Below are 137,352 nucleotides of genomic sequence, written 5' to 3' on the forward strand. Positions count from 1 at the left end.
TGTGTCCCACGGGCTCTTGGTTTCCATGTCTTCCCCGAAAACACACTCGACTCCACCCGTCTTCTCCCTGCCTACCTTCCAGAGCGGCAGCCCTGCAAGCGACGCGGTCATTGTGGGGTCAAGCGTGGGGGTCTTCCGCGGGCCTGTCCCCAGGAGCTGCCGGGCCTCCCCTTGAGGCCAGGGCCGTGGGATGCAGATGCGGAAGTGTGCAGACGGCCACCAGGTGGGCCGGGAGTCCGCGTGCAGAGCCCCCTCCCCGGCCCGCTGCGCCCCAGGGCCCGCCCCCACCACAGGCTCAGTCCACCTGCCTCAGGGCTTCCCAGAGCCTGTTTTCACCTGCTAAGGATTCTGGGGAAAACCTCAACCACCAACATTCTTTATGCTCTAATTTCGGGTTTTCCTCCTGAGGATAGACTCAAATACTTGGGGCACGGGGGCCAGTCCTCCACTGGAGAAATGAGAAGCTAGAGTGTGTTGGAGCCATGATCTGTAATACAGGGCTTTGTGTTTTGTTTTTGTTTTTTTTTTTTTTTAACCTAAAGATTAGGGTCTGTTGGATAGTATCCATTGTACTAAATAAGTGACACAGTTGTGTGGCTCCAACGTCAATCAGGTCTCGAGCAACACTTTGGTCCAGCATCTTTCTCTGCCCCACCCCCTACTCAGGGGTGGTCTCCACCTGCCCCAGTGTCTTGCGAATGCTCCCATGTTTTCTGCACGTGAGCTCATGCACATGCAGCAACATCTCCTTAGGTTCCTGCTCTGGTGCCAATAGTAGCCATCCCTGCCTTTGTGTTCAAAGGAATTAGTACTGCCCCCCAAATTTCAGGCTATTATTCAAATGACATTGCTTTTCAGCGTCTTAGGATTGGTACAGTTCCCCATATTGCCTGGGTTCGGCTATAGTGCCCAGGGGTCTGGTCAAACGGCAGTCTAGATCCCCGGGAAGGCATCTTTCTTTAGAGGGGCTGAACGCATCTGCAGACGTTGAGCAGAGCATCTATGTGGGTGGGGTGCATCCAATTAGTTGAAGGCCTTAGACGAAAGCCTGAGGTTCCCAGAGCAGGGGTCCTGCCTCCATCCCAACCCATGGAAACAGAGCTGGAGTTTCCAGTTGGCTGGTCCTCCCTAGAGATTTCAGATTCAGTCCTGCAGAATCGGCTCTCACCCAGTGTCCAGCCTGTGGGCCTACCCCGCAGACTCGGACCTGTTGGTCCTCATGACTTGGCGAGCCCCTGTCTTAGAGTGAAATTCCTCCCTACCCTCGTCCTGCTGGTTCTGTTCCCCTGGTGGACCCAGTGGATGCAACGGGCAGGCCATGTCTTTGTTCTCAGGGGATGCCCGCCCACTGAGGGATTCAGGGGACACTGTTGTGCCTGGAAGTACTTCTCTCGTGGACCCCGGGGGGTGCGCCCATGGTGCCCACGGCACAGGCTCTCAGCGCCCCGGTGGTGTACACACTTGCTCCACCTGCCTTTCCACACGGGGTCTTACGTGGGCGGGTGGGCTGGTGTGGTCGCTGGGTCACGTGTGTGTCTGGTGTCCCCCACGCCACAGAGAGGGGAGCGCTGTTCCCAAAAAGCCTCAGGCCTGCTTCACAAATGGCCTCAAGGCAGCACCGGGGCTCTGGGGTAGAGGGTGGAGGGGTCTTGGCCGTGAGAAGCACCAGCCCAGGCCGTCTCCCTGGACCTCAGTGGGGAGGCCAGGCCTCTCTCCCGGCCCCACAGTTCTGCTGGCTGTCGTACGCTTGGGCCAGTCGTCCTCGGGGGCCGTGGCGGCTCAAGGCAGGGGCCCTGGGGAGAATCAGAAAAACAAGATTGTCCAGTGGAAAGCAAATCCCGGTGTTGTGGACGAGGGATGAGGATTTACGATGCTCCTGAGTAACAGTGGCTGAAAGGTGAGACTACGTAGTCCCGGGGACACGCGGGGCCCTGCAGCCCCAAGGTGGGGGCGGGTCCTGGGAAGGCCCTGGGCCTCAGACAAGGGGACAAACAGCCCCTCGAGGCCAGCACCCACCTGCTCACCACCGGCGGTGTGACCATGACACCCGCAGCCTGGCCTGCAGCCCTCTGTGGACCTAGGACGGCCCCCGGCCCGGCCAGCCAGGCACTGCTGCTCCCCATCTCGCCAGCAAAACCTCCATAGCTGTGCCTGAGCCTCGGGGGGCCGGGAGGCAGCAGGCACGTGCAGGGGCGGAGTCCGCTCTGGCATCTCCAAGGGCGTTCTTACAAAATTTGGCTTTCTTGCTTTTTTTTTTTTAGTTTTATTTATTTATTCATGAGGAAAACAGAGAGAGGGAGAGGCAGAGACACAGGCAGAGGGAGAAACAGGCTCCATGCAGGGAGCCCGATACGGGACTCGATCCCAGGACCCTGGGATCACGCCCTGAGCCGAAGGCAGACGCTCCACCGCTGAGCCACCCGGGCATCCCGTGGCCCACGACCTGGATGCGTGAGGGGCTCACGCTGGCTCCTACCCTACATGATCGCCAATTCTGTTGACTGAAGCACCATCCCTGACACATCAGGGAAGACACGGCATTTCAGATTTCATTGCTCATACTCTCCCCAGCCTCTGCCTTTGATTAAAAAAAAACAAACACAGGAGGCGCGTGATCCTCAGTGGGTCCCCTCCCTCCCCCAGCACATGAGCTGGGGACATGACCGCGAGGGAATGCTGGCTCTCTGGGGGAAGAGCTGCTCCCAGAGGCACGTTCTGCAGACATCCGCGCGAGGACACCTGGCCTTCCGATGCAGCACCTGCCTGTACCAGCACCACCGTCCCTCCGGAAGGAGGCACGAGTGGGAGGGAGGTGGCGTTCCCTGTCAACATCCCAGTCCCCACAAGGAAGTCCTAGGTAAGTTGCACAGGACAGAAATTGTTGCATCCCTGCTAAAGCCCAAGAAGTGATTCTGGGAAGACCTTGTAAATTAGGGAGGGAATCCAAGTTTGCGTTTGCTTCCAGAACATTCTCCCATCAGCTCCCACCCCCACGGGTCCCAGGCTTCTGACCTTGGCTGCCTGCCGAGCCCACCCGACCTCTCACATCCCCATCATGCTCCCTGACTGGAGGGGACACATGGGGACTGCTCCCTGCCCCCGACCCCCCATCCACACTCCTGTCCCTCCCCATCCCCACATCAGCTGCGCACAATCCTCCAGAGGCTGACTCCTGCCCTCTGAGGCCTCGCCCTTCCAGCCCTCAGCAGGCCGGTGCGGGTGTCCTGCTGTCGGGGCCCCGTCCCCCGTCCGCCCCGCCTTCCCAGCTCGCTCCCTCCTGTGTGTCTGCCGATGTCCCTGACTCCCCAGCCATGCTGGGGTCCCCGCACACTGCCTCTGCTGCCCGCACCCCTGCATCCTCCATCCTCCTGACCATGCTGCCCTTATAAACACCCTCCACACACACATTCCTCTCTTGCTTTGTCACGTGCCTTTGGGAAAATCCCCCGCTGGATCCACCTGACTTTCCCAGGACCGACCTTCTGGCTGGCGGGGCTGAGGTCCATCCCGGGGTGGGGGGGTCTGTGTCTGGGCCACGTCGGCTGTGGGGTGCCTTGAACATTGCTCCATCTGTACGCCTGCCTACCTGCAGGCACGATCCCCCCCAACCCCAACGCCGAAGGCCTCACTTTGATTTCATGGACATCAAAGGAGCCCTTCGTGCCTGCAGCTGTGAGATTGCATGTCTCGGCCCGGCCGTCCCCTGTCCTAGAGGATCCCTTCAGCTCTACTGTCCTCAAACCTGCACAACTTCCTTTCTACCTTTCTTCTTAGCTGATTCCCCTGCTTCCTCTTTTGTGGGGACGATGGGGACAGACAAGGAGCAATCACAACACATCGCCGCCACCACCGCGTAACCAGTGCGCAAACACATGGGACAGTGAATCCCCGGCCCTCCTGTTGCTGGGAACTGTCCACTCTTTCTTCTGGAAAAATGTATCCTCTCGTGTGCTAGATCTGGTGCCGTTAGCATGTCATTCCGGAAACTCTCTCCCCACTCCCCCTGCACAATAGAAGTCTTGCACTGCTGTGGGACGTTGCCACCCTGTGTAACGATGCTCTGTAATCTCATCATTTGGAAGAAAAACAGTAATGGCAGTGACAAAATAGGACTTCACATCTGGCTGCAGCCCTGTGCTGGACCTGGTCTCTGCTTTCTCTCCTCTGCATCAAAGGACAGGGATGCATAGGAACCGGATCTCCCCCCAAACCCCCGGCCGCCAGCACTGTGGTTAGATTCCCCATGATGCGCAGAGGGATTTAGAGTTCTTGTTTAGGAGCAAGTAGCCATTGGGCATCCTGACCTCTGTGTTCGTGCCTCAGGGCCTTTGCACGCTCTGTTCCTGCTGCCCAGAAAGCTTTTCTCTCCAGAGAGACATGTGGCTCACCACTTTCTTTACTCAAATGCCAACTTCTTAATTAGACTCTCCTGACTATATCCTCTTTAAAATTTCAACCTGTTCCTCCTCCACCCTCTAGGGCCTTTTTTTTTTTTAGATTTTATTTATTTATTCATGAGAGACACACAGGGAGAGAGGCAGAGACACAGGCAGAGGTAGAAGCAGGCTCCTCACAGGGAGCCTGATTTTTCTATTCATGAGAGACACAGACTGAGAGAGAGGCAGAGACACAGGCAGAGGGAAAAGCAGGCTCCTCGCAGGGAGCCTGATGCGGGACCCAGTCCGGGATCCCGGGATTATGCCCTGAGCCAAAGGCAGGTGCCCAAACGCTGAGTCACCTGGGCGTTCCTGAAAGAACTTTTAAAGCACATTTATTTCTTATTTAAATATTTCTGCCAGCATTATTCACGATGCATTTGCTTACATGGAGCACTCAAGAAGAGGCCGGTGGTGGGGTCCTGGGTGGAGCACTCCATCTCAAGGAGGCAGGCGGGTGAGCACCTGCTGGCCGCTCCACAAAACTCCCCCTAAAGAGGGAGAACTCGGCAGTCTAGAGCCGTTGAGAAGCGGCAGCGTGCAGCCCAGAGCTCCCTGCAGCCACCAGGGTCCACAGGCACCCGAGTGAGAGCTGTCTGTGGGGGAGGCAGGGGGACGGGGACCCTGCCAGAGGGTTTCCAGGAGGTAGTCCCTGGAGACTGCGGATCAGCGATTCAGTTTCGCACAGCCCTGGTACTTCCCACCTGGACTCTTCGGTCCCCGGGTCTGAGGGTGAAGCCTCACTGCGGGCCTTTCTCGCGGCCTTACTTGGGCAGGTGGGTATCCTAGACAGTTTCGGTACTTCCAGTGATCTCTGGCAGGGGGACGGGTGATGGCGGAGGGCGCTCTGAGACATTCGGGAGAGGTGCTGAGTCCGAGCCCGGAGCCCGGCTTCAGGGAAGGAGGCCAGAGCCCCCAGACCTCAGGCAAGGCACGAGCACCTTGATTTCTCGGCTCACTATGAAGGTGAGGTGGGGTGGGGCAGTGGCTGTGTCCTTCCGTGGTGCACACGTGGGACTCGAGACCTCCCACGTAAAGCTTCCACTTCTCAAGTCTATGCGAGCCACAGTGTTCTTGGAAACACCCGCTCTTGGAGACCTTTCTGACCAGTGACGATGCTGTGAATGTGTCCTTAGCCCGCAGAGCTTTTGTCCTTAGCGAATTGTTGGTTGAATCGTCAAAGAAGGAAAACGTGCATAGACGTGCACAAGTCTGCTGAGTCTTTCGATTGCTGTGTATTCCCAAATACATGCATTTGACGGGTCTGCCTTGTCTTTTTAAATTTATTAGTATACGTTTATCATGTGCCATACGTGCATCGGTCAAGGTGGCCCCTGCTGAGCCGGGGTAGTCACATCCTGTGTCGTCCCCTCTGAATGAACTTGACTGAATGCCTCGCTTTGGTTAGCGGGACATTGTTAGCCAGCACGACAAACAGGCTCTAAGACCTTGCAGGCTGGCTCAGTCTTTTTTTTTTTTTTTTTTTTCGGAACACCGTCTCTTGGAGCCCTGAGTCTCCTGTGAAGAGATCCAGCCGCCTTGCTGGGACGACCACGCGCGCAGAAGAACGGCCAGGCGACCCCCGCCGAGTGAGGAGACCATCCCGGATGCGCCAGCCCCCACCCAGCCCCCAGCCCAGGGAGCTGAGTCCGGAGGGGCGGTCGTCACGTCTGCACCCATTAAAGGGCAGTGTTGTGGCTGCACAGCGATGGATCATTGAGGCAGTGCCACTTACACAGCCGGCAGGTGAAATAAGAACATTACTCCTTCAAAACACGTGTAAAAAGAAAGGCCTGGATGAATCACTGATTCATTCAAAGATCCAGCGTCGAATAATTAACAAAGTAAGGCCGGCTCACAGGACGGCTCGCGGCTTAGCAGGTGTGCTGAGCTTCGGGGATGGGAACCAAGCGAGGAGACGTGAATGGGAAGGAGATCGTGGTGTCCAGGAGAAAAAACCAATAGGCCCGGTGGGCTGCATGGCTGAGTGCAAATTCTGCATGCAGATGCCAGGCCTGAAGAGTTGGAAGCCCAACAGGCTTGACTGAGCGGTGCTGAGTGCGAATTTTCCTTTTATCTTGCCTTTATCGTGAAATATGAAACTTGGCCAGGAAAGGGTGCAGAGCTGAGATCACGTATCGGCGTGTAAATACCCGCGTGGCCCGTCCCCAGGTCCAGGAGGCCCATGCAGCCACTCCCCGTGGACCTCCCCCGCTTCTGTCCCTGCCCCTGAAAGTAACTATTATCCTGACTTTGATGGGAATCACTCTCTTGCTTTCCTTTAACAATGGGATGCTGTGGCTGGGTTTCGTTGGGCCCGATTTTTATCTTAATAATAAAGCCCGCAGTGAGGACTCTTCGGTAGCTGGCTTGCTCAATTTAGCTGCAGAGCCTTTCTTTTCCTTCCTTCCCTAGTGATGCACCTCACAAATGGATCTGCATCTTTGAAGTACTTTTATTTCCACTTCGGGGCTGTGACGAAGACCCCAACAAGGAGTATGGTTGCGTAGACCACGTTGATGTGTGTTTCATGTGGTTCTGCTGGTAACGCACCGAGGGGTAAACGTGCCGGTTCCCACAGGGTCCGTGCCCTTGGCTTTTTTTTTTTTTTTTTTTTTTTGTCCTTGGCTTTCATAAACGTCCAAAGCAGACGACGGATGGGAGGCCATCCCTTGGCTCTGAGAGCTGTCACCAGAGCCTTGTGCTGTCCATGTTGGCCACTGCTCGCATGCCGGTTCCGTAAGCACCTGCTCATAGACACGCTGTGCATGTACAGGCTGTTGCTCAGGCTCCTGTTTGATCGTCATTTTCTTCCTTAATTCGTAGGGAACCCTTCTCTACACTGGGAAAGGGCCCTGGGCAAGGTCGACGTGCCACAGACAGATACCTCCTTGCCCCTCCTGGCTTATTGTCTCTTCCCTTCTTGCCAGCGTCTCTCGGTGACCAGAGGGTCTGACCAGGCTCGTACAACGATTTATCGAGTCTTCTCTGCAGATAGTGCTGTTTGCATCTTGTTGGATTCGTCTTTCTCTGTCCCATATCCAAGATCCTCTAATAGTTTTGTCGAAGAGCTTTATTGTTTTGCCTTTCATGTTTGGATCTGTGATGTGCGGGCCCTGCGGGGGGGAAGCCAGCGCCCGGTTTTCCTGTTTTCCAGGTGGCTCTCCGGCTGCCCCCAAACACACCCGCTGGGAAGACTTTTCTTCCACTCAGGCCAGCGTTTCCCGGGCTTCCTATTCTGTTCTTGCCTTGACACCAGCTACTACTCTGGGGTGTGGGGAGTGCTGCCGGCTGCGACGCGGGGAAGGGCCCCCAGGCAAGGGCGCCGAGCTGAGCTCACCTGTGGGGTCCTGCTCTTCCCTGGGATCTGGCACCGCAGGTCTCGGCTGTACTGTCAGGTCTCTGGCACCCTTAGGCCCACGTCTCCGTGTTGTGCCCAGGTTTTCTCCTGCCCCCAGCGGCAGCTCTGTTTCCCATGACCCAGTTCATCACAGCTGGAAGCAGAAGTCGGCTGGCTCGGTTTTCAATGCGTCAGGATGACCTTTGAATCCGGGAGGAGAAAGCGGGGGCCCTGGCCAGGCCAGCGTGAGGCTTCTCACTGGGGCACACGCCCGCCATGGGTTCAGGGAGTGTGTTCGCGCTGGGGGTGCCGTACATACCCCTGGGGTTTAGCACTAGGAGGGAGAGGCTGGGCCTGGTGGCGGTGGAGGCCCAGCCTAGCGGAGGGAAGGCCGGGGGCCTGTGGCGGGGTGTTCACCAGGCGGCAGGCCCTCCAAAGCCTGTTAGCTTATGTGACACAAGCTGAATTCAAAATAGCTTCGATGACACATGGAGGGATTTTCTCACATAGCTCGAATTCTGGAGTTGGGGTGGTTCCAGAGGTGATTGCTTCATGTCCTGGTGCTGCCAAGCACATGGGGTCCATCCATCTCCCCCTGCTTATTGAGCTCCATGCAAGCTGCCACCCGGTCCACAGCCAGTGAGGGGGTGGATGGGGACAGGGGAGACACTGCCCCTTCCTCAGTGTCTCTGCGGCCAGGACAGCCTTCCTCTGAGGCCACCAGAAGATACTCCTCCTGCCTTTCTGACAGAATGATCTGGAATGTCCATGCCTGACCCAACTCCTGGAAGGGCTGGATTGAGACTCATTCTCTGGGTCTGAGGTGTGCCCACCAGCCTCCCCCCAATACCTGCCGGGCTCCTGGGAAGTAGGGGAGGGGGGTGGGTCAGAAGGGCACAAGTTTGGATAGGACAAGAGGGAAGGAGAGGCCGCACAGGCTGGGGGTGAGAGCCCCGAGGGCAGGGAAGGGCAGGACGGTTGGGGAGGAACAGAGGAAGGATGCCCGTGGAAGATTCAGGAGGCTGAGCGCAGCCACCGAGCAAGAGGCAGAGCATCAGAGGCACTTGGCCCTTGGGCCAGGTGCCCTTAGCATGGCCTCCCCTCCCTACCTGCTTTCATCACCTGGAACATTCCACCAGGTGCCCAGACTGACGTGAGTCCTGGCCTACACCAAGCTTGAGGGTCTCCTTGTCACTCAGCCTTTTCAGATGCACCCATTCATCAGAGATGACAGCGACCCCGAAGCATGGGTATGTTTGGGCCCAGGAGACCGTTTGCACCCGAGTCTGGGCACAGATGTTCCTGGGTGTGGCGTCCGGGACAAGCTAAGCCTCCTGCAGGGCTGACCAGCATGAGCTTTGGTCTTCTAGCAAGTTGGGGTCCTTCCCAAGCCCATGGGGTCTTCATCCTGGCAGCACAGGTCCAGGCAGGCTCAGGATTCAGTGGCGCCCTGGAACGGATGGAGGTGTAGGGCTGCGGCTCTGCTTCATGAGGGGCTGGGGCAGATCTTCGGGACCTGGGTGGAACTTGTCCTCTGGAGTCTAGCCGGCTGGACCAATGGGAGTCACGGTCCACACACTCCTCACCCAGGCCATCAGCTTGGTGTCCGTTTTCTCCCTTTAGCCCAGCACATAGAACGCCTGGCATTAGAGACCCAGAGCTCAGCCTGTCGCGCTGACCTCACGAACTGGACAGACTTTCCAATGTTCACATTCTAGGACCTTCTGCAGAGCTTGGTATTCAAGAGTGCAGACCAAGGCCCTACAAACTTATACTGTAAAAGTCTGGGTAGAAATAATTTAGACATCAAAGGTCAAATGCTCTGCATTTCAGCTACTCAGCCCCGTGAAGTTACAGCATGAAAATGGTCACAGAGAAATGTGAGTGAACAAGTGCTCATAGGGGCCCTGGGAGGCTCAGCGGTTGAGCATCTGCCTTCGGCTCAGGTCATGACCCTGGGGTCCCGGGATCGAGTCTCACATTGGGCTCCCAACAGAGAGTCTGCTTCCCCCTCTGCCTGTGTCTCTGCCTCTCTCTCTGTGTCTCTCATGAATAAATAAATAAAATCTGAAAAGAAAGAGAGAAAGAAAAGAAAAAAAGAAAGAAAGAAAGAAAGAAAGAAAGAAAGAAAGAAAGAAAGAAAGAAAGAAAGAAAAAGAAAGAATAAAAAGAAAGATTTTAAAGATTTTATTTGTGGTTTGATAGTCCCTTTGTTTTTAGTGCTGAGTAATATTCCATTGTTCATATATACCACGTTTATTTACCCATTCACCTGCTGAAGGACATCTTGATTGTTTTTAAGTTTTGACAATTATAAATAAAGCTGCTATAAACATCTGTGTATAGAAAAAAAAGAAAGAAAGAAAGAAGGAAAGAGAAAGAAAGAAAGAAAAAGTGAGCATAAACCTTAATTAACAACGGCAGGCATGGGGGCAGCCCGGGTGCCTCAGCGGTTTAGTGCTGCCTTCAGCTCAGGGAGTGACCCTGAAGACCCGGGATTGAGTCCCAGGTTGGGCTCCCTGCATAGAGCCTGCTTCTCCCTCTGCCTGTGCCTGTGCCTCTCTCTCTCTCTCTCACGAATAAATAAATAAAATCTTAAAAAAAAAAAAAAGAAGAAAAAACAACAACAACGGCAGGCAGAGAGCTGGATTCAGCCCACAGGCTGTAGCTCACCAGCTCCTGCTCTGTGCCAATAGGTAATACTATTTTCTACGGGAGAAAAATGTTGGGGAAACTGTGCTGAATTGTTCTTGTGTCTTAATTCACTATTTAAAAAAAAGATTTTATTTATTTATTCATGAGAGACACACAGAGAGAGGCAGAGACATAGGCAGAGGGAGAAGCAGGTCCCCTGTGGGGGGGAGCCCCATGTGGGACTCAATCCCAGGACCCTGGGGTCATGACCTGAGCCGAAGGCAGACGCTCAACTGCTGAGCCACCCAGGTGCCCCTTAATTCACTATTTGATCTAAACACTGGTTCATGAGATTTTTACTTCCATTTTTAGTAAACATGATGCATTACATCTTAATCTCTTTCTAGTTGGCCAACAAAGGGGAAAGGCAGCCTCAATCTTCCTCCCCACCATATGAAACACCTGCTCTTCGGGTCCAGTTTGCTGCCTACGTTAAGTGCACCAGAAATTTCCAATGGAATGACACCATGGGTTGGCCAGACTGAGGTAGCTCTTTCTGTTCCTATTTGTACGATCTCTGAGAGGACTGTGGGCCTTCCTATTTGTCACCCACTATCTTCCTATCCGCCTGGCCTTGCAGTTTTCCCTGGCACCCAGAGCCGGAGCTCCTACACGGTTCTGAGGTGTGGTAAGGGTGCCGACTGAGCGTCACTGAAGTAGAACAAAAAGCCCGCCTGTACCATCTGCGGTGGAGAATTATATTATGTTTGAGCCAGAAGCACCATACTGCTCGTGTGGCAACAACATTTAAATCAAAGCTGGATGTTTTCGCTCAATGAGAAACACCCTCTGCCTCTCCCGGCCTGTGGTCGGTCAACATTTGAGTGGATTCAAGTCGCTGCCATAAGTAGAGGTGAAGAGGTGAAGAAGGGGAAAATACTTAGCCCTCAGCTGCTTGACCAAGAAAGGGCGGGGGACAGGCTTGTGCTGGGAAGGGCAGAGTGAGATTAGGGGTCAGTAAACTCACGTCTCGGTTTGAGCCCTGGGACCCAAGTCACTCAGTGTTCTCTGAGCCTCTCTTTGCTGTAAAATGTGCATGTGAGGGATCGATGGTGAAGTTGGCCCCAACTGCCCCTCCCTTGGCTGTACCTACGCCCTGGCTGGTATGACTTTTCAGCTCTGGCCCTGAGAGGTAGAGCCCATCTCCCTGCAAACTGCACGGGGGAGGGGGGTTGGGGCATGTGGCTGGCTCTGGTCCACACAGTGCCACAGCACGACAGGGAGCCATCTGGGAGGCCGGGCCCTGGAGGGCTGGTCCCCTTGTTCACCTCTGCTCCATTATCATTGCCCGAGAGCCGGCCTGGGCCAGCCTGCTAGGAGAGGAGCTGAGGTGCGTGGCTGGCAGCTCATGGGGCCCCCCCAGCACTCTGCCCAGTGGCCCACAGCTTTCCACAGATACAAAGGAGAGAGCAAGTGCTGTGACCACCCGGCCACTCCCAGCCTTCGATGCCAACCAGCTCAACCCTGAGCTAAATAGATGCTGTTTGCAGCTAGTAGAGTCTGGGATGCTTTGCTCTTCAACAATAGCTAGCTTATGCTTGCTCTGTCTCATAGATGTCGTGAAGGTCAAACAAAGCCTTGTTTATTAGAATCCTTTGTGCATGATAAATGGCGCACAGGTACAAGCTTTTTCACCAACCCCGCAAGTTTTGATCAGTATCAAGATGGAGCAACATAAACAGCCCCTTCATTCTGCTCCCCTTTCTGCTCCAACACATGGAAGAGCTGTTTTTTTTTTCTCATCTGAATACTTTGGACAACCTCTCGCCTCCCTCAATCCCTCAACCAGCACTCACTGGCCAGCTGCCATGTGCCAGGCGCTGTTTCAGGTGCTGAGTATATGGGAGCGGGTGGGACAGTGAGGGAAATAAATCAATGTATACAATGAAAGTATTAGAAAGGCTATGGAGAAGACAAGCATGGGGAGGAGCAATCAAGTAATTGAGCATCTAGAAGGGGATAGTGTAGGAAGGAGGTGGCAATGAGACCATGAGAACCAATGGATGAAAGAAGCCTGATAGATGGTCTTTCTCATCACAAGCTTGGAACTGCCAAGCCCCTCAGGGTCCGGTGCTTTGATAACGAGCTGGTGGGCATGTTATTTGTTCACCATTTAATTTTACTGGTGGTATCTCGCCAATGCCTGACATCACTGTATTGCTTATCTGGAAATAAAGAGGCTTAGATGTGTATTAATGATGTATTGCTGTGCCAATGTTACCCCAAAACTTAGTGGAATAAAATGTAAATGGTATAAATAGTTGGTGGCTCGGTTGGGCTCCCTGCTCAGTGGAGAGTCTGCTTCTCTCTCCCTCTGCTCCTCCCCCTGCTCGTGCTCTCTCTCACTCTTATTCTCTCCCTCAAATAAATAAATAAAATCTTTATAAATAAATGAATAAAATGCAAATGTCATTTATGATCTCATACAGTGTCTGCAGGTCAGGAATTTGGGAGCAGTGTGGCTGGTTCTAATTTCCCTCTTGTCATTGTGGTCAGGTGTTGGCTGGGACTGCAGTCATCTGAAGGATCAAGCAGGGCCAGAGGCTGCCCTCCTGAAGTGGCGGGATCCCCGGTTCCTCCCCCATGGACCTCTCCACATGGCTGCTTGAGGGTCTTCTTGACACGGTGGCCAGCAGCCCAGAGCAGGAGGTTTGAGAGACCGGGGAGGAAGCTGGTACATCCTTCCTGAGTGGCCTTGCATGTCACACACCATATACACACCAGCCATGATTCATCACAGGACTAGTGGATGACAGGAGGACAGGGTCTTGGGGATTCGCTACCAGAGTAAAGTCTCATTTCTCTAAAAAAGCAAATGACATCGGTTACTGCTGGGGGCAGGTGGATGTAAGTCAGATCACTCATGTCTCATGCAGTTCCTCTCGTCAGAGGAGGTGTGCAACCTAAGTGTCTGGCTCCTTGTCTGTATATGGGTGACATGAGAATCAGGTTCACAGCTTGATAAGGGCCCCTTTCTCTCCCTCCTCTTAGCTGTCTCCTAGCTGCTTGGTGGCATGCACTGGGGCAGTTGTTAAAGAGGGTACTTGGATTATCAGAGACTTTGCCTGCTACCCTTTGAGTAAGTACACGCTGGAGACAACTCTGCTCAGGATGACACCACGTCCAGTGCAGAGGCAAGCAGACCTGCTGACCTGGCGTCCACCTGTGCCCCACTCCTGGTGTTTGCTGTTTAAAAGTTAATGCCCACTGCAAAGTGGGTGCTTCTTGCGGTTCATCTTTGGCGAACCCCCTCACCCCACAATCCTCTGTGTGTGGCCCAAACCATGTACTGATGAGCCTCCAGACAGGTGTATAGAAGATGCACATCCTCGTGGGCAGCCCCCTGAAAATGCACTTGGGACTCTAATCCACATGGGGCAGCTAGCTCTGATTTTTGGCAAGTTTCAGATATGTTTACAAGTTAGATGTCAGCAACATAATTTGGTTTAAATTATTTTCATTTTTTTCTGAAAATCAGCTTTATGTTTCAGAAGTAGGGAGCCACTGAGGCTGCTGGTCTTCTGTGTTCTGCAAACAGGAAACAGTTCAGGGTAATGTGATGAGTTGATGCATCCTTGGATGGGGTGCTCACTGGATATGCTTCTCTATAGCAGTTTGTCAGTCAAGCTCCCCATACCAGAGGCTGGATTTCAAATACCTGGCCTTGGCCCATGTAAACGAGGTGGAAAAATGCATCCTTTTCTCCAAGTCAGCAATACCAGAATGGGCCAATTTCAGTGGAATGGGACTCTGGGGTGGATAACTAAACTTTAGGGGTGTCAGCTGCCCTCTGGCAAGCTCCCCCACCCCTCAGCCCCAACAGCTTTCCTCCCCATGGCCTCATGAAGCTACAGCAGGGGACCTACAAGGTCTCGCTGGCACTTTGGGTTTCCTAATGAATTGGTTGTGGTGACATGGCTTCCAACAAAAGTTCGGATTATGCATCCCTATCACATTTTAATGTTCTCAGCAAATATATTCATGAATCTAAGGATAAGCTATCTGATCTGGGGGCCATGCCTTCTTAATTTATTTAATTATACAGTTGAACTCATTGTCCAAAGTGGGCGCAATTATGCCTAAGTTGTCCCTCAGCTCACGGGTTGGGTAACAGGTGCTTCTATGCCATAGGTATGGGACCTGTAGGCTCATTACAGCGGGCAGGAATCCTCATCATATGTGGTGGTCAGGGACACTCTGCTCCCTCTTTTCTTCAGATATTATTTAACTTGGAAGCTCCCTCTTGTGGAGTATTTTGCACATGGGAGTTCCCTGTTACAAGGCCAGTGGGTGTTTGCTGTGTGGCATGTTGCCAGGGCTCCTGTGACAAAGGACTGTAGAAGGGCAGCTAAAACAAGAGGAACTCATTTTCGGGCCCTTCTGGAGGCTGCAAGTCTGAGATTGAGGGGTTGGCAGGGTCAGTATCTTCTAAGGGTTGGAGAGAAGCATCTGAGCCAGGCTCTCTCACTGGCTTGCAGAAGGCTGTCTTCTCCTGGTGTCTTCACATGCCTGTTTCTCTGTGTCCACATCTCTTCTTCTTAAAGGACACCAGTCATAATGGATTAGAGCCTATTTTATTGAGCCTCATTTAATTTTAATTATCCCATTAAATGTCCTGTGTCCAAATACAGTTACAGTCTGAAATTCTGGGGGTGAGGACTTCAACATGTATATTTCTGGAGGACACAATTCAGCCCATAACACGCTGCACATTGTGGTCCAGCACTGTTTTGGGAACCATAGAGGGTGTCTTCCAGGATGCAGATAGTAGGACCATTGCACCTGTGTGATGTGGCTTCTGATGGGGTCTGTAGCTAGGTTATTGTAGCACGAGGAAGAGAGGGACTTGTGTAGATCTCGGGAATACGAACAGAGGATGCTGTGGAGGTGAAACCTTTGCAGCCATGAGAATTGCCCCAACACTTGTTAAAGCCCAGACTTCTAGGCTCACCCCCAAAGTTTCTGCTTCAGGAGGTTTGGGAGAGGCCCGAGAATTTTAATTTCTTTCTAGTTCTCGACATTGCTGCTAATCGTACTGGTGATACTGGTGCCTTGGCTTGAGAAGCCTGGGACCATCCTTCCCAGGGACCCTGGGAGGCCCCAGTAGAGTAGTCATGGCAAGAGGGGGGGTCTTACACAGGGGAAAGCAGTGGATTTTCTTCCCCTTGGGGTATTTACTTCACAGTTAAAAATCTTGTTAGCATTGTTGGGCAGGAAAGATGCAATGAGATAGGTCCAGGAGGTGGGTGTCCCTGAGCTGAGCATGTTTCAGGCACAGCCCATTGAGACCTACAGTGGCATCTGTGGCTCAGTCCTAGTGGGTTGTAAGCTTCACTTTCATTGTTAAGGGCCCTTGGCCTGAGCTGGGAGATTTATGGGTTCCAGATCCCTGGTGGAAGGAGTACAAGGTGAACCCCACTTGGTACTTCCCCTCAGGTTCCACCTAGCTCCACAACTGCTGGATGCAAAGATTTTGGGAAAATATCATCCCCACTGAACTTAGGGTTTCTCTCCAAGTGTAGCTAATAATACTGACAGAATTATTCATAATTTCTTTCTACTGTCTGCTAGCCCTTGAGGGGGTCAGTCCAGAGAAGTGGCTAATGAACTTTCTGCCTGATTTTGCCAGAATGTTGTCAAGCAGGTGCACTGTTCCTATCAGTGCCAGACCTAGCAGTGCCCATGCAAAGTGTCACCACCATTGAGCTTCACTTGTGGGGTGCAGGTCCTGGTCTGAGGCAAGAGAAGACAGTGTCCACCCAGGACCCTCAGGCACTAAGCACTGGCCCTTCCTCTGCTTTTTTGTTGTTGTTATTTTCCAGGCATTCAACTGATTAGATGTGGCCCACCCACACTGGGGAGGACGATCTGCTCTACAGAGCCCACTAATTCAAATGCTAATCTCTTCCTGAAACACCCTGGCAGATGCACCTGGAATCACATTTCATCCTGGCATCCTGTACGAGGTCAAGGTGACACATAAAATGAATATCACCAGGACTTTTCTTTCCTTCCATAGCTCAATCTCGGGGCCCCACCCATGTTCTGGGGGCTCGGAAACATTTCAGACTGCACGGGATTATTGAAAAATGCGGACCATGTTTTGGGCACCCCCGAGAGCATCTCCCATGGGGTAAGCAGTGTGAGGGCAGCTTAAGTGTCTTCATGAACCCTTGAATGTCAGGCTCTTTCAAGTGATTATTATTATTTAAAAAATATTTTATTTATTTCTTCATGAGAGACATGCAGAGAGAGGCAAAGACACAGGCAGAGGGAAAAGCAAGCTCCTGCAGGGAGCCAGATGTGGGACTTGATCCCAGGACCCCAGGATCATGGCCTGAGCCGAAGGCAGACGTTCAACCACTGAGCCACCCAGGCGTCCCTCAGGTGTTTATTTCTTCAGGTTAACATGCTCTTGTCTTGCAGAGGAAAGCTTTGGCTGTGGATGCTGTTGTCTGAAAGTGGGCTTCCCAGTGGGAAGTCAGAGTCTGCCTGTGGCTCTTCCTTCTTTGGTAAGTTCCTTCTGCAGTCACCATAGTCCTGGAGAACCTGTCTGGCAGGCAGAGGCAGGGACAGGAGATGCGGGGAAGGAAAGGCCACCTAGTAATACAAGCACGTGCTCTCCCTGCAGGAGGCTGGGGCTGGGGACGCTTCTGCCACCTGGAAGGGGAGCACCTTCGAATGTACAGCCAGCACTCTGCCCCCCTCATTCCCCTTATGTATTTCGTGTTTTTATGAAGCTCCAATCCTGTGCACTATCTAATTGATAAAGTGCAACCTGGCTGGTTTTCTCCTCTCTGATGGGTCTACACGTCACAATGCATGTCACTCTAGAAAGGATTTCTGCACTGCCCCCCCCCAATCCTTGTGTTTCCGCTTTCACCCCATTTACTTCCTCTTCTGATAATGCTTTTAATGATGGGAGCTTGAATGGTTTCTCCAGATTCTTCCGTTCTTACGTGGTGGGTGGTCTGACGCTGCTTCAGTTGCTAGACTAAAGCCGGTATCCTTCTGCTGCTTTTCCTCGGAGGCCTTCCATCCGCTAGGTTTAGAAGGAAAGAGGCTTTCCAATCCTCCTGCGGCACCACCACCCTGCCCCTTAGCTCTCACTGTTGGCTTGGAAGTCAGAAACATACTCCAAACATGTTATTTTTCAGTCTGAAAACATAGCTCTCTAGAGTTGATCATTTTGTACTCTGGCTTGGGGTCAGCGGAGAAAAACAGTGGTGTCGCAGAGACAGGAGCCACGGTGGTTGTGAGTGACGGGAGGAGGCTTGGACAAGACGGGCACTGACCCGAGGACAGCAAGCCCACGCCCGCAAGAGGACAGCGGGACTCCTGCGTGAGAATGGGGCACATCCTGGGAATAGATCAGACCTGGCCGTGCCCCTGAGACTGCATGGCCCTTGGAGTCGGGAGTGAATCACGTCCTGAAATTCAACCAGATTTCCAGCTGGAGGCCAGGTGAACCCGCGAACATGAACTCCCTCCCTCGTTAAACACATCCATTGACTTTTGGGTTTGCTGGGTGAATTGACAAAATGGTGCTCTCTCGGGCTGGGGTGGGGGGGGAATAACCTGCCCTGGAGCCTGCGAATACCACATAATAGCATGTGGCTAATGTGCGTTCGACAGCAGTAGTAATAGAGGGTTCTGTTAGCACCAGACCAAGAATACACCGGCTCGGAATGGGAGTTCTCCCCCGTGAAAGCCTCCTGGGACTGCCTGCCTCTGAGCGCGCCGCCCGGGCTTTATCCTCCTCCTGCACTGACAACCGGTCACTTGTGGGACTGGATTGGCTGGTTCCTTCCGTTCTGGAGACAATATTAGCCATTTCAATGTGAAAGTACCCTTGAAACTGCCAGCCGTCGCCCGGCGGAGGAGTCCACACACGAGCGCCACCATCAGAGGAATGCACCGCCCACCGGAGCGAGCCCCAGGGACAGCGAGGACACGGTGCCCTACAAGTGCCTGGCAACAACAGATGGGGATCCTGCGGGCGCCATCCGAACCCGAGGAGCTGGGAGACGAGAGTGAGGTGCAAGCTGCATGATTCCACTCACAGGAAGTCAGGGGAGACCGTGTCCCGCTGTTAGAAGTCAGGGTGAGGGTGACCCGGGCGCGGTCATGTGGCCAGGCGGTGGCCTTCTGCGGGGCTGCAGCGTGGGATAAGCAGCACCGAGCGAGCCCCAACCACCTGAGAGCTTGGGAAATGTGTCTTAGATTTAAAAATAGGAAAAAGCGAGGGCTGGCTCTGTCGGGGTGGGGGGGGGGGTGGTAAGCAAAGCAGAGCCGGAGAGGCCTTGGCCAGACACCACCTTCCTCCGCGCAGCCCTGCTTCTCTCCGGCCTGGGCTCTGGGCGGTGCCTCCTTCCCGCGGCTGCACGCGATGTGCTTGTGATACAGGAGAGCTCGGTTCTCGTCCCACGGAGGCGAAGACTGAGTCTCACGGGCGACAGCGAGCGATCAGAGCCGTAGAGGTTTACGGAGCAGAGATACAGAGAAAGCTCTCAGAAGTGAGAGGGGCCGGACAGGGCTGCCACTGGGGGCTTTTAGGGTCTGTCTTTTATAGGAAACTGACCAGGGAACTTGGTGAATTTCTTGTCCATATCAGGGTGGATTGTAAATATCATGTCTACATTTAGAACAAACATGGTGACCTTGGAACCATCATAATAACAAACAGGATGTTCTGGTAAATATCAAGGGCCAGGACCAGGTGTTCCCTTCACTCTGGTTAGTCTCTCCCCATATGCTATTTTGCTATAGCCAGGGTTTCCCTGAGCCTAGTCAGGGAGCCCATGGCCTTGAGATTCTTGGGCCATCTGGGTGTGAGCCGGGACTGCTGATAACCCCTTAATGACATATTTCTGTGATTACTTAGTAACCATTAAAGGGGGAGACTCCCTCACATTTTGGAGCTAGGGAGCCAGGTTTGTTTTTTTCTGTTTTTACTGACTTATCTTTGTCTTCTTGGGATGGGTAGCCCTTCTCTTTCCCTGCCTAGCCCTGTCTGCCCCTAACTCATTCCTATATCACTTGGGGACAGGCAGGGATGGCCAGCGTACACTGAGGTGGTGTCTCTGATTGCCCCCAAAGTGGGGTCATGGCTTTGAGGTCCCCAACACAAGGGGTATTTCCAACAGGATGACCCCAGATTGTCCAGAGCAATGAGCACCCCCAAGAGCATCTTGGCACTTGAAGCGGAAGATCCAGGGTTCTTCTAGAATGTATGTTACTGTACAAAGAGAGCAGCATGTGAGAGGAAACGGAGGCATGAGGAGAAGCCCTGATCCCACGGCTCAGGGAGGAGAGACCTGGGGGTGGGAAATAAAGCTGGAAGCCAACCAGAGCCCAGGAAACAGGTTTCCTGCTGCAAACTTTTGAGGTTTATATTCCAGTATTTGCTATTATTAGTAGTGGTGGTAGTAATAGTAAGTAGTAGTAGTTTGGTTCATGCAAAACTGATCCTCTTAAGAGGAAGCAATTCAATTTCCCTCTCAGAAACCCTTAAAAAAGAACCATGCTCCCCCGATAAAAGAAGACAAACCAATTCAAAACTCTCACTTCCTCATCCCTCTGCCGAATCTCAAGTAGCTTAAAGGAAAGGAAAAGAAAAAAAAAACCCACCAAGACACACAGACCTATTTTAAGAATAGCAGGTATTTGCACATTGGTGCTTTGACTTATTTCTAGATCAGAAACGGGACGGCAGGTCCATGATCCCACCCCACCTGGCGCTCGCTCTGCACGGTGGCTGAGAAAAAACAGCTGTGGGTCCAGCAGAAAGGGCTGTTTCATCCTTCTCATGAATAAAATGCCAAGAATTGACTAATTTATAACATCTACGTTGATGCTATATCCAGAGGCCAAGACTGGAGCTTAGCCCAGTCTTTTCTGGAAACGATCCCTTTGCAATCAGGAGGTCCACTTAAGGAAAATAAATGTGTGACTCGGCCCCCGGTGACATGCATCACCACTGCTATGTGTGACCTCCTTTGCTGAGACTTTATCTGGGAACCATGGACGGGAGTTCTGTTCCCATCCAGAGTGCGAGGGTGTATGAGTCCCTTTCTAGAATCAGAATGCCAGAATGAGTGTGTAGGATGGGATTTCATGGACGCTCAAGTCTGGGGATTCCCCACAAGGAATCGAACAGTATTGGATCTGTTGATCTGTCAACTGCACAGGGACAGGGTCACGGGCCCAGCAACCGTGCCACCAGGGTTGGCACCGGCCCTGCCCTCCTACACATTGACTTACAGTGCTTCCACAGATATGCTTCCCCTCGACAACATTTACCAAAGCTAAAAAGAGTGGAGAACCGCTGACCTCCCCGAGGTCTGTATTTCACAAACGAGAAAACCAGGGGACATGCCAATCACGGATTCCCAAACCAACAGGTGAGTGGAGCACCAAGGGCCGCCAAGCATTGGAGCAAAAACGGTTGCCGTGAGAAAGCAGCAGCCAGATTCAACCCATGGAAAAGGCAGTATGGCAGGTTGAAGTCTAACAGGTAGTTATACTTAGTATCTCAAAGGGATTGGCGACTGCTGCACTATGCACAAACCAAGAAGAGGTTGGTATGAAAAAGGAACCAAAGAACTTTGCACTTGAGGGAATAAACCATTAACGGAACCTCAGTTCTTAGGCTCGCCAGCTGGATAATGCGTTCCAGAGCTGGCTGAGGACTTCTCGCTGTATGAACAAGGAACTACATAGGACATAGACATAAAGACATAGGATGTAGACATGGGACAAGGACACAGGACGTAGACATAAGGACATAGGATGTAGACATAGAACAAGACCGAGGACATAGAAATAGGGACCTAAGGACAAAGAAACAAACATCAGAGAGAAGAGCTGCCATGGGAGGAGAGCTGGAAGTCTCATCGTGTATTTGCCAGGATTCGAGAAGAAGAAGAGTCTGGATGGAAAGGATCGAGTAAGGAAGAAAGGAGCGCTCGTGAGAACGTGGTCTGTCCTCGGCAGGGCCGGCCTCCCGCTGTGTGGCCTGCGGGCACGTGGGCCCTACGCTCTCAGGCGGGACCCGCTTGGTTAGATACGCTGAGGTCAGCATCTCGGGATCCTTAGTAATGTGATCGTTGAGTGTGTGTTCACGAGTGAGGTTCCTGGGATACTGGAGCACGCGCAAGAACAGAAGAATGTGCAGAACTGGTGTCCCCAGGTGTCACATGGCCTTGCAAACACAGCGCTCTGTGGACCCAGCGTGTGGGGCGCTCCGAGGGACTCAAGGCAGGTACAGGGGCGCGTGGCACCCGGACAGTAGCGCAGGTGGACTGCTGGCAGCTCTTAGGAGCCACACTCTGTCCTTGAACCGGACATAGACAACGAGACACACACCATCCTGTCCTTCCTCACCCTGGAGGTCCCTGCATCAGTGACTGCTTCCTCTGAAGTCATCAGAGCAGGAAGGGCGAAGAGACCCATCGCACTTTCTTCTTTGGTCCTTCTTCCCTCTCGGCAAGCTGAAGGCCACACGCTGGTGGGATGTGCCCGGCTCGGGGCGCTCATGAATGGGGTGGGGGGGGAGCGTCTCTGCTGCCTTGGGAAGGGTGCACGGACCAGCTGCGAAATGCAGACCACGCCTTCAGTGGCTCTTTGTACGTGCCGTGGAGGCTGGCCCTGCACACTATAAGGGTGAGAGCTGAGATTCACGCTAGGCCTTTAAAATGTTCGTCTTTCTGCGTCGGGGCTGGCATTCCATGACAAATGCACTGTGACAGGTCGGGGAAGCCTGGTGGGGAAAGGCAAGTTTTCTACTTTGGAAGCTTTAAATACACAGTTGTCCTGCTTTTTTGAACGAGGGTCTCACGTCGAATTTTGCACGGAGTCCTGCAAATGAGGTGCGTGGCCCTGTTGTGAAGGCCTGGCAAATTCACACACAGCAGAACCAATCTTACAAATACCTGTTTTGGAATTCCAGAGGTAAAGAGGAGCTTTTGAGGTTTCCAGAGACAGAAGAGTCCGTTTACAAGAAATGGAAGGGACTGCGGCGAGGGTGGGCCGAGCGAGGGCGTCCTGTCACTGACAGCACCGAGCCACGTTGCGTGTGGGAGCTGGGGGGCCCCTTCCCCAGGGCTCCCCAGGGGAAGCAGAGATGGTGGAGGAGTCAGCAGCCTGAGGGTGGAGTGGGCAGGCTGGTTGTGTCCCCCCTTCTGCCCCCCCAGGGGCATCGCCTAGGAGAACCGGCAGGGCAGGCTCTGGAGGGAGGCCAGGCTCTGGGACAGGTGGAGACGAAGCTCCTCTGCTGGGCTGTCCCGCTGGTGGGCCCAGCCTGATGACTTGTTGGGACACAGCACCCCAGTCTTCGGGCGCCTGGGCCCCACGGCTCAGGCCAGAGTGGAAGGGGCATGGGGAGGCCGTGACAGGCCTGGCCAGGACTGAGGGACACGCAGGCCGCCTGGGGGCACCAGGTTTCCCGTGTCTGAGGCAAGGCCAGGACTGTGTCTGTGTGCCCCGGATTCAAGAGCAGGTGGGCACCACATGCAGATTCACACGCATTCACACTTACGTCTGTAGATATGAGGACAGACACACGCACACGTGCAGACACCCATAGGAATGGAAATGTCTCCTCTGGCTCTTCAAATGCCGACATGCATGATTTGCATGCAACCAACCAGCCAACCAACATCAGGGGTTGGCAAAGGACGCAGGGAGCCTGGGTCCTGCCACTCATCCCTCCCTCGGGTCCCCTGGCAGGGGTACTGATGAGCAAAGCCACCCTCGCCATCCAGAAGGAGGAACACCCGGCAACCGAGTGGGGGGTGCCTGAGCCTGGCCCTCACTCAGCGCCTGCTCACTGCCTGCGTCCAGCGACTCTACCCTCACAAGATGTGCAGCCCGATGTCCACCAAACATGCAGATGGGAGGGGACACTGCAGTCTAGGACTTGCGGAGCCAAGGGAGTGTCAGGGAGTGGACGGCAGCCGTGGAAGGAGGGGAGGGCGCAGGGCCACACAGGAGAGAGCAGCCAGGGCAGGGCACATGGGGCACCCTCATGGGCAGGCTTGCAGGACAACTCCCGGCCAGACACCCCGGGACACTCAGGGTAACAGGACCTTGCATGGGTTTCCACGCTGCAGGAACGTTGGCTGCTTTCTGGATCTTCTGGGGGCGGGGCAGGGGGGCGGGGACCACGACCTACAGAGGTTTCCGAGTATTGAGCTGCAGGACGTTCGCTTGTCCGCTCAGCAGAACATGGTCCGGAAATGCTGATGCGAGCATGTGACACAGGCTGTGAAGTTAGGGCGCAGGTGTGTCTGGACCACCCCCTCTGTGGGGGAGCAGGTGAATCGGGTCTGCCCCCGGCCTCAGCCCGGTGCACGAGCCCTAACCGCAGACTCTCGTGCCACACCGAACACGAGCGGAGGTTCCGAACCGCGTTTCCCTGCCTGTGGCCGGGAATGTTGCTGGGAAGTGAAATGGTTGGAACTCAGTTCTCGTTGGGGGTCGCTTGGAATGCGGCACAGAGGGGCGCCGGAGGGTAGGCGGGGCTGGAGACAAGACACATTTGGGGGCTCTGTCCCTGCTGTGTGTCTCAGTGGTGCACCCCTGACTGCCGCTACTTAGCTGCAAGGAGGCGAGCAGATATGCAGAAATACATAGCTTTTCAACAGCCACTCTTCTCGACCTTTCTCAAATCTTTTCCTGGGGGTTCAGGGTGGATCGGCCGTGGCCTTGCTTTCTGTCTGGGAATCCAGAGAAGGCAGGAGCTGGCCTGGCACTGGGATTCGGGGCAGGTGCAGAGGGCCCGGGCAGCCGCTGCTCGTGAGGCCCACTGTGACCATCCATCCATCCATCCATTCCCCTGTTGTAGGGTGCCTCAGGTTTGGGGAACATAGTTGCCTCCCCTGGAAAGCAGGGTGTATCGGACCTGGAGCCCCTCATGCTCCTGCTTGAGGCCCCACGTTCAGAAAGGGCTGGTCCTCCATATGGTGTTGACCGCGGGGTCACAGTCTGTGCTTCCAGATGTGCCCTTCGTCAGGGCCTGGACTGCTCAAGTCCCATTAGGTGCCCCAGTATTTCTGAGGTCCTGGTGGCTTTCTCCAGGCACATGGAATGTGTCTTTCGGTTTCCTTTGGGGCTCCAGGCAGGAAACAACCAGGCCTGGACGAGGGGCTCTTCCGGCTCAAACATGCAGCATCCGCACTCACAGTGAGCACATGGCCAGGACCGGCTGGCAGGAGTGAACATGTGCCGGGCCGCTCTTTAACAAGAGGGGATAAAGAAACCTTTCAAATCCCCTTTACTGGCCAACATCTAATGGCAAAGATTAGCAATTGCTTCCCCGAATCCAGTAGCCAGCTGCCAGCTGCTTACTTTGAAAATAAATCACTGACTACGGTCTCTTCACCCCTGTCGCCATGTGATTTCCAGGAGGGGATCCAGTTGGCGGCTTTCACACGTGTGTGCAAGTAAGGCCTAGTCTGGATGCATGGCCAGGACTGGAGGGCTGCTGCCCGGGTGTCGGCTGCCCCCCAGTGGGCGCTCGGGGAGGGACACCACAAGCCATGGTCAGACAAGCCAGCCTTCCCCTTCCCCTTGTCTCCCTCGCCTTCCGCCTCCTGGAAGAGGCTCAGCCCCTGAAATGAAGCCCTGCAGAGGCAGCTCCCATTGCAGGGACCAAGGTTTCTCATTGCAGGGGGGCTGCTGCCCACTCTCGGGCACCACCCTGGGGAATGGCCTGGCACAGGGGGACTCAGCTCCAGGACTCAGGGTCACTCTGCTCCATCCCAGAAGGCAAGCCCCCTCCCCGCCAGGATCTCGGGAATAAGGCTCACCTGGAGGCTGTGACTTTTCCCTGCTCCTTCCTCCAGCCCATTAGGTCCCAATAGCAAGGCCCCAGCCCTTGGCCTAACCAAGTTGTCCCCTGGTGGCTTCAGAGGGACCCACCTGCCAGGCGGGTGCCATCGCTGAGCGTGGTCACTGTGCAGAGCCGCCACCTGAACCTGGATGGACAGGCTGGCTGGGGGGGGGGGGGCAGGGACGGGCGGGCTCTGGGTGGAGGGACTGAGGGTCCCACTCGGGCTCCCTTCCTGCCTTGTGCCCCCATCGGTCTTTGCAGACAGCATCCCATCCCGCCGCCCCCCCACCGGGTGCCCACAGGCGCAGGTGCAGGGATTCCAATTGGTTTACCTGCCAGGGCAGGGAGAGCATGGTGTCCTACAATGAGGTGGGAACGCCATTCTACAAGCCACAGATGGGACCCTGAGATCATGACCTGAGCTGAAGGCAGATGCTTCACTGACTGAGCCACCCGGACACCCCGTCTTCTGTAGTTCTCTGTCTCTGTCTCACACACGCAGAGGGTCTTTGACCTCCAGTGCCTTCAGGTCGTATCACGTAGGAGGGGCTGGCTGCAGGGCGGGGGCTGCACCCCAGGGCCTGCAGGTGGGGTGAGAATGAACAATCTCCGGTTTCTGGGGCCCTGCGGGTCAGAGGGCAAAGGTGGAGCACACTGACCAGGCCGGGCACAATTGCTCCACGGACCTGGCTGGACACACCCACGCAGAGACCATGACGACACCAGGGGACATGGCCGTGGGAGGAGTTGGCTGTCCATCTGGTCATTACTCTTTTGTCCAGGCCTCCACCTGGATAATTAGTCCTGTCTTTAAATGGGCCCTTGTGTGTGGGCCAGACCCAAGGAAGCAGGAGGAAGCATCCTGGATTCCAGCAGACCCCCCTCCTCATCCAGGTCACTGTGGCACCTGCCTCCACTCTGTTGGCTGCACCTGCACCGCTGTCCCCTGCTGGCTGAAGGTGGATTGTGCCCGCCGGGGTCCAGTCAGGGCCATCTGGCTGTGAAAGGGTGTCTGTAGCTTGTGAAACACAAGTGTTGAAAGATCAAAGCCTTCAAGGGCCTCCAGTTCTCTGGCCATGAGCACCCGGGACCCACCCGGGGTGTCCTGGAGGGCAGGGCCAACCTGTCCTGCCAGAACTTTCTAGCTGACAGTCATAAGCAACAACCCCTGGTGAAAATGCATTTATTCACACAAGTGGAATCATGTCAGAGGTGGGCTGGATCACAGACTTTCTGAGCAGAGATCAGCCCCCGTGGAGGGGGAACAGAACATGCAGGATATGGTGACTGTACTGGGACCACCCGGGACCCCCATAGGGAGCACTTACAGTGGCCAGCAGCCCTGGTCTGCACAGGTGGGGATGCCTCTGCCAGTTCTGAGGGCAAGTGAGGAGACAGGAGTGGGATGGGGTGGCAGGGTAGGGACAGGCGTCCTGGCCTGCCTGGCCCCCGACACACGCCCCAGCACGCAGCACGGTGCCTTGAGGCTGCCTGGCACTGGGCATTGGGATGCAGGGGTGGGCAGGATCCTTGCAGCTTGGTGCTCCACCCCCACCCCCCTGACCCAGACCCTGACCCAGACCCTGACCCTGACCCCAACCCTGACGCCCTCCAGGCTCGGGGGCTCTATAGGAACAAGGTCATTTCTTCAGTTTGCTCAGGCTGCTGGAAGCCCCCACGTGTGGGAGACAGTCAGGGGGACAGACCAGACCCCCTCAGTGACCAACTGTTGGGCAACAGCTCTCAGTATCTAAATGCATGTGCCTCTGAGCGCCCGGCACTGTGCATACTCGCCGCCACGCGGGGCGCATGTGAGTGAAGTGCCGTGGGTACTGGGGTCTTCAGAAGGAACCTCCAGGCAGGTGGTTCTCTGGGAGGCTGACCCTGAGAGGGAGGGTAGGAGCGGGCGCTGACGGCGAGGGCCGTGGGCCCACTTGCATGGGGAGCACGCACAAGAAGGTGTGCAGCAGAGCTGTCCCCGGTGGGCCGACGCAGTCAGGCCCGCACAGCCCCATCTCCGTGAGGGGCCCTCACGCACCAGACGAGTCCAGGGCCCTGGGAACCTGCGATCCAGCCTCTAGGCCCTGGGATAACCACAGGGGGTGGTGGTGGGGGAGCTGGAGAGGCGGTGTGTGGGTGGAGGGGCCTTCTGAGACCCTGATGAGGACTACGGACCAGGGCTCAGCCTTGGGGAATGGACAGGACGGGGTAGGGACACAGACAGAACTCACACTAGCGCGTGGGCATGGCCCTGCAGGTGACTTCTGTTCCTTGTTTTGGGCATTTCCCATCTGCCTCCGTGCCCGCCACCGACACTCAATTCCACCCTTGCCCTGCCCCCCTGTCCTGTCTTCCTCCCTCCTCACCACCTCTCTTTCTCCCTGTCCGTCTGTCTGTCTCTCTAATAATACTCAGGTTCTCACTCTTCTGTTGGCCGTTGGCAGAGACGATTCACCAGGAAGCTAATACAAAGATCTCAGTGCTCAGGGTTGGAAAGGGCTGCTCCGAGGTCCTGGGAGAGGACCTAATAATGCAGGCGTGTTGTGTAAATAAGATTTCCTGGAGGACGTTGCTGCTATAAACAAACCGTGGAAGGAGCCATGACGTCTTCCGACAATGGATGGATAAAGAAGACGTGGCCTGTATGTACGACGGAATATGACTCAGGCAGCAGAAAGGATGAATACCCCGCATTTACATCTACGCGGATGGAACTGGAGGGTGTGATGCTGAGTGAAATAAGTCAATTGGAGAAGGACAGTTATCATATGGTTTCACTCATAAGCTGAATATAAGAAATAGTGAAAGGGATTATAGGGGAAAGGAGAGAAAATGAGTGGGAAAAATTAGAGAGGGAGACAAAGCATGAGAGACTCCTAACTCTGGGAAATGAGCAAGGGGTAGTGGAAGTGGAGGGGGGTGGGGAGTTGGGGTGACTGGGTGACGGGCACTGAGGGGGGCACTTGACGGCATGAGCACTGGGTGTTATACTATGTGTTGGCAAATTTAACGCCAATAAAAAAAAATATAAAAAAGAAAAAAAAAAAGATTTCCCAGAGGAAGATACTGTATCTGCCACCTCTCAAGACGGCTGTCTCCTTCCCCTCCATGGTTCCCGGGGCAGCACTGCTAAGATTCTGAAAAGGAAAGATGTGCTGGGGGTGTGGACCCCTAGGCCCTGGGGTACAGACTGCCCGGCCCTGGATGCAGAGCACCTGATCCCTGAGGTGCAGAGCACCTGAGCTCTAAGGTGCAGACCACCCGGCCCTGGGGTGCAGAGTGCCTGAGCCCTGAGGTGCAGAGTGCCTGGCCCTGGGGTGCGGATCACCTGGCCATGGGGTGCAGACCGTCCGGCCCTGGGGTGCAGGCTGCCTGAGCTCTAGGGTGCAGACTGCCCAGCCCTGGGGTGCTGAGTGCCTGAGTCCTGGTGTGCAGAGCACCTGGCCCTGGGGTGCAGAGTGCCTGGTCCTGGGGTGCAGACTGCCTGAGCCCTGGGGTGTAGAGCGCCTGAGCCCTGGGGTGCAGACCACTGGGCCTTGGGGAGGAGACTGCCTGAGCCCTGGGGCCGCGTCTACCTGGCCTCCTACATCTCCAGCTTCTGCCAGCTGCTGGGTGCAGCCAGACCACCACCCACTTTCCTGAGCACCTGGCTCAGGATGGGCAGGTGGCACGCGTCCTTGTGGACGTGCGGGAGGAATGCGGTAGCCACGTGCAGAGCCGCCCTCGTGACTGTGGACGTTCCCTCAGGGTGTGAGCAGGGACATTCTCACCTGGCATCGAGAGCCCCCTGGCGGCCACACACCTGGCCCGACACAAGTTACACAATCATAGGTGCACCGTGTTCCTGCTTTTCTTTTCCCGTGGAAATTGCAAAGAATGGAATCTACCAGAATTCCCATTCTCATGAGCCAAACCTGCAGCCGTGCCGCACTCAGGGCCGTCTGTCGGGGAGGCGCACACTGTCTGTCTCCGCAGGGGCCGGGCCCTGCCTTAGCTCCGCGCGTACCTGCAGCCGGCTCTGGTGGCTCCTGTGGAAGGGGCTTTCTCAGAGCTGGCTCTGCCATCCTGTGCGCGCTTCAGACTCCGCGGCCTGCCCCTGCCCCGGCCTCTGGGGAAGCCGTCGGAGATCCTCAGTCCCTGCTCAGGGGAGTCTTTCACATGAGGCTCCCAGGACCGGTGGAGGGCTCCGGGAGATGTTTGTGAGAGCATGGCTTCAGGTACAAATTACCGTAGCCTTTGTTCCCTGCCGGGCATCCCCACACCATCCAGGGGCACGGGTGCTGGTTGTGGCATTCGAGGCTGGTGTCTCCTGGATTCTTCTCCCGAGCAAGGCCCAGGTCCCAGAGGTTCCTTGATGTCATCTTGGGCTGACGGTAGTTCCGATGCCTTCTCCCCTGAGGGTTTACCCCTCTTTGTCAGACTTTGAGCTTTCCATGCTATACCTTTCCCTGTTCTTCCACAAAATGTTGGAACCTAAGTCACCGACAGTGATGAGGTTTAACAGTGAAAACTAGCGATTTCTAGTCCAATTTCTATCAGTCAAGAGAACCCAAGACCCTTATTCATTGCTGACCTGTGGTGGAACTGCTGCGGGCCTCACTCGAGGACCCAGCATAAAATTGCTGGGTCAGCACCACTTGGCTTCCAACAGAGAAGCCAACCTGCTGGAACTCAGGTCTGGCTGTGACCCTCACCATCCTGCCCCATATCCCTGGTGGCTCTGTGTGCCCCAGGTCAGAGCCCCAAGAAGCAGGGTGGGGAGTCACCTACCTCTTGGTGCCTCTGTGTAGACCGTCAAGGCCTATGGCCTGGGCCCCACCTGGACCAGCAAGGCCATGCTCTAGGAATAGAGCCTGGGTGCCTGCACTCTTAAGATTCCATTTAAGATTCTACGGGGCGGTCAGGCCTAAGAGCCAGGGCTGTGAGATAAAAGATCTGGGTCAGCCTCTTTTCTGAATCATGGCCTCTTATTTGTAAAATGAGGAATTAATAATGACAGCTGTCTCAAAACTTGGTTGTTTTCAGACCTCAAATAAACCTGAAAACACTCTGCCAGCTGTGGAATGTACAAAGGAAAGATCTGTGACAGAGTCCACCACACGGCATCCATGGGTCCAGGGTCTCAAACCAGCTCACGGTCGGCATGTGTGGGCAACGCTCGGGCCTTCACACCCTGTGTGCTGTTTTGAGCACAAAGCCCCCTGCTTGCAGGTGTGCCGGTGGTCAGAACCTGGCCCACCTGCTGAAGGGCATCAGGTAAGCATCCCTGCTTCTGACCCCCGAGCGCTCCGCTGGGTGCTTTCCGGAAGCTGAGAGTGGAGAGAGTGTAGACTGTGGCATCCACAGATTCTAAGGCCACTCTCAAGCGCCGTGGACGAGGAGGGGGTGGCTGCTTTCTCTCCCGGTGAAGCTTCCAGGATCCACTGGAGGCCTAGGGCTCAGGTCCAGCCCTGGGAGGCATCCCTGCCTGTCAGCCAGCAGTGCAGGGAGTGCCTCTGGGACCCGGTGGCCTCAGGGGAGCATGTGGGGGATGCAGTATTTGTCATAAAGCCTGCTCTTCCAGTTAAGCTGGTTTCTCTGGGCCAGGAGGGCTGGTCCTTGTAGGGAAAGTCCAATTCCTGCAGGTGTGCAGAGAACGGCCCCCTGTCTGGGCCTCTGCGTCCCACACCCACACCGTCCCTGGAGCCAGAGCGGGCGGTCAGTGTCTGAGCGGCACAGGGGAGGCAGCCCTTTCATAGGAAGACCTGCCTGGGGGAGGGTTACCTCTGCAGGGTGGGGTGCATGCCCCGTTCTGCATGTGCTGGACTGACCTGGGGGCACAGGGACAAAGGGGGTTCACAGCAGAAAGTGATGGTCACGTTGAAAGGGGTCCTAATATGGACCACCATAGGCTTAGGAAGAGAAAGACAGTGCTTAACACAGTCTCATACACGCACGCACACACACACTCGTTTGTGTGCATGTACTCGCCCACACACATGAGCACACACATGCTCGTACACACACGTCCACATACACACAGTCCTGAGGGAGCAGTGCAGAAGGACGGGGGCCCCACTGGCCAACTGGGGTTTGCAGACAGCGACCAGCAGAAGCAGGGAGTCTGAAGGGAAGGAGGCGGGAGGCGGGTGCCCATCACAACAGCCACCTCCAGGGAGGACCTCACTGCAGAATGTGAAGGGATGGGTTGTGTTACCCCTTTTAATGGGAGACCGTCCCCGAGTGGACAAATGTGTAAATGCTTAGGAGGCAGACATAAGTCCATCGAAATGGCTACATGTTCACTGCTGCTGTTACCAGCAAGGCTTCCCTTTGGGGGAATCTTCCTAGTCTGAGTCGGTGTGGATGCTGTGTGTGTGTGTGTGTGTGTGTGTGAGTGTGTGTGTGAGTGTGTGTGCGTGTGTGGCTTTCTGCCTGGACTCTCCTGCCCTGTGTGTGCTCCACATGGTACCAACTTGAAGAGCGAGCATCTGGCTTCTTCTTTCTGCAGGGAGAAAGGTGGGGAGCCTGCTTATGGGGCGGTGCGGGTCCCGTGGCTGTGACGGCGGCCCGGATGACAGCGTGCGGCTTGGAGGCCTGCGCAGGTGGCAGCTGTGGGAGCACGGCCAGCGTCCAGAAGTCTGCCCCACCAGACCCTCCCGTACGTGGGCGCTGTCTGTGGATTTCCAGGGGTGCCATGTGATGGGAAATCAGGGCCTGGGTGCAGGTGGCTCGCCTCCTCTATGAAAATCACTGTCTTTCTGGCACAGCCACGTGGTAAAGGCCCCAACTTAGCCAAACGGTCCCCCACCCTGTCCCCTGTGTGCGAGGCTGCGGCCTCCTCCCCTCTGCCCTGTGTCCGGGAGGGAAGGTCGCCCTCCCCTGCAGCCAGGCCCGAGCGGGGAAGGTTTGCAGCCCCGGGTCGCCGGGTCCCAGCGTGCTCAGCGGCATCCTCAGCGGCTTACAGAAATATGTGATGTCGCCTGGAACCAGTACCACACACTAGCTCTTTATTTTTATGAACGAGGAAGAGCTGCTTATGAACAATATGCATTTTCCATTCATTGTTCCACAGTTTAATGACATGGAAAACTGAGTCATCTCGAGACCTCAAAGACTGCCAGGCATAGCATCTTGTGACTCATGGCTTTGGTCAAATAACGCCTAGCTAAACAAATAGCTCCTGGAACCGTCCCCGGCCGAGCGGCATGTGGGCAGAGAGCGTCACCTGGTCATCCGACGCCCTGCAAGGGGGCAGGGACCAGCAGCCTTCCCCACCCCCACCTGCCAGAGAGACAGACGGTCGTCAGACAAGCACAGACCTGTGGAATCCGCTCGGGGTGTGCAGGGCATCCGGGCGGATGTTACTGGATTGGGAGGCGGCTGTTCCAGAAAAGTGGTTTTTATTTTTTCCTCCTTTAGGCTAATTCTGCAAAACTCTAAAATCATAAGTGGCCCACGAAAGAGCTCTTAAGCAGTGAAACACCAAGTTATGTGCCCTGGGCAGCCCAGGTGTCTCGACATGCTACCATTTCTTCTTCTTCTTTTTTTTATTTGAAGACATGATTGATTGTTATGTGTCCTGGGGGGTGTGCATGTGTGTAGATGTGAGAGAGAGAGAGAGAGAGAGAGAGTGAATACGGTGTGTAAACAACCAACATTTGAGATCAGGACGGGGCTGGTTCTTCAGCTCCTAGGACAGCTAACTGCCTCCCCCACTGACACCCGGGACAGAATTACCTCCATACCCACAGCCTGTGTCCCCCGATCTGTGCGGGGCTGTGGTCAGAGAAGCCGGGGAAACATTGAGCTGGCGAGAATGCATGAGGTGGTGTCTGTTAGGGTAACTCCTCCAGTCCGAGTGGGCTACGGGCTCCCGGGGCCCTTCCCGGGGCCCTTCCCGGGGCAGGAGTGACCCTGGCTGCCCAAACTGCTCCGTTGGGGCAAGTGCCGGCTGCACCACACAGACTCACGGGTGCGGGTCGGCCCCTCGGGGGCCACGCTAGGGGGAAGGGGCTGAAGTAGGGCTGGGGCGCCGCCTCTGTCTGGCTCACATCACCCGGGAAAATGCAGAGACTCCGGAGGGCCCGCTGTCCCTGGCCGCCCACGGCCACAAGCAGTGCCCAGGAGAAGCACAACGCAGGAGCCGCCAGCACCGTCCATCCCTACTAGGACAGCACACGCACAGCAGGACCCATTCCTACTTTTGAAAAGGCGTCTGCCTTCCCTGAACCGAGGGCGCGTTTACGGACCTGGGCATGACAGGTGCGAGCCCCAAGGCCCCCCTGGCCCAAGCTCACTCAGCCACACAGCTGCCTCGCATCCCGGCTGTGGCTCCTGCCCCTTCCCTGGTGTCGAAGGCTCAAGGTCAAGGTCCCTGGCTTCCTGAGCTCCCACCCCGCTGGCCCGCGGGTCCCCATGAGGTGAGGCCTCCCCCGACATTTTCAGAGCTGGGCCCCTGGTCTCTGCGTCTGCACTCACGAGTGTCGGCACAAGGTGGTGGGTGAGCCTCCCCCGCGTGCAGGGGACCCACCCCTGGCTGGTGCTGGGGACCAGCCGACTGTATTGCTCTGCACTCCTACGGCTTCCAGAGCAACAGGTGCGTTCTGTGTTGACCCCATCTCTTGCTGTCCTGGTGTCAGGGTTGCTGAGGGAGTATGAGGTCTGCCCACTCCAAACCTCTGCCTGTGTTGGCAGGAGGCCCATCAGTGGGACCCCAAGGGAGGCTGGGGGCCTAGAGAGGCACCGACCCTTGACCTGTGGTCCCAGGCCCAGCCCCAAGGCGACCCGCACCTGTACTCCCTGTGAACTGGCCCGCTTAGAAATCCTGCTGGTCCAGCCTGAATTTTTTTTTTTCTTTTTCTTTTTTAAAACCTCAAAGCACTTTCATCGCCAGGAAAGCTGTCGTGGCAGGACTCCATCTTCAGACCTGCTGGAGCCACGTTCTGGAGGCAGCCGAGCCCCCATCTGCTCCCCTCCTGTCCACTGCAGGCGGCATGGGCGCCCGGGACACCTCCAGGCAGCGGGACTTCGGGAGAAGTGAGAACAGCCAGCAGCGCATCCCCTGTCCCCCCTCCCAGCAGGACTCCTGCCTCACGCTGGCACTTAGGAGGTCCCTGGGGGTGAGGCCCAGCACGTGTGGTGTGTGGGCTCCTGTGCTATGCGTGTCTGTGGCATGTGCGTGTGCACCTGTGACATGCAGGAACGTGTGTCGTGTGTATATTTCCATGCTGTGTGTCCGTGGTATGTGAGTGAGCCTGGGTGACCCCCTTAAAACAGCTGGAGAGGGGGGTGTGATCTAGAACTCCTCCACTCCCCACAGAGCCCTGTAAGCTGTCCTCACACAGAACGGGAAAGCCCACAACCCCCAGCCGGGCTTTGGCACTTGCCAGGATCTGTGGGATCATCATGCCCCCCCTTCCCTGGGGGTATGAGGCAGGCTGTGAGGCCCTCCTCGGGCAGACCCTCCCACCCCGCCCAGGAACAGGGGTGACGGCCAGCCAGGGCCCTCCTCGGCACGACTTTGCACAACAGAAGCTCACGGACCTGCTCCCAGGGATCTGTGTGCATCCAGCTTTTTAGGACTCACCTGGGCACCCAACACTAAAAATAAACAACAAAAAAAAAACCACACCTCGCATTTAATGATGCTGTTTAACACTGTTTATTTGACGGTGAGACCTACAGCATTCTAGTAACACCCATGAAAATCATCACAAAGCTACTTTAAAAACTTTTATTTTAAAAAAATCGTAGTTAAAAAAAATGTGGTTCTTCGAAATGGTGGTGCGTGCTCTGTGGGAGGGAGTGGGGGAGCCCCAAGGACGCAGCGGTCACCCCCGTGCACGGACACCCAGGCAGAGCCGCGGTCGCTGGGCTGGGGTCAGTGGGAAGCAGCCATCCAACAGGAAAGCCAAGGCCCGTGACAGCCCCTGAAACAGTCCCTGTGACTGTCACCACAGCAGGGATCACCGCTGTGTTCCGGGAGCCTCCAGGCCCACGGTGGGGACATGGTGTCTGTGGCATCGGCACTGATTGGTTCTGGCCTGAGTGGCGCATCCGTTGGCTGAACGAGGAGTGGGCAGTGGCCCGGGCGCCGGGGGGCGTGGGGGGCAGAGAACCGTCGGGTGGGCGGTGAGCGTGGGAGGTCCAGCCCTGGCCAGCGCCCCGTGAGGATCCTGACCTTGCAGACGTCGCCCGTTCACACCGCGGAGCCTCCCGTGGGTGGCCTTGGCCAGAGACACAGGCCCGGCGGCAGCAGGAAGCCATTCAGAACACGGCCTCTTGCTCGGCTGTCACCGGTGCTTTGTCCCAACCCTTCCGCGGGGCACGACTCCAGCAAATCTACATACAGCCTGGCCGCAGAGATCCGGTCACTCACCTTTTTAGCTTCAGGGACTCCGAGTGTATGTTGCCACTGTTTTGAGTACGTGCTCGGCAGCCAGGGCTTCCTATTCAGCAAAATGATTAAACTGCCAGGGAGCATGACCCCGAAAGGTCTGGGTGGGTTCTAAACGCTTCTTCCCACCAGTTTGATGAGTGGCTCAGGTCCCCTTCTGGCTCAGCAAGGGTGCCAGCTTCTGCCTCTCCCCCCCCCCGGTCCCCCGGGGTGCGAGGAGGGACCAGGTGTCTCCCCACAGCATGGACGTGCACATTACGATGTCCAAGGACCGCCCAAGTTTGTGGGGTCAGGGACCTCAGGACGACGGCTGATTCTTTCAAACTGGCGTTCGTGGGCCAAGGGCACGTATGAGCTCACTCGTTACTCGAGGGCTCACGCCCCCTAGAAGACCAGCACAGGACTCCCAGGCATGTGGCTTTGCCCCAAAGTCCACTCGGGCATGCTCGTGGTGAGGCGCCGGGTCTGTGGCTCTATGATGGATAGAAACAAGCTTAGGAAACTCATCCATGGTGGCCGTGGCCACTGGGCTGTCCCCTTCACCCCCACACCATGAACACAGAGAGTCGGGGGGTTGGCGGCACTGTCTCTCCAGGACACGGAGCCGGGGCCTCCCCAAGAGAGGACAGCCCGCTGCACGGTGCCATCTGTCCTTGCTCAGGCCTGAGGGGACAGACGGCCCCTCTCCACCACCTCCATGCGAGCCCCGACCGGGGAGGGTGGGCTGGGTGGAGGCCCTCAGCGGGGAGGCACACCAGGTCAGCTCACGCCGACGGCCCCATCTTCCACGTGGAGGGGCGTCTTGAGTCTCTGGAGGCACAGAGCGAAGGCACGACCCGCACCTGTACTCCCCGTGAACTGGCCCCACGCTTAGAAATCCTGCTGGTCCAGCCTGAATTTTCTTTTTCTTTTTCTTTTTCTTTTTCTTTTTCTTTTTCTTTTTCTTTTTCTTTTTCTTTTTCTTTTTCTTTTTTAAAACCTCAAAGCACTTTCATCGCCAGGAAAGCTGTCGTGGCAGGACTCCATCTTCAGACCTGCTGGAGCCACATTCTGGAGGCAGCCGAGCCCCCGTCTGCTCCCGTCCCGTCCACTGCAGGCGGCGTGGGTGCCCGGGACACCTCCAGGCAGCGGGACGTCAGGAGGCAGACACACAGCCCGAAGGGAACCAACCTGCCAGGGCAACCACACACACAGGGAACACAGAGCCGTCCACGGGTCCCTGGGGCCTGGGGTCTGTCTGTCTGCCCAGGCTGTCGGGGGAGGGCGAGTTCCAGGACAGGCTCTGGGGGCAACAGTCAAGGGGCATGCTGTGCGCAAGGCTGGCTCTCCTGTCGGCACAGAGAGGGGGCCGCTCTCAAAATCTGTATGCTGGGCGGGCTGTGCTGTGACGGCTCCCCTCACCCCTGGCAGCCACGGAGGGTGTGGGGCCGTTAGTTCACCACGTCGTAGTAATAATTGCGCAGCCGCAGCTCCACGGCTTCGAACCCCGGCCTGCGATCCACCCTGCAAAGGGAAGAGGTGCATTAGCGCTGGTGTTTGCGCTGCTCTGGGATCCAGCCCCCCAGCCCCTAAGAGGGCAGCAGGTGCCAACGGCCATGCTCCCTGCAGGCACCTGCTGGCCCTGCTCCCCACACCGGGCGACCAGAAGCCCCCGCAGAACAGAGTCAGGCCCACCCGATCTGCAGGGCCCAACCTGCACACAACGGGATCGCCACGTGATGCACTTCGGTCTTCACCTTGGGAGATGTTTTGCTCTCAAAGCTAGGAGCTCTGATCCGCCCAGTTTGGAGACTTTCTCCTGCTGATCCAGCAAAATAGAAAGCACCTAAACATACCTACTGGGTCAGTGGGCCCCAGGCCCGTATTTCAAGTTGGACTCCGACTCTTGTTAAAAATGGATGGGCACAATTTGAACTCCCCCCTCACCTTGACAGGATAGCTCCGTATCTTCTGAAAACGTGCTGTTGATATGGGATTGTATTAAACTCAAAACCTGGGATGCCTGGGGGCTCAGTGGGTGAGCATCTGCCTTTGGCTCAGGTCATCATCCCGGGGTCCTGGGATTGAGTCCCACTTCGAGCTCCCCACAGGGAGCCTGCTTCTCCCTCTGCCTGTGTCTCTGCCTCTCTTTGTGAGTCTCTCATGAATAAATAAATAAAATCTTAAAAAAAAACCCCACAAATCTCAAAACTTGCCACGGCAGATGCAGAGGTGGGCCCCCTATTACAACACTCAGCACAGCAAGGCGGTACTTTATGTCACTGTTGGGGGCAGGTCACGACCTAAGCAATGATGTGCAAACATTTCTAACAATTCGTAACTTCTGAATGAGCTTGTATGGACTTCTCCGCTTGCTCCCCCATGACGGGACCGGCTGGAAGCAAGTATGTCTTAAAATTGTGAGAACCTACTCAGGCGTGGAAGCTATTTTGCTGACATTATGGGATTTGGGGCTTTCCTGCTAGTAGGTAGAGTTGCCCAGTAAGTGAAACAGAACTTGGGGTTCCACGAGGTGCCGCATGCACATTCAGACTGTGATTTCCAGAGGTGGACGGCCCAGCACAGGGTCTGGTAGGGCAGCCCAGGGGGCCAGGCTCACGGGGACCCAGAATCACTTACCACTGGGAGGAAGCTCTGTTTCTACAGAACCAAACTGGGTTTTGTCAAATGGCATCAAAATAAATGGTTTCACCTACAGCTTTCAGGAGCTCCCGAAATCCAGGATGAACTGCAGGACTTTGTCAGGGGTCTGTGGTCATGGCGGGGGATGCGGGCCACCCCAGGCTTCAGGGTGGGGGCTGTGACTCTGGCCACCAAGCTGTGATCAAGGAGGGTGGGGTGGTGGCCATGCCCTGTGCAGGAGCCTGGGTGGGACCCATGTCGACCCAGACGGACAGCCTCCCTCCTTTTACACAGAACACACCCCATCAACTTTGCAAAACCCAGGGTCCCTCTCCCACTCTGGGGACCAGATGTACAGAGCTCCCAAGTCTCTGGCCACTCAGCAACCAGGCACTGAGCACACAAACCAATGTAGGGATACAGGCCAGCCCTCAGCAGAGACACCCTGTGAGGCTTCCTGAGGGTGGGGAGGACCCTCCTCGATGCCCCTGGGATGATACTGAGCATCAGTCAGTGTGGCCAAGTGCCCTGTATGTGTGCCCGCTTCCTGCCCGTCCCCACTTGTCTGTGTCACCTCCGCAGGCCTTGGGGGGCTTTCTTTGCTCGGGCCCTCGTGCCAGTGGCCCCTCTTTCCTCATTGCCTGCACCCCCGCCCCCAATCCTGGGGTCCTCAGGTGGAACACTGCTCCCTAACACAGGCCCATGTGGACCTCTAACGACAGTCCCCGTGATTCCTGACAGTGGCTCTATGGCCATCAAATATGTAATCATGGGCTTAAGTGGGGCTGAAGTGGGGTAATGTGTGGTATGTTTGCCCCACACACCCAATCCTCCAGCACAGCCAGCCTAGGGCTGTAACCTTCACCCAGAAAGTGTCAACGGGTGGGCTGGATGGGTACGTGGAGGGTGGTCAATGGGACGTGTCAGTGATAAATCTCAAAGTGTGCATGTATATGTCTGTCTAAACAGCTCCCAATCTGCCCATCCATCATCTGTCTATGCAGCTATCATATGTTAACCAACTCATCTATCTAGTTGAATGTTTAGAACAAAAAAAAGCCTCAAAAAGCATGAAGAATACATAGGGTTTGTTTGTATTCATGTTGGTGACCCACCAGGTTCTGGAAGCTCACTGTGCTTCTGTGAGCCAGGCGGGTGCTGCATCTCTTTGTGTGAGAAAGTGCTTCCCCGCAGGAGGTGTCCTGGGACACCCCCACCCCCAGCCCATGTGAACCACACCCTCCAGGGCCTGTCCTCAGCGCTGATATGCCATTGGACCCATCACCTTCTGAGAGCGCATGGATTCTTTAGCTCACTTATTGCCTGGCCGTCCCCCCCCCCCGCCAACTGCAGGCTCTAGCGGGGCAGTTCCGTGAGGCTTGCTGACCCCCGCCCCAGGTGCAGGGATGGTGGCTTGCATGCATGAATGCTGGGCGCTCAGGGGAGGGGCTCTCAGGGATAGTGAATTCAAGACTGGGGCTCTTAGGGGAGGGGGCACTCGGGATGGGGCATTCAGGGATGGGGTGCTCAGAGGACAGGGTGCTCAGAGGACAGGATGCTCAGGGATGGGGTGCTCAGGGATGGGGATGCTCAGAGGATGGGGATGCTCAGGGATGGGGTGCTCAGGGATGAGGTACTCCGAGGATGAGGTGCTCAGAGGGAATGGACTTGGCACTGAGCAGAGCAGGGACGCAGGAGCAGGCCTCATGATGGTCCAGGCAATGTCACCCCGTTGCTCATGTTTACTGATCTTGAAGCAGCATGTTGGGCCCCATCTAGATCATTCCTGACCTCAGAGACACTCAGTGTCCATGCTTTTCTCCATTGGGCAGAAGTCCATTTTTCAGGGTAAAGAGACCCAACTTCTCCTGATTCACAGGGGCTTTCCCCCCCTGGCATCCCTAATTACAGGGCAGGCGCTGACTCTGTAGAACATGACTGAAGCCCCCAGCCCTGCCACTCCCTGTTTTCGTGGGGGCCCCTCTTCCCTGCCTGGCTCTGTCCGTGCACCTTGCCCTCCGTGTGACCTCTGCAGGTGCTGCCTTGAGTGCCTTATTCTCCTCTGGAAGGGAGACGCCCGGAGGTGGGTTCTGTCCCCCGCCCCGTCGCTCCAGGACACACCATAGAACCAAAGGGCAGGCTGGCTGGAACAGAGCTGCAGGCTGCCCGGGACGGGACGGGCATCCCCCCGAGATCCCCAGGGAGGGCCCTGCTGCCAGGCCATCTCCTGGGGTCTGAGGCTCCCTGGGGGCCGTGCCCAAGGAAGTGGAGATTTGTCATCCAGGAGCACATCTAACTACGTACACTTAGACCCAGGCTCTGAGCACCCCATCCCCCCGCCATGTCGGGTCACGACCAGAAGAACCCGAACCTTCACAAGTACAGAGGTGCTGGAAACCAGTCAAACCCTGCCAAGGAGCCGTGGTGTCTAGTCCTGGGCACGGGCTGTCCTCATTGCCCTCCACCTGCCCACACTCGAATCCCACGGCTGGTTCAGTGAGCAGGCCTGGGTGGAAGCCACCGGAAAGGCACCCCGGCCTGCAGCCTCGCTGATGTGACTGAGACCTCTTGGTGGGCACCTACCCCAGGAAAGAAAGACCTTCTGAGGGCTCAGAGGCCTGCTGAGGACCCAGGAGACCTGTGTCGCTGGTGTGTCCACTCTCTGTGGACCACGCTGGGGTGACAGCGCAAGGGGCCGCATGTGTCCAGCAGGGATGGGCGGGCAGAGCAGGGCCTGGTCCCGATGCCCCAAGTCATAGCAGAGCGTGCAGAGCACTGAGGGTCTGGGGCAGGTCAGGGCCCCCCACCCCGGAGCCGAGCAGAGGTGCCCCCACTCCTGGCCGCCCCACCCCGTGGGGCCCGTCCCCTCCTCACTGGCAGACACAAAGGATGCCAGACAAACCGTGTCGGTATTAGCATTAAATGCCGAAGTGCTGATTTTAACCATCTCCCTGACAGTCCACTTTAATTTCGGGTTTTAAAAAATGTGTTTCAGGATGATTTCAAGCATCTTCTTCCCCAGGAAGTGAAACTTTCCATGGGAAGGCCCCAGGCAGGCAGGAGAACATATCCGTGAACGCTCACTTCTAGCAAGCGCCCTCCCTGGCTTACACCTGCCCCGCGGCCTTGCGCTGCTGTCGGGGGTCACTTGACCCCATGTCCTTGGGAAAGAGGGGTCGCTGAGGTCAGAGGCTGGCCCGCGCCCATGGAGGGAAGGCTCGTGAGCGTGTTCCCGACCTGGGGCTCGGCCCCCAGGGAATCCTCACAGCCCTGGGAGCATGTAGGGGGGTCTTTCCAAAGCCAAGCAGGGCACAGGATGCCTGCTGGAGGCCTGGGTGAGCCTGCGCTGTCTCCGGTGGCTCTGACGGGGCCCCCTTTCCCTGGACAGTGTCTGCAGCAGATGGAGGGACATGTGCCCTCTCCCTCTGGGGCTGACCTGGGGTCATCTCTAGATCATGATGGCATTCATGACCTCCACTCCCAACTGCGGAGGAGGGTGCTCCTTGGGGAGTCACAGAATCAATCCCAGGCCGCATCTGAAAGCACTTGGAACATTCTGGAACCTTCAGATGCTCCTGCTGCACCGGCCTGTGTATCTGACAGCACAGCTGACCCCGCGGCACTGAAGCCAGGACACAGCATGCACACAGGCTCCTCTAGATCACACTCCTGCCACATTTCAGAGTTATGGGTGGGGGGGGGGGGCTCACCGGCATACACCGGGGTCAGACGCACAAGGACCGGGGCCCAGGATTCCCTATGGTCTACTTGCAGGCTGCCCGTTAGGCAAGGTCAAGGCCACTTCCCTGATTGGCAGCCGGGACGAATCCCCGACTCTCGTGTGTGACGTGTTTCTCTGGCCTGCTGAGGTGCCCTGCACGACACCTGCCCACCCCAGGCCATGGGCGCCCCCCCCCGACCCCCCTGGCAGGATGTGTGATGGCACCTGGCAGACTGTGAGGACCACTTCCAAGGGCTGAGTCACCGCTGGGGCAGCGCTCCCTGGGCCGATCCCCCGTGACTTGGAAGACACCCAGGGTCTCACCTCGACAGCTGGTCAGGAATAGGGCAAGTATGACATCTCCCTTGCTGAGGACCCCTGCCGTTCACGACCACCACAAGTGGGTCATGGACTGGCCCAGACTCCCATGGACACCTTTTGAGCTGACCACCCTCACCCCCCGGTGATAAAAATCCACATTTAAATGTTGATACACTGGATTAGAGTTAATTGTCTAAACATATTTTTTGGACCAAAGAATACGAGTGCATGGTCCAGGGAGCAGGCCCCCCCACCCCTCTTTGGTTAGAAGAGAGCACATCCCTGGTTCATGAAAAGGCAGAGGCGGAGCTGCTTTTCCATGCCTTCCCATCTGCCCCAGGGCCTTGGCGTGAACTGCAGGGCATGCTGGGTACTCACTCATATGTCCAGCACAGCTTCATCAGCTCGTACATCTCCCTTGGACACCCCGCGGGGCACCCCATCCTCTCTCCTTTCTCCAGCATAGCTGAAACTTCACTTCCTTTCATGCCCTAAAATGCAGAACACACCCGAGCTTGTTAAAGGCAGCGTTCAGCAACACAACATAACAACCACAACACAACACAACAGAGCAAAAGAACAGAGGGCATGATTTCACGTATAAGAAATACAAAAGCGGGAGCACCTAACCCATGACCTAGAGGTCAGATGGGGTTACCCTTGGGGGACAGGCCATAGGTGCCTGGGGTGCTGTTGTGTTTCATCACCTGGGGGCAGGTTTCATGGGGACACCTCGTTTGTGAAAATTCATCAAGCTGTATTCTAGCACATGTGCACTTTTTGGCATGCATGTTTTGATTTTTAAAAATCTAAAATATTTAACTAAACTATAAATTTAATCCTGGAACTAGCCAGGATGAAATATCTCTATTTCTACCCTAATGAATGTTGAGTTAGATCTATTTTATGCATATTTACAGGTGTAATGGACAATGAAAAGAAATACACTGTGCAATTAATATCAAATATATACATTTTTCCAGTCTATATTAAACTGAGGTCATATTAACCGCTCAGGGTCACCAGACAGAGAAAGGCTCCAACAGGGAGCCCAGATTTGACAATTTTATGATTTTTCAGCACCTCGTAACAACAATCGGGTGCTTCTCTGTCCCGATGGCCACACGGCTGGAAGTGAAAGAGCAGGGGCTCACCCGATAGGGCTTCTGCCCATAGGAGAACGCCTCCCACATCAACACGCCGAAGCTCCAGACGTCACTCTTGCTGGAGAACTTGTAGTAGTTGATGCACTCCGGGGCGTACCACTTCACGGGCCACTTCCCGTGGGTCTGGGCCTGAAAGCAAAGCAGACAGAGGCTCTCCATGACACCAGAATTGCGGACACCCATGCTCAAAGCAGCAACAGGTGTGTGCCACCGAGTGTCCATCGCCCGAGGAACCGATGAACAAAGTGTCAATATCCATGCGATAGGGTATCATTGGGCCTTAAACAGGAAGGGGATGCTGTGCCTGACCCTGGAGGTTGCTCTGGGAGGACAGACACCAAGGCAGGTCTCTAAACGACACACACATTGTGCCGTGGATGGAGCTTGAGGACATCACGCTCAGTGAAACAAGCTGGTCAAGTCCCTACAGCACAAATAGTGCACGAAAGCAGGCACCTGAGGCCCCGACATGGGTCTGGTTCACAGAGACGACTGCCAAGGACCGGGATGAGGGGGCTCACAGGGGGAACGGGGAGTAGCTGTCTAATGAGGACACAGTGTCAGAGAATTCTGGAGACTGGTCGTACACACAGGGAATAACACTTAATCCAACTTAACTTACCACGAAGTTAACATTAGCCAACTGCACCCTTAAAAATAGTTAAGACGGTGTAATTGAGGTTAGCAAATGAAATTAATGTATATTAACCACAATTAAAAAAAAACAGGAATAAAATGACTCACAGAATGCCCTGTGCACGTGTGCATGTATGTATTTGTTCTGAAGCTTAAAAATATGTATTTAAATCTTAAAAAAATTAAATTTTAAGTTTCAATTGTATTTTTAAAGATTCAGACTGTATTTCTTGTACTTTTTTGTCTTTTTCTCTTACCTCTTCTTTTGGCTACTCATAGCTTCGTGGAGCCTGTTGTAACTACTGAAGAGTCAAGCCCGAATATTACCTTCATGGTTGTGCTCCGAGAAATACTAGACTATTCCTAAGTATATTTAACTATTACTATGTATTTGTCTATGATTTTAAGCTAATGTTAATTATTTTGTCACAGGCTGTTAGTATCGCTGGAAAAAATGTTTTAAACTTTTCTTTTTCTAAAAAGATTTTTAGAGATTTTATTTTTAAGTCATCTCTACACCCAATGTGGGGCTCAAACTCACCACCCTGAGATCAAGAGTGACACGCTCCACCAATTGAGATAGCCAAGCACTCCAAGAATGTTTTAAACTTTCTACTTTAAAAAAGTAAGTGGTAGTAAAGACATTGAGGCTATGCCCAGCAAAAACCCTTTCCTCCGGGGTTTGGAGTTCGGTGCACGAAAGTCCTGCTCCGTCCTATGGACGACATTCTAACCAGCACCCTTTGGGCTGAGGAGAGATGGCCTGCCCTATGGTAAGTAAGTCAGTGGGGTGCAGCCCTGGGACATTGCTCTGGGAGGACAGGCACCAAGGCAAGTCTCTAAATGACACACTGATTACACTTCTATCTCAATGATGTAATGCATCATTTTTAGATTCTGATTTTTCAAAAGTTATGAACAATATAGTCATGCGTGCTATTTCCATTTTAATTTGAATTTTGAGGTGATACACATCTTCAGCCATTGGGATGGCCGCATTTGATCATCTTTTCTGAATCCCTCCAGAAAAATCTATATCCAAGTATGGGGGGTAATATGTACCTTTTGGGATGTAGAAAAGCTAGGGATATACGTTGCCAACTTTTAGAAGCATTGATTGCATGCTTCCTATAAATCTACTACAACTTAACCAGCCTCCTACTGAGAGCACATTACGTAGTTTCCTGATTTTTGCTGGGATGAGTGTGACTGACAGTGTGTGTCTGTGCCGCATGCAGGGCAAAGACCCTGTGGGATCAGAGGGCCTTTGTGTTTACGGTCATGGTGTGGTGCAAGGTCATGGGGCCACATACAGATCTGCTTCGATCAGTATCAGTATCCTTTCTCTTTAACACTCTTTACTCTGGATTCTGTGCCACTTCATGTTGTTTTCTTCAAGAAATCCCCCAAGTCCCCATCTTTTCAGTGATGTGCATTCTCTCTGCTCCTAACATATACGGTATGATGACTGAGACACATACCTATAGCAAAATGTTAGGATTACACACAATAAGGTTAGGTAGCACATCCTTCATCTGACAAAATGACCGTTGTTTGTCGTCATTCTGGTGAGAACATTTAAGATGTATTCTCTTAGCAGCTTCCACGTATATAACACAGTCCGTAGACTATGGTCACCATAGGACACAGAGACCTCCAGAATTTATTCCTCTGATAACTAGACGTTTATGTTCTGAGACCAACATCTTCTCATGTCTGTACCCCTTGGACCCCGACAACATAAATCTACTGTTTATAAGAGTTTGGCTTTTTAGTTTGCACATATAAGTGAGGTCATGCAGAAGTGATCCTTCTGTCTGACTTTTCACGGAGCCTAATGCCCTTGAGGTCCATCCATGTTGTCGCAAATGGCAGCATCTCCTTCCTTTTTTATGATTGGTATCCCATATATTTGCCTACATTTAAAAAAATTCTTTATTTAAATTCTATTCAGTTAACATATAATGTATTATTAGTTTCAGAGGTAGACTTAGTGATTCATCAGTTGCGTATAACACCCCATGCTCATCACATCACATGTACTCCTTAATGCCCATCACCCATTACCCCATCCCCCCCAACCATCTCCCTGCCAGCAACCCTCAGTTTGTTTCCTAGAGCTCAGTCTCTTATGGTTTGTCTCCCTCTGTTTTCATCTGACTTTATTTTTCCCCTCCCTCCCCCTATGATCCTCTGTTTTGTTTCTTAAATTCCACATATGAGTGAGATAATATGGTATTTGTCTTTCTCTGACTTATTTCACTTAACATAATACCCTCTAGTTCCATCCATGTTGTTGTAAAAGAAAAGATTTCATCCTTTTTGATGGCTGTATATGTGTACACACACATCTTCCTTATCCATTCATCTCTCGATGAAACATCTGGGCTCTTTCCATATGTGCACTATTGTGGACATTGCAGCTATAAACATTGGGGTGCAGGTGCCCCTTCAGATCACTGTGTATGTATCCTTTGGGTAAATACCTACAAGTGCCATTGCTGGGTCACAGGGTAGCCGTATTTTTAACTTCTTGAGGACCCTCCATACTGTTTTCCAGAGAGGCTGCACCAGCTTGCATTCCCCTCAACATGTAAAAGGCTCCCCTTTCTCTACATCCTCACCAACACCTGTTGTTTCCTGAGTTGTTTATTTTAGCCATTCTGACCAGTGTGAGGTGGTATCTAATTGTGGTTTTTGATTTGTATTTCCCTGGTGTCGGTGATATTGAGCATTTTTCCATGCCTACATTTTAAGCCAATATACATACACATACACTACCCCCCCATCCCATCTTTATCCATTCATCTGTTGCTTGGTATTTAGGTTGTTTCTATATCTTGGCTACTGTGCATAATGTTGCAATAAACATGAGAATGCAGATAGCTCTACCAGATAGCGATTTCATTTCCTTCAGATAAATATGCAGAAGTGACACTGCTGGATCATATGGTAGTTCTATTCTTAATTTTTTGAGGAACCTCCATACTGTTTTCCACAGTGGCTGCACCAGTTTACATTCCCACCAACAGTTCATGAGGATTCTCTTTCCTCCACATCCTCATCAACACTTGTTATTTCTGGTCTTTTTGATACTAGCCATTCTGACAGGTGTGGTTCTGATTTGCATTTCCTGATGATTGGTGATGATTGCATTTCCTTTATATTGGCCTTTGGATATCCTGTTTGGTTACAGAAATATAGAAAGAGAATAGAAAATGTCTAGTCAAGTCCTTTATGACTTTTAAAATATGATGTTTTCTTTTTTGCCATTGTTTTACAAAATATATTTTGGATATTTATCCCTTATTTGCTGGTTTGCAATTTTTTTTCTCATTTCATAGGTTGCCTTTCCACTTCTGTTTCTTTTGCTGTACAAAAGCTCTTTAGTGTGACATAATCCCACTTACTGATTTTTGTTTTTGCTGCTTTTGCTTTTGGTGTCAAATTAAAAAAAAAATCATTGCCAAGACCAATGTCGAGGAGGCTTTTTTGTATGTTTTCTTCTCAGAGTTTCACGGCTTCAGGTCCTATGTTTAAGTCCTTAATCCATTTTGAGTTGATTTTTATGAGTGGAACAATATAGAGGTCCAATTTTATTCTTTTGCATGTGGACATCCAGTTTTACCAGCACCGTTTATTACTGAAGTGAGTGTCTTTTCTTCACTGAATATTCTTGGCTCTCCTATCAAATATTAGTTGGCCATGTATGCATAGGGTTATTTCTGGGCTCTTGGTTCTGTTCCATCAGCCCACATTTCTTTCTTTCTTTTTTTCTTATTTTTAATTTTTTATTATTATTTTTCATTTCTTTCTTTACATTGGTACCATATTGCTTCGATCCCTATAGCTTTGTGGTGTAGTTTGAAGTTAGAAGGCATGATGCCTCCAGCTTTGTTCTTTCTCAAGAATGCTTTGGTTACTTGGGGGTCTTTTATGGTTTCATATGCATTTCAGAATTTTTTTTCTATTTATGAGAAAAATGCCATTGGAATTCTGATAGGAATTTGCATTGAATGTACAGGTGGCTTTGAGTAGTATGGACACTTTAACAATATTAACTCTTTTGCTCTATGAACACAGGATATCTTTCCATTTTATTTGTCTTCTTCAATTTCTTTCACCAATGTCTTAAAGTTTTTGGTGCGTAGATCTTTCACTTCCTCATTTAAATTTATTCCTGAGTATTTTGTTGCTTTGATGCAATCATAAATGAGTTTTTCTTTATTTCTTTTCAGACAGTTCATTGTGGATACAAAGAAATGTGGCAAATTTTTGCAAGTTGGTTTTGTATCTTGCTACTATACCGAATTTCTTGATGAGTTGTAATATTTTTTGGGTAGCGTCTTTAGTATTTTCTATACGTAAGATTATATCAACTGCAAATAGAGACAATGTTATTTTATTTAAGCCATGGATGCCTTTTATTTATTTTTCTTGCCTAAATGCTCTGGCTAGAACTTCCAGTGAATACCATGTTGAATAGGAGTAGTAGGAGTGGACATCCTTGTCTTGCTCCTGATCTTAGAGCATGTTCCTTCTATACCCACTTTATTGAAAGTATTCATCATGAAAAGATACTGAATTTTGTCTAATGCTTTCCCTGCGTCTATTGAGATGATCATATGATTTTCATCTTTCATTCTTTTAATGCAGAGTACCATATTTGTTGTTTTGCAGATGTTGAACCATCCTCCTTTTTCCATTTTTTGGAAGAGTTTGTGAAGGACTGGCATTGATTCTCCTTTAAATGTTAGATAGAATTCACCTGTGAATTTTGTTAAGGTCCATTTGACCTAAAGTATAGTTCAAGTCTAATGTTTCCTTATTGATTTTCTGTCTGGATGACTTTTTTATAGTTAAAAAGTGGGGTCCTGAAAATCCCTACTATTCTTACATTATTGTCTATTTCTCTCTCATATATGTTAGTATTTGTTTATTCAGGTTATACTAAGAAAGTTCTCCAACGTTGGGCGCATATATATTTAAAATTGTTATATCCTCTTAATGAATTGACTCCATCATTATTATATAGTGAGTTTCTTTGTTTCTTGTTACAGTTTTTTACTTAAGTCTGTTTTGTCTATAAATACATCTACTTCTGTTACTTTTTGGTTTTCATTTTCATGGACTATCTTTCTTTATCCCTTTACCTAGAGTTTATGTGTGTCCTTAAAACTGAAGTGAGTCTCTTACAGGCAGCATGTAGTTTAGGTCTTTTTTTTTTTTTTAATTTATTCTGACACTCACTATTTTTGGTTGGAGAATTTAATCCATGTACAATTAAAGTAACTATTAATAGATAAAAACTTATAAATGTGTTTTCCAGCTGTTTTGTAGCTCCTTAGCTCTTCTATTCCTCTCTTGCGGTCTTCCTTTGTGGTCTGATGGTTTTCCATAGCAGTGTGCTTAGATTCTCTTCTATCTTGTGTGTATCTACTGCAGGTTTTTTGCTTTGTGATTACCCTGAGGCTTACATAAAACATCTTACGTATGTAACAGTCTGTTTTCAGGTGATAACAACTTCACTTTGATTGTATAAAAAACTCTACCTTTTCATTCCTTCCCACCATATTTTATATTTTTGATGTCACAATTTTTATCTTTTTATACTATGTATCAGTTACAAATTATTGTAGCTATAGTGATTTTTAATACTTCTGTCCTTTAATCTTTACACTAGTTAAGTGATTAACACAAAACTATATTACAGTATTGGGGTATTTTGAATTTGATTATATACTTACTTTTACCAGTGTGTTGTATATTTTCATATGTTTTCATGTTACTAATTAGCATTCTTTTATTTCAGCTTGAAATACTTCCAGCATTTCTTCTAAGGCAGGTCTAGTGGTGATGAACTCCTTCTGCTTTTGTCTAGGAAAGTCTTTATTTGGGTATCTCTGGGTGGCTCAGTGGTTTAGCGCCTGCCTTTGGCCCAGGGTGTGATCCTGGAGTCCCGGGATCGAGTCCCGCATCAGGCTCCTTGCATGGAGCCTGCTTTTCCCTCTGCCACCGCCCCCCATCTCTCCCTCCGTGTCTCTCATGAATAAATAAATAAAATCCTAAAAAAAAATACATATCCTTTAAAAAAGAAGTCTTTATTTTACTCATTGCTAAAGGAGAGCTTTGGTGCATAAAAGTATTCTTGGTTGGCAATTCTTTCTTTTCAGCACTTGGAATACATCATCCCAATCCCTCCTGGCCTGTAAGGTTTCTGCATAATATTTGGAGAAGATCTATTTGAACTGAGTTTATTTGAGGACCAATGAACTTCATGAACTTGGATGTCCAAATTTCTCTCCAGATTTGGGAATTCTCAGCCACAGTTTTTTTCAAAATAAGCTTTTGGCCCCCTTCTCCCTCTCCTCTCCTCCAAGGACTCTAATAATATGTGACTTTTTTCTCTTAATGGTGTCCTGTAAGTCCTGTAGACTTTCTTTCTCCCTTTCATTTTTTCTTGCTTTGTGTTCCTCTGACTGGATGATTTCAAATGACCTGTCTGTGAATTCACTGATGCTTTCTTTTGTTTGGTCCAGTCTGAAGTTGAAACTCTGCATTGAATTCTTCAGTTCAATCACTGTATTTTCTAGCTCCAAATTTTCATTTGGTTCTTTTTTATGCTATCTCTTTATTGAACTTCTCATTTTGTTCTTGTATCATTTTCCCAATTTTTGCTTTAAATTTTTAAACCTATGTTCTTTGCAGCACTCTGAATATTTTTAGGACTATTATGAATAATTTTTCAGACAATTTAGGCATCTCAATTTCTTTGGAGTCAGTTGGGGGTCAGTTACTGGAAGTTTACTGTGTTGCTTTCATGGTGTTGTGTTTCCCTGATTCTTCATGATTCTTGTAGTCTTGAGTAGGTATCTGCACATTTGAAGAAGCAGTCACCTCTTCCAGACTTTATGGGCTGACTTTAATAAAGACTTTCACCTAAAGGTGGGAACATACTAAAGTATGCTCTGACTCTGGGTCTCGTGGCGCAGGGGTGGCAAGTGCAGGTTGAGTGATAGGTCCAGTTGTGGTCCGTGTGAGATCTTATTGACTTAGGTCTCTGAGGTCCACAAAAATAATAATTGCATGATCCTTAATGATAGCTGTGGTTCTGCAGTGCCTGTTGTTGGGGTCCCCAGCACCACCTTGAGACCGAGCAGGTAGGGACCAGGCTAGGTGGTGATGGTGGCCAGAGTCAGTTCTATGCACAAACTCACCTGTGGAGGCCACCTGCAGGTGCCCATGAAGTGATGGCAGCCAGCTGTGGACACATATGTAGTGGGGCTGGGCCAGCAGTATGGGCTGGGGCCAAATGTAGATGTACTAGCAGCTATGGGGTCTCTGGCTATTGGAAAGCTCTTACACAGCTGCAGGGGCTTGCCATTAGTACATGCATGGCTGTAGAGGTTGGTGATGGGAGCTGGGCTGCAGCATGCAGGTGCTAACTGCAGGTGAGCCCAGCACTGCAGCCCAGTGACAGGGAACAAGGCCAGATCTGAGCCCACAAAAGCCTTAAGGGTGTTGGCTGTCCATGTGCACTCCTGCAGCTGCACGGGTTCATTCCAAACACAAGCACAGCAGGGAGGCCAGTGAGTGGACGTGGGCTTGCAGCATGCATGTGCACAGATGCAGGTGATAGCAATGAATGTGTGCATGGAGGTGGAGGTCAGCTGTGGGGGTCTGGGTTGGTGTTTTGCACCCATGCAGCTGCAGCAGACAGAGCTGGCTGCTGATGTGGATTCCTTGATGGGCTGGGGAGCAGGGAGGGGATCAGGCATCTGCTCTCTGTGAATGTGAAAATATGTGGGGTAAAACTCTAAAAAAAGAAAAAGAAAAAAGAAATCTGCCAGGAGTCTGCAAAGGCTGTGCTTGCTGTTAGTTTCTTTAGCACGGAAAGCATCTGGGGTCCTCTGTGGAACAGTCTGTTGGGGCCCATAATGGGATCCCATTATGGGATACAAAAGCTGGGGACATCCATGACAGCCACAAGTCCTCAGCAGTGAAGGCTGCCGGGGGCCCCTGCAGAGTAGGTTGCCAGGAATCATGGTTGTTCCCACTGTGTGGCCGACAGGGGTAGCCCGGGCATTCCTCTTGGCTCCCAGCTGTCTCCAAAAGGCCTCAGCCTTGTTGGTGTCTGGGTGGGATGACAGGAAGCAAGTCCTTCAGGCCATGCCCCCAAAGGCTGGGGAGACTGGTAGCTCACCCCACTCTCCCTTTCCCCATGGGAGGAACTCCTTCTAGCTGGCTGTTCTCACATGATACTGAGCGATGCCAGCCTGGAGATGGTGTCGTGCAGGTAAAATGACACTCTTCTCCTTTCTCTTTGTGCAGCTATTCTGAGGTCTGTTGTTGCCCCGTGTTGCTGAAGCTTCTGAAGTGGATTCCCACACTCTCCTAGAGCTGTCTCCTTCAAGAATGGCTGTCTAATTGTTGATCTTTCGGTGGGATGGAGGCCAAGGTCTCCTACCTCACTATCTTGATCCAGATCTTTTGGCTTGTTATTTTTTAGTGTCTTCAATATTCTCTTTCTCTTCTTCATTAGTTTTCAGAGATTTACTGGTTTAGTTTTCAACAGTGTGCTGCTGAATATCTATGGCAGTTTGAAATACTGGCCCTCATGTTAACCTTTGTCCTTACCAGGGGTGGGCCTGTCCTTTCCCCTCCCTTGCATCTTGGCTGGGCTGTGGATGCTCTGACCTGTGTAGCATGAGGTGGGTGTGACTCTGAACCAATTCATGGGTCCAGCCTTAGGAGCCTGGTGGCCTCACTTCCTGTCTCTTGAGTAACTGACTCTCAGGACCACCCACGGTCTCTGCCATGCTGGGAGGAAGCCAAGGCAGCATGGACAGGCCATGTGCTGGTGAGCTAGTAATGGATGGGTCCACCCCAGCGGAGGTCCCAGGCCTCAGCCCAGGTGAGATCAGGCTCTAGCTGTGTGAGTGAGCAGAGCGGGTATGAATCTTTCCACCCTCCTGGGACGGCCCCTGAGACACTGTGTGCAGCAGAGATGCGCCCTCCCACCAAGCCACACCCAAACTGCAGAACTATGGATAAATTAACACTTGGTATTGTGTTCAGGCACTAAGTTTGGGGATGATTTGTTATCTCCACTTCTCTATGTCCTCTGTGAGTCTTTGTTTCAGTGCCTAGATTTTCTTCTCTCTTTAATTATCATGATGAAAGTTTCCAAAGTGCCCCCTGATGGAAAACCTACTTCTCTCTGGCATGTGCTTGTGGCTGTCACTCTGCTGGTTCCTTTGTTCCAGTTCCCAGCCGTCTCTGCAAATGGCTCACTCGGTGCTTTTTCTAACCCTGGCTCATCACTGAAGGGGCTGTGCTCTGGGACCAGCTTCTTTATGGACAATGGAGTACTTCCAGACAGCTCTGCTCCTGTCTGACCTTCATGCTGACCCCAAGCTGAGGTCTGCTGTCCTCATCTGCCGTATGCATGGTGGCCCTCTCAGAGAGAAGCCAGTAGTTGGGGAGTGGGGGTACCAGGAACTCCACAATGTGGAGCTCAGGTCAATCCCACCCCCCATCCTGCCATTCACAAGTGAGACTTCAAGGTGTGCCATCAATTCCTGAGGATGCTGGACATTCCCAGGGACCTAGAGAGCTGGAAATCTGTCCTTGGCTCCCTCTTCCACTTTCTAGGTTCCATTCCCATTACATTTTCCAGTTGATCCACATAGACTCACATACACTGTAACTGAGTTCATATGGGGCTTTCTTAAGTTTTTGCCTTCCTTTAGTTACTATCAGTTCATTTATGGGGTCAGGCAGGAGCTCTGAGATATCCTACAAGAATCAACTTGTTCAACCCATTTTTCCAAAGTAATTTAAGGAAGGAATTCTATTCTTGTTTTTTTTTTTAATGAATTATCAATTAATACCTTGATTTTTTTTGTTCCCAGAAATATAGTTTGAAAGCTAATATTCTGAGTGAACTCAGTTCATGATATTTTAGAGTATTACCATTTTTAAAAACAATATAATCAAAGCTTAACAAGAATATTTTTTACATATTTTTCATAGATAAATTGCTTCTTGAGACCCTTTCCATAATCAAATAAAGAACACAAACACTTGCATTTCAGATTCTCACCACCTGCTGCTTGGCATACTGGCTAAGTTATTCCTACCTTGTAGTAGTTTTCATCAGCACGGAGTGCTTTGGAAAGTCCGAAATCACTAATCTTGGCATAATGTTGAGTAACCAGCAATACATTTCTTGCAGCCAGATCTCTGTGCACAAAATTGCTCTCCTCCAGATATTTCATTCCCATAGAAACCTGATGAACCAGCTCTATAATGTTCTTATCCTTGACGTGCCTGAAAGTTACAGATGTGTCATTAGTGGTGGTGAACAGTACTCCATTTGGGACCAACCAATCATGCTCCTTGTGTAGGCAGAGGGATCCACTCATTTCCTATTCTTCTTAAGAGTAACAAGTGGTGACAAACAACCTTGTTGACTTACAGCTGCTCAAAACCAAGCACCATTAACCTGGTATTCAACTGGTACGATTTTCGAGGTGTGCTTTGAGTTACATGAAAAGTAGTGTAATGGAACGGACAGACCTGACTCACAGACAGCTAGGCTTTGGCTGGAATCCTCGTTTCAATATCGGACTGATAACAAAACCAGCTCTGAGTCTCAGTTTCTTATGTGTGAAGTGGGACTAATGGCACCTCTCTTCTGTGCAGATTAGACACACAATCTAAGTAGAGTACACACGTGATGTATCAAATTGGACAAAGTAACCAGTGGTTATTATTGTGACTTATTCCATGTGAGTTCCTTCATCTCAACAGTGGCCATAGATGAGCACAGCGTGAATATCCTACCAATGGTTGTAATCCATTAATAGTATCAGATTATTTTTGGAATTACTCATGGGAATGTAGAGGTAGAGGTCAGCCAGATGAGTAAGACGTCACTAGTTACCCCTTTCAAAATGTTTATTTTAATATTTCTCTCACTAAGGTGGGCATGATCTGCCTAGTGAGGGGAGACTGATTACCGAGATATTCTAAGGCTGATTCTATCACCAGGCAATACAGAGTGAGCAAGGGAGAATGAAGACTAAATTGTGGGATTAGAGTCTTCCTTAGCACAATAAGGGTTAAAAGAGTATCTGATCCAAAGACTACGACTCTCTTCCATCCACCCTTAAGGTCACTGAGTTTGGGCCAACACAAGGAAGGCATGGGGGGAGAGAGAGCCTCCCACAGAAATTAAAGCTATTACGTACACTGGGCAGGGGGGCTCTGCCCTATCACAGTATCAGATTCTGGGGGACTTAAAGATACCTGTTCTGCTGTAAATATTTATTGAGTGGACCCAGTTCTGCCATTTCCATGACCAGCATCCAGGACTCGGCTTCACAGATCCCAATCATGCGCACGATGTAAGGGTTGTCAAGCTGCTGCATGACGTTCGCTTCTGCTAACAACTCATCTTTAAGAGCAGGGTCATTAGCCTCATTCTTCAGAATCTTCACAGCCACTGTTTTCACGACTCTGCATAAGAAATCATAACCCTCATAAGAAAATTTTCAAAGCAGCTAAGTTCCAGGTAATTACAAAGCATAAATGCTGTGGTAGAAATGATGTAATGGAGATACCTGCAACTGTGTTCTCTCTTCTTATAGACAAAGAGAGAATCCTGCATTGATTTACAAATAATGAGGGGGTGCTGAAGAATGTCCCAACCAAGCAGAGCCTCAATATTGCAAGATATGTAAATGACTTTCAAATAAACCTCACAAACTGTGACATGCATGGATTCCTGCAGCATCTTCAGATGTACCATCTCAGATTAACTGTAATGTAAGTGAATATAACATTCCTTTGATATATGTTAAAAATTAATTTCCAGATGCAGAGTTTAAAAAGCATATGTTGTTAGAGCTCAAAATTTACAAAACACTTTTTAAAACTGAGCATTGATAGATTTAAGGAAGCTTCAACAAGCGTGCAAAAAATTATCACTTTCTCATAAAAACATCACATAGGTCATGATGACCTCCTAAAAATATTCTGATATAGTGGGACTTAAATAAATGAATGGAACTTAACTGTGTATCATTTGAAAAAAAAATGCATTTCTCTATGATAGAATTCCCACACATGCAGGAAGTACATCTCTTTTGTTGAACTCTGAAATGGGAGAATAAAAACAGAACTGTCAAAAAAGAAAAACAGGTAAAATAAGAGAACAATGGAGTAAGTCTAACATACATTCACAAAAACACAGACCACTTTAGTGTAGAGTTTAACCAGTGTTTCCACACTGAGTGCAAGCTGTAACTCCTACATGAGCACCTCCGTCACCCTCCTTCAGTCATGGAACCACCTCCCTATGCTCCCTCTAGGCAGTGTTTCATTTTACCTTTCCATATTTCTGTCTATCATTCCACCTGGAACTGGTTCTGTATACCATGTGAGGTAGGAGTCAAAATGAATGAGAGAAACCTTTCAATTCTTCCCAATAGTTAAGGAAGAAGAAAACACCCATAATCTCTTCCAGAAAAGGAAAGAGGAAGGAAACCTCCCAAATCATTTTGAGGCCAGCATTATTACCCTGACACCAAGACCAAACAAAGAAACTTCCAAGAGAATAATTTACTGATGTCTCTTGTGAATATAAATGGAAATATTTAAAGAGAAATATTAGTAAATTCAATTCAGTAATTTATGAAAAAGAAAGAGTATCTAATTCACAAACTAGATGAGTTTATTCCAGGAATGCAAGGTGGCTTGAACATCTAAAAATCATTGACTTCACATAAACACAATAAAGGAGAAAAACCATAAGGTCATCTCAGCAGAGGAAAACGAGTACTCAATAAACTATAATACATATTCATGATTAAAAACATCTCCTTGGGGCACCTGGGTGGCTCAGTTGGTGAAACATCTGCCTTTGGCTCAGGTCATGATCCCAGGGTCCTGGGATCAAGCCCCGCATTGGGCTCCCTGCTCAATGGAGGGTCCGCTTCTCCTCTCTCTGTCCTTTCCCACAGCCCATTCTCAGTCTCTCAAATAAATAAATAAAATCTTTTTAAAAATAAAATTAAAAACATCTCCTCTCCTTTCCCCAAACACATAGTTGAAATTACATATCCACAGTTCTGTCTGTGTTAATATATGTATTTAATTAAGCAAGGAATTTAAGTGTCACAAGCTAATTGAAGAAATTTATGCCTTAATACAGAGTAATTTATATTCATTTCACAAATGACTGTGGGATGCATGTATAGATTTTCAAATGAGCATATCAGTCAATTACACGCACCCAGAAAAAATGGGATTGAAAGCAAGAGTTTCTGTGCATATTTTGCCTACATTCTTGACACTTGAGTAATGTATATTTACCTAATCAAGAAAAAAAAAACCTGTATGTCTTAAATTCAAAATAGTATCAAACAACTAAACCCAATTGTATTCATATCAATAACATATTAACTCAAACATACATATTCAGGGTTAGTGTCTGTTTCAGAGGACTGTATAGACCAGCACTTTTACTGAACGCTCTGTGCAGGACATCTTCTAAAGAGCAAATGAGGCACAGAGATTTCAGTGACACAGCAATTTTAATTATTGTGTGCTGTGTGTTATTTTCTGAAACCATAAGGAAAATCAAATAAATAATTACACTAATGATATCTGTGATCAGCAACTTTCTGGGTAAGAGAAATGAGACACAATTTAAAAAATAAAATAAAATAACCAAAAATGCCGTGTGGTCGTCACCGAGTAATTGCATTTTACTTAAATAATACATGTGTGTCTGTGTGTTGGTGAAAAGACCTAAATAATATATATACGCTACTCGTAGTTAATGGTATTAATGGTATTAATGGTATTATAATGGTAGTTAATGGTATTAATGGTATTAATGGTATTATAATGGTAGTTAATGGTAGCAATATCTGGGTGGGATGAATACGATGTTCTCATTTTATTTTGCTTGTTTACACTTTCTAATGCTCAAAAAGTTACACTTACTAGACACAAACTAATATATATCATTGATTTACACAAAGTTGATACACACAATGGATGCTTTCATGGCAGTTGTACTAGACACGTCGACGCAGAAGGACTCAGGCGTATTGGGTTGATCCTGTGTCTCGGACTAAATGCATGGGAGGGGCACAGTCATGTGCTGGTTTCTAGAACTGCAGCTGCAGGAGAATGTGCGGTGTGACGGCGCAGCCACGACTTACTTTTTCATCTGGTAATAGCCCTTCTTCACAGTCCCGAAGTTCCCAGAGCCCAGTTCGTTGTCCTCCAGGGTCAGCAGTTTGCGGTCCAGGTAGACCTCCTTGGGCCTGATCTCCTCAGGGTCGGCATACGGGCTTTCATACACTTCTGTGTCCATGGGCAAGGCCTCTCTCTGGGCGTCTGCAGTGCGGTCAAGAAACACACGACCCTAGGGCTGGGTCCCTACTGAAAATCCCACCGTCTCCTGCTCCTGCCTCCTGCAGGCTACACCTCACCTTTGCAGACCTTGGTCGGCCCGGATGGTTCTGTGGTCAGTGAGCACTCAGGCACGGTCCCTCCCAGTTGTTAGGGGGGCAGCAAGAATCCCCGTCCCCACTGGATAAGACCCCGTTTTTGCACGAATGTGCATAGAGAAAGGGTCTTTCATGCCAGGGGCCAAGAGGGAGGAAGCCTCCCTAATGGACGGCTTTCAACGGTCTGAACATTCCGACATTCTTTCTATTGGGGACGAAGCCTACGTCTCCATCCCCACCCACACCCAGGGGCTTTTGTAACTGCATCAACCAATAGAATACATCGGAAGTGACACTCTTGACATACTCAGGCCAGGTTATAAAGGATCACGCCCCTCCCCACTGTCAGCTGGAAAGCTGGCTCTTGAGCTTCAGACACCATGCAAGGTGTCCAGCTGCCCCAACACTCCCCTCCAGGGAGACTGATGGAGACACCCTATCGAAGTGGAGTCGGGAATGTGGCTGGCACTGTGCTCCGGCCTCACCATAGCCTCCTCGACCGCCCAGCCTGGCCCAAAGTCCTGACCTACAGAGACCACTGAATGGCTGCTGTCATTTTAAGCTACTGCATTTGGAGGTCATTTTTGTATCAATAGACAGACCAAGATCACCAAAAAAATGTAACCCGGAGTCACCCAGAGTCACTCAGAGAACCCAAGGAGGTCCTGCAGATGCAAGTCGGCCTCTTCTGATGGCAAGCTCTATAGAGTGCGACAGGGTTCATGGAGGGTGGCTCTCCCTGAAATGCACCATCCCTGGCCCTAGAGTTGCTGAAATTCCCCCAGCCACCCAGACACTGCTCCAGTTCTGACCAGCCATGCACACCTGCCCATTTTTCTGGCATGTAGTGAACACACTCCCCCTCTGCAAGGACACAATCTTAGCCCTGTGCCTCCGGACACCATCGGCGGGATGAGATGAGCTACTGTGAAGCAGCAGCATGAAGCTCCCTTCCAGGGAGGCCGGTTCTCCAAGAGTGAGGCTCTGGAGAGCATGTTGGGCACCAGCAGGCTGCTGTGCACAGACGGGGGGCCTCCACTCCCTGCTGCCACACAGCAGCATCACCTTGGGGCTGCGTCACCCCAGTGCAGCACCGATAAGTCATGGGGCCAGGGTGAGGTGGCCACCCACGTTGTGGCTCCTGGGACCGCTGGGTAGCTAGTGGCCAGGGACTCACTGACCGTGCATTTCTCACCTCTGTCCGTGGCCCAGGGCCCCCGGTCCGGCTCGTAAGGATTGAAGGAGCTTTCTGGCCGGCTCCCTGTAGACGAGGCAGCCTGTAGCACACAACGACACATCACAGTAATTCATCTGCACGATTACTCTCATTTTCAAATAACCACATTTCAACTTAGGTGCAGAAGACAAAGGAAAGAATCAGGAAAAAAGACAGAAAATAATGACCATGGCTTATCTCATTCTTCAGGCCACTGCCTGGACTCCACGGGGGTTATACGAGCCCCTATTGTTCGAGGGGCTACAAGGTCTCAGAGTGTCCGTGCTCAGAGGTCCCTACCTACGAATGATTCCCTGGGATTCGTTTTCTTCCATCAACTCTTTGTGTTCAATTTTTTGTCCTATGAAGTTACATAAGGAGAAAACACTGAATATCTACCGGCTGCTTCCCCCGTCCACTTGCTGCCTCCAAAGCATCTATACAGTCCTGGTTTCAGCCTGAACTTTACGTCCCACAGAGACCCAGCTATGTGGGGAGGATGCCGGAGGGTGGCACCTGCTGTGAGCTAGGGGACCCCCACGGAAGTGGCTGCCACCAGCCCAAGCCCAGCGCTGCTCCTGCTGCTGCTGCTCATGATCCTAATCACAGACCCCGTGAAGGGGGAGAAAGTTTGTTTTGCTTCCCTGTGCCTGTATCTTCCCGTTATGCTCGCCCTGCCCCCGTTAGTCTACTCCTTACATCCCTATAAACGTTGCCCTTTGAAAGTCTCTATCTTGAGTCTTCTTGGGTGACCTTTTACCACCTCAACATAAAACAAGGGTAGTGCTGCTAAATTTGATTTGTGGAAAAAAAAATCATAACTCAAAAAAAAAGGTGTTTTTTTTTTTTTTTTTTTTTTTTTTTTTTGGTATAATTGAGTAGAAGTTCCACAAACCCGATTACCTTATCTGGGCCCAAACACTGGCCATGAAGAAATGAGATACCACCAGGTTTTGGAGAAATTTAAAGAAACAGAGACATCAAGCTTGATCTCACACTTCCACTCATCTTGAGGCACACTTGGAGTCCTCGTCTGCCTTCCTGACATCACAGGCCCAGGAACCAGAAGTACAGTGACGGAGTCATGGGGCGCCACTGCCACAACCTGTCTCCGAAACCCTGGCCCCCCTTCTTCAGGCCATCGGCCGAGCGCCGCAGAGCCGCTGTGTATGGAACTAAGGCCCAGGGGCCCGGCCTACAGGCATCTGCTCTCCTGAGTTAAGGGACGTTGGCGCTTCCCCATTTTCTGCCTCTCTCGGTGTTCCCACCTTGCTCCTTCCACCCTCTTAGGAGCGAAAACAGTGTAAATCCCAGGGGCACGGTCACGCACTTGAGCTTTGCCTTGTCTGCCGTTGGAGCTCCATAAAAGTGTTCCAAACACCCACCTCCATTCAATGAATGAATGAATGTGAATGAATGAATGGGTATAATGTCTTAAAACTGGGAGATGTGGATTATACGTCAGCATGATTTTAAAAAATGAGTCATCCCTTCAGTCTCCATCCTCCCGGAGGGAAACAGGCTGTGAATGATCCCAAATGATGATCTGCCTCTTTTAAAAAACTGGCCTGTGATTATAGGGCAACTGTATGTCCTGTGAGTCTACTTTACATTTATAAGATCATTACCCCGTCTCGACAGGACCGTCCTCGGGGAGAATGGAGATCCCAAGGCTTCCCATCAACCCTCTGCTCAGCTGCAATCAAACTCCAAGAAGGTGGAAACAGTATTCATTTTTTTTTTTTAAATAGCCTCTGTTAGGTTCACATATACAATCATTTCAAGGTCTCTGATCTCTGTAGGGAGGAAACTCTGAGATCCAAAGACGAGACTTCAGGACCCCAGGACCGGCTGTCATAGACAAGGAGAGGCCACCAGCACCCCTCCTCCTGGCCTTGAGGTCCGCCCCCTGCCCACCCAGGACAGGGTATCTGGGGGCTGCTGCTGCCCTGCCCTGCGTGAGTGTTCTCCAGAGCAGCAGGACTGCACAGATCAAGCCAGAATGCAATGACCTGACATGGGAAACCTGTGGGGAAGGACCTCAGCACAGAGGTGGGAGTGTGCAAAAGAGTGACAAGGATACCAGGGCATTAAGAGTGTGTGAGAACTGGTAGTAGTAGACACACTGAACCTGGAGCCCTAGACAGGGTCAAGCACACGCCAATGGGCAGCGTGGCGCTCACCCCTCTTCACCCTTGGCTCTGGATCAGGAAACTGGGTGAGGTCTCCCTTGGAAGGTCAGGCAAGCCCGTTGCCAGCCAAGGTGCCCACGCAGACCCTGTGCCATTACGAGCCCCCGCAGCCTGGCTGAGTCCTACAAGTCCCTCACTAACCACATCCACTCCCTGCCTCGGGCCCCCTGGATCCCCTCCCTGGGCAGCACTCTCAGGAGAATGTTCTTTGCAAGACATGGAAGATTTTCTGTTGTGCCTAATTACAGGGTGGCGGTGACGTTAAGATGAAGGTAAAGGTGCAAAACACAAGTTCCGTCTGCCATAACGTGTTGGATGGATGTGCCACGTGGTCGGACGACACCAAACAGCCTCTGGGATCGAGTGCCCCGTTGAAAAGAATTCAAAGACTTGCAAAGAATGATGCTGAATTATAAGCGTACTGATGAGCGTTAACATTTAATGAAATTCTCATTTAATGAAAAACACGTTGCTGGTCTATTATATCCTTTGTCGTTATTCTTTCTGCTTTATAGTTGATGATTTATTATGCCCCGGTCGATACCATGACCTTTTCCGTGGAGAGAATAAGGTGTGAATGTGATGGGAGCAGGTGCATTTTCCCATGTTCGCTGATGGTCAAACCCACAGGCCACCACTAGATGGCACTGGCTACCTTCGTGTTCTCCCTCCCAAAGAACAATTTATGATTTTTCTCAAGTTTTATAAATTGGGGTAAAATAAGTTATTACAGAGTAATAATAATAATAAAAGGACCAAGTTAGGTCCACAATTATGATCTCTGACCTCTTCCTGGCCAGGCTTAACTGCAAATGGAAATGTGTTCAACAAATATCCTTTGGGTGGCTATGTTTTGTTTTGTTTTTTTCTCCACCCTTCCCAGGTGCCTATGTTTTAAGTCGGGCTTCAGAAGTGAACCAGATGTTCCCCTGGAGCCAACAGGTAACTCAGCTTCCAGATCTTGGAGCATCGTGGTGTGTCCTAATATCCATCTCTAGACCTTCGCTCTTGGGCTTTTTGACAGACCTTTTGCAATCAGAGTAGCAGCAAAGATGATACATCCGACTCATAGCTGTAGCGATGGAGAGCCCGTGGGCTCAGAACACGGGTTGTCGTGCCATACACCACTCTGGTCTCTGCTGGAGTGGCCGTGGTCCCAAGGCAGGGGATGGGGGATGGGGACGAGGCCCCACAGTCCAGTGCAGACCCTCCTCGGCCAAGGGCACGGAATGATACCGAGTTTGCTTCAGGACCACAAAAACCACCACCCGACCTCCACCATCAATCTCCTAACCGGAGGAGCAGAGGGCAGCAGGTTATATATTCGCAAATTAATTAAGCGAATGATAATGACCTGGCGACACATTTTTCTCCAGGGTCTTCCCTACTGCTTGGGTGTTGACTTCACAACTCGGTTTTCCTCCTTTTGCTCTTCCAACTCGAACCCAGTGAACTGTGCATTTAAATACAAGCCTTAAAACAACCCAATCATCCATGTAGGTGTTGGACTAGAGCATGAAAATGGGCTTTAATTTGAAATTCTGGAACACATTTCCACCACTGAGCTATAGGTGAGTGCTGTGTTGCATCACAGGGAGCTCGCCTTCGAAATAGGAGGTTGATGTGTGGTCCATAAAGATGCTGTTATTCACACTCGGCCAATTTCCTTCACGAAGCAAGAAAGGACGCTCCCATCCTAGTATAGTATCGGGAAGGCCTTCACGCAGCTAAGGACGTCCAGTCTTTAGTGAGTGTTTGCAGGGAAGGGGAGCGGGTGAATCATACTTACATTCCTTAGTTAACTGCATTTATATTTTTTTAAGGACCAAAGTGTTCCTAATATCTAAGGAAAACTTTAAAATAGACCTGCCCTTAAGTTTTTATCATGAAGTCTCTAATATCTAATTAACAATCCTCTTCAAGTCAAAACATACTTTTCAGTAGCTATCCACACACTAGAATTAATTCAAGTCCTGGTGGGTCCTTTTTGGGCCTGAATTATTAAAAACAACTATGTATAGTGATCAAATTAACACACTCAAGAGAGTCATTTGCACCTTATCTGAACAGATGGGCTCTCGGACACAATTCCTGCAAGTCCTTTCTCGCGACTGCTTAATTAATTTGCGAAAACATAAACACCAGCTCCCCTAAAATATTTCTGATTGACAATTAAAATACATTAAATCCATCATGCAATCCTTCTTCGACCGATATTCTCAGCATCTATGAAAATTCAATGTATATTTCAAAGTTGTTATAAATTTAAAAATAGGCAACAACCTTTTTTTTGGCCAGAAAAGTATTTTTGTGGTATTAACCAGATTATTACTCTCTAATATTTCATTCTTTTTTTTAAAAAAAATTGATTAAATTCTAGAGGTACAAATTTAGAAAGGCACAGTGGGGTTTACAGGAATGTGAGTCTCCCTGACACCCCCGTTTTGTGCTCTCACAGCAACTACCGTTACCGTGTGTTTCTGTATTTCTTGCAGAATATTTCATGTTATATCAGCACATATCTGTTGTAATTAGCACTGGATTTTGGAAATAATTCCCCCAAAGCCCTGCCACATCCTAGCTGACGCTCCCTGAAAGCTGTCCACATCACCTGGCCACGTGATGTTCAACTAGACAACTGTTCCGCTCTGGCTTATCAGAGACCTTGCCCTCCACTGTCAGGGTAAACCCTCTTGTCTGCTCTGTGGTCAAACTGGGAGGACCTTGAGTTTCGCCACGTGGAAAACTCTTCCTAAATAAAATCTCAGGGATGTTATTCTCAGCAAGTACTTTAGGCAACTGAGTTGATGCCAATTGTGCAATGGATATGTTTGGAAAAAATGCCAATTGGTATGAACATGCAAAGAATTATTAATAAGAGAATCGACTTTCTACCACCAATGATAAAAGCACAACAGGAAAGAAAGGCAATCCATGCATATTATCTATATATACACTCATATATGTGGAGATAATTCATTATAAATAAAAATAATTGAAAAAAAAAGCCTTCATTTTCCCCTTACTGTTCAATCACCTGGCCAAACACAAAAATGCATCACAGATTAACCTAACTGCCTCGTTAAGAAACGAGGTGCTTCCAATCCTCGAATTCCACATTTGTCTTTATACATGTTCTACAGAAAGCTCCATGTTCTAAATCTACAGGCACAACACAGGTGTCGTGGCCCCTGGTACCCACAAAATAAAATAAACAGCCTGCAGTGCCCCCCTGTGCAGCATCCACAAAACCCCAGCACCCCTCCCATTGTATGTAGTTTATGTAACCAGCTATATTGTGCACCGCAACTTGCGATGCTGGCAGCGAAAGTCACTTGGCCTGCTCTGGGGAGGATCTCCCACATGAAGCTCCCACCTCCCATGCAAACCCAAGTGACTTGCACGTGCACAGTTAGCAGAGAGAGCACACAGGCGGCGGCGGCGGATGGGCGGCAGGGACAAGGACCCACATGGAAAGCACAGCGAGTGCCTGGGCCAGGCTGCCTGGAGGGGCCACACATGGCAGATGCGGGAGCGTAGCAGCAGGACACACGGTCAGCGCAGCGCACATGGAGGGCAGCCGGGAGGGCAGCCAGGTTGGGGCGCAGGCGCCGTGCATGGGTCAGTCCTACCACTCAATCAGGGACAGCAAACAGGGGATGCTTTAGCACCTTTCTGTGGCCAGGCTTTGGGAAGGTGTAGGATTTGATCCTTGAGATTATTCCACCCGCCGACCATGTCTAGAAACCATAACGGCAAAGAGGAAGAGTAAGTGTTTCAGAAAAGCAAACAGGTGATACGCTACTTCATCTCGCTTTATGATCACATGGCCAACCCCCCTCTACACTCTGTTGGGGAGATTCACTGCCGGCCACACTTGATCCTTAGGGAAGCTTCAGGCAGGAGAAGCCTACCACCTGAGGAGAAGGATCTGGACACATAATTTGGTTTATGTTTTCCATAGAAAGCTATAAAATTAGGGCTGTCACATTGGACAGCCTGTTTCGTATAGATTACTAAGTCACAAACTCAAGCCTGAACATCATTTTGTGTCTGATGTTGTGACTCCTTATGGGTCCTGGTTCAATGGCATCTGGGGAAATTCATTGATTTGGACACACAGCGCATGCGCCTTTTTTTCCATATGTATTGATATACAGTCAATAACAAGATTTTCCAAAACATCTAACTTCTTGAAGCTACTGGGTGATGCATGGCTGCATATTGGGCTTGATACTCTGGTAAGAGTTCTCGACCCTGAGACGCCTGGGTGGCTCAGTGATTGAGCGTCTGCCTTTGGCTTAAGGCGTGATTCTGGAGTTCCAGGATCGAGTCTCACATAGGGCTCCTTGTATGGAGCCTGCTTCTCCTCCCTATGCCTCTCTCTCTGCCTTTCTCTGTATCTCTCATGAATAAATAAATAAAATCTTAAAAAAAAAAAAGAGGTCCCGGCCCTAGGCCTTCAACCACCTTGGAGGAAAATAAATCTGTCTCATGGAGCTTATATGTGCCAGTAGACTTGCCCAGCCCAGAAGCCCCATAAAGGGTAAAATAAAATGATGACTCCACACAGGTGCTATAGTTTAGATGCTGGTGCCAAAGTTCACTGGTATTTTAGCAAATTCCAATTCCCCCCATCTGGGCATGGGTGCTGTCCCCCGGAGATCCTCTCTGCTTCCATGTGGGTGCAGCTTGTGCGCTGTCAATCGTCCTTCCTGAGGGCAGAATATATATCCCGCTTCTGCAGATTTTGTTTTTTAAGGGTTAGTTGGCAATTAGGGAGATGTGGAGCACACAGCTCACGGCGGGGATTTTCATGCTTTATAGATGGCATTCAGGGACACCAACCGTCTACACTGAGGTCCCCAGGAAGGAGCAGGACCCAATTCCTCCTCCGAGTATAAATCTGTGTGTCAGCTTGTGGAAGCAGAATTCTCTCCCTGGGGGCCTGTGTTGGGATAGGTCACATTCTGGCCTCCTACTGACACGGAGGGAGAGGTGAGTTTCAGCCTTCTCCAGAGGCTTCTCTCATCTGATGCTGCTCAGCATCCCAACCCCACCCCACACTTCTTACCCTAAACTACCATCAAACCCGTGCCACCCAAAAGATCAAGTCTCCTGCTGACAATGATTTAGCCAAGAGAGCCGGGCGGACAAGCTCAGTGGGACATCTGGCACAGCAGACTCACTCCAGCAACCAGGCGCACGGTCTCTTGGATCGTGCACATCATTTCCCAGACCCGCCAGGAGGCATAATACTGGGTAGTTGGGTCTAACCTACGAAGAAATGAACTTGGCTAGACTGGAATTGAGAGTAAGTTGATTCTAGCTGACGCTCCTCAGTCCCAGTTTATCAAGTGTGGCAGAAATAACGGTCACAGCTACCCTGTGCCCTAAACCGTGCTTTTCCTTGAGCTAGCATACAGCTGCACTGCGGGGCCAGCTCTAGTGACACTCACCGCAGGATGGGCACCAGGGAGGGGCGCACGGGCTCCGAAGTTGATGTTTCCTGGGTGGAAAGAACGTGGACAGTTATGGCTGAAGCCCCAAAACCCAGCAGCTCCCTCCCCGGCTGCAGATCACCTAGCCTGACCATCAGCTAGCCTCGCCCAAGAAGCCATTGCTCCTCATCCTCCTTCACTCCACGTCCTCACCTGCACCATGGAACTAAGTGCGATCAGCTCCAGCTTGATTAACTGGAGTGATCCAACATCATCTTTTATCAACCAATAAAAACCAGGTCTCATCCCACCTGGATCTGGGACAGGCTGAATGTAAAGCTAGGCTGGTTACTGTCAAGACCCCAGCGATTGAGGCACCAAGGTCAGGGACTCACCTGGCTGCCCGCCAATTTTCTGGCATGGAACTGTGAGAACTCTTAGAAGCCCATCTGGTTTATAAGAGTAATGCTCCACTAGCTGAAACAGAAGAGAGAAGAGCCATGAGCAGCAGAGGCAGAAGTGGGGAAATCCTACTTGGAGTAGCCAACTCTCCTTGAAGATCTTAAATGTGACTCAAGGACACCCTGAACAATACAACATGCTTCCTTGGGAGGTGGTCCTGGTCCCTCCTCATGCTTCTCCCTCCCTGGACTCACATCCTGGACCGGAGTCCTCATACCACCTCCCCTTTGGACTTTGCCCCACTCTCCCTACATCCCTCTTTCATCCACTCATCTCTCCATCCATCCCTCCATCCATCCATTCATCTCTCCATCTATGTCTCCATCCATCCCTCAATCCATGTCTCCATCCATCCTTCCATTCATTCCTCCATTCATCCATCCATCCATCTCTCTATCCATCCCTCCACCCATCCCTCCACCCATGTCTCCATCCATCTCTCCATCTATCTCTCCATCCCTCCATCCATGTCTTCATCCCTCCCTCTTTTCTTTTTTGGTAGCAAGTTCCATTTATTTGTTTATTTCTCTTATATCTGTGCGATGTTATCAAAACAAATTCTGCATGCTAACACTTACTCCTTTACATAGACATTCAACAAACATTCTAAGCCTCCAGACAGGACCGAAGGCAAAGGAAGGTGAATGAGACACATTGCCCACTCCTGAGGCACTCTGAGGGAGAAGACAGCAGAGCTGGGACCCAGGGGCAGAACGTGGCTGTTCTTGGCTGAAGGCTCCCAGAAAATTGACACATGATGTCCAACTGGTTCATTAAAAAATGAATGACTGGCAAGTAGGTATTTATACCTCTTCAAACTTACACAATAAAAACACAGTCTGGGTATTTCCCATTTTCTTAGACATTTCCTCTTCAGACAACCTGGAAGCTTCATATCTGGTATCTCTTCCTTATCTGCTTATTGGTTCCTTTTTCAGTTAAGGATCCTGCCCCTGAATCTTTTCTCCTTTTAAAACTTATGTGCTTGGGTGAATCTTTGTTGAATGAAAAGAAAAGTATGTATCTTTTTTTTTAAGGAGGTCCCATGCCCAAGGTGGGCTTGAACTCATGACCCCAAGACCAAGAGTCAGATGCTCTGTCGACTGAGCCAGCCAGGTTCCCCTGAGTGAATCTATCTCATCCTTCCAGGAAGCATTGTCTTTTTTTAAAGTTGTCTTTTAATGTGGTAGGATCTACTGTCTAAACAGCCACTGCAGTGTGACTGGCCCTAACACGCTTCTGAAGAAGACATGGAAGCCTTGCCTGCTCTGATGAGTGTAATCGCGTGTTCTCAGGCTGGAGGTATCAAGGTCCCTAGAGCTGTGAGGTGCCCCACCTGGCTCTCCAGTGTCATTCTAATATCTTCTGTTTTTGGGCACCTGGGTGGCTCCACGGTTGAGCTGTTTGCCTGTGGCTCAGGTCATGATCCTGGGGTCCTGGGATTAAGTCCCACATCGGACTCCCCACAGGGAGCCTGCTTCTCCCTCTGCCTGTGTCTCTGCCTCTCTGTGTGTCTCTCAGGAATAAAGAAATAAAATATTTAAAAAGTATCTTCTGTTTTCTGACAATGTGCTGAATGGGGGTGCCTGGGAGGTGGGCATACATGTGAGGATTCCCTGCTCGGGCAGACATCAGTGGAAGGGGCCGAATGCCGCTATTTTGGGTTTCTCCAGGCCTCATACCTGGTCGCACAGTCCTTTACTTATTTATTTTTAAAAAACCCATGGTTTGAAATTAAAAAAAAAAAAAAAAAAAAAAAAAACCACTTCTTCAGGAATTACACCAAAACAGGCCAGGCAGCCAGACTGAGTTCCTGGTTTGCTGACTCCTTCTCCAAAGTAAGGAATTCCACCAAGGGCAGCCAGGAGCCACTCAGCAGGGGAATAGCCCCGGGCCCCTGGGGCAGGGCCAGGGACAAGCTGCCTCATGGTGCTCTCTAGAAAAAACAAAACAAGGAAGTCACGCTTATAAAAACAGAAGGTAGTGCTGGCATCTGGAAGCTCTTCCTTAAACCCTGGGGCTGGAACATGTACAACAGGAAGGATTTAGTTTTATGGCTGGACAATCATGACAGGCCAGAGGAATCAGTAAGTCTGGGAGAGGCTTGGGCAGGAAGTTTCCAACAATGAGAGACAGGTAACGCCGCAGGGAGCGTGCAGACGTTGGCACCGCGTGTGAATTCACACCAAGACAGGGTCATTCAGGAGACGCCCAGTGGCTGTCCTGGTTGCTGCGCCGGAGCTTGTAAGCACACGTGTGGCAGGTGGACCAGGGCCCGTGCGCACACACCATCCATGACTCTTGAACCTGACAGACTTCGGGAGGACATTCATACCATGCAACGTCCCCTCCTCGTCTCTGACCTGCACGGAGCACTCGTACCGACAGGTCGCATACTCGCTCAAATTGATGCCACTAAGGTAAAGCATGGCCTGCGGTCAGTAACGAGCCACACGCTAACGGGCCACACAGCACAAGTCAATGCCAGGGTTATGACTAACATGAACAAGTGTTATAATACCCAGTGTGCAGAAAAGAGGTATTTTTTTTTTTCTGACTATAGCATCAAGAACCAAAATGCAGCAGGTGGTGGTCACTGTGTTTCAAGCGAATGAGAATCCCTGCTCTCGATGCTTAAACAGATGGATTTTGAGTGGGGCCCTTTTCTACCATGAGCACATGTGAGGTGCTGGGTGTGAACCTATATACACAAGCCCGATCACGTTCCTCACCTGCAGAAGCTCTGTGTAGCTGTCGCTCAGGCCAGCTATTTATAGGGAGTGTGGCTGAGATGGTGCACACAGCACAGCCACGGCCAGCCACCACCATGGCCATGGCCACGGCCACCGTCAATAATGGCTGTGATGTAAGTGAAGATGAGCTGCATGTGCTTGCCTTGGCCCACGGGAAAGTGGGACAGTGTCAGTCTTCCACTCCTCTGTCCCTCTGTGCCTCCCCCTATTAGGAGCTGTTTTGGAGTTTGTTAATAGTTGGTTCAAGAACAAACCCTTTTCAGACCGGAGCTGAAAAATCTCTCAACAAGAGCAGAAAGTGGGGACGCCTGGGCAGCTTAACAGTTAAGCATCTGCCTGCAGCCCAGGGGTGATCCTGGAGACCCGGGATTGAGTCCCACATCGGGCTCCCTCCATGGAGCCTGCTTCTCCCTCTGCCGGTGTCTCTGCCTCTCTCTCTGTGTTTCTCATGAATAAATAAAATTAAAAAAAAAAAAAAGAGCAGAAAGTGCTGAGCCACTTTCTAAGTTGCATTAATTTCGCAGAGGTTCCCTCTGCAGGTGGGTGAGGCTCCTGGACAGAGAGAGATGCTCCCAGCCCCCGAGCCAGGACCCCTGGCTCACCTGGGAGCATGGCCCTCCATGGGCTCCTCCAGGGCTCAGTGGCCCTGGACCTCCCATAGCCTCGTCCCCCTGACACCCCCGTCCCCTGGCCCGAGGCCTCTAGGCACCTGCGGGTTGAGAGGAGCTCAGCCTGGCTGGGTCCCTGCCTGGGACCCCCACCTCCCCGGTGGGCTTTCTCCTTTGTGAGGGTGGCTCCTACCTGCCAGAGTGTGTCGAACTTCTTCCCATCAGGGATGGACAGCTTCCCCGTTTTGTCCTTATCGATGCGGTAGTGCAACACCTTTCCCTCGTGCAGCAGGCACAGGGCATAAGACCCATTGTCATTTCTGTCCCTGATCCTGGAAGACAGGAGACCGTGCATCACAGCTGGACCTGCCCCGCCAGCCGCAGCCCCCCTTCCCACCTGTGCTCAGGGGCTCTCCCGACGGGTGGGTCATCGCTTGTCTGGGCGGCTCTCAACCAAGAGGTGCTGTGGAGGTGGATGGCCTTCACCCATGGGTGGGCAGCAGGGGAACCTGGGCTTGGCAGGTGAATCTCAGTTCCCCTGGAGCCACCAGCACAGGAGACCCACAGGACACCGACTGTCTGTGCATTCACCTCCCTTCCCTGACGGCCACGTTCCCAGAAGCCGCAGCTCCCCACTGCTGGCCCAGGGGTGGCGTGTGGGTGCTTGGTCAGCCCTGCACCGTGAAGCTTCCAGACCATGGATGGAGGGGGTGTGGGCCCCCCACCCCAAGGCCCTTCATTCCCTCCCATTGTCCCACTGCACGCAGGGTGGGGTGGGGTTGGAATTAGAACATTGTCCCACAGGATGCTGCCACATGATGTCACAGGGAGAAGGTGCCATACACCGTGGGTGGGGACGAGCGAGCCGAGTCAGGGCTTTGGTGACCCCGAGGCTCTGCTCTCAGGTCCCCGCAGGCTCTCTGGGGTGCCACCCCCTTCCCTGGGAGGGGCTCCGACCAGGAGCCCATGCTCGCCCGCTGCGGTGCATGGAGGAGACCTCCACGCCCACAGGGAGGAGATGGCCCAGGAGGAGGCCTGAGAGTTTGGGGGGCCAGATCCAGGTGGGGGCTACAAAGGCAGGACTTGGCCATCAGCCCCTCCCCCAGTTCAGCTTCTTGGTCTCCTCTCCCCCCACTCCCTGCAGCATCTCGAGCCCCCCAAGAATCATCAGCTCTGAGAGAGTGTGAGTCAGGACGCTTCCAGAAAGCCTTTCTGGCCCTGAGAACATGGAGACCCCAAAATGTGTAGCAGATGCTCCAATGCACTGCATTTTTAGGAAGGGTTCAACTCATCTGGGCTGCAAGAGGTCACAGCCCCAAGGCGGGCTTTGGAAACAGACGTGTTTGGACCGTCCTCGCCCATGGATTCATCTCCAAAGGTCACCTGAGCCAGAGGGCTGAGCCAGGCACTGTGGGGCTGGAGCTGTTTTAAGAATAACGGTCTCATAGAGTCATGCGTGGCTGTGCACCAGGGGACAGTTCTGTCCCCAGCTCACTGCTCGGGCAGCTGGAGCAGGTGGAGGGATGCTGCCCAGACTCTCCGTGTCCTCCGTGAGGCCACCTCTGAAACCTTCTGCACCTTGAGAAATGCTCCTTTCCTCCCAACCCAACCAGGCCACCAGCACCCCAGGTGTGAACCTGTCTTCACGAGTCCCACAGCTGGTGAGGCTGCTTGCTGTCAAAATAAAAAGCCACCACATAGAAAACGTAAGACCTGTTTTCATATGGGAGGAGAGCTAAGGCTATTCTGTAGGAAGCTATTTTATACTGGGAAGGGGGGATGACGGTTCATAGTTTGTGCATTTCATAAGCGTTAGTGCCCAATGCAGAGGACAGTTTGGAGGAACTACACAAAACAAACACTAAGCATTAAGAATTTCAGCCAACGTGTACGTCAGGTGACGGCGGGAAGATGATGCTCACGAAGATAACATTCTCCTTGATTTACAGACTTTCCCATCTTTGACCTCAGGGTCCTGGAAACAAGAAAAGGAAAGGAATCCAAACTCTGGTTTTCTGAATTCGTGCCCAATTTCCACCATTACACCTTGCCTTATGCCTTGATTGATCTTTTCAATCAAGAACTGAGACAGAGGATGGCAGGTTGTCAGGTGAGATCGTGCAATGACCTCATCAGAAATCTGGAAAAAAAAAAAAGGCCAAGGAAGACCACAATGGAAAATACCTGGGCACACCCTTCACCCTGGCAATAATTAAAAAGGATGCTAATACTGAGTGTTGCCGGAGAGCAGGGCAATGAGTGCCCTCTGTGCTGCCGTGGGAGTGTGAATCTGACCATTTTGGGAGACAGTTTGGGATTCTCCATGAACAACATCATGCCTGTCGATCCTCGTGAGGCAGAAATCCCCTCTATATCTACACCCTTTTCCATATCTGTTAAATATATAAAAATTTATGCCCCCCATGCCCAGAAAGTAGGCTGGTGTGTTTACCAGCAGCTCTAACTGTGATTGCCAAAAACAAAACAAAAAACTGCACACATCCTAAATGTCCACCGACTGCAGAATGAGTGTGTCAATCCTGGGGTGTTCATGTGATGGAATGTCACAGAACAGTAAGAACAAATAGCTGTGACACAAAACCCAGGTGACTCCCATGCACACAAAACACAGGCCACGATTCTATATGCACAAGTTCCCAAACAGGCAAGAGCAAATGGTCTGTCTAGAGATGTACACCTAAGTCCTAGGTGATAAAACCAAAAAAGAAGCATTGAAAAAGGAAGGGTACGCCGGGCACGAGAATCCAGGAAGTGGTGGTGCCCTGGAGGTGTGAGTGGGGAGGGTGTCCTGTGATATTTGGTGCTTTATATCTCTTCTCTGTGGGTATTTGCTTTGTAAGTATTCATGAGCCTGCACCAAGGACTGATGCACTCCTTCGTGGTTTTTTTTTTTTTTTATTTTTTAGAAGATTTTATTTATTTATTTGGGAGAGAAATAGAACAAGCAGAGGGAGCGGCAGAGGGAGAAGGAGAAGCAGGCTCCCCACTGAGCAGAGAGCCAATGCGGGACTCAATCCTAGGACCCTGGGATCAGGGACCTGAGCCGAAAGCAGACTCCCAACCAACTGAGCTTCCCAAGTGCTCCCTTCGTGTGTTTTAGATTTCACGATAAAAACGGTATAAAAACAGATCTGCAGCAAGGCAGAAAGACAGCGTGTCCTGCTTCTGGACAAGTGGTGTTGGCAAAGGCCTCTTTCACGGCCCCCCAGGGCAGAGGTCCTGGAGGGGAGTCCGTCTCTCCGGGAGCTCCAGCCAGGCAGCCGTGTCAGCTCCCGTGTTGCCAGCAGCGACAGCTACCCAGTGAGCGCACTCCAGGGACAGCAGACCTGCTGCCTGGCAGCCCCGAGGCAGCTGACAGGAAACAGTCGCAGAGAAGGGAAACCCATAGGCCCTACCTCTATAGGCGGCAAGGACCAGAGTCCTGGTGACAGTAACTGCCAGGAACTGTAAAGAGGCTGCTGGCTTCGGGCAGCTCCTGGGCTGGGCTATTTTCATCTAACACACTTGGAATACTCTGCTTTGGAAGCTGAAGTGGCCCCTCCTGCTGGCCGCCTCCTGCTCCTTGGAAAGCTCCCTCTGGCCCAGCATGCCCACCAGGTTTGTCACACAGACCCCCACAGAGGGAAGGGCAAAGGCTAATAATTTTCCAGCTCCTCTCTTCTTCCTCCTGCCCTTGGGGTCAGCTAACTTCAGGAAGGCTCACGGAGGCCCTAGTGTGTTTCCTCCCAGGGAGTTTCTTGGAAGAAGCAAGCTCACAATGCATTTATGTTTTGCTATCACAGAATGTGGGGTTTCAGTGCTTTGAACCATAGCTATGCTTCGAAGTTGTCCTAACTGGTCTTAAGGCTGTCTCGATGTTGCATGGCTTGGTGACTGTCCTCAGTCAGGTGGGGCGGACACCCTGCTTTCTAGGGTGGATGTCTTAGGCTCTGTGATGAACCACCGTGCACCTCACAGATGGCAAAGCACAGGTGTGGTGTGGGGAGCAGCGTTAGTCGTGCTATCCACAGCCTGGAGGAGCAGAACCCCTTGTCCACCCTCCTATGGTCTCCTAGGTCAGAGAACGTGTACTGGTGATGCCCAGGCCCTGGCAGGGAGGTGAGGACTCTCAAGCCCCTCCCCCACTTCCCAGGTCCTGGGCCACTGTGCTGTGTCTGCTGCGGAGAGAACCCAACAGCAGGGCACAGCCCAGCCAACCCATCAGTCTCAATCTCCTGTGTGTTGTTAGCATGTGGCACAGAGCATGGCTGGCTGGAGGGGAAGGAGGGCTGGGATGACTCATGACAACCACTGTGGCTGGGGTGGGCTGTATGGATAGACCAGGAGGGTTCCCACAAGGCCTGTGCTCCTGTCCAGGGTGGACGCTGTCCTGGGTGGGGCCTCGGGCCAGTTCTCAGCCAACCATCCAGGGAACAGTGGCTTCTAGAGAGCAGAGCAGGAGAGCAGGGAGGGAGTTCTATGAGTGGCCTTCTGAGCCCAACACAGGAGCCCTACTGATGCACAAAAGACCAAAGAATACACACCTTCTGGGCACCGCAGCCTTGCACCATAGCAAGAGGAGGCACGTGTATGTTCCATGCAAAGCAGGATTGGCACAGAACATGGGTCCCCACCTGAGGCCCTTGTCTCTCTTTCTACTCTAGTTCATGAGGCACAACTAGGTCACACTCCCCTAGTTCAGCTACACGGGGACCTCGGTCAGATCAACGAGCTGCTACTGCCGTCAATGCACAACCCCCCTGAACTTTTACTGCAGACAGGCATTGTCTCGACGCTGACCTAGACCCACGGAACCACACATGCCAAACAGCCCGCTGCCTTCTGACCAGTGATGGGGGCACTGGAGAGTGTAGACAGTCCTGGGTGTTCATTGTGGCACGTGGGGCTTGGGCCAGCCACACACAGCCTCACTCATCAACAAACGAAGGTTAGGGCTTTTCTCAACCCACACTTTGCTTTTGGAATTTAAGTATATCACAAAAAGGAAGGTGAGACTTGAGCAGGAGAAAGTGAGTGGTAAATAAGAACAACAATAAAAATGTGAGTTTGGCATAAGGGCAAACAGCAGCATCTGTGCTGTGGTGGATGGGGCCAGCAGGTGGGCCCTAGAACTTGAGTCCCTGAGGAGAAGGAGAAGGAGAAGGGGGAGGAGGAGGGGGAGGAGGAGGAGGAGGAGGAGGAGGAGGAGGAGGAGGAGGAGGAGAGGGAGGGGAAGGGGAAGGAGAAGGTGAAGAAGAAGAAGAGGAAGAAGAAGAAGAAAAGTAGAAGAAGAAGAAGGAGAAGGAGAAGGAGAAGAAGAAGAAAGAAGAAGAAGAAGAAGGAGAAGGAGAAGGAGAAGGAGAAGGAGAAGAAGAAAGAAGAAGAAGAAAAAGAAAGAAGAAGAAGAAGAAGAAGAAGAAGAAGGAGGAGGAGGAGGAGGAGGAGGAGGAGGAAGAGGAGGAAGGGGAGGAAGAAGGGGAGAGGGAGGGAGAAAAGAACAGGAAGAAGAAGAGGAAGAAGAAGAAGGAGGAGGAGGAGGAGGAGAAGCAGCCACTGCTGCCACTGCTGCAGCCCTCTTCGACTCTGGAAGACTCCTTCCCAACACAGGACACTCAGGATTCCCACAGGTGCATATCAATCAAACATGAGCTCACAAAGATCATGAAGACCTAAGGAAGCATGAGTTATGAAAACGAGGGGAGGGAGGGAAGAGCGGAGGAGACAGGTTTATGCCCCCAAGGACTTTTTGTAGGGTAATCATCAATCGCTGGAATATCAGCTGATGATGTAGGAAATGTTCAAGGAAACAGAAAATGGCATCAAGCAGGCATGAAGATACTCTAATGTGCCCAGGAATATCTGAGAAACCACCACCACCACAGACTGAATGGCTAGAAATTAAAAAGAAAATGCCATTGGTGGGGGAAAAATGGTGGTTGAGTTGAAAAGCAGATAAGATACAGATGGAGTGACATTTAGTGAACTAGAAGACAAATCCAAGCTATCACACAGTCCAGCACGCGGAGAAAAGACGGCAGAGAATAAGGGACTATATATGGGTTGAATATATATAGGATGAATTAAGGTCTACTACGTGTTTAATAGGAGCCTCTAAAGGAATGAATGGAAGAAAGAGATTAATGTTTGAGGAAAAATGGCTGAATATTTTCCAGAACTGACAAAAGAAAATAATCACAGTCGAAGGGAGCACAGACACGAGTGCCACTGGCTTAGCTTGACGCATGTTATCTGCTCTGTCTCCATAACAACTCAGGTAAAACGTCAACTTCCTTCTCCATCCTATTATTGAGTGATCTCAGCTCAGGGAGGTAAATTGAATAGTCTGAGTCACATTTGTTCCTTGTTCTCAGGACACACGAACGTGTACCCTTACACGCTATCCCGGTGTCTGACAAATGTACCATACTGTGAATACGTGTTTCTCAAGTGGCAAAAAGTTGTCCTTGCGTTGAAAAACATTATTAATACCTACTTGCAAGGTGAGGTCTCCACCACCTGCCATGCAGGGTGGAGGCAGGGGAGGTGGGAGGGGGGCAGAGCACTGGTGAAAGGTACTAATATTCAAGGGTGACAGGTGCGCCGTCTGGTATCCCCAAGCTGGGTCTGGACGAGACAAAGGCCACAGGGCTCTGATCTGCACACCCTGCGTTCTGGCTGGATGCAGCTCTTTGCTCTAGACAGCCGCAGTCACTGAAACTTCTAGTCCCCAGAATGCTGTGCACCTTCACAGGGCCCTCCATGCATGTTGTTCACTGCTTCACTTGCAGCACCTCCCATGGAGCCATGAATGGGAGAGACATGAATGTGCATGTGTGCACATATGTGTAAGGGAGAGGGAGGCTGGGAAGGGTGTAGTATGATGGAGAAGGGCATGGGAGGGGAGGGAAGGGATAAGAGAAAGGGAGACATAATGGAAGCATCACGCTCTACCTGGAAACGGCTAAAGAGGTGGGGATGATTCTGATTAAAGTGTTTCTCCTTGGAAGGGACAGGGGAGGAACATCAGGGGGCACCTGGAATTCAGATGCAAGGCACGTAAAAGCATGCCACGTGGGGGGAAGCTGCTGTTCCTGGAGGGCTGGAAACGAGGTCCGGAGAGCAAGCTGCACTCCTACTTGGCACTTGCTCAGAGGCCGCCCTTCAGATGAGGAGGGGCTTCCTGTCCCGTGTGGCTGCCACACTCGGGTCATGCTGTTGGGCCCTGACTCTGCACGGACACCTCCTGCTGCCCCCCTCTGCACTTTTTTCCCTCCTGCACCAGCTCTCTTCTCCTCACTGCTCAGGGCACACGTAAATGTCCCTTTCCTCAGAACGAGGGCTTCCGGGGAGGCCCTGCAGTGAGCACTCGGGTTCCACCCGTGGAAATAGCAGCCACCATCCCTGCACTAGTGGCATTCAGAGGAAGTGGGGGCTGAAGAACAATGGACACGTGCACAGAAACACAAGAACGTACTGAGTGTCAACAGTGTGCGTAGGTTACACGGGGTGACCGTGGTGGATGGAGCACCACACACTCAGCAGTCTGTGTATCTTTCCGAGTCGGACATCAGCCCCCCGCCTGCAAGCATGGTGAGCTGGGGGCCGGCGTCCGTCCTGTCTCTCGCGGTCTCCACTGCCCCTCTACAGAGCCTGGCACCTATCTGGCGGAATGCACGATCATTTTGTTGAATGAATGAATGACAACCTTCACAGCTTCTCTCTTTCAATAGCGCACATCTAAAATCAGGAAAGAGATGCCATGGTGAACGTGGTGTTGGAGACTGACTGGTGTGACAAGTCCTTTGACAAATCTGAAATACTATCTTTTCTTTGTAACATTAATTCAGGGAGCCACCTTCTGCGTACCGTAAAGGTCATCTGAAGTGGCTCTTGACTCTGTTAAGAACCGCAAGGACTCTAAGCCACAAACAATCAAATACTTACCTGGGGACCAAACCTGAGGAAGTGACGGTTCTACCTTTTTTTCTTTTCCAGAATATGGAACTTTGGGATTGTTTGCATCCTCAGACACTTTACATGATGAAGGAAGGGCACATGCACGTGGGCTGACACTGCCCAGCCTGCACCACGTGCTGAGAAGCACCTCTGCACGCCCGTCCCACCCAGGAGGGGCTCAGCACTGTGACCACGCAGCCTTGGGTTCCTTATGATTTGTAAAAGACACTTAATCACAACCAGAGAAGACCACTCTTTCCTCCATTTCGACTTCCTACCCTGAGGTTGACAATGATCTTGCAGATGTGCCTGCATTGCTACTAATGAGTTGTCCACTCAGAGGAAGGACTATGTTTTCTGCATATGTAGGAAATAACATTATTGCATTTTTGTCCATGGAAGAGGCAGTCAAATGTTACGCTGTCGAAAAATGTAGAAAATAAAAGGTACTACGGAGACGTGTTGGGTGGTTAGATCAAAAATTACATTAGTGTTTTCTAAATTCTGTATGTTTGCTATATTTCCCAGCTTAAAAAGATTGTCATTTATTGCATTTTTTCTAATTCTAAAAAATATACTTTGTACCTAATTTTCTTTCTTATTTTTTTTTTAAAGCAGGTCTCCAAACTGTGTATGCTTTGGACCCCACCAATCCTGGGTCCTTCCTTTGGGAGTGGGGGATACGTCATTTTTGGAAAGTAAGTTGTTTACATTTTTTCACAAATTCATTTTTCAGTCATACTCTAGCTGTGACTAATTTCTCAAAGCGGCAAACCATGTTGTTGTGGGGGGTTTCAGAGAGCCGAGGGCCTGCAGCCTCCTGGTCCCTGGTGTCACCAGGAAGGCAGAGCCCTGACCCCTATCTGCAGGCCCATGATGGGGAATGTGGGGCATCTCTGTCCGCACGTCTGGCCAGGCAGACCCCAGACACGCACAGGTGTCTTAGTCAGAACACCAGCTTAAGCACTGGCATCTCACAGCTCTGGAGGCCAGAAGTCTAAGGTCAAGGTGTGGTCGATTCAGTGTCTGGTGAGAGCGTGCTCCCTGGCTGGTTGGTGCTACTGTCTGGCTGTGCACTCATAGGGCCATGCCCTGGCATGTGTACACATCAGGCCCTCTATCTTCCTCTTCCTAAGAGGACACTAACCCTTCATGAGCCACCTCATGACCTCCTCTAACCCCACCCACCTTCAAAAGCCCACCTCCAAGCGCTGCTACACTGGCTCAGGTTTACCATTTGAATTTGGGGAGAATGTTCAGCCTATAGCAGCAGGTGATGCATAATCATCTCTAGAAACACCACAGATGACTTCACGAGAGGGTCAGTAGACCCACATGGCCCATCTCTACAGTAAAGAGCCTTCAAGCCTACACCTTTTATTCTTCGAGTATGGTGCAAAGACCCCAACACCTATTTTCCCAAAGTAACCCCTGAGTGGTCCCAGCAGGCTGTGTGGACAGGAGACAGGACACAGGAAAGTTGACATTTCCTGTAGACATGCCCTGGTGCCATGCTTTTCATGGGGACTGGGGGTGGGGAGGGAGCTGCTGGTAGTTTGGGCATTTGTCTCAGTCCAGACCCATCTGTCAGAGCCCTTGGTTGGGCTCTCATCTCCTACTTCCCTGACAACCCTAGGCAAACTCCCTTGTGTCTAAGCTCCTCTTCAGAAAATCAAGGACTTATACCCATGAGCAGTAAGGTGCCTTCCGACTCAAGTCTTCTGCCATTGCACCAATTCATGAGGAGAAAAGACTGGTCCTGAGGTGGCCAGCATCCCCCAGATATGCCCCAGCCTGGAGGTGAGGAGTTTCTGGGATTTATATCCTGTGTCTTGAGCTGTTCCCATGAAGATTCACTGCCTCATGCAGGCCTCACACTTTTTTAAAACATGCTAACTTTTCATCCGTGTCTTCTATGGGTCACAGGTATGTGTGTTTTCCCAAGAGAGGGGTCTTGTCACATTGAACCATAATGTAAAATAGAAGTTCTAGGACGAACTCTTGCACTCCCTCATTTGACTGTCCATGTTGTTATCTAAGTGGAAACTGCAAACATTCAGTGTTGCCCAAGGGTGTCCTTTGGCCTCAACAGTCTGTGTTCGTTCAAGACCCCAAACCAGCCTGTAAACACAGTCCCCAAATCAAGACGGTTCGATTTGTGATTCTTCAGCTTTATGGCGATGGAGAGAAAGTGATAGGAATTCAGGAGAAACCATACTTCGGATTTTGAACGTGGATCTTTTCCTGGGCTGGTGGTATGCGGTACGGTCCTCTGTGTGACCTTGGGGTGGATAGCCATAGCTGCCAGGCAACAACCAACACACTGATAACCATTCTGTGCATCATTTTCCACACAGCATTTCATAAATTGCATGAGACAGTCCACACTTGACTATCAGATTTGCTTTGTATGATGATTTAGCCCAACTCCATGCTCCTGTGAAGGGTTCTGAGCACATTTACGGCAGGCTCGGCTCAGCTGTGGTGTTTGTTCAGTAGGGTAGGAGTATTAAATGCATTTTGGACTTATGATATTTTCCACCTACAAAGGGTTTATCGGGACATAACCCCAACATATGTTGAGGAAGATCTGCATTTATTAGCATTCTGCAAAGAGCTAGACATGATACACCACATGCTGACATGCATTAAATCAAGTTTGTGGATGTCCAGTATTAAGAGTCACAAAAATTAGATTTTGTTTCTGGATCTGAGAGCCTCCTTGGTTCTTCTCATTTTGCCAGGTGCTCTGGGAGGCCCCAGGGAGGGCAGGCTGGCTGTGGCAAGTCTCAGACAGGGTCATGCTGGAAACAAGTGCCCTGAGCGAGGCAGTGGGGAGCATGCAGCAGGCCTCCAACTGCAGCCAGACTATGCCCTAGAAGGGCTGGGAATAGACCAGTGTAGGAAACCAACAATGCAGAGTGAGGTCAGCCTCATGTGGGGAAAATCAAGCCACAAGACGAGGTCAAAAAAGGAACCGTAAACATGGGGAAACAGGGTAGACGCGAGGCCCGTTCATCAAGTACAGCATCCCACATGGCCATCCCCACCTGAAATCTTGCCTTCCTTCTCACTGAAACTCATGCCAGGAACACCAGAGGACACAGGGGAGCCGTGCTCACACCAAGGGCACGTCTACAGGGAAGAGCTCTGGCCCTGACCACAGCCAGGTGCACAGAGCACAGTGCAGAGCCATGAAGCAGGGCCTCGCAGCCACAGCACCACTGTCTTCCAACAAGCCCTACACACAGTGCCTGTGCTCAGATATGAGGAGGCAGAGAGGCCCTGAAATCTGCAGAAAAACTCACATCGCACTTGGGTTCAAGCATGAACATGCACCATGTGGCCTCTAGGCGTGCTTACTCCTGCACGTCTGCACTGGCCAGCCAGACAGGTCCCACTGACTGGGTTCAGCTGACTGCCCTAACTCTTTCCCAAAGATGCACCGACTGATGCTTCTAGTGCCCACCGGCCCTCTGAGGCCCGGCCCCGCCCAGGGCACATGCTGCTTCCTTGACGGCAGCTCCCCACTGCCTTCAGGTCTCTGCTCGAAGCAAGGCCCCTTGTCTCAGCATAAAACAGAACCCTATATGCCCATCCCAGAGTGCTCTATCCCTCTACTTCTGTGCTCTAACCTACTATACGGTTTCTGTTCAATTGTTCAGTGTCCATTTCTCCCAAGATGCTGGGCTCAGAAGGTGGACGGTTGTGTGGCTCCATCTCTAACATGCAGAACGGTGCTGGCAGTCACCGCAATGTGGATTCTAGAGGATGCTGGATCACAGACGGGGAAGCCAGCTCCAATGACTGGAAAGTAGGCAGGAAAGACCTTCTGCAGGGAAGCATGGATGAGGCATGAGAACACTGCCGGGGAAGGAACCAGCAGCTGGCTGAGCCCTCGGCTGTCCTAGGGCCCCCCGTGTGAGTGGGGAGCGGGCAGGCATCTCTGAGCACAGCAGTTCCCCAGCAAGCCTGGGAGCAGGTGTCTGAACCAGCTCACTTTTTGGATTACACCGCTTGGGGCTGACGTCACACATCGGGATGCTAAGTGGACAGTTTCATGACATTTGTGCTGGAAATTATTCCTTAGAAGATGATAAAAGTCCGAACCTCAGGGGAAAATAAGCGAACAGGTGCCACACAAGGAAAAAAGCCTCCCCTGCAGGATTTCTGCTGGAGCCTGCCACTGCACCCACTAAATCGCCATCCCCGCTCCCACTGTGTGCCAACCCAGGCCACTCTGTTCTTGTTTTACTCTTAAAAGAAGAGTATTGTGTTTAAGATAATTTTTTTCGAATAAAAGATATTACAGTAGAGTCTGATAGACATTCTTTTCGTGGATGGTACTCAGCAAAAAACACTCCTGTTTTTAGAAGAGTTTACAGTCTACTTGGTGTGACTCCACATGCCTGACCATGGAGCTAAGTGTTGTTTATAAGTGTCCAAGACAAGAATGTGATGACCATCCCCTGGGGCACCCAGCTAGCACCTGTGGAATTCACCAGGTGAATGTGCCCCTGCCAGCCGTACCCCCGTGCTGGCTTACCACCGCACCTGCCTAAGACAGTCGCAAACCATCCTCCACTGCTGGCCCCGCCCCGAGGTGGCCTGTGTCCCCAGGACCTCGAGCACCGAGGTCCATCAGTCACTAGGGTAATAACGAACACAGCTAGGGATGCACACCTCATTTCTGAATTTGTAAGGCCGAAGTCCACAAACCTGCCTGTGATCAAAGCCATCACAGGAAACCACTCAAACCCTCAGCAAATTTTCTTTGGTATCCACCTGACTGGCATTTAGTTCCAAGTGACACCAGAGAAGTCAGGTCTGAGATCTCGGGGTGGGGGTCTGTGAGTGAATGAGCCACCGCAGTGCTTTTACTTCAGAGGGACAGCCACAGATATCATTACACATCCTCTATTTGCCACGAAAAGCAAAATATGTGGCGGAGTAACATTTCTTTCCATGTTATGTCCCTCAGGACCCAAGAAGAGTGTTTCCTTTGGGGTAGGATTGGGCAAAACGGATGCCAAGTTATAAGGGATGGCTTTGGGAATGTCTTTTCAGTGGGCCCGCGTCTTCCCCAGGCTCCAGCAATGGGGAAGCTGAGATGCCCCAGCTGTCCAAGCGGGCCCGGCCACAGGAGCTGAATGGAAAACACACCATACTTACAAAAATTTTCCATTTGTCTTGGAGCCTATCATGACAATTTGCTCAGATTCAACTCGTGAGATCTTCCCGTGGAACCAGGGCATTTTTTCGTGGGCCGTGGTGGCGATCAGCTTCTCCAGCTGAGGTTTCTGGCTGATAATGGCCTGCTCCAGAGCCTGACCCTGCCACGAGAAGGAAGCAGAGTGGTACTAGGTAAAAATGAAAAAAAGAAAGACACAGAAATCATTTCAAATCTGTCCCAAGTCCTGACAGTGGTAATTCATTCATTTTCTGAATAAAACCAGTAAGATTCTTAGATGTGATTTAAGTACCTTCGAGTGTATAAGTCACAATGTAGATTTTGGGAGGTTGGCCTTGTTTTTTTTTTTTTTTTTTTAAGATTTTATTATTCATTCATGAGAGACACACACACACACACACACACACAGAGGCAGAGACACAAGCAGAGGGACAAGCAGGCTCCATGCAGGGAGCCTGACACGGGACTCAATCCCGGGACTCCAGGATCATGCCCTGGGCCAAAGGCAGGCGCTAAACTGCTGAGCCACCCAGGCATCCCTGGAGGTTGGCCTTTTTAAGCCAAACAGGGCTTTAGAAACCATCTGGCACCATCCCCGAGGTCCAGAGGGATGGCAGTCCTGCATGAATTGATGGCTTTGCATCAGAGTCCCACCCCTCTGACCACTCAGAAGCCCCAGGACATGTGCCACAAAGGACACATGGCTTTCCTGGCTGCCCGCCAAGGCCTCCTCCAACCCCTCACACTGCAGGAGATGTCGCCACAGGACACGGATGACGTGAAAAACACATGGGGAGGGGGCTGACAGCTGGCTGACAACCGTGCTTAGGGAGTGGAGAGAGTGAGGTACTCCCAGCAGCTGTGAATGAAGACCTCACGTTGGATCATTGGAAGTTACGATGAGGATAAGAGGAGGTAAACATTATAATGAACGCAATCTAGGGGTGGGAAGGGAGGAGGGAGGACAGGGAGGAGCTGGAGATGGAAAATCTGTCCTGCTACAGGTGGCTCGAGACACAGAAATCGTGACAGGTGCAACCGAGAGCGGCAGCCAGAACAAAGCCAGTCAAAGGGAAAGGAGCGGGATGCTACTTGGCTCTGAGTCGCAAATGCATCATCGTTCGGAGGGGAAGAAGGCAGTCCAAAATGCTACAGGCCTGTGAGTCCCTTCCTATAGAACGATCTGGAAAAGACAATCACTGTGGGATCAAAGGGAGGCTGCTGGGAGCTGGGCTGGGAGCAGCTCATCTTGATTGCGGTGGGACCTACATGGGGCCCTGTGTTGGTCAAAAATCATAGAACTGTACCCCTAAAAGCTTAACATCACTGTGTATAGATTACAACTCCATAAATCAGATCTGTCTGACTTCGAAAAACATAAAAAAGATGGTCTCAGGCATATCTAATAAATGCTAATGACAACTCCTGACCAGAGTCCTGCTAACCTGCCTGCAAGCATGAATTCGTGTCGACCCCACTCACGGAGGGAAAGCAGTCACTGTGTAGAACCCTCCAACCTATCCCATCTCACACCCGCGTGCATTAGCACCACCAACACAGGGAGGCGCAAGAGAAATATGTGCACACACAGGTCCAAGCGGTGAGCCGAGCTGCCTCACCATCCGGGGCCCATCCAGGGGACGACTTGTCAGTCTGTGCTAATTCAATACCTGTGCCTTCCCTGGGGCTGGCCGCCGTGCTGGGGGTCATCGTGCCCGGGGGCTGCAAATGACGGGCTGAGGGAAGTTCCTGGAGGCACTAAGTGCTAGTCACTGGGTGCCAGGGAGGTGCGCTCCAGGGCGTGGGAGGGAACACCAGGCGGTCAGCCAGCCACAGGCTGCTGCAGCCACGTGCACGCTCACCCAGAATGTTCTAACGGAGATGTGGTAGGAAGAAGCTACAGAATCAGGAGCCCATCAGCACGTACTGTGCGCCCCCCTTCAGGTACATAAAAGCAGCCGACACCTGGGATGCCTGTCAGGAGGTCCCCCCGTGTGAGCTGGGTGACTGGGTGACCCGCATCACCACGGGCCAGGCTGCCCTCTCTGAAGTGACCCCCCCGGAGGGGGGACCGTCTCTCGCAGCCCCAGGCGCACCTGCAGGTTCCAGGTCTGCTTCACGTACTCCCTGATGAGGCTCTCCTTCAGATCCTCGAACGGGCCGGTCTTGGGCTGCACCCCGGGCGGCCGGTGGAAGGGCTGCTTGAGGAGGCAGACGAGGCCGTCGGACTCCTGGGAGTGGTAGTGGCACAGCTCGGCCGGGCTGCCGTGCGTCCTGCCGCCCGCGATGGCGTAGGTGCCGTTCATCTCGCGCTCGATGGTGTAGTGGTGCGCCTTCCTCCCGTGCGCCACCGACAGCGCGAAGCCGCCCAGGTAGTTGCGGCTCTGGCGCAGCAGGTACAGCCCATCGCTCATGCCGCCCTGGACCAGGTAGTCCTCCGCTTCCTCCCGGGTGATGTTGCCGAAGAAGAACGGCAGGTGGTTGGCGCTGTCGGCCGTGCTTCCCGCCATGCCTTCACCTCCCCGTCAGGGGCCGAGGGCACACGTGGAGGTCTTCCTGGCAAAAAAAAAAAAAAAAGAGAGAAAGAAAAGAAAAGAAAAGAAAAGAAAAGAAAAGAAAAGAAAAGAAAAGAAAAGAAAAGAAAAGAAAGGAAGAGGAAGAGGAAGAGGAAGAGGAAGAGAAGAGAAGATGGGACATTGGTCAGGACCTGAGCAGCAAGGTCAGGTTGCTCAACTGCTGACCCAGGCCAGGTCCTCCCGACAGGAAGCTCTTCTCTCTTGGGACCTGGCGGTGGAACCAGGTCCTTCCCATCCTTCCATCTTTTGCACAGAATCAATTTCCAAACACGCCCTCTTAGTATCAAGCCCCAATACAGAGCAGTAGACAAATGTGACCAGGTTAACCTCTTTTTTTTTCTTGGTAGGGACAGAGAATTCTAACAGACATATCACAAAGGGAAGTCCCATGGGAAGACGGCCTGCGCACTGGCCCGCTGGCCGGCAGGTGCGTAGCGCAGACCCCAGGAGAGCCTGGCCCAGCGGCCTTGGGAGATGGAGACAGCCATCACAGACACGCATGGCTGGTCATGGGCAGTGAAGATGTTCCCCAACTGTTGTACCTGGACGCTGGCCTTCGAGTGGGTCTCGTCTGGTAGGCCCTCGCCAGACAGCCCAGGCACTAGCCGTGTTCACATACTGTGTAAGACTGGGATGGCTGGCAGCGCAGCCCATGCATGTCCGTCTGGGCGGGTTGGGGGGTGGGGGGTTTCAGGGGCAGGACTGCAAGGCCCACACCCCGAGGATGAAGAGGCACAGCCTCTCCGCAGGTGCCTCTGGCCTTGGGCGACCGGCTGTCCCTTCCCTGTCCTTCTGCAGACCACTTCCTGGCACCCACCATGCACCATGTGTGTAGCTGATATTATAGAACCAGTGCGGGTTCTGCATCTCATGAGGACACCTGTCCCAGAGAAGCTGCTCCTCGCACGACAAGGACGTGTGCTCTTCAGAAGAGTGGCATGGAGGAAGCGGCTGCATCTGTAACCGGGAGGGCATGTTCCCTCAGTTGTGCTTGTAGATGAGAACGGAATATGCCATTATCCAAAAAATATCCAAAGAAGCCTACATTTTAACCGAAAGGGGCTGGTCACCAATGGAATATTACCTGGGTAACCCCGTCTGTACACCTAGGGAGGAAAGCGCACACCCCTCTGTGTTACACTTGGACGTGCACAGAACACACACCACAGACATGCACACAGCCATGTGGAAACAGCGTCTCCACAACACAGATTTCCCGACAAGCAGTGATCAAACACGAGAATACCTGCCAGACACAGGTAATGACTTTCTCCAGCCAATACTGCAAATCCGTTCTCCTGAGTGAGCCCCACCCAAAAAAAATCAGGTTTATTATAATGTAATGATATAAACAATTTTCTGGTTTCCTTCCTTCCTTTCTTTCTTTCTTTCTTTCTTTCTTCTTTCTTTCTTTCTTTCTTTCTTTCTTTTCTTTCTTTCTTTCTTTCTTTCCATTTGACTAAAATCATAAGTTTTTTCTCGTCAGGGTTCTAGTAGTTCCTATCTCAGCCAGGTTTGCTTTGCTATATCCTGTCTACACAGTCTACACTCGCATGTACGTCCGAGGGTGCCATTAACAACAAGACCTCTCTGGGAAGGAGCAGTATTTCTCTTCCAGTGTTTTTTCGCTCGAGGCACCCCCATCTATGGCACTGGTCTCCCCTCTTGGGCCACTGCCCCCTGTCAGAGAGGCCCCTGGGCACACCATCCCTGCACTTGGCTCCGCCCATGCCGTGGAGCTCTCAGGGCCCCACTCCCCGCATGCACATCCAGCTTATCTGCCTGCAGACCCGACCCGTGCTGCACGTCATGTGGGCTCGGTCAAAACGCAGAATGCATTGTGCTATCAGAATGTGGCCCCCAACAAGGGATCAACAAGGTGGCTGCCATGCCCCTTGCTGGACCTGCATCCAAGACCCCCCGCGCTGCCTGTTGACTCGCCTCACCTGGCTCGACCTCCGGAAGCTCTGGAAGGAGCCCAGCCCCTGCGCTTCCCTGGTACCGTTTCTCTCCTTTGCAGACCCCCCCTTCCGTGGCTCCTTCCTTCACTTACTCTGCACCCATTGGGTGCTGGGGCTGGGTCTCCGGCCTCATCTTCCCCCTGCACATGCCCCCCCCCACCACCCCTGCTACTGGCAGGCCCAGCACTTGCACACTCACCTGCGCCCATTGAGCTCCTGACCTGAACACCACGCCCCTGATATTTCCACCTGCACGTCCAACACACAACTCAGCTTTCAAGGGCCCCTGAGGGGGCTTTGGTTGCTCAGGTCCATCTGTCCCTCGGCCGGCCCTAACCGGGGAAATGACAACCGACCTTAAATAGTAGCTGAGAACAAGACCCTGGAGTCTCCAGAGCCCTCCCTGTAACAGCGCACAGCTCCACGGAGGCGGGGGCCAGCCTGCTCACTCCCCGGGGTGTCCATTTCTTTAGGAAGCAGTGAGCTCTGTGCTGGAGGCTGGACCAGGGACCTCCGGGGATCTCTCCTCAGTTCTCCTCTAAATACGTCCCACAGCCACGGCTTCTCAGCATCTCCCATCATCACCCTGGTAGCACATGTTGCAGGGTCTTACCAGTTCCTCCTGCCACCTGCCCTCCAAATGGTCTGCTCCCTACACAGCAGGTGGGGGAATGTGGGCAGGTCACCTCCCTGTGCCATCCCAAACCCTATTTGGTTCGGCCCGAGCTGCTTCTCACCTTGCCCGTGTTGGCCATCCACCCTTCCTTCCTGTCCTCACGGGGAGAGACCTTCCCTGTTGCCGGCCACTGCTCATCCCTCCTCAGGCCTGTGGTCTCCGCTCAGGCCACCTCCCAGAGAGGTGTAAGCTGACGACATGCCCCCATTCATCTTTATCTCATAAAACAGTTTATTTCCATCATCGCCCTCCCCAGGAGCTCTTCCCACTCTAAGACGGGAGCTCCCCAGGTCCCCCAGCACTCCGGGGCTTCCTAGGTGCTCTCAGAATGCCTGTTAGAGGGAAGCATGCCCATCTCTCTTTCTTTTAGAGTTTCTGCAGTGAACGCATGACCCCCACCATGCAGCCACTTAACCAGGCAGACAGCACCGAGCCAGGGCCAGAGAACCCAGAGGACAGGCCAGCCTCCTCCTGGATCACTGCTCCCGCGTGGGGGGGACCTGTGTGCCCGACCTCCGGCCTCTCTTCCTCCTGCCCAGCCCCCCATCTGCTGACAGGACATGCAGGTCCTTCTGCCTCCCCAGATGATCTTCCCTCTGCTGGCACTCCAGTGTCCTCCCCCTGCCCCCCGATGTTGCTTCCAGAGCGTTCACCATTCTGGGCACTTCGCCCACACAGTTCCATGTCACTCTTCTGAGACCCTCTTCAAAGTGCAGCCAGAGTTGATGCCACCACCGCGGAGACCTCAACAAGCAGGGGCGCAGGCCACCCCTGGGTCTGCTCCTGGCGTCCACAGTCGTGACCGTGGGTGGCCTCGGCACCCCAGAATTCCCGCTGGGCTTCTAGCTAATGCATGATGCCCTTGCACAGCAGCCAAAGCATGTCCCCACACTCCTTCTGTTGGTTCCTTGCATCCGTCACCCGACATGACCTTGGCCCAGGGTTTCCCGATGTTCCGTCTAGGTCATTCTGATGTGGGAGCTGTCTTGTCCTGACAGCCTGGCCTCCACTGATTAATGCCAGTAGCACTCCCCCGAGTCCCCCACAGTGACAACCTCAAACTGTCTCCAGATGTCTCCAAATGTTCCCTGGGGCAATGCCCTCCTCCACCATGCGCCCTGATTGGAAACCACTGTGCTCTCGGTTTTGGCCTGACACGTCCCTTCCACTGCATTAGCATCCTCAGCGGTGAATTGGAGGTTCCAATGTCCCCTGGTGTAATTCACTGCCATCATCACTGTGAACTAAGGACAGGGAAGGACCGGGAAGAGCAGAGTCCCATGGCGGTCAAGGTGCCAGAAGAGAAATCTGGAGTAATCCTTCAGTAATCCTCTTCCTCCTCCTCCTCCTCCTCACAGTAGTAACATTTTTGAGAATTTATTATGTAGCAGGTCCTGGTCCCCATCTGAAACCTGAAGATGCAGGTGGTATCATGTCCATTTAATTAACAGAAAACAAAGCACTGGTTTCTTAACTGCATCAGGTCTCCAGGCCAGGTGGCAAAAGCAGGGTTTGAATTTTGAATCCAGACACTCTGGTTCCATTATCTTTACTCTTGACCACTTGACTGCTCAATGTCATGGCTTACTTGACTCACCCAGAATGAAACTGACCCTTGGGTCACTTAGGAACACGGCATGGCGCACGGCACGAAGCCTGGGGCCATCCTCAACAAAATCACCAACCAAAAGCGCCAAGAAGTGCAAAAAAAAAAAAAAAAAAAGAAAGAAAGAAAAATCAATCCATCAATCAACCAATCATGGTAGTAAATCGACCACGAGGAGGACACTTGTGTACAGCCTGAGCCCGAACAAGGAGGCAGGGGCTTGCCTCGCCGGACCTCAGCTGGGAGCCGGTGTGTCAGGAGGCTTGCATTCCGCTGCTCGGCTCGTGTCCACAAACCACGCAGACGAGGGGAGTACTGGCTGGAAGTTGTGAAAACAGCTCAGCGGGAAGGCGAAGTCCTAACTGTGGAATCTGTGAATAATGAAGGGTAGTGGAAGGGGAGGTGGGCGGGGGGGTTGGGGTGACTGGGTGACGGGCACTGAGGGGGGCACTTGACGGGATGAGCACTGGGTGTTACACTATATGTTGGCAAATCAAACTCCAATTAAAAAATAATTAAAAAGAAAATAATGAGGCCTGACTGCCCGAGTTTGCTCGCTTGCCCCTGCAAGGACCCATCGCTGCGGAGGGAGATGCGCTCGCTGCCTGGGCCGAGACCACGGTCCTACACCCGTTCCCCGAATCCGTGTTTGTTTCAGGCCGTGAACCTTCGCACGGGTCTCCGTGCTTTCATTCCTCTTCAGCCCTATCCATCCGGGTTTTCAGGGGGCCCAGACCAGGGCTTCTTAAGACCCACTGAAGCGTGGCTCCTGCCCAAGCTGTGCTCTCTACCACACAGGCGCGGCTCCTTTTACTTCCTGCAGAGAACGTTTCCCACGGCGCTCAGCATGCTAACGTGGCCGATCCACATCCCCCAGCCCCACAGCCTCCTATAATGCGCAGAGGTGACCGTGGCAGAAGCGAATGGCAGTCTGGGGAAATATCTGGAGACAATTTCTGCCAGAGTCCTGCCGGGCAGGCGGGGGAACAGAATCAGGAAGGGGCGACGAGGTACCTCGGCTTAGGACACTCAGAGCCACACAGCCTGCCCTCCTCAATGCAAAGCAACCCCGATAAAAATTTGCCTGGGAATTCCCTCCACTGCTTGCAGCTGAGAAAATTAAGTGTGGGACGCATATAAAAATACCCTCATCTGAGGGTTTGATTCATTTACATAAAAAAGAGGAAAGAGCCCAGCCTGCAGGGGCAATAGGGCTGCCGAGCGGGCGGGGCAGGGGCTGGCTGATTACTGGACTTGTGAGCAGGCCCGAGCAGGCCCGGCAGGTGCAGTGTGGAACCCCCCCCCCCCCCCGCCCCAGGAGGCCCCAGAGGAGGACCACCCTGGGCCGGTCCGCAGAGGGCGGGCGGTGGGCGCTGCCTCCTGCAGCAGGATCTCCGGGGGGCGGGGGGCGGGGGAGATAACACGTGGACACAGACGCTGTGGCCACACATGGAGAAACAGAACCCACGGCGCCCCGCCTGAGTCAGTCCCGTGTCCACCGGCTTCCTGAGCGATAGGGGCTCGCCCTCCCTCCGGGGGGCCGTGCCCCAGCGTCCCGAGGCCTGCCCGCTGGCCGCTGCTGCAGACGCCGCCTCCCAGGCCGAGCCCTGCAATGCCGTCTCCGCCCCGCGCCCCACTTCTGCATTGGTGGGAAAGCACGGCTTCCCAGAGTACAAAGACACACATTTCAGAAACAAAAGGTAAATCTAAGGCTGGAGAAAGTGCTTTTTTTGTTTTTGTTTGTGTGTGTGTGTGTATGTGTGTTTTACTAAATTTAAAAAGAGAGGGAGAAGTTTCAACACCTGAAAATACCGCCCAAACCTTCCAACCTGCGTTCTTTTTTGATGCTTCCAAACTTCAGTTCCTAATGACGCATGGAGGAAAGATTGACGCATCTTAGCCAACACCTAGATTTTCAGGCTCCACAGAGAACCTTGCTTCCAAGCCGAAGCGATGCTTCCTCCTCGACCCAGTAGCACAAATCACAGATACTATGTGCTGACGTCAACATAAATGTTAACTCTCAACATGTTTGGTTGCATGCAAGAGACCAGCCCACCCTAAGTGAATTTAACGTTAAAATATAAATCATTTATTCACTCTTTATGTTTGTTGAGCATCTACTATGTGCAAGTGATTTTTTTTCTGGGTGCCATGTGGGAAAGAGAGACTCTTTGCACCCCAGAAGTGGCTCCGGGGAGCAGGAGTCTGCTCCAGGGGCCCAGCGTTAACCCCAAGACTGTGAGAACCTCTATACCTCTCCTGCCTTCTGGTGTTACTGGAAGTCGCTGCAGGTTCAGCTTCTCAGTGGGAGCTCCTACTCACCTACACCCTGAACTGGCCATATGTGGTCCTGAGGCCTGGCCCAGACTCAACCCTGGAAGTGGGGGTCTCGCCCCAGCTCAGGCCCAGCAGGCTTAGCACGGAGAGGGTGGGGTTGCAGCCAGCAGGTCTCCGGACACCCAGCCACTGTGTCCAGAAAGCAGGAAAAATAAAAACAATGAAATAATAGGCAGGAGAGCACACTGATCACGACTGACAGCTGTCAGCGGCCTCTTCACGTGGCAAACCACACAGGGAAGCCAGACAGACAGTGAAACAGCCACACTCTCCTTGGTTCTGCTCCATGTGACCCTCCTGGTGACCCTCTGGGGAAGCCCCGGTCATCCCACAGAGACTTAGCTTCTCCTGTCCCATCCAGAGGTCCCTGGCTGAGGTTTTCAGCTTCTGGACACTACTTTTGGGGTTCCCATCCCTGCACCTCGTTCACATAAACACAGGGACCCTGAGGCAGCGGGAGAAACCCAATCACCCGATGTAAACACGCAAGGATGCACTAAACTGGGTTAACACCTCCACAGAAAGAGTCACTTGATATATATTAGAAGTCACTATCACCTTTTTCTAGTCTGTGGAAGGATATTTGTGGGGGACTCATGCTTGCCCCACATCACAGCAGCCTTGGCCGGTGCTCTTGGATGTCATAAACCCGTGACACCTTAAGTATACCCTGTGCTTGAGTAGGTGGCAAAGGTTATGTGATGGGAAGAAGCATGGTTTGGCCACCTGACAACTGCAGGAAAGGACTGGAATGGCACAGGCATGCACTCGGTGGGAGAGCTCAGGCTGCCTCGGGGAGCAACTCAGGTGCAGCTGTGGACCTGCTGAAACCTGCGAGTGGCCCCCTTCCTGCAGACACCCCAGGAGGGTGGGAGGCTGGGGCTCTGGGTGTGCTTGACTCCCACATGTGCCACCTACATTCCTTTGCTGGATTCAAACGCAGGTCTGGAATCAGATGTCCAGGCCAGTGGGGAGTGTATGTGTGTGGGAGGGTGTGTGGCAGGGGGAACCCACAAAAATGGAGAGGAGCATTCAAAGGGAAAAGAGCGGAAACGAGACAGAGCAGAAGACACGGCCTCTTACAAGCCAGAGGCCTTCACACCACTGCTGCACAGTGTCTGTAATTAGGGAAGTGGGCCTCCACCTCCAGCCTCGACACAAAACCAACCGGAAAACAGAAGTGCAGATCCCCCATGCCACAGGCTTCCTTTAACAGTGCATTCAGATGCAGCCAACCCCCAGGACCCGGGTCCCACTGGAACAGACTCACCTCTGAGGGTGCCAGTGGACACTGCTGGGCCTGTTGCACTGCGTGCCTGGGGACAAGCAGCGCCCCGGGAGTTCTTACTCAACGACCCCTGTGTTACTATAGGAACCTAAGTGCCAAGCAGGGTACACCAAAATTTTCGTGGGTACTTTAAATGTTTTTGAAAAAGCCCAAAGACATTATAAGTATCCAATTCCCCTGTAAGGCGGGATCAAATAGGAGAAGAATCCTAGAGAAATCTCATCAGGATGCCCATTCCCGGCAGGGGGCCGGCGAGGCTGAGCAGATGTGGTCTTCGAGTCAGGAGAGCCCATGTGTGGAGTCAGAGCTCTCTCAGGCCCCGTCGCAGATCCCCTGGGGGCAGCCGCTCACAGTACCAGTGGGAGACACAACTTTACAAGGGTCGCCGTTTGAGATGGGAGGTACTTTCCAAACATCTGTACACACATGCTCCGTGCAAAGAGCATGGCTTTAAATGTCACACTCCAGGCTGTGCCATCTCCCACACTTGGAACGAGAGCTGGGGGAGGCCGGACTCCACTCCGAAGCATCACCAGAGGTGCAACACTGAGAGACCCCCCCTGGTGGGGGTTTACTTTGGTGCGGCCAAGAGACGCACAAGGATGTGCTTGGAAAAGTAACAGAAGCCAACCTGCACCCCAGGCCTACGGAAGCCACAGCTCTACACAAGAAGCATTGCCATCTTACAGACGACAAACTCGAGCCACCGAAAGGCCAGGTATGCACCTTTAGTGCTGGCTTGGCCGGTGAGAGCCGTGAGAGTGACAGTGGATGATGACCCAGATGGCAGGATGGCAACAGGAAGCTCACCAGCACTGGGTCACAGGGCACCAGCTGGCTTGGCTGCATCCCTAAAGGCGGTGGTGCCCGGGTTCATCGGGCCTGGCATCAGGCTCAGGAGGCCTGTTACCTCACAGGTAACAGGACCATAGGAATCGTGGTGGAGCCAGCGCTTGAGGCCAGCCCTTCCTTAGCCTCAGCCTTCCGAGGCCCTCAGGGGAGTGCGAGCAGGACCTCCGCGAGGCCTTCTGGCCAAACATAGAGTCCCTTTTCTGTCACCTCACAGCAGAGGTTCTCCACATGCAGGGAAGGTATGTTCCACCTTCTTGAGTATCTACATAAATTGTTCAGGATTCTTCTGCAGAGTAGATGTATCTATTCTTCCCTTCCTGTTTTATTTATTCAATCATTTATTTATGTAGGTGTGGACTCAAGGGTATTTATTTTATACTTTAGGTTTTAAGCCAATACTACTTTATTCTGTTGCGCTGACTGTCCCAGTACGCCCACTAGGAACCCTCCTAGCTGGTTCCTGGGCCCTTTTTTAAAATGGCTCTATCACTGTGGTTTTTGTTTTGGTTTGGTTTTGGGGGGCACTTCATTATTTCTGGCACTAAAGATACAGCAAGTGTCTCAAGTATGTTTCTTACTCCACTTCTACACTCTCTCATTTCTCTGTCCCTTGTGATTGACAGTGGTATCAGAGACCAAGATCTGGGCACAAGGTGTGCTCACTGCTCTGGGATGTCATTGCCTCCAGACGTTCTCAGATGACAGAGAAAGAAAGTCAACATACAAATACACTTAAGCCGTCCATGTGCACTATCTGAAGAATTTCTCTCTCTCTTTCTCCATCTGGATCTGTATCAACCTAAACATCAAGTCATATCGAGGTCTCTGTCCCTCTGCTTCTATTTTCTGGAAGAGAAAATTGTTGAAAATTGGTATAATTTCCTCCTTCAATGTATGGTATAATTCATCAAGGAAATCATATGAACACAGTTTTTTTTTTTTTTTCAGGCAGGGAGGAGGTAATTAAATTATTGACTTAAACTGAAAAGTCAGGACTCTTCAGGCTATTTTCCCTTCTATGAGTCCTGGTAGTTTCTGTCATTCAGGAATTAGTCACGTGTGTCATTACATTGATGAGGACAGACTCTTCCACACTAGTGGGTCATTATTTCTTTTTGATGTCCATGTAATCAATCTGTAGTGATATCTCCTATTTCTGATACTAGTGAATCTGTCTCTTCTCTTTTGTTTACCATCTTTAATTTTAAGGATTTCTGCTCTCATTTTAATTATTGCTTTTTTTTCCTTACTTTTAGTCTTTATTTGCACTTCTGTTTCACAGTTTTCTAAGATAGAAGTATAGGTTGTGGGTTATATATATTCCTCTTTATCTAATTTTTGCACTTCGTAAATTTCCTTCTAAGCACTATTTTTGCTAAATTTCACAAATTTTAGGTTGAATTTTTATTTTTATTCTGTTCAAAAATGCTTCCACATTTCTCATCACACTTCTTCTTTGACCCACAAAGTAATTAAAAGTCTGTTGTATAATTTAAAAATATTTGGAGATTTTACAGCTATCTTTCTATTACTGATTTCTAGGCTAATTCCACCATATTCTGAGAACATAATTTATATTATTTTTTATTCATTTAAGAATGTTTACATATGTTTTCCAAGCACATGCTCTGTGTTGATAAATGTTCCATGTCAGTTTGAGAAGAATGTGTATTTTTCTGCTGTTGGATTGAATACTTTATGAGTGTCAAGTCAATGTCAATGGGATTAAAGGTGCTACTCAGGTCATCTGTACCCTGTTGATTATCTACTTAGTCTATCAATTATTGATAGAAGGGGATGGAGATCTTCAATTACAATAGTAGATTGGCCCATTTTCCTTTGAGTTTTTTCAGTGTTTGCCTTCTGCATTTTGATATTCTTTGTTATGTGCATACATGTTGAAGATTGCTACATCTTCTTGGATAACTGATCCCTTTATGGTTATGTAACACTCCTCTTTATCCCTGATAGCCCTCCATTTTCTTAAGTCTGTTTTAGCTAAAATTAATACAGCTATTCTATCTTTATTTTGACTGGTGTTAGCAGGGACTATCTTTCTTTAGCACTAATCCATATGTGTCTTCACATTTAAGATAGGTTTTTTTTTGCAGACAACATATGGTTGGGTCATGTTTTTTTTTTTTAAGTTTTTATTTATTAATTCATGAGAGACAGAGGGAGAGAGCGAGAGAGAGAGAGAGAGAGAGGCAGAGACACAGGCAGAAGGAGAAGCAGCCTCCATGCAGGGAGCCCAACGTGGGACTTGATCCTGGGACCCCAGGATCACAGTGAGCTGAAGATGGTGCTAAACCACTGAGCCACCCAGGCTGCCCTGGGTCATGTTTTTGGTTCGCTCCTATAAACTCTGTACTTTAAACTGGCGTAGTTAGACCATCTGTGTTGAAAGTGATTGTTGATTTAGTTGGATTGATATCTAACACATTTGTAACTTTTTTATCCATTGCATTTGTTGTCTCTTTGTTCTCCTCTTTTTCTCTTTTCTCTTATGTTAATCATTTTAGGAGATTCCACTGCAGATCTTCCCAGCATAAATTTTAAAAATTTTTAGTGGTTGCCCTGGAGTTAAAAGTTTACATTTAAAATCTGACTTTTAAACCTAACTTTCAAATAACACTATCCACTTCATATATGGTACAGTTACCTCCCATTCAGGATGCCTGGGTGGCTCAGTGGTTGAACATGTGCCTTCAGCTCAGGTCGTGATCCCGTGGTCCTGGGATTGAGTCCCATATTGGGCTCCCCACAGGGAGCCTGCTTCTCCCTCTGCCTGTGTCTCTGCCTGTCTCTCATGAATAAATAGATAAAAACTTTAAAAAAATGAAAATAAAAGCATTCCCATTCTTCCCTCCCAACAACTGTGACAATGCTTCCACTCCTTCCACTTATTCACCTGTGTGAATCACTAGTATACTGTTGGTTTTATTGCTTTAAATGAATGGTCTGACTTTTAGGTCAGTTTCAAATAAGAAAAGTAAAATATTTTAATTGACTTTTTCCTCCTTTGATGCTCCTCCTGTCTTCAGGCAGACCTAAATTTTGGATCTATATCCTCTCCCTTCTATCTGAAAAACTTCTTGTAATATTTTTCGTAGGACCAGTCAACTAGTGGGGAATCTTCTAAGTGTGTGTTTGTTCAAGAAAGTCTTGATTTCTCTTTCACATTTGAAGGATACTTGAGCTAGATATAAGATTCTAGGTTGGTGCTTGTGTTTTCTTCTCCCTCAACACTTAAAATATTTCACAGCACCAGTTCTGGTTTCCACAGTTTAAAATGAGAAGTCTTCCATAAATAACTCTGATCCTTGTTCCACTGTGCATAGGGTCTCCATCCCTCTCTGGATTTTTTCAAGATTTTCTCTTCTTTCTGTGAGTTTTCTGGATCCTTGTGATGACTGTATTTTCACTTCCCTTTTAGCATGCCTTGTAATGTTTTTTGAAACCTGGACGTGTTTGGCTTTTTGTTGTTGTTGTTGCTGTTGAAGCCCTGGCAGTGTTGAATCAGATAATAGGAAGTGGTGAACAGGCCCTTCATGTGAGGATTTACCTTACGATCCACTAGGATTTCATGTTTTCTCACGTTGCATTTGTGAGACTTCACATTCTTCGGTCTTATTTTTGTGTCTTCACTTGTCTTTGGGTTTCCCCAACTACTCCTTCTCAGAGGAGTGTATGCTCCATCCAGTGTTATGCCATGCCCTACTGGTGGGGAGGTGAGGCCTGCAGGACCCTGCCATTAACTCTCAGGCTCTCAGTGAGCCAGGCCAGGAGGCTGTGACCTGTCCAAGTGTTTCTCCGGTGGTGTAGCTGCTCCTCCTCCAAACCCCCTACTCCCTTTCCTGCCCGCTATGTTCCAATCAATTTACCTAAAGCCTTACCCTCATTAATTATAGGTGTGTGGGGTTTTGTCCTTCAGGTGACACAAGGTGGAGTACAAGGAATCCCTTTGCTTCAGCTGAACACAGTGGTGACAAGATCTTCTCCTTGGAGAGGAGCCTCTTGTGGAGAAGGCTCTGGGTGCATTTCACAATGATTCTTCTCCTCCCCCTACCAGTCACGAGGGGTGCTTTCTCCGTTGTCACCATGACAACCTCATGACCTCATGAGGCGTGTATATATCATTTTCTTCTCGTTTTCTTATTCTTTTTGTTATTTTCTGTATTTCTGATGTTTTGATGGTCTTGCTGATCTCAGAGAGAGACTGCCCTTGCATGGTTGGACAATTTCTGCACACAGTAGTGGCCTCTCCTACAAATGAGGAGCCAACCCATCCCCCATCCCCTGCTTGACTGGGCCCTCACACCCTAGGGCCAGGTGCCAGGCCACAGTGGACAGCCCTCACACTTGAGAACCCAATGAAATTGTTCAGAGGAGCCTGTTTCAAGCCTGCTTGCCTCACCTCACCTTTCCTGCAGAAACCACAACAAGGGCTCTTGCCCACCTTCTCCCTTTCCCTCTGCCTCCCTACAACCCTGATATTTCCCTATGTGGCCATGCACACGGTACCTCCTGTTTCTACGGATCTGTGAGCATAAAAACGTCCTCCTCCAATCGTGTCGGTGTGTCTTACCATACCCGTGTAAAACATTTTCCAGGTATCTTTAAAATGAGACTTTTAGAGATAAAAACCAAGCAAGCGGAGGCCTTCCTAAGGCTGCAACCCGGAGGAGTTTCTCTCTCTCAAATTAGTCCACGTTCAGCCTCCAGAAAGTCACCAAAATGGCCATTTACGAGCTCCTGTCCTATCCCCTAGTTTATAAATTGCGCGTGCACTGGAGGAACTCAAAAGGAGCTCTGGGTCGTGGGTGGTGGGGACCTGGGCACGCTCTAGGTATGGACGTGTTTCCTCGCACCTGAGCTGTATGAGGCAGGACAGAGGCACTGAAGGAAAAAGCCCACTGCTGTCCTTATGTGCCCCCAAGATTTCTGCCTCGCACCTGAGTTAGCCTGTGACAAACATAACCTCCGATGACCTGCAGGTCTGAACAATATGAGCCACAGCCCCTCCCCACCCCCAGCCCCACCACAGGTGCAATTTACTATATCATCGCCAGTTGCCAGCTTGTGGAGTTGGAAGTAAACCAGCCATAAAATCACTCCCCGGTTATTAGAAAAATATTTACTTGGAAATACTGGCTATGAGGGCGCCTGGGTGGCTCAGTCTGTTAAGCATTTGCCTTCTGCTCAGGCCATGATCTCAGGGTCCTTGAATCGTCAGGGGCTCCTCTGCTCAGTGGGGAGCCTGCTTCTCGTTCTCCCTTCACTCCTCCCTATCCTGTTTGTACTCTGTCTCTCAAATAAATAAGTAAAATCCTTTTAAAAAATCCTGGCTATGAAAAACTATTCTTTCATAAGAAAAACATTTGTGTGAGAATTTGAATATTCTTGTTTGGGGAACTCATTGGGCTTGTTACAAATTTAAACAGAAATACCAAGTTGTCTACACTGCTTTTAATCCTGATGTTTGTGATCTGACCTCTGCACCTGTTCACTGATATCCTAGGTACGAGCCTGGTGCCAGGCATGTTGTGGGAGCTCAGGAGAAATCTGTCAATTAATGAACAAGAAATGCATGACTAAGGGATTTTCACTGTATTTGTAAAACAGTTCATTTGTTTCAAAATCATGTCTCTTATAAAACCCATCTAATCCAGCTTGGTTTTGAAAATTATTTCCCGGGGCACCTGGGTAGCTCAGTGGTTGAATATCTGCCTTTGGCTCAGGGCGTGATCCCAGGGTCCAGGGGTCTAGTCCCACATTGGGGGCGCTGCAGGGAGCCTACTTCTCCCTCTGCCTGTGTCTCTGCCTCTCCCTGTGTGTCTCATGAATAAATTAATAAAATCTTTAAAAAATATATAAAAATTAAAATCATTTCCCTGCTGTATATAAAAAATAAAATAAAATACAGTCAATTCTCATTACGTGTGCTAATTATGTCCTAAAACGTTTCCCTGAACACTGAGTTAGTGAATAAGGAACCACTGCTTCTAGGGGAAACACAGGCTTGTTCCTGGGAGTCTGTGGTCACATATTGCCATCAGCCAATCAATGCACGGGTTTGTTCTAAGTGTGTTTCTGTTCAAAGACACGTGATTTAACATCTATCGTTGCTTAACTAACACTGAACCCATGACCAGCAACACCGCAACGCCTGCCCAGAGGAAGCCCATCTCACATGTATTTTCTCCAGAAGGCATATCGAAGCCCTATGCACCACACAGCACATTAGCACTATGGTTACGGGTGGTTTTAAACTGCAAAGTCACCAGCAAAAAGCAGAAAAGTTTTAAAAACGTGGGACGTGATGGACACAAAAATGACACATAGGCAGAGTGCGCCTCATCTACCTCAGGGGCGAATCAACGCTCTGACGCTCTGTGCGTTTCCACAAAGGGCCGCGGAAGTGCCCAGAGCTCTGGCTACGCAGTCGCAAGACCATTTCAGCAAGTAGGTGAATTTGCAAACGGTACCTGCGGATAATGAGGATCGAGTATACACTACCTTATATCAGATGCTAAATGTGTTAGACTCATCCTTCACCCATTTTGAGTGATTTCTAGAATGTTCACAAGAGCATCCATGGTCACTTGTACACAAAAGAGATGTGAAAGTATAGTTATTGTAAAATTCATATGATGGTAAATAGATGCTATTATGTGCGAAACTTCTATCTTATTAGTGTTAGCTCTTGACAACCCCATCCCACTGTATTTGTTGGCTCTACACAATTTCCTGGCATCCTCAAAAACAGAGCTTTTATATGCATATACCAAAAAATAGTCATGAAGCACGTCTGTCTGGTCCTCTGTTACAGGTGTTGATATTTGCTGCAGGCGAGCCACACAGTGAACAGGGCATCACCAATGTGTATTTAAAAGGACACCTGTTAAAGTAAACAAGAGAATGCACAGCCTTTGCCCCCGGGGAGGACCTGAGCTTGAAACATCAGTCCTGCTGCTCACCAGCTCTCTGGCCTCGGGCAAATTACTCACCATAAAAAGGAAGTAGCCTTCACTTTATTTGTAATGTTCTTTTAGGAGAAATAAGGGCAAAAAAAAGGGGGAGGGGGGAAATGTCAATATTTGTTTACTGTGAGTGTGGTTGCACTTTTCTGTACTTTTAAAATTTCCCCCAAAAGATGGTTGCCATGAGGAACAAATGAGGTCATGTCTGCTCAAGGCCTGGGGCTGGGCTCCTGCTCTTTCTTTCAGTCTGACCAGAAACAGGATGAGAGCACAGGGAAGGATCTTGGCTACTGCCATGGTCCCAGCACCTAGCACTATTCCTGGCTGGCAGGAGGTGACCAATAAATCAACGTGCTGAATGGATCACACAGCCAGGCAAGGAAATAGCCCTGGCTGGCCACTCAGAGCAGAGAGGCTGACAGAGGCAGAGGGTGCCACATGAACGTCTGTGGTCATTTTGATCATGTCTTCTATTCATTCTTCCCTGTTCCTGCAGAAACTTAGTTGTTCAATGAAAATGACAAATGCTTTAAGGTGCTCTGTAACACAAAGACCAAAACATCAGATAACTTTGCCGTTGCAGAGTAGAGAGGCCATGGCTGCCTCCTCTCTGAAACAAACTCACAACAAGAACAGGAGAGAGAAATGCCAGAAAATTAGTGGACTCCTCTAACCCCAAACAACAGTGTGCAGGGAGCAGGACCCACTGCAGCCGAGGCTCACCCTGGGAGCATGAAGACCCTCAGGGAAGATGAGTACGGCTCAGGGCAGACCTCAGGCAAAGCCCACGGAGCGGTGGGGTACCAACCAGTTTTTGAGGGTGGAGAGGAGATTCTGAATGGCTGGCAGCCTCCTTGGGAAGAAGTAAATGTGAAGCCAATTGTCTCCCTCCTCCTCCTCCTCCCCCTTCCCCCTTCCTCCTCCTCCTCTCTCTCTCTTTCCCTCCCTCCCTCTCTCTCTCTCTCAGCATTACTGAGAATGAGGAAAACACTCTGTGGGCCTGGCACACATCCTGGGCCACTTCCAAACATGACTCATTTTTCCAAGAGGAGGAACCTACCCCTGGTCGACATAGTGACACGGACAGAATCAAAGGAGAGAAGCCATAGGAGAGACACGTGGGAGGCCCATAAAGTCATGGCCGCACATACAGCCATGGAAGCCAAGGGCCTACTGGGATCATCGCTTGGTTAAAACAGTAGCTCAAACCGGAGACACAAAAGTGAGTGGTGGTGGTGGGGCGGGGAGGAGGCAAGAGTCAGAGAAGTCAGAGGTCGGGGCAGGCGGGAAAGGCGACAATTTCAAACAGTGGAGGGGGGACAGGTGCGCAGTCACAGAGAGCAAGGGGAATAGGGTGGCGTAGGCTGCGAAGGATGGAAAGGAAATCCACACGGAGCTCCGCACAGAAGTACTAGAGGGACAGAGAAGACGCCAAATATGCAACATCAACATTCCTGAGGCAGAGAAGTTCCATGAAGGAGTGGAACAGATGTCTAGAGCTTTAATTAAAGCCACTTCAGGGACACCTGGGTGGCTCAGTGGTTGAGCGTCTGCCTTCAGCTCAGGGCATGACCCCGGGGTCCTGGAATCGAGTCCCACATGGGGCTCCCCACAGGGAGCCTGCTTCTCTCTCTCTCTCTCTGCCTGTGTCTCTGCCTCTTTCTCTGTGTCTCTCATGAATAAATACATAAAATCTTTAAAAGGAATAAAGTTACTTTTCAGAAACCAGAGGACTTTCCCCCTGGACTCTGTAGTTGGGGAGGAGCCTGTTAGGGAGCCTGTTAGTTGAGCAAACTCAACTTCTCCCTGGCCACCCCCGAGGCCGGAGGAGGATGGGAGCCTGTTCCAGATGGTCCAGGGGCCTCGGGGCTGGGGGGCTGGGGGTGATTCCAGCATCAGGATGACAGTGCTGTGGAAGGTGGGGAGGCTCCGATGGCCTACCGAGGGTCGGAAGGCTGGAGCAGGGCTGTCCCCCCCCACCGAAGACACGGGCTTCAGACCCATTCCAGATGCATGTCAGCGGTGTAGACGTCCCAGGATTCCTCATCCAGAAATCCAAAGAGGTCTACTTTCCTGAGCTCCTAACAAAACCAAGAAAGTTCTAGATGGCAACACTGCTTCTCCACCCTGACTACAGCTCAGGATAGCGGGGTGAGTCACTGTGTAAGGTGCCTGGTGATGGAGCTTCAGCCCCAAATTGCTCAGAGCTTGGGGGGGGGTGCGGAAGGGAGAAGGGGGTTCTGGAAGCTCTCCAGGTGACCTACCTGGCCAGGTGGGGGCACTGCTGCTCTAGGTGGAAGGTTCTGGGGCTCCCGGCCAACCCAGACAGAACTGCCCTGGGGGATGAGCAGTAACCAGGCTGGGGAAGCAGTGGCGATGATGTGCAGGCAGCTTTAAGGGACCCTCTGCCCACGCAATCGATCCTCGCCCACGTCCTCAGCCACAGTAGCCCAGCGAGTGCAGGCCCTCAGGTGAGGGCACCTGGCACTGCAGGCCTCAGAAGCGGTGGCCCGGGCAGGTGCACAGGAGGCGGGGTGCGTGTGCTCCGCATCCTGACAACAGGCTGACGCATGAAAGAAAGTTCTAGAATTCCCAAGCTCTTCAGAGCTGCTGTTCCTCTGCTGCTTTATCTCCCTTCCCAATGAGCAGCACAGGAAATCCAGAAACAGGCAAGCTGCCCGGAGGGAGGCGGGGGCACAGGGGACAGGGACAAAGCTGGCCCAGAGGGTCGGGAGCACCTGGCGGAGGGTCATGCACCTGGTGGACGGTCACCTGTGCCCTCATGGGCTCCTGCAGGCCCCGTCCCCCAGGACGCCCGCCTCTCAGCTCACACGTGAGCACACTGTCCACACTCCCGGAGACAAAGACCCAGCTTTCTTGCATGGCAGGGTATAACGTGTCATGAGATCTACACGCATTTCCTTCATCCTGCCTCAGTACATGTTCCCTCTCCAGACAAGCATCCCTTGGATCCCAAATATTTTGAGAAAATTAAGTTGGATTTTTTTTTTTTAGAGAAATGAACAAGTACTAAGGTTTTCTCCATTACCTCAAAATCCTCTTGAATAAGAAACTAGGTTATTTTTCCAGAAACTACACTGAACCAAGTGTGTTTAACCCAAGGACGTGTTGGCTAGAACTGTCCTCCAAGGCTGTGTTCCCACTGGATGGCTCCAGGGCAACCACTGGAAACCAGTCTCTGTGTGACTCATTACTGACCCGTCGCTAAGCTAGACTAAATGGGTGTATGTGTCTGAGTGTGCGCCTGCATGTGTGACAGATGTGCTGTGTGTATGTAGATGTGTGTGTATGCACACGTGCATGTGTTCTGCTTGTGTGATGTGTGTATGTGTGTATGCCCCTGTGTGATGTGTGCATGCATGGTAATGTGCACACATACGGTGTGTGCACTATACATGTGTGTGATGTGTGTGTGCATGTGTGTGTCGGGTAATATTGAGTAGGAAATGTCACTACGGCAGATGAAAGGGCCAGGCCAGATCCTGTGGACGAGACTCGGGGTCTCATGTGAAGGATGTGGGCGCCTTGTGGTCAGAGCCCTTTAAGGAAATGGGAGGCGTCCAGGTCCAAATGTGAACAAGTGGCAAGAGTTACAATCCACTCTCCGCAGGCAGCCCTGGGGGGGGCTGGAGGTCGAACATGTGTCCCTGACCTGGGGAAGGAACAGTGTGGGGCTTGACCGTGCTGTCATGATGGAAAGACTGTTCTACTCTGTTCTGCATGGAGTGATGAGTCACGTGTGGCTACTGCCCTTGAATGTATGGCCTGAAGTGTGGCAAAGACTGATTTTAAAATTTTATTTCCAGGCACCTGGCTGGCTCAGTGGTTGAGAGTCTGCCTTCAGCTCAGGGCATGACCCCGGGGTCCTGGGATCCAGTCCCACATCGGGCTCCCCAACAGGGAGCCTGCTTCTCCCTCTGCCTGTGTCTCTGCCCCTCTCTCTAGGTCTCTCATGAATAAATAAAATATTTAAAAACATATAAATAAAAATAAAAATTTATTTCCCTTTAAGTACTTGAAATGTAAACGACCGCACGTGGCTGGTGACGATGTACAGAATTACAGGATTCTAGATCCTTGGTGGGGACACTGGAGAAAGGCCTCTGTCCCCACCGGGTCAGGTGTCAGCAGCGGAACAGTGCGCACACCCCTGGGACCAGTGTGATGGGACTGTTGGGATCATCTTACAATTTCATACCTGGAGGAATGGGCTGTGTGGCCCAGACACCTCTCCCCTCCAGACATCTCTTCTCCTTCTGAAGCCAAACGTGGGCTCTAGGTTTCTTTTTATGAAGGAGAGACACATTTTAGATCAAATACCTACTCCAAATATCAAATATTCACTGGATCAAAATCATACGTGATACACTGAAATATAAGGGGGGCAGTGAGAGCGCCAGGTGCCGGCCATGCTGGGAGCACAGAACACACAAAAATGTCTGTCTACAGTCTCCAAATGGACGCTTTAAAAGTGCATGACAAGGACCAAAATAATGTCACAAAGTGCTTTAGTGCTTCAGGGGAGGAGGGAGGCCATGAGCTGGTGAAGAGGGGGGGGTCCCTGTCCACTGACATTCCCTACATGCCGCCTGGTAAAACCCAGCAGGCTTTCCAAATGCATCCCCAGAGAACAGCTGGATTGCTTCAGAGTCAAAGTGAAACTGTTGGGTAAAGGCCACCCTGTTTCTGTGACCCTCCCACTGTCTTCAAAAATCATTTTGCCCCTAAAAGACCCCCCTTTTCTTTTACTCCCCAGGTGAACAGAGGCTATGTAGCTCCTGCATTTCCCGTTACACCGAGCCACCACCATTCTGCAGGCAGCTTCTTTGCAAGCCAGACCGCAGGTGCTCTGCACGGTGCATCTGCAAGTCCCAAAATTCTGCAGCCAGAGCAGGCGTTTCCAGCTTTGCTGTGGAGATGAGCTGCCAAGAGCTGAAGAAGAAGTTTCAGTGGATGATGGCATCCAGCCCCATGTGCCTGGTCTGCCTCTACCAAGTGTGCCGCCCCCAGAGAGGGGCTTTAGGACCACTTGTGGGAACTGGGCATTTATGGGTGAAAGTTGTATTACAAAGCATAAACTTGGACATGTGGGATGAGGCCTGGGGGCTCCCGGCGGGAGTCTAGTGCTGTGCCTCACAGGGGTACGTGGATGGGCAGAGTCAGGACCAGGTAGGCCACGGTCACAGACTGTCCCCAGATGGCCCACTGCGATAGCAGTCCCCTTGTCATCATCCGCTGCAGACGGTGAGGCCCTAAAGCCAAGCCACAGACACCAAGAAACCATGGCCCCAGCTCCCCCGGAGTGAAACTGCTTCTGTCCTCGTGAGAACAAAGCATCTCAAGTAAGTAAGGGGACCTGGAGTCATGCTAAGGAGTCATCTTGGAGATGGAAATCGTTCCATGCCCTGGTGTAGAAAATGCTACAGGCCAGTTTCTCTGTCAGCCCAGGGCGCACATTCTTTCTCAGGGAATCGTTCTGTCCGCTTGTACCTCCTACAAGTCTGATGGCTTATGCAGAGATCGCACTGACGGGGCTCACATCCCTTCTTCCCCAGGTCCCGACATCCAGGCCTTGTGATACAAGTGCAAAGGAAGGAAGTGTCCACGGTGTGAAGATGGGTGAGCTCTTTCTCTTCTTCACGCACATGCACACGCACACGCAGGGGTGGACCAGGGTCTTTGCTGTCCTAGGCGCACACGGCTGCTGTTATACCCAGCACACCCCTAAATTCAAACTCGACGGCAATTCTGTTAGGCTTTAAGAGGTGCCTGTGTGCTCTAAAGTCCTGCTAACCTGGTCTCAACCTAGGCTGCTGCACCTGGCAGGGGAAGGGGCAGGAGCCCTCATGAATGTCCGAAGGCAGGCCACCTGCCTGACCATGTTCGAATGTGCAGGGTGGGCAGCCTGAGCAGCCGCGGGCAGGCCGAGCCTGGGCAGCACCTCCCGAAGCCGGCCAACCCCTGGAGGCTCACTTACATTGTGGGGAGACCCATGTCCAGTCACAGCTGATGCTCTGTTTTGCTCTAGCTCTCCTCCAGCCTCATCCCACTCAGACCTTCTTTTATCATGATCACCCTAAATAGCAAAGAGTAAAGAGTCTGCAGAGTAAAGAGGTGACTTGGACATCTTTATGTGTCGGTCTATGAAGATTGCACATTTTCAAGAAGACCACCACACAGGGATCACAAAGCACGGACAGACCAGTTTATTCAGACAGTCCCCTTCTGATACGTATTGCTTTTTGCCTTTCCTTTCCTTTCCTGTTCTTTTTTTTTTTTTTTTTTTTGCTATTACAAAATGAACTGTTGCAACGAATTACTGTACGCATATATATTGCTTCATTTTCATGAATTTATATGTGTAAGAAGTTCCAAAAAGTAAACTGCATAGTCAAAGGACATGTGGGTTTTAAATTTCAGAAGACGATGCCTGACGGCCCTGCCAGTGCCTATGTGAGTGTCTCTCTTCCCCACACCTTGTCGCAGAGCAGACCCTTAAATCAACGCTCATTTTGGAGGGGAAGGGCACATCCACGCACTTTGGGCTCATTTGTCCTTTTTAACGGCTTGTGTGTATCCTTGGCGGAGGTTTCTATTGGGCTGTGCTCATTTTTCTCATTGATTTGAAAGAACTCACTACATGTCAAAGCTACTGGTCTTTCAGCACTGGCACTGAAAACAAATACCTTTCATATGGTTTTTGCCACTTGTGTACGAATTTTTTTTTCCATCTGTATAGAGATTTGCTAAAAATTTTAGGAAATAATACTCATCAATCCTTTTCTTGGTTTCACATTTTCTATCATATTTAGAAAGGCCTTCCTCACACCATAATTGTTTAAAAACCTGCCCCAGTTTTTCTTATAGCCCTTTTAGGCTCTTGTTGTTATATTTTAATTTTTATTTTTTGCTCAGCCTGAAACGTATTCTGGTATAAGAAGTAAAGCTTTTCCAAGACCCCTAATTAACGCCCCATACTCCCTTTCCTGACTAATGGCAGGTGCCCTGCCTGCCCTGCCTGCCTTGCACTAACATTCCACACTTGATTCTCCACAATCCACTACACCTATGTCTTAAGACCCTGGGGATCCTGTTTCCCCTTACCCACCCTTTGTTTCATTGTGTCCCTTGGTCTTCTCATGGTGAGGCCTGGAGAGTTCCCTTGTGCTCCTAATGGCAGCAGAGCAAGGCCACCAGTGAGGAGGGGCCAGGCTTCATGTCACCACCTGTGATGGCCGACCCATCACGTCCCACAGATTCGTGTGCTGAAGTCCTAAGCCGCCAGGACCTCAGAATGCAATTATGTTTGAAAGCAGAGTTTTTACAGAGGTGATTAAGTTCACATGAGGCCATTACCGTAGGCCCTAATCTAATAGGACTGCTGTCTGCATAAAATGGGGGGAGTTAACACACAGAGGCAAGGTGTGAGGACACAGGGAGGAGACGTCATCCACAAGCCAAAGAGAAAGGCCTCGAGAAAACCAACCCCACTGACACCTGATCTCAGACCTTCTGCCTCCAAAACTGTTATTTAAACCCCCTGGTCTTGGTCCTTTGTCCAGCAACCCTAGCAAACTAATACCATTCCTCTATCAACAGGTACCCACACGGTTTCCAGAGTTCTCTCAGTAGAGACAAGCTGGAAGGATGCGCTGGCTTTTCAGCTAATGCGTCTTTGCAGACACCGGTGGTTCCTTGGCCATAGCTTTCTGTCTTCCTTCTAGAGCGCATCCTTTCCTGCCAGCTCTCAACCTGCCTTCCTCTGGCTGAATCCCAGAGTCCCGCCTGCATCACAAATGTTTCCACAATGGGACACAACACGACTGAGTTGGAATATTTTCCTTCTCCCCTGCTCTATTCCACGAGCAGCCCCTCCCAGCCCCAGCGACACTAACACGTGTGGGGAACAGGACTTACCCCTGACGGGGCAGCCTGCCCTGTGGACATGCAGACGGCAGCTCGGTGCATCCTTCCGAGCCTGCTTCCCCGGAGCTCCAGTTCACTCTGATGGAGACCTGGGAAGTAGGCTTAACGTGTGTGGAAAGGACATAAAATGTATAAAAGCATCTGATGTTCTCCTACTAGCCTCTCACCGATTCAAGACTTTTTGCCCAGTTCCTATTGAATGAACTTAATGTCCCAACACAAAGCTATGACAATAGTAAGGACACGGCACAAAGAGCTCCTGTCCTCGCTCTGCCTTCTTGGGCTTCCTTGTGTCCCCTTGCAGGACGCGCCACCTTCCACACGGCACGACGGCAGATCCATCTACACTCCTTATCAGGGCAGTAGGTAGGAATCACTGCTCTGGAGGAGCGGCACACAAGTCTGAGGCTCTGAAACCCAGCAACACCCCTTAGCATTTGGAAAAGTCACTTCACCTTCTCAACAGGTGAATTAGATGCTCTGCAAGGTCCCTTCCACCCTAACACCCTGGGCATCCTGAGAGGTGCCTCTGAGCAAGTCCTGCTTCGGGTCCGCCCCGCCCTAACCATCTGCGTGGACAGGATCCCGCGGCCCTCTCTGTGGACACACTTGCTGCTCAAGTGCCAGGGTGGCTGGCACAGTGCCCAGGGCAACAGGGGACGCCAAAGCCACCCCCAGCCTGCCACCCAGCCAGTTCTCGCGAGCTCCACCCACCCCCTCCCACCGTCCGCTGTCACATCCTCACGCAGCTATGACCATCAGCTGATTGGGGTTACTCAGAGAAGGAAGTGGTGGAGTTCCTCTCCCAGCCTGGGCAGCAGCCATAAACACAGAGGAAGGAAAGAGCGTGAAAACAGGAATGCAGGCTAAGAGTCCATGAGCATGATGGGAAGTGAAGAAGGCAGGGTGCCAGGGGACTGCACACTACTGCCCACGCCAGGGGATGAAGCAAGGTGGGCTCAGCGTGAAGAGGGAAATCACGGTCCATGTGCAGGCAGGTGGCAGGGGTGGGCTGCGAGGTGGAAGCGGGCCCTTAGGTGCGGTGCCCTGGGGGTGCCAGCGCCCTGGGAAGGGTAGCAGAGCAGCTGGGCAGCCCACAGCTCCCCAGCTCCTCGGCAGGCCCTGTGCAGGAAGGACATGTGTCTGGAGAGGCAGGGCATGGCCACAGTCTGCAAAGGGCAGACAGCCTCTGTGCCAGCCACCTGATTCCTGGATCCTGGCTCCCCCTGCCCGTGCACACCCCACCCCTCCAAGCTCATGGGGGACAGCTTAGGAGAGAGCCACAGAACAAATGCAGACTCAGGAAATGAACTCCTAGGGCTGCTTGAAAATAAAAAGACCAGGATTCACCCTAGAAACACCAAGCATAGCATGAAAGCTCACCCCATAAAGGAAAGGCAACCAGATGAGCTGATGCCAAGGGAAGACAGAGGCCATGGAGCAAGTGGGGGTCATGGTCCCCCCACTGGGACCAGTAAGAAAAACCACAAAAGCCCAAGGTATCACTAAAAAAAATAAAGGATTAACTACATTCCCTGTAAATGAAGCCCCTGCTTGCTGGAATATAACAGCCCTTGTAGATGGACTTGGTAACAGGATGGACAGGGCTAAGATCTTTCTGGAGATGAGGAGTAACATGCTGGTCTTGTGAAACGATGTAAAGGGCAAAAAGAGGGAAAAAAGTGAAAGAAAAAGTGCATTCACTGCAACTTTCTTTATAAAAATTAGGTAGCCAGTCAGCTTGCTTGGTTAGAGGCGTGGTATTAATATCAAAAATTTGGTGAGGGCGACCCTAAATGTCTGTCGGTAAATGATTGTATTTTCTAGTCTGTGGAATAAAACACAACGATCAGTGATAGGAAGACCTCCTCAGCCCCAGAGATGTGGTTGATTAGAAAAAGAAAGTTGCAAAACAATATTGGTGTTAAGAACATGCAAACACACACACACACACACACACACATGCTCACGCACAGCAGCAAAGGCTAGAATAAAAGACACCTCCCCTCCCCCTACCCAGAGGGTGGGCTGGGGCAGAGAGAGTGGTCAAGGAGAGTGTTAGTGGTGTTCATCACATCTGAATTCTTCCCCAGTGGGGACGCCTGGGTGGCTCAGTGGTTGAGCACCTGCCTTCAGCTCAGGTTGTGACCCCGGGGTCCTGGGATCCAGCCCTGCATCGGGCTCCCTGCATGGAGCCTGCTTCTCCCTCTGCCTGTGTCTTTGCCTCTCCCTCTGTGTCTCTCATGAATAAATAAATAAAATCTTTTAAAATGAATGAATGAATGAATGAATTCTTACCTGTACTGGTGCATTCACAGAGACCAAAGCTTAAAACAGAACAGGACTTGAACCCAAAGGAACTTCAGGCCCTTACTCTCAAACACCATTGATAAAGATACTCAGTAAGACATATTGCAATCAACCGATTCAAATATTCTTAGCATCAAGATGAAAATAACCACAGCATTGTGCCTCCACCCAGGCTGCACCCGAGGCTCTTGTACAGAGGCAGCAGGAGGCTGCCAACCACTTCACTAGAGTGGACTCCAGAAGCCCCGGTCCCCCAGATGCCCCAAGGACAATGCAACCCATGGCCATGGAGGTGTGAGTGTGCTGACAGGTGCTCTCCCCTGCAAGTCACCTGCAAGGGACTCCCTGCACCTCCACACCCACAGCCACTATCTGCTCATGAAACCTCATCTGGTCCAGCATTTTGTGACTGGGGCAAGGAAAGCTTCTCTGGGGATAGCATTTAAAATCAAACAGCACCTGCTCCAGGACCAAGGGATCCAGGCCAGAGCATCTGAAAAAAAAAGCACTGCGGGCTCCCTCCCCGTGCCCGGGGAAATTATACATTCCCATCGATTGGATAAGAAAACACCCATGTCAGAGCAAATACAGAAGCGGGGCTGAGATTGATTTAAAATTCCCACGCTGGAATTCCTATGTATGATCTAGAACATACAGATCATCCGTACATACACATCCTAGAAATATAAAGTTTTGAGGAAATGTTTTCGACAATTATTACTGCGGATTTCTAATGGCTCAACTGCACGTGAATGCGGTTGGTGAGCGGTATGTGAAGACGCCACAGGGTGGAGCAGAGGTCTGACAGGCACTTTGCAAACAATGTGGACAGTCAGCCGTCTCCCCGGGACAGGACAGGTTTCCCTCATGAACGTGTGTGTAGTGAAGACCAGAGCAGTGATCAGACTCCAGTGGGGAGGTTAGTTTTGTGTCGCAGAGCTGGGGAGACCATTGTCGCAGGCAGAGAGTCACCAAGAAGACACAAAAGTAAGAGTTTACCCGGGAAAAGTGACAGAGGGCTCCAGGAAACTGCACTGAAACTATATTGCACACGTTGCCTTCGCAGTGACTACGATCACCATAAACACCAAATGGGCTTCTCATCCCCGGGGGTTACAGCAGGACTGTGGTGGGTGGAGGCGGTGGCCTGGCACTGCCACCGGCTCCCTTCTCACAGCAGGAAGTTGACAGACACTGTCTAAAACCGATACATCAAAAACAAGAACAAATGAGCCTATCATCAGGAAATAAGGTGGAGAATTCTAGAAGAAATAGCTATAAGGGTCAAAAGATCACTTTGGGGAACAGCTGTAGAGGGTGGGAAGGTATTGGCATAAATTAGAATTTCGCAAAAGTAAAATTTAACTCTGGCCACAGCAAAACATCCCCATGACAAGTCAGCAGAAACAGTCTTTTTCTTTTTAAGATTTTATTTCTTTATTCATGAGACATACACAGAGAGAGAGGTGGAGACACAGGCAGAGGGAGAAGCAGGCTCCATGCGGGGAGCCCGATGTGGGACTCGATCCCAGGACCTTGGGATCATGACCTGAGCTGAAGGTGGGTGCTCAACCACTGAGCCACCCAGGCATCCCAGAAACAGCCCACCCTAAGAAATTATCAGACTGACCAAATTGGAATGATGATTTATCAATTAAGGCAAACAACTGTAGTGGGAAAGCAGATGGTCACATGCTGGAAATTCCAAAGCTTTCTGTAGCCACACAGAGCATAGATAAACAGGCCATATCTAAGTTGTGGCTTTTCCCAAAACTGGGCCCTCAGCCATCCTTCCTCACTCCCCCCGACTCATCGTCCTCACCGTCCCTGGGCCTGCGCCTCCATTACCCTGCCGCTGGCCTTGTGACCCTCCTGCCAGCTCAGCCTGCACTGGGATCAACGCCTCCCATACCGTGGGCCAATCGGGGAGAAGCCCAGAACCCTCTGGCCCTGGGCCCCCTACAGTGCTCCAGCACAGCCTTGGGAGGTGGTGACCCTTCCAGGGCCCCTCAGCTCCAGGGTCCAAGCACCCCCTGTGTCAGAGGGAGGCACCCCGGGACAGGGGATACTACTCACCAGATACCAGCCATCATAAAAGCTGTCAGGGCCCCCTCTCCTGAGTAATCAGGGTGTTAACTGATACTCCCTCAATACTCACTTCCTCCTCCTACCATCAGCCTCTGGCAGCCTCCAAAAAACATTTCTGGTGGTTTCCAGAAATGGACAGATGCAGAGCGAGCCACTTCTGATTCGTTAGCCCTAATACTCTTCCCTGGACTGGTCTTGTTGGCCTCAACTAGATGTGACTGCACTTACGATGCTAATTCAACTTTTCAAGATCCAAAGGGCAAAACTTAACATAATTCATTTATAAAGACAAACAGGTTTCAAAGAATGCAAGCTAATTTGTTTTTTTGTCAGATGAAACTATAAGCTCATAGGAAACGTGCCTGCTAATGGAACACCAGAATGAATGAATGAACTTCTCCTTTCAAATCCGCTCTGTCTCCTTGTGTACTCATCTTTGCCTAGTCAAAAGCAAAACAAAAACCTGTTTTTTTTCCAAGTGAAAAAGAACCAACTTATTGAAACGCAAGGTGGAAGAGCAAGAGATGAGACACAGTTAATTCAGACAATTTAATTCCAGGCTCTTCTAAGGACTTTGCCTTTTGATTTCAGTTGCTTTAAAAGAAAAAAAAAAAAAAAAAGTTCAGTGCATGAACATTAAAAAAAGTCCTCTCCCAAGGGCTAATTTTTTCTCTACTCATTTGCACCCAAAATGATCCAGCAATGGAAGATGTTAAAACTTTGCAAATGGGGAGCAAGGGGGCAGGGTGAGGATAAAGGAAGAATTAGCTCGGATTGTAAAAAAGTGCTCTTCCATTCCTCAGGAACAGATAACACAGAGACGGCGAGCCTGCCGTGGGGGGAACAGGAAATACTACTTCTTCCAAAAACATACTGTGGGCACAAAGGATGGCAGTAACCTCCCTGCATTCTTGCTCTAAAATCATCCATCTTGGGGCCCCTGGTGGCTCAGGGGTGGAGCGTCTGCCTTTGGCCCAGGGCATGACCCTGGGGTCCTGGGATGGAGTCCCACATGCCCCTCTCTCTGTCTCTGGTGAATAAATAAATAAAATCTTAAAAAATAACATCATTTATTCTCACTTGGATCTGTATTGTGATGGTTATCATTGAAATTTCAATGAGGTCTTGCTCCCTGAAAAGGGGCAATTTGCCCATTTAATCACAGAAGGTATAGTTACTGGACAGGAGAAATGCGATTTATTTCCAAAAGTAAACAAAAGGCCCTAGGAGTCTCATATGGTTCCAAACGTCCTGATGCGTAAAACCCCTGAGAAATAAGGTTTTGAGGTAAGTTTTAGGGAACTCACTCAGTGACATCTGCCCTAAACGGACACACAGCTATTTATAGTGTGTTTATTCCACTAAATGCGACAAGTCACAGTGTCCGTGCAGACATATGAACGGGTGGGAGTATGGGAGGCCGCCCAGCATGTACCAGAGTCTCTAATACACGGCGACAGTGTGGACACGTACCTCTCTAAATTCTGAGAAATGTTTTTCTCAATGCTGAAATTTAGCTTCCCAATTTGAACTCTAAATTGTGAAAAATCCAGGATTCCAAAACATATCTTAGCACATGGGTTTTGGAAAATAATTGTGGACGTGCTATGTGCTGCATAAAGTAGATACTGTACTAGGGAGTCTTTGGTTTAAAAGCAGAGAAATTTTTTTAAAAAGGAAAATAAATAAAACTGAGAGGTCAGACTTGCGCTTAGGATATTAAATTAAATATGAGCCTAAAGAAGGTGAAAGTGAGTTATTTCTTAAATACAGATCTAACAATAAGATTATTTGTCAAGTTCTTCCCTTAGCAGAGGTTAAGACCTAAAGTATACGCCTCATTTTTTTATCCTAGCTTAAAACATTAAAAACATTCTAGTTACTAAGCCTATTTATAAAATCCTACCTATGAAAGCGCTCCACATACAGAGACTAGAAATCCATTTCTATTTTACTACAAAATCTCCTCTAAACGTAACAAAACAAAAGTATAATGGAGATGGAACAAAATGACTTGATAAAAAATTTTAATGGAGAAGATTTCTCGTTTAAAACCCCTAGTACTCTACACCTTTCTAAAGGTGTTAGCTCAAGGATAAATATATTCATGCACAATAGGGACTTTTTTTGGGGGGGGCGGGGGGGGGGGGGGAGAGAGCAGATCAATGAATTTAGTTCCGTGAAATTAAAATGCTGCCTTCCTAGTGGCAATGAATTTCTTCTTACTGAAAAAAAAAAAAAAAAAAAGGCTTCAGATGCTAGAATCATTTCCATTCCTTCCAAGAATTCCAAGTCATCACAAGATGAACTCTTTTTTAACTAGAAAATTCCGATGTGGGGCATCTCCAACCTTTAAACTACCCACTGACAGCGCTTCCAGGGCTTAAGGAAAGAACACCTGCTGCTCAAGGGTTGCTAGGGATCAACGGAATCTTTGGTCATTCAGTCAAACGGATGAAAATAACCTGCAACACTGTCTCCAACATCAAAAGCCTCAAACCGTGACTTCTCCAGACTAGGTCTTCCTAGTTCTGGAACATTCGAATAAACCCAAAGCTGAATCGCCTCTGTACAGCTAGGTAGGCGGGCTGATGCTTTGGGAGCTATGCTGCCCAACTCCAACTGACCCGGCATCGGCATCGCACCACACTGGGCTCTCGGCGGCACTTACTGTCACTGTACCGTGAAAACGTGTCTCAACGAGCGATCCTGCTCCATTTTAGGGGTGGCCCGGGAAGTTTCTTGTTTCTACACAACTGCTCTTTCTGTAGGAAAAGGCGTGCACGCGCTGAACCCTCCGCAGGCCCAGGAGCACTGGCACCTGGAGTCACCCACATCAACAAGGTGGAATTTCCCAGGGCAGCGATAAAATGGCCAAAGGACAAGGTGAGCCTCCTGAGCCCCGGATCCGCGCCCGCCGCCGGCACCTGCGGCTTCCGCACCCCCCCCCCCGCCCGCCCCACTGGCGCCCCGCCCCGCGTGCCCGGCAGGCCCGACCCCACCGACCCCGGGAGTGCTCGGTGGAGGACCTACCCGTCCTGATTCCAGAGACTCGATCAGCCTGTCCCTCCCGAGGCCCTGAGCGCACCTGCCCCGCCGAGGGCCCCGCACAGACCCGGACTCGGGGCGGGCAGGGGGGCGACAGGCGCGTCGCCCCGCCCGCCTTCCCCTGCTCCCGGCTGCCCGGGGCTCCGCGTCCCGGCTGCCCGGCCCAGGGCGCGCGCCACACCTACCTGTGCCAGGTGAGCCGAGGGCGGGGCGCGGGGCGCGGGGCGCGGGCGCGGACGGCTCGGGGCGCAGCACGGGACCGCCCGCTGCTCCTCGCTCCTCCCGCCGCTGGAGTCTTCTCAGCCGGCCAGCGCGAGGCGCTTCCTCATTTTGGGCAACTTCCTTAACGCGCCCGGGCAGGCCCCGCACTTCCTCCCGGCCGCCGCGCCCCAGCGCCGGGGGCCCGCCCCCCCCCGCCTCCCCCCGCCCGCCCGTGCGCCCCAGCGACCCCGCGCCCCGCGCCCGCCCCAGTGCCCCCAGCGCCCCCGCGCCCCGGACCCGCCTACCCCGCCCGCCGGTGCGCCCCAGTGACCCCGCGCCCGCCCGAGTGCCCCCAGCGCCCCCGCGCCCGGGGCCCACCCACCCGCCCGCCAGCCTGCGGTGCGCCCCCGTGCCCCTGTGCTCCCAGCGCCCCGGGCCCACCCGGAGTGCCTGCAGGGACCCCACGCCGTGCCTGCTGCCCGTGCGCCCAGGACAGGCTCCGAGCGCCCCTAGCCCCCTGCGCCCTGCCTCCCAGGCCCAGAAGGCCCACCCCAGGGGTCTTCATCCACACACAAGGGGCCCTGACAGCAACAGGAACCTCTGGCCGCCTTGCCAACCTGCCACCTGGTCCTTTGAACCACTGGCAGCGCTAAAAGGGCGCGCCCATCGCGCAGGGCCCTGGCGTGGGAAGAGACTCTTGCTCACTGGGGGGCGGACTCCCTCCTGGTCACCAACCCAAGCCGCTCCTGCTGACCTGTGACCCCAAGGCCCTCTGCACCCTGCCTTTAGAGTTAGGCTCTAGGTGCACATCGGACTTCACTGCGCTCTGCTGGAAGGGCCCGGCTTGTCCCACGCCGTGTTTTCTGAGGGCTCTGGTGATTTCAAGGTTCTTGACAGTGAGCTCAACTTGCTCCCTTCAGCCCACAACCGGTTCTTATGCCTGGACCTAAATAAATTAAGTTTAATATTTACCGTAGTATTGGGACACCTGGGTGGCTCAGTGTGGAATGTCTGCCTTTGGCTCAGGTCCTGATCCCGTATTCCTGGGATCATGTCCCCCGGGGAGCCTGCTTCTCCCTCTCTTTGTCTGTGTCTCTGCCTCTCTCATGAATAAATAAATAACATCTTTAAAAAATATATTTACTGTAGTTTTTTTTTAAATTTATTGTAGTTTTAAAAAATATTTCTAAAATGCCCTATCCCCTCTCCTCGTTTTTCTATCAGGGAGCCCTCTTTAAAATTTTCCCATAAAACAGTGCCCAGATTCTCAGATTCTTGGTAACAGGTAGCAGTAAGTGTTTTAAAAGGCTGTGCCCTGAGCCCCAAAATCAAAGTGAAATATATAGCGTGTTAGATTATAATTGCCATGGAGAAATACGAGGTGATAGGGAGTATGGACACTCATCGCGGCCCCTCAGTCTTTCCCACCTGGACATTCTCTTCTATTCATTTTTAAGTCAAGTGAGGGATTTTTATTATGGCTCTATTTGATAAGCATTGGACTTAAATTTTGCTTCAAACAGCCAATGAAATAGCCAGCATTCTCTAAACAGAAGCTGCAAAACATGTACACAGGAGGTTTCCAGAGTGGGTAATATCATTGGAAATGGACAAATGGGATTTGTTTTGAATCTGCATGAGAAGAGCAAACCTGGTGTTAATGAAGATGATGAAGATGACGTGTTTCCCTAGGGGCGGCCAATGTCGATGAGGTTCTAGATCAGTCCCTACACAATGCCTTCCTGCACTGCTGTGTGGTCCCTCTCACCTTTGGGGCATTTAAGTGACTGAGCATGCTTATGATGATTTTGGAAAAAAAACATAATGTTAAAGTCATTACACAAATACCTAGAAAAAAAAAACTTTCAAAAAGACAACTTCAAAATAAAAATTAAAAAAAAAAGTCAATACATTTCTGCCAGCGTTTCTTCCTTCTCCCAATGGTCTTCTCCCTCCAATGGCTTTGCTGTTCACCCTTCACTCAGTAAATCTTAGCTGTCATTATCGTCTGAGTCCTGGAGCCACCCCCCCCCCCCCCATGAAACCCTGTACTCTGATGGTCTCTGGGACTCCCCACACTGCTACTTTTTAAAGTCTCCTGTTCCTTGCAGATTCTTTTATTTTTTTTTTCTTTAAGAATAGTAACTCTAGGGGTGCCTGGGTGCCTCAGTGGTGAAGCGTCTGCCTTCGGCCCAGGGTGTGATCTTGGAGTCCCAGGATCAAGTCCCACATCGGGCTCCCCACAGGGAGCCTGCTTATCCCCTTGCCTGTGTCTCTGCCTCTCTCCCTGTGTCTCTCATGAATAAATAAAGAAAATCTTAAAAAAAAAAAAAAAGAACAGTAACTCTATTTCCTGGGGTTGCTGTGTTCATTGACATCTGAAACCTCCTGTCTGTTGGCCTTGTTTATTTCCACTGGTTCTGGCTCATGGTGTCAGACTTCCTTGTAAACTTGGCTGCACTCACTGTGAGCCTCTCGCCACTTCGGAAAAACCATTCATGGACCTTCATTGAGGTCTAGGAAGAGACGTTTTCTTTCGGAGACAATTTGCCTTTGCTTTGGTCAGAAGCCTAGGGTAAAACTAATGTTTGGACAATTAAAGGTAAATTCTCAGCTTATGGTTTCTTTGGATCCACCTAGGTGATAGGAATTTGGGCTGGAAATTTGGGCACAATTTTGGTCAACTTGTGGTTGCATGGTTGCAGTCTTTCAAGGATTCATCTCTTCCATTCCCTCTCTGTGCTTCCTCTCATTTTCCTTGTATCTTGGAGTCTGTGTTTCTTGTGTTCCGTGTCTTCCTCTTCCTTGGGAGTTCACTGCAACACTTTGGAGGAACACGCTCTCCCTTTTCCTGAAACTTTGAAAAGTTTCATATCTATCCAGAAGGTTCTACCCTCAAGTTCAATGGTTTGGATGGTAAAGAATTCTAGCTCAGAAACCATTTCTCTTTACAACTTTTAAGTCAAGATTCTCTGGGTTTCTTGCTTTAAGTGTTGATGTCAAGAAATCCAAACCATTCTGATTCTTTGTCTTTTCATTCTGATTCTTCATCCTTGTGAGCATAGCGACTGCTTTGCTCCTTTCACCTGCCCTGGCTTGGCAGTTTTTCCAGAACTTCTTTTTGTTCTCCTCCTCTGAGGGTGATGGTTCCTTGATCCTCATGGCAGATCCTTTCTCTTTCAGGACCACAGTTTGAAGGTTTCATATTCCTTTCATGCCTAATTTTCTGTAACTTTTGAGCATAGGGGGATGGGCTTAGCTGAAGGTGAGGTGCATCAGTGAGAGGTCCCCCTACCTCCCTACCCCCACCCACAGGACACTGGGTTGGATGCAGAAAGTCTGCTTCTCGCTGGCAGAAGGAAAGGGAAGAAGAGCCTAGTCCTTTGGAGGCACCATTGGGCATCAGGTCAGTTCCCCAATTCTGTGGGCCGTGGCATCTTCACACTTGTGACAAAGCTGGGCTGGAGCGCTAACACTTCTCTATCTCACCTCATCCGCACCACGGCCATTTTCGCTACCCTGTAGTCAACAACTCCAAAAACTAAGAATATGTAATGACTCCTTTCAATCCTATCAAGATTTGAGTGAGAGCTGTCAGGATTTTGTAGACTGATGAGATGTGGTTTCAGAGAGGTGGGAGTGTGACCTCACCATGATACTCTCCAACTTCCGTTTTTCATATGAGCCTAGTTCGTCTCACAGAGTGGTTCTCCTTTTCTTGTTTGGTGACTCTTGGTAACTTTTACACTTTTGTGTTCTACCCCTCCCTTTTTTCTTGGGGAGCCATGGGAGGGGGAGGGAGGGTTCTTTTTTCTTTTTTCTAGGTAGTTGGGCAGTGAAGATTTCAGTGCCTTTATCCAGAATTTAATGACACACACATAGTTTTTAAAGATTGTATTTCTTTATTTGACAGAGAAGGAGTATAAGCAGGGGGAGCTTGAGAGGGAGAAGTAGACTCCCTGTTGAGCAGGGATCCCAATGTGGGACTCAATCCCAGGACCCTGAGATCATGACCTGAGCCGAAGGCAGACATGTAACCGACTGAGCCCCCCAGGTGCCCTGACCCACATTTTTAAACCATAGATGTATAGAATGTGCAGGGTATACATCATACATTTTCATATTTAGAATGCAAGGTCCACATTTTTTCATCTCTTTCAAATTCAGAAACGCAAGTTGCGTGTGATCTGTTAAGATGGTTTAGGTTGCAAATAAAAGACTCTTCAGCTCTAGCTCTTGAAATCATAAAATTTTATTGGCTCACAAAAGAGTAAACTCCAGAGTTAGGATAGTATTAGGTGGATGGGTGAACTTTAATACAGATTATTTTAAATTAAAAGAAAAATACACAACACAGCATTTCACCATTTTAACTGTTTCAAGGAGGAAGGATACCTTTTTAAAATGAAATAATTCACTATCTTGTCTTATGAAGTAAGTTAATTTTGAGAAGTCAACGCTGCTGAATCTCAGCAATTTCCCACCAAGGGTCATATCTACCCATCAGCAGAACCGCTTTTACAGAACATGGCAGGAGAAACATCATTCCTCTGGATCTCCTTCACCAATTCAATTGGGATTTAAAAGTGACCTTTGAGCTGCAAATGGTGGGCTTCCTTCATTTTCTGCTGTCAGTGAGGTTTTGAGAAAAAAAAAGAAAAAGATAAAAAGTCACTTAATGACTAAGGATAGCACTTGAACACAGATGCCATGGGTTTAAACCTAGTGCTGATGACACTGGCCAGGGCAAGAAAGCAGGGGCTCCTGTCCTGATATTTCCCTAGATGTGTGTGGCTCCTCTGTGTGCCTCTAATTTCTTGTTTTCAGTGAAATTCAAATCAGCAAACAGTTGCTGTGTGTCTATTCTTGCTAGGCATGATCTAAGCACTGGAGATCAACAAGGATCAACTATCCCGACAGGTGACCATGTATTTGCCTAAAAGATTACTCTTCAAAAATATAATTACTTAATTGGAATTCAACTGCAATTAAGTGTACTTAAATATAAAGCAATGAACTTGATATATTGATAAAGCAATGAACTTGATATGCTGATTCCTCAATATATCGCTGTTTTAGGGTAGTCTCCCAATGTAAAACATTAAGTGAATTGGTGTGTAGTCCTATTAAATAGTGCTACCCTGTGAGTCATAATCTGTTTTAAGTGTACCCAGAAAAAATATGCTTAGAGACAAAGAACAGAAATGATGTTTTCTGATTCACAATATGTTTCATTTCCACGAATGGACATTTCCCACTTGTCCATGCAACTACTCTATCGATAATGCTTGCAACTTGGTTGATTTTAATGTTCAGGTTTGATCCAAGGTTGAGGTTGCCACCTTGAAACTCAGTTAAGAATGAAAAATCTTCATTGTTTTCATTCGTACAGTTGGTTGACATGTACGTGAAAAGATGCCCCACATCATCATCGTGAGGGAATTGCAAACCAAAACCACAATGAGATGTCACTTCATTCCTGTTAGAATGGCCATCATCAAACGGACGAGGAACAACAAGTGTTGGTGAGGATATGGAGAAAAAGGAACCCTCATGCACTGCTGGTGGGAATGTACCCTGTGGGAAACAGTATGGAGGTTCCTCAAAAAGTTAAAAATAGAGCTGCCCTGGGAGTTTGCAATTGCCCTTTTGGGTATTTATCCAAAGAACATGGAAACGCTAACCTGAAAAGATTTATGGACCACTGTGTTTTTTGCAGCATTATTTACTGTACACAAGATAGAGATACAACCTATGTGTGCTTCGATGAATGATTGGATGAAGAACACGTGAGATCTATATACAATGGAGCATTATTAAGCCATAAAAAAGTCACAAAATCTTGCCATTTGTGACAACATGGATGCACCTCAGATGGAGAAAGACAAATACCATATTTATCAAATTCCAAATTGCATAAACACTTGGGTCTATTTCTAGCCTTTCTGTTCTGTTTCCATCATCTGTCTAATATGCTAGGACAGTACTGCTTTAATTGATTAGCTCTGTAATTTTGCTTCATGATACATAATGCGTCCTCAGGATTTGAAAAACTCTTCTTCAGTAGCCGCAGGCCTCCCTCAAGATGATGGGATTTTCACTCCTATTAGCAGTAGATTCTGAGCAAACACACATGTGTGTGGATTCTCCAAGCACAGATTCTCCAATTCTGTTGGAATCTGAGGAGATAGAGGAGGGAGATGAAGGGGCATTGTTGTCCAGTTCGTGGCTTTCAGGTAGTCTGGAGACACATCACAATTCTCTACTGGTGATCTACTTTGAGCATTAAATCTTCCCAATGTTTCTGTTTAGGATGAGCAGCTAAAAAAACAAGCAGAGACCACTCTATCCCTGTTGTCTTTGTACAGATCCAGCTGGACACGTGTATATTTATTATAAGTTTGTTACACTATAATTTGTGATAGAGAATGTGTTTATGTTAGTTGACTTTGTTATCCAGAGGCCAATGGTTGTCTTTTTGACTAACTTATTTTTTCTTTAAGATTTTGTATTATTTATTTATTCATGAGAGACACACAGAGAGAGGCAGAGACACAGGCAGAGGGAGAAGCAGGCTCCCTGTGGGGAGCCAGATGCAGGACTCAATCCCAGGACCCCAGGATCACACCCTGAGCTGAAGGCAGAAGCTCAACCACTGAGTCACCCAGGCGTCCCTTCAAGTAACTTATTTAACTAACTTTCCCCCTCTCAGTGTTTGACATGATAGAGACTCCTTGATAGGAAGTGAGACCAAAGCAACCTTTCTGTTAAATAAAACAAACGTACCTGCCACATAGAACCCAAGCACTGAAAGTTCACTGCTGTGGATCTTCTTCAGTCAAGAGGACCACAGCCTGCAAGGTGACATGTAAACACGAGATCTACTCTTAGCTTCTGGGTTAGAGAAAGTGCATTTTGGAGTGAAGTTAGACCCTTGAGGACTTAGAAGGGATAGTGCCTGAAGTCACAGTCAGAAGACAGGCAGCTTGGAGCAGCAGGAGGCAGGGGGTGCGTCCCTGTCCTGCATCTTTGCCCCATTCCTGGGGAGGGCATCAGCTTTGGTGCCCTGTAAGGTGTGGGTTGGGACATCCCAAACACAGCCCTCACCCTGCCCTCTTCCTACTCATCCCAAGCACCCTGAGCTTTGGAATAACTCACCATCAGTGATCAGGGACAAGGGATGATGGTTCTGTTGGGAGGGGATGGTCCCCTGCTGTCAACCTGGTCTCAGCATCCCCCATGTTCAGGAGCTTCTCTGTGGAGAAGCAACAACAAGAGCTCTGAAGGTCTTTCCTAGTGTGCTAGCTGCCGAACAGGTCAGAGAGGGCATGGGGAGGACAGGGGAGAGCAGGGGAGGGCAGGCAGGGAGGCGGCTGGCTACTAGGCTCAGGTGAGTGCCAGCAGGTGAATACCTTCAGAATCATAGCACCACGTGTGATGGGAGATGGCAGGCCCTCCAACCTCAAAGCCTGGCGAGCCCCCGGGTCCCTCTAGGCCTGGATGAAGGTCCTTGACCAGTGGTGGTGTGAGCCTCTTGCTGTCTGCACAAACCCCACAAGCTCACAGCCTTCCTGCCCTGAAACTCAGAGGCCCAGGGTCAGAAGAAGCCTTGCCCCAAGAAAGGAGATTCCTGTAGATCTAGGGATCTTTTGTCAGCTCACTGAAAGGTGTTTTTTGTTTTTTTTTTGTTTTGTTTTTTTTTTTTTAACAAGGTCTTGTCATTTTGTTTTTCTTTGAGATATTTTTATAAATTGTAAAAATGAAAGATGTTGTCGGTAGCCATCAGGGAATTGGCAATCCACAGCTACAGGCCGAGTCTGGCCAGTGGCCTCCTGTGGCAAGAACAGCTCTCCCCATGGCAAGAATGGTTTTTACATTTTTAAATTGTTGTTAAAAATACACACAAAGCCTGAATGAAGGAGACCGTGGACCAGAGATTCTAAGCGGCCCTCAAAACCTCATATTTTTATTGTCTGGTTGCCTGCAGAGCTGGGGTGCTGACCTCTGAGGTATATTAAGATTTTTAAATGTTTCGAACCTTTTTTTTTTTTTTTTTTTCTCACGGACAACAATGAGAAAGACATTTGTTTGTTTAACCTTTGGAAATCTTGACTGAGGATACGGATTTACATATACACTCAAGGATGAAAAATGTGTTATTACTCAGTACAGACAACAAATTTGACTCAGAAATCTATAAATACATGGCAATCTGTCCTTTATTTTTTTTAAGGTTTTCTTTTTAAGTCATCTCTACCCCAATGTGGGGCTTGAACCCACAACCCCAAGATCAAGAGTCACATGTTCTACGGATTGAGCCAGCCAGATAGGCGACCCATCTGTCCTTTGTTTTTAGTAAATGTTTAGTTTGGGAATAATTTCTTTTTTCTTTTAAAGATTTTATTTATTTATTCATGAGAGACACACAGAGAGAGAGAGGCAGAGACACAGGCAGAGGGAGAAGCAGGCTCCCTGCGGGGGGGGCCCGATGCAGGACTCGATTCCAGGACCCCAGGATCTTGCCCTGAGCTGAAGGCAGAGCTGAAGGCTGAGCCACCCAGGCGTCCCAACTTTTGGAATAATTTCATTCATAGAGAAGTCGCACAGATGTGGCTCAGACCATGGTCAGGCCTCCCTCCGCAGGTTCCTTGACCTTCGCCAGCATCTCACGATCCTTCATCAACATTCACCCACCTTCATGGTCCTTGAAGGCCGTCACCAGCCCGGCGCCGGGACCTGCCCCGCGAGCTTGGCTGGATGTCACTGGCTTTTCCACACACCTTCTCCTGTCTCGTCGCCCGAGCAGGGCCCCATGCCCACTCGGCGTCCCTCCGTGTTCACCACCGACACTATCGCCTTCGTACTCGGGTTTTGAAGCAGGAAGGCTGACCTCCTGTGTTGGAAGCTCTCTTCCGGATCTGATTTTCTTTGATTCTAATACAGAAAAACCACATGAGAGAAAGAGATGAAACGTTGCCCTGCTTACGTTTAAGCGCGATTAAGCAACCCGGGATCCTTGCACAGGCGTCCTGCTCATTACGATAGAAGGAAACCCTTCCTTGTCTTTCTTTTTTTTTTAATTATTTATTTACGATAGTCACAGAGAGAGAGAGAGAGAGCGCGCGCGCGAGAGAGAGAGAGAGAGAGAGAGCGAGGCAGAGACACAGGCAGAGGGAGAAGCAGGCTCCATGCACCGGGAGCCCGACGTGGGACTCGATCCCAGGTCTCCAGGATCGCGCCCTGAGCCAAAGACAGGCGCCAAACCGCTGCGCCACCCAGGGATCCCTTTCCTTGTCTTTCTTAGAGACGCCAAAGCCCTGTAACTCGAGAGTTCTTCCTGAATTCCAAATGAAATCCCTTCTGCGGGCATCTAATGGAGCAGCAACAGCACAGAGTTTATCTTTACAATACTTAAAAGTGTGTCGTGGGAGGATGAACCCTGGCTGATACCCAAGATGTTGGAAAATCAAATTTAAATAAAGTATTTTAAAAGATGGATCACAGGTTTTGTATGACCCTTCCTGAGGATCGGGGACCTGGTGGCGCGCTTGGTGGCCATCGGAGGGGAGAGCGAGGACCACAAGCAGGTGGTCCCCAGGCTGTGGCAGGAGGCAGACAGGCGTGGGCTCGCGGGGTTCTTCTCGCCCTGAGAGTAGGGGCGAGGCCCTGCAGCTGGTGGTGTCCCTGCCTCAGGTCAGCCTCAGGCAGTGACAGAAGCAGCCCAGCTTGTTTGGTTGCAGATGCCTGGAAATGGAAGCCAGACGTCTGCAACCTAAACACATGCTGAAAATCCCCCCCAAAAAGACTTCTTAGAAACGGCGGCCGTTACACCACACACCAGCTTCCTTGTGCCCGCTGAGCCTTCAGGGCGAGCACAGTGCTCTTATATTTGAAATTGTTTCCCGTTTTTCTATCAGTGCAGGAAACTGGGCTTGAAGAAAGCAGATTCCGGGCAGCTGCCACTCTGTCCGTGACCTTGGGGACAGCCAGCAGGGATGCATTCACAGCCCATCACCGAATCGCCAGTGTGCCAGGCCTGGAGGGGGCGCCTGGAGCCCTGTCTCTGCCTTCAGAATGCTCCCCCTACCCCGGGGGAGGGGGGCGGGCCTGGGCTTAGCTGGGGACACCCCTTCCTGACTCTGCCCCAGGGGTTTGCTCCCTGCAGGGGGCACAGGTGCATCTAACACTTTCCTTCCAAGGGGCTGTGCCTAGAACCCAAGAAGCCCTAGGGTTTCTGTGCCACTTTTGGGGGGAACTCCAATTTTTGCAGAGTTCCTTCCTGTGCTGATTGACACTTCCACTTCCTGAGACTTCTGTCCGTAGTGTCCTCCTGGGGCTCAGACTTAACCCTCCACTGTCACGATGCCACAGTGTGGAGACTGCTGTCACCCTCTTCCAACCTTTTCATTCCTTTGACATCAGTTGTCACATCTCCTCTTTCAAATGAAAGACCTTATTTACTTGTTTTCTGTCTTTTGTTCTTAGTCCAGCTAGAGGTTGATCACTGGCTCTGATTTCCCCCACTTTCCATGCTGTCTGCCCTGCTGTTCCGTGTATCTGTTCTCTGCTAACTTTGGGCTTTGCTTGTTCTTTGTCCAGGGCTCATCAGGACCTCCACTGGGACGGGCACATGGAGGCCTGTAGCTCAGGTCCCGCCCAGATGCCTCCTCCACAGCGAGGGCCTCTCCTCTCCTCCTGTGGGGCTGTGCCCTCAAGGATGCAGCCACCCCCCCCACCCCCTCATCCTGGCTCACAGAGATAGTGTGCCTGAAGTAGGGGGGAAGGGGGCTGGCAGATGGGAGGGAGGGAGAACACAGCTGGGAGAACCGGCGAGGAAGGGGTATCTAAGGGGTATCTCTCAGGGTATCTAACCTGGGGGGCTGACAGCTGTGTCAGAGCCTACCTACCTGCTGTTCCAGCTGTGGAAGCCACGGTCCTTCTTCCGCCCTCCCTCCCCCTCCCCCTTCCCTCTCCCTCTCCCCCTCTATCTCACCTTCCCTCCCCCCTGCTCCCTCCCTCACTTTCTGTGTACCCTGCTCTTCTTCTTCTTTTCATCTTAAGCCATTTTGAGTTACGGTTATTATCTATCAAAATTGAAAGTGTCCTGAACAATATACTGCTACATTTTGCTGTTGTGGAAGCTGAATGAGACAACGTGGGTAAGGCTCCCTGACATCAATGAACACTGAGTTTGTTTCATTCACACCCCTCTAGACTTCAGTTTCTTATTCTCTGACAGATGTACCGACTTCTGCAGCTTCTTTGACTTGAGACAGGGCATTTCTCCCTTTTCATTCAACTTAGAGCACCTACCACAGCCCTCAGCTTTTAAGAGACACTAAACTGACATTTATAAAAGGTCTGGGTGCTTTGCTGGAGTCTTTACAGGTACTACGCACTGTTTCCTTCAGCCTGGCCTGTGAAGTGAGCATATCTGCTTCATAGATGAGGACACTGAGGAGGAAGAGGAGTCATGCCCAAGGTCATGCAGGCAGGAGGTCGCAGAACCAGGATTCAAACTCAGGTCTCTCTGCTCCTAGAGCCCTGCTCTCACTTTTGTTATTCGATGTCCTGGGGACCAGAAAGTGTGTCCATGGCAACCCAGAGAACAGTTTTCAGAAATAAGCAGACGATGCTTTCAGAACATCTGTAATATATTTTTACAGCTCAAAACAAAGCCTCATCACTATGAATTAATTCACCAAGTAATAGGGACAGCGTGGGGCAAGCGTGTGCTGAGTGGAGGGGGGTGATGTGCAGGGACATTGAGCCAGGGTGTCTGGGATAGCGTGGGCATGAGGGTGAGTGGCTGGGGATGAGTGTGCACAGGCCAGATGCCAGATCAGGCCCATCGTGTAAATCACAGCAAATGCTTTGGTTTTGTCTTAAAGTCAAGGACAAACCATAGGAAGGTTTTGACAAGGAGGGGGGGCTTCATCTGATTATTTTTTAAACTATTGGACCCGGGAAACTGAGGCCTTATAAAATTCTAATCTCACTGGGTTGGCCTTGACCTGTTTATAAAATCAGTGTCTTAGAAGGAGAGGCAAGAGGACAGGGCAGGAGGACTGTGAGCTCACCTGTCCCACGGACACACAGTCTGAAGTCTGGCAGATCTGAGCTTCCGTAGCTAGGGCTAGAGAGGATGCCTCACCCGAAGGGTGGGAGGGCAGAGACCTGGCCAGGAACCAAAACCCCAGCCCAAGATGAATCCCAAGCAGGGAACATCATGAACACGGAATAACAGAAGGGTCCTGCCCCCTACCAGGCACCCCCAGCCCTGGGGACCTGCACTGGGAAGAACAATCCTCAGAATGTCTGGATTTGAAAACCCATGAAGTTTAATTCTGGGAGCTGTAAAAACCAGCTGGGCTTAGCTTTGAGGAGAGCCAGAGAGTGATGGGAAACTGAGTCCCTGCCCTTGGAAAGTGGGCACGCTACATACCTGGGCCTGAGACACAGCACAAGAGCAACAGTCTGAAAAGCACCCGGGGAACATGTGAAGCAGGTTCCTTGACCGATCTCCGCATGTGTGCTGGAGGGGCAAGGGTCTGCAGATTTCTCCAGGACAAAAGCGCTGGTGGGCAGCATGTTTCCTGCCCTCCCCCAGCCTGGAGAGCTGGACACTTGCAGGAGCCAGCACTGACACTCTCCATCTACCTCACCAGTATGATGTGCCCACCCCGGGTTCCCCTGCAGTCCCCCATGATCTCCCATCCAACCTGCCTGGTTCTCAGACTTCCTCCAAAGCATCTCCTGCCCCACCACACCCATCAGGCAGCTCCAGCCTGGACCACTGCGTTTCCAAAGGGAGTCTTGCCCTGGGGAGTGAGGGTGTGCCCCACACACCAGTACCTGTGCCTCTGTAGCCAGGCCTTTTAGATGGATGCACAAGGAGCAAGCCCTGCCCTTCAGTGTGCCTGCAGGGGTCACACAGGCTAGCTGATGCAGGCAGCTAGGTTGAGCTCACCCATCAGTGAGCCCATGATGGCTGCAACCAGGCCTTTCAACAGTGGAGGTGGCAAATCCTGCCCAGTGCACCCAAGCAAGTGAATCAGTTCATTGAAACCAGGCCAGCTGAAGGCCAGCCTTACCCAGCAGCATGCTCACATCAACGATAGCCTGAGGGTGCATGCATTTCCCATGGGGTAAGTTCTGGTGACCATGTGTGTGCGCACTACTGGGAACCACAGGATCCCTGCTCCACAAGACCATTACTTTTAGGATCGGGAGATGTAACTGACATATATCTAATACATAGAAACAAACACAGAGAGTGAGACAAAATGAAGAGACAGAAAAATATGTCCTCAATGAGAGAAAAAGACAAAAATCACAGAAAAAAAAGAGCTATTTTGAGGAATCAGCAAAGGCAGTTCTAAGACAAAAGTTCATAGTGATACAGGCCTGCCTCAAGGACGAAGAAAAATGTCCAATACATAACCTAACCTTATACCTAAAGGAGTCAGGAAAATATGAAAAAAGCCCAAAACTAGAAGGAGAAAGGAAATCATAAAGATTAGAGCAGAAATAAATGAAATAGAGACTAAAAAAGCCAATGGAACACATCAATGAAGCCAAGAGTTCGTTCTTTAAAAAAAAATTGATGAGCCTTCATCTAGACTCACCAAGAAAGAAAGAGAATCCAAATAAATAAAATTTAAAAAATGAAAGGGAACAAATAACAATGAGCACCATGGAAATATGAAGGATTATATGAGAATACTAGGAAAAACTATATGCCAACAAGTTGGACAACATAGAAGAAATGGATAAATTCCTAGAAACATACAGTCTTCTAAAACTGAGTGAGAAAAAAATAAAAAATAAAATGGAATGAGGCAAAAGTAAAAATCTGAACAGATGGATTATTAGTAACAAAATTAAATTGGTAATCAACAAATTCCCAACACACAAAAGTCCAGGACCAGATGGCTTCACAAGTAAATTCTGCCAAATAGTTAAAGAAGAATTAATATTTATCCTTCTCAAACTATTCCAAAAAATAGTGGTAGAAGGAAAACCTCTGCTTCATTCTGCAAAGGCAGCATTACCCTGATACTAAAAACAGCATAGAACTGCAAAGAAAACAAAAACCAAACTAAACAAACAAAAAAGTACAGGCCACTCTCCATGATGACTATTGATGCAAAAATCCTCAACAAAATATTAGCAAACTGAATTGAAAATTAAAAAGATTTTTCATCACAATCAAGTCAGATTTATTAGAGAGATGTTAAGGATGGTTCAGTATTCACAAATCAATCAATGTGATATATCAACATTAACAAGAGAAAGGATAAAATCATATGATCATCTCAATAGATGCAGAAAAAGCATTGAGAAATATGACATCTATTCATGTAAAAAACTCAGCAAATTTGAGTTAGAGGGAACATATCTTAAGATGATAAAGGCCGTATATGAAAAGCCAAACAGCTAACATCATATTCAAAGTTGAAAAACTAAGAGCTTTTTTAAGATGAGGAACAAAAGGATGTCCACTCTCTCCATTCTTATTCAACATAGTACTAGAAGTCCTAGTCATAGCAATTAGACAAGAAAAAGAAAAGACATACAAATTGGTAAGGAAGAAGTAAAATTGTCATTATCTGCAGATGATGTGATGCTCTATATAGAAAACCCTAAAGACTCCACCAAAAAGTATTAGAACTAAAGATGAATTTAATAAAGCTGTACGATGCAAAATTAATATACAGAAATCTTTTGCATTTCTATACACTAAGTAGCAGAATGAGATGTTAAGAAAAAGAAAATCCCATTCACAACTGCACCAAGAAAGAATAAAATACCTAGGAAAAAGTTTAACCAAGGAGGTGAAGATCTATACTTTGAAAAGCATAAGACATTGATGAAAAAAAATTGAAGATTACACAAACAAATTGAAAGATATCCCATTGTCATGGATTGGAAGAATTAGCTTTATTAAAAACGGACATACTACCTAAACAAATCTACAGATTCCATGCAATCCCTACCAAACTACCAATAGCATTTTTTACAGTAGTAGAAAAAAAAATCATACTAAAATTTGTATGGAATCATGAAAGACCCCAAGTAGGTGAAGGTAATGAAGAGGTATAAACTCTGTTATAAAATAAATAAGTCACAGAGATAAGTACAGCATAGAGACTATAATCAATATCATAATAATGTATGGTGATAAATGATGACTACACTTACTGTGGTGAGCCTTGAGTAATGTGTAGAATTATCAAATCCCTATACTGTGCACCTGAGATGAATATAACATTCTATGTCAATTTTTATTTATTTTAGTAATATTTATTTCAATAATAAAAATTTTAAAAATCAAGGGATCATTCACATATAATAAATACACAAACCACATGTGCCTGTTTTGATTCGTTTTGACAAACACATATAAATGTACATAGACAACCACCACCACAGTGAGGATATAGAGAATTTCCGTCACCAAGAAATTGCCACATTGCAGCAAGTCTTTCCTCGCCCAGAGTCAATTATAATTCTGATTTCTGTCACCTCAAATAGTTATCCTGTTCTTGAGCTTTATTTAAATAAAATCATACATTTATATACTCATGTATATCTGGCCTCATTTCTCCAATGTCAAGTTCTAAAATTCACCCATGTTGGCTTTCCATTTTTTAAAATTAAATATATATTTATTTGTCCAATTTTTTATTGATGGATATTTGAGTTGTGTGTCCAATTTTTGGCTATTCTGAATAAAGGTGCTACAAACATTCTTGTATCAGTCTTTTTGTGGACTTCCATTTATATTTATTTTGAGTAAATTTTCTAGGATCTAGAGGAAACTGCCAAATCATATCGTCTGTTGAACTTTAAAGGAAACTTCCAATGAAGTTTCAAAGTTGTTTCATTTCATGTATAAGATTTATGCAGAGTTCCAATTGCTTCCCATCCTTGCCAACAGGTGATATTACCTGACTTTCTTTAAACCATTCCTGTGGGGGTGTAATGGAATCTTGCTGTGATTTTAGTCACTTTGATTACCAATGATTATTGAACATACTTTTAGGTGCTTTATAACCTTTCTTTTATTTTTTTATAAGGTGCTTGTCCAATGTTTAGCCCATTAAAAATATTAACACACTCATCTTTAGATGATTGATTTGTGAGACTTTTTAAAATATATTCTGGATTGAAGTCCTTTGTCAGACATACATGTGACAAATTTTTTTTCTTTTTCTTTTCTTATTGTTGTCTTTTAAAAGAGCAGACTTTGTTAATGTTAAGTCAAATTAATCAGTTTTTTATTCTAAGATTGGTGCTGGCTTTGGTCTAAGAAATCTGTAACCTCATGAGATATTCTCCTAGATTTTTTTGAAACTTTATAGCTTTAGGTTTAATCAAATTCTGATCCATCTGGAAATACTTCTTGTGTATGCTGTAAGATAGAAGTTCAGGTGGGTTTTTTTTTTTTTTTTTCCTATACAAAGATCCAGTTGTTTCAGCATCAGTTCTTGAAAGGGCTTTCTTTTTCCCCTTTCAATTGCTTTGATATCTTTGCCAAAAATCCCTTAACCATATATATCTAGACTTTTTATTTGATTTTAATGATCTATTTATCCTTAAATACTATACTACATGTTTACTGTACAATAGTAAGAGAAAGCATAGACTGCAACTTCTTCATTTTGATTTTCTTCTTTTTCTGAGATTGTCTGAGTTATTCTAGGTCATTTTCATTTCCATATAAATGTAAACATTTGGGGCACCTGGGTGGCTCAGTTGGTTAAACATCTGCCTTTGGCTCAGATCATGATGCCAGGGTCCTGAGATCAAGTCCCACATTGGGCTCCCTTCTCATCTGGGATCCGGCTTCTCTCTCTTCCTCTGCCTGCTGCTCTGCCTGCTTGTGCTCTCTCTCTCTCTCATTCTCTGGCAAATATATAAATGCATAAATACACAAATAAATAAAATCTTTAAAACAAATGAATATAAACATTTAGCTTACTTTTTCCTCTATGGATTTTGATTGGTAATGAATTGACTCTATGGATCAATGTGGGAAGAAATGACAATTTAACAATATTGAATCTCCCAATTCATGAACATAGTATATATCTCTCTATTAGTTGAGGCCTCTTTAATTTCAGCAGTGTTTTATAGTTTTCAGTGAATGGGTCCTGAACAGCTTTATGTATTTCAAAACATTTAGTAGTAGTATAAAAATATATAGGTTCTTGTGAGTTTTATTGCCCAATTTTTGTTAATGGTATATAGGTATACAATTGCAAGTTGTACATTTACTCTGTGTCCTGAAACCTTAGTAAATTCACCTGTGTGTTATGGTAATTGCTTTGTAGATTCCTTAAGATTTTTGGCGTAAACAATTACATCACATGCAAGCAGAGGCAGTTATATTTTTTCCTTTCCTATCTTTATGCTTTTTAGAAATATGTTTTATTCCCTTTTTTTCTTTCTCATTGCAATACTTACAACCTCTAATACAACAGTGTGTAGAATTGGTGAGTATGAACATTCTTATCTCCTTCCCAGAGTTAGGGGAAAGCATTCCTTATGTCAGCATTAAGCATGATGTCAGCTACATGTTTTCTGTGTTCTTGATTGAGAGAGTTATTGTATTGTCAAGAATAACTTCTCCACGAGGCATTGGCATCTACTTTGAGTTGAAGGGGCTTTAAAATATCAGTAAAATCAAGAGCATTATTTCAAAAACCATGGCAATGATGTGCTAGGTCTTAACTGATTTAATCTTGAAATAAGGTTGGGGTGTTATCATCTCCATTTTACAGTAGAGGAAACTGAGGCACCATCATCTGAGGTTGATGGGGGAACTTGCCCAAGGTCAGACAGCTGAGAAGTGCTAGAACCATACAGTCTGGCCCATGAAATCATAGGCTGGCTGCCCCTGTGACCTCATGCATGAGGTTGCAGTCATCATAACTCCCTTCTGCCTTCACTTGTCCATCCGAAAGTAGCAGGTGCTTCTGCACAACACCTTCTTTTGGGGGTGGTGAGGCAATGACTTCTAAGTGTGTCAGGAGCAATGGATTTCTACAGCGCGCTTATAAGGTCCTACGCTGCAAACAATGTAAGTCAGCCAACCTAAAATATATCCCCATAGATGAGATCTCTCTTTTATTTCCTCAGGATACCAAAGAAGACAAATGAGGGGAAACATTGATTTTATTCCTTAAAACAAGTTTAAATCTCATTTTTACATAGTGGTTATCCCTACACCTTTCCATAAAATATATTTCCCTTGCCTCAAGAGATGAGAAAGCCACTGTCTTCATGCCCCAACAGCAGTGTCTTTTCAATTTTTCATTTGGTTAAGTAAACATATTTACCCTTTAAAATCTCAAGAGTGCATATTCTCTCCTCTTCTCCAGTGTCAGTAAAACTTTTATTAAAAAAAATTAGAAATTCTCATGGATGTTTTTATCTGCACCAGTGTATATGTGTATGAGCTTATGCTACACAGTCCATGTGTCTATTTTGTGTGGGTGAGAAATGATAGCAGGTGGCTACCACTTATTTAGTGCCCATTCTAGGTGGGCAACCAGGGGCTTGACACTCATGGTCTCTATTTCTTACCACTATTTTGCAAGGTAAAAATTATCATTCTCATGGCCTGATGAGAAGTTGGAGACAAGAAAAATTAAACTTGGCTGAAGGTGGCCCACCTGGGATTATTTCTGGAATTCCAAACCAAACCACGAGTAGTGATGATTTAGATCCATCCTTGTGCAATGCCCAGGTGCCGGGGGGGGGGGGGGGGGCTTGAGGCGCTGGGCTCACTGTGCCTATGGGATCTATTGAAAGCACAACCCTGCCTGGATGGTCCATGCTAGCACGTATGTGGCTTGGGTGGCATATGGTTTAAGTCAACACGAACTCTCAGCTGCTTCACTTGTTTACAGAGGGACCGTTCACTTTACAGATCTTCTGGTCAGGCCTTGGGGGGTTTCAGACAGTCCTGAGG

The 137,352-nt window shown here is 50.2% G+C and overlaps 1 protein-coding gene and 1 long non-coding RNA gene across 8 annotated transcripts; one reads left to right on the forward strand and one right to left on the reverse strand.

Annotated features, from left to right (window-relative positions):
• Positions 1 to 34,930: 34,930 nt before the first annotated feature.
• Positions 34,931 to 118,488, reverse strand: SYK (spleen associated tyrosine kinase). 7 transcript variants are annotated; one of them, XM_049093116.1, is made up of 15 exons: positions 118,355 to 118,488; positions 86,591 to 87,050; positions 84,476 to 84,636; positions 71,541 to 71,679; positions 67,920 to 68,001; positions 67,543 to 67,592; positions 65,755 to 65,823; positions 59,871 to 59,952; positions 58,385 to 58,562; positions 56,229 to 56,309; positions 55,461 to 55,670; positions 54,290 to 54,479; positions 43,500 to 43,640; positions 42,724 to 42,836; positions 34,931 to 37,184 (listed from the first exon to the last, which is right to left on the reverse strand). In XM_049093116.1, exons 2-15 carry the CDS (start codon positions 87,002 to 87,004, stop codon positions 37,112 to 37,114), a joined length of 1,983 nt encoding a protein of 660 aa, XP_048949073.1. In that variant the 5' UTR covers positions 87,005 to 87,050; positions 118,355 to 118,488; the 3' UTR covers positions 34,931 to 37,111. The 7 variants fall into 7 exon arrangements, with proteins under 7 accessions (XP_048949073.1, XP_048949085.1, XP_048949072.1 ...); XM_049093128.1 differs by lacking the exon at positions 118,355 to 118,488 and adding an exon at positions 118,155 to 118,319 and having other exon boundaries at positions 86,591 to 87,046; XM_049093115.1 differs by lacking the exon at positions 118,355 to 118,488 and adding an exon at positions 118,155 to 118,319.
• On the forward strand, positions 85,194 to 85,923 carry LOC112644846 (uncharacterized). Its single transcript, XR_003126808.3, has 2 exons — positions 85,194 to 85,409; positions 85,499 to 85,923. It is a non-coding gene; the product is annotated as an uncharacterized LOC112644846 (long non-coding RNA).
• Positions 118,489 to 137,352: the final 18,864 nt, after the last annotated feature.

This window comes from Canis lupus, chromosome 1 (genome assembly GCF_003254725.2).
Source record: "Canis lupus dingo isolate Sandy chromosome 1, ASM325472v2, whole genome shotgun sequence".
Classification (NCBI taxonomy): domain Eukaryota; kingdom Metazoa; phylum Chordata; class Mammalia; order Carnivora; family Canidae; genus Canis; species Canis lupus.

Coding starts and splice junctions, on each gene's coding strand:
- SYK (XM_049093116.1), bottom strand. CDS start 87,004: ATGGCGGGAAGCACGGCCGACAGCGCCAACCACCTGCCGTTCTTCTTC. Junction 59,953..65,754: donor CAAAGCCTGGCCACAGAAAG/GTGCTAAAGCAT, acceptor TGTGTGCTACAG/GCTGCCTCGTCTACAGGGAG. Junction 43,641..54,289: donor CTGATGAAAACTACTACAAG/GTAGGAATAACT, acceptor CTTTGCTTTCAG/GCCCAGACCCACGGGAAGTG.